Raw genomic sequence first — 144,179 nt, forward strand, 5'->3', positions numbered from 1 at the left:
TCAAGTTTGTAAATGACCCAAGAATATGATGCAATGTGTTGTGTGTGACAACTGGAACCATCCGCGTATCCTACGTATGCTAAGGGTAACGAAGGCATCTGCATTACGAGAAATATGTATGAGACAAACACTTCAATAAATACCAAAAAATCCAATCACATCAAAAAAGAAGCCAAACTTATAAATACATAAAATTACAAAGCACATGCCGAGTGCAATACTAGGCATAATACTTTTTCAGATAGAGCCCATTTTGGGGCTCAACGAGCGGGACTCCTTCCCAGTCCTGAAGTTCATATGCCCATTTTGAGAGGGATTTTTTGATGACATATAGACTGAACCATAAGGGTTGAAGCGTTCCTGTCCCCAAGAGGTCATGTTTTTTATCGTAGAGTAAAACAAGATCTCCCTCTTGGTAAGAACGAGGCTTGACCTTTTTGTCATACTGGGTTTTGACCCGACGCTTGTGGGCCTCGAGTGCCAATTCGGCATCTCGACAGGTTTAATGCAGTTGATTTAGGTATAGTAGGCACTCTTCTTTGGTAGTAGTGTTGGGCAAGAGTTCAACAGTAATTTGTAAGGAAGGAATCTGACACTCAATTAGTAAAACTACTTCCAAGACGTAAGCCAGTTAAAAAGGCGTGAAGCCTGTAGTAGTCTTAACTAAAGTTCGATATGCCCATAGCGTAGGATATAACATTCGATGCCAGTGGGTTTTATGATTCTCTACTAACCTACGGATCATGGTTCTTAAGATGCCATTGACAGCCTCTACTTGACCATTATCTTGGGGGTAGTAGGAGGATGATTGATCCTGGCAAAAACCTAGCAGCGATGTTAAGTCAGACATCATGTGATTCTGAAAATGAGACCCATGGTCTGTAACGATCGTGCGGGGTACACCGAAGCGACAGATGACCTGATTAAATAGGAATAGCACCGCGGTTTCCCCATCAGCCCAGAAGGTGGGAAGGGCTTCGGCCCATTTTGTGAAATAGTCCACAGCTACAATAATATAGTTGTGTCCAGTAGAGGAAACAGGGTTGCAAGTTACGAAGTCTATCCCCCATTTGGCAAAGGGGCCGACAGAGATAATTGGGTGTAGTAGGGCCGAAGGAGCACACATTTTCTTTGTAAACACTTGACAAGGATGGCATTGTCAGATAGCCTTGATACAATATTTGAACAAGGTCAGCCAATAGTAGCATGCGCGCAAAATTTTCTGTGCAGTAGATATCCCAGAAATATGACCGCCACATGCCCCAGCATGGCAATCATTTTAAATGAGTTCCACCTCTTCATGAGTGAGGCAACGTCAAAGTACTGTATCCGCACCACAATGATATAACGTATCGTTAAGCACTAAATAGTGTCGTGGTTAATGGCAGATGCGACGATGCTCACCTGACAATAACTCGAGGCGGAACCGTTGCGCTTGGAGGTAGACAAGAATGTCACCATACCAAGGGTCAGTTGTGTCGATAAGATAAACAGCTTCATCTAGAAGAGGATCATGGGCTATCTCGTTAGGATTGACAATGGGAAGATCCAACAAAATTTCGGTGAAGACTAAGGAATTTTTCGCCTTGGCAGCTGTGAAAACCAAATCTAATTGTTGGAGGATCACTATCCATTTGGAATATTTTCCTCCAATTACTTGATGAGACAAAACGTGTCTCATGGGATTCTCCAAGGCGATGACATTAGTCTATCGCAGCAGCATGTAATGTTGGAAGCGGTTGACAGCAAAGACAACTACCAAGGACAGTTTTCCACATGTGAATATCTGAGTTTCGGGCCCAACCAGGCTTTTCGATAGATAATATATCACATGTTCACTCCAGTCATCATGAGTTTGAACCAAGACCATTCCTAGTGAGGATGGCAAGGCTGCCAGGTATAGAAGAAATTCGCGCCCATAATTGGGAGTGCTAAGGAGTGGGGTTGATATAAGCGCCTTTTTCAAGGCATCAAATGATCATTGAGCTTGATCATCCCATAGATACGGCACTCCCTTCTTAAGTAGGTGCATAAAGCCTTTTGTCAACTCAGCATAGTTTACGATGAACCGTCGTAAAAAGTTTGCTTTCCCTTGCAAATGTTGGAGTTGCATAATGGATTGTGGTTCGGGAAATTGAGTAATTGCCTTTACCTTATCAGGATCAACCCTAATCCCGTACTTGGAGACAATGAATCCAAGTAAGTGTTTAGACTCAACAAAGAAAACACATTTATGCAGATTCAGATGTATGTTATAAAACTGGCACCTTAGAAAGATAGCTCTTAAATGATCTAGGTGTTGTGCTCACTACTTGGAATGGGCTGGAAGGTCATCCAAGTAAGCTTGAACGATATGCCTAATATCATGAAATGCATAGTCCATGGCCCTTTGAAATGTTGCTCCAGCATTCTTTAAACCAAATGGGAGTTTTCGATAGGCAAAGATACCCCATGGGAAAACGAAGGTAGTTTTGTGCTGGTTTTTGGGTTTTATAGCAATCTGGTTGTAACCTAAGAATCCATCCATGAATTAAAATGATTCACAACCAGCGCAGTCATCGATGAACGGTGTCATATAATTATCCTTTGGACACATGGCATTCAATTCTTGATAGTCGACACATACGTGGATGGCTCCTTGTTTCTTATCGATGGGAACCAGATTGGAAACCCATTCTATTAAGGGAACGAAATAGACGAAACTAGCACGTAACAACTTTTCCACCTCAGTTTTGATGGTTTTCGTTTTGCGAGGGTGGACTGGTCGACGCCTTTGGAGGACAGGTTTATCATTGTCATATATCTTGATCTCATGCTCGAAGATAGATGGATCTATGCCGGGAATTTCCTCATAAGACCAAGCGAATACATCGCAGAATTGCTTAAAAATGCAGGTGAAGCTTGCAAATTTCCTTAGGATTGCAATCTGCTCCATCCTGGATGTTTTCCACAATGCCTCTCATGACACAAATATCGATGAGCAATGTTTTTGAAATATTTCCCATGTTTTCTTCCGAGCCCAAAGTTTGGATATTCATATATGGTGAGGAAACGATTTTAGGTGTGTCAGGTGATAGGATTTGAAGAGGCATCATGTCCGAATCATATATTGAAACACAATTGTGCGAGTCCTCCCAATGTCTCTCTTCTAAACTCATGATCTCTCTAATATCTTCGTCTGTAGGTAGGACCTGATTGAGGGGATCGAAAGAAGGAGCATTTATGGGAGGGGAAGTGGCACTGTTGGTCGTGACCAAAGTGACCGAAGACTCGAATGCAGATTGAATGGCCCCATAGGCCAATTCATTCGGTGACAGCAAAATTTTGTTCTCCGTAAGTGTTAATGTCTGAAGGTGCCAGTAGGATCCAAGGATCGGTCGGTTCGTGAGGAATGGATGAAACCATATTGACCGTCTGCAGAACCGCTGGTGACAGATGAGGGAAACAACCCATCAAGGAAGAGCCGTTCAGTAGACCAGTACTGATACTGATGTAAGAGTTAGGTACACCACCCACTAAGGGTACAGAGCTCTGCCTTTCATGCGTGTTCTCCAAGCATGCAAAAAGTGCACCATTATTTATGCATGCGTAGCTCTCGCTCGCCACATTATTGAACAAAAGAGATAATAGTTATTAGATATCATTTTTGGGATTCAACTGCGTTAAGTAAGTCATTCAAACGTATGAAGATGCTTTCTCCATCGGTCGGTATTGGACAACGAAGGGAATAATCCATTTCTTATTCATCAATTTCTCTCCCATGACGACTAGGAACAAACAAATCAGAAATTTCACTTTGAACTTCAGACAGGGAATAATCCGGGGTGCAAAATGGTAGCTGGTCCACTGTGACTACCTTTCCATCCAATGGAAATAGGATGATGCGAAAGACAATAGACACAATGGAATTCATGGCATAAGTCCAACTGTGACTCAACAAGAGATTATAGTCAATCTTGCTATCTACAACTTCGATGTCCACCATTACCGTTTTCCCATAAAAGGTGATGGGGTGGCTAGCTAGGTAACCTTTTGTGATGAAAGTGTGGTCATCGAAAGCTTTAAGGGAATTCGACGGTGGAGATAGGGTTAGAGAACCCAAAGTGAGCCAGCATGAAGCCAACATTACACAAGTAGAAGCAACTTCATTAATGATAGTTCTATGTATACCTTTACCTTTTGAAAATATTTGCACCTGAAATTCAAGCTAGTGAGAAAGGGGAGGTTTACACTTTTCCATGTTGAAAATTACAAGCATGGAATCCTGAGGGTCGATACCACCAATGGCTGAAAGTAGAGCTTTCCTTTGTTCTGGACATGTTTCTAATACTTCGAGCGCCGACATAGACGATGGTGCTTGCCCCAAGTCTTCTACAACGTTGTAGTTTTGGGCAGCACGTGCAGATGTATTATGCATTGTGTGTCAAAGTGCCCCTTTAGAGGGGCGAATCACAAGGTCAACCACTGGCCTTTCGATATGAAGATCGTTAGGCGGCGGTGGCTTTTGACTTGAAGAGGGTTCCTCTAAATGAGTGACAGGGGCTCGATAAGATTTGGTTATGGTTTGTAGATCTACCGTTTCAAAGGTGTAAACGGTAGAGGGTCCTTCATCAGCTGAAGGATGTTGCAAACTGCCATTGCCCCCTTGTGGGGGTTGGGGTTGGTTTGCGATAAGGTGTTTCTGATGCTAAGCGGGGAAAGGATTATTCAGGACAACGGGGGTCCTGCCAGTATCCTTTTTAGCAATGAAATCTATGCACTCATGAAGAAGCGGGCAACAATAGGTCATGTGGTCTTCGACACAAATTTTGCAAGGGAATCTGGCGGGTTTATCATTTCCATCGTTAGAGGGCAAAGCTTCCTTTTGCTTGGGGTTAGACTGCTTTGATGATTACTCTTCAAAAGGAGCAGTATTTTTCTTATTCGTCTTATTCTTACCACCAGGTTTTCATATAGAATACACAAAGTTGATCGCGGTGGTAGGAAGAGTAGTCGATTTGGTAGAGGGGTCCACTGACATATAGGAAATGTGACTGCTGAGTTTTTTTACAACAGCCCCAGAGGTTGTGCCGATAATCCGATCGGTATGCGCTCTGGGTTGCTAAGTAGTCGAAGCATTGGAGTTGCGATGGGATTTGAGAATTACATCGTATAGAGTGCCAGACTGCGAATATATTAGATCCAAGTGCTGGGCACAACAAATGGATTGGTCTTCTCTGACCGCACCACCTAAGGTGACATCCTTAGTGATTTGGGGGAGTAGAGACTTGCAGAACCAATCCGCTAAGAGATAGTCTGGGAGGGGAGCTTTGACTAACCTCCGCCCACGTCTCCATTAATGTATATGATCAAGGATGTGGTTGGCGGTATCTTGACATAATGAAGTTAGGATTTTCGTCCCGGTTTCATAGTGGATGGGTAGCTAGAAGTGCTTTAAGAATTCCATCGCTAGAGCGTCAAAGGTATTGACTGATGTGCGTGGTAACTCTATGTACCACTTGGTTGTGTTGCCAATAAGGGTGCGGGTAAAAAGACGTAATCGGATACTATCATCCACCATGGAGTTAGAAACACACCATAGATGATAGGTGGTAATGTGTGTACCCAGATCCTCCCCTTATTTCCCTTCGAACTTAGGGATGTTTGTCGGTATTTTATGCGGGATTGGTGGCCAGAGTAAGTTATGAGAGATGGGATCATTTATAAGTTTGTACAAGTCCGGGATATCAAGCATTTCCAAGAAATTCAGAGTGTGTGATGCCCCCAGAATCAGACCAAGGTGATGACATATGACTTGAGGATCCTTGTGGTCATCCCATCGTGTTGTTCCCAATATTATACACAGGTTGCATGGTATAGTAGGTGCCTTGGGGTATGGTATTGTAATGTGGATTTCCATAGGGATTGTTAGGCTGGGGGATAGAAGTGCACCCAAGATAAGCAGTGCCCCCTTGACTCATTTGAGGTTGTGAGTAGGGTGTCCCCATGGATTGATTGGGACATACTTGAGGATTCCCACTCACCACAGAACTAACCATAAGTCCTTGACTAGAATAAGGAGTGTTCATGTCAATCAGTGACTAACCATGCATGCCTGAAAATGGAGGGGGAACTATTACACTCCTGGCCAGTATATTTATATTGGGAATGCCCCCAAATAATGGAATTTGGGGGTTAGAACTATACAATGGATGCCAACCATATTGTTGGTTGAAGGGAACCACACTAATTGTTCTATATTGAGCGTTATAAGGAGCCGCTATATGTAGCACTTGTTGAAGGTACAGGGTTTAACAATAAAGGGGCAGAACTCGGAATAGACTGGGTTCCACTCGTGGAGGGGGTTACCATAGGGTTTGAACCTGGGACAAAAGGGATAACAAGGTTCGCCATCAAAGGTGTGGTATTGACTGTCGACTAGGGAAGTGGTGGGGGACCAAAAGTGTCCAAACAATCCCACGACCCGTTAATCGTCAACGGGATGGGTGGAAGTGTTAAACCTGAAGACAAAGGAGGTATAGATGCAACGGGAACCAAGAGTGGGCCCAATGGATTCGTGATCAGATGATTATATGGAGGAAGAAATCCTTCAATAAAGAAATCCTTCGGTAAGCTTGAATTGTTGGATGTCAAAACTAATTCTTTGTGAGATCTCGGAGACTGATTTCCCGAAGATGGGGAAACTGGCTCACTAGAGCTCAGCGGATCCTCCACAGTGAGTGGGGGAAGACCTAACAATCGTCTATATTGATGATGAGGGCGAGATGTAGCCACGGTGGCCAATAATTTTTATTAGTAAAATTTGCAGTGATTTTTATTAAAGTCTCAATGATAACACTCCGACACCTAAAAAAAATACACTAAGTAAATCAATCAACAAGCAGAGGGAAATGACCATATCTGATAAGCATTGATCACTGGATATGAAACCCAATCACAATGAATAACAAAGAGATTTGGCCAAATGTAAAGTTATGGTTACTCTGGAGCTTCACCTGAACCTCAGATTGAGGAGCCAAGTACTCTCATGAAGACAAGCACCCTCCCAAAAACTGAAGATAGAGTAGGTCCGTCTGTGTTAGGTACCAGGGTAGCCCACCCCAGTCACCTTGTATTAGTCCCTAAAAGTATGGCCACTAAGGATACCTCAGATCACAAACACTATCGTGGGGAACATAGTCACAGACAGTATGTTGTGTGGGTAGGATACCTGAGTCCTTGACTCAACTCCGATATCCCCAAAGGGATCCCCGATACATAGAATACCCAAAGAAGATGTAAGAAAAGGAAGGCTACCTTCACTTACAGTCCAATGTTGTCTCATATTTAGCTCCGCTTTTACTGGAGCGGTCCCGGTAGTATGAGTGCAAAAGGATTTCTATCTTTAATGACACTAGTTTTGGTGTATGATATTGGGCAGTTTACTCACACTGCCTAACCCAAGATCCTAGCTTAAACTAATGTGTGTTTACTCTAGAAAGAGTTGCTGGTTGATTTTATTAGGTAGATTTTAAGTTTACTTCGTTAGAGTCTTCGGTAAGGGTGTTGACGTATGAGATTTTATGGGACTCTGACTCAAATCATGCAAAAATAATGCTTGCAAATTTTCAATTTTGATGAATAAGCTACTTCTACAAAGGGAGAGTCATTCATACATCAATATTCATTGTATTCATCCTATTTAGTACAACAATCGCGTAACCGACATAACTTTTCAATGCTCACTAACAACTAATGAACCCAAATAATGCAGAACATAACCAGCTAAGCAGAAAACATTAAAAAATATATATATTTTTTCTTTTATGAAAATAAAAACTTTAAGAATGAAAGCTATTTTCTTAAAAAAAAAATTGTTTAGGACATAGATCAATCAAACAAAACACAACTATAGATCCCTTATCAGTCCCAAAGCAAGTTTTCCAACCCTTTGAGGTCACAAACACAACTGTTTATCAAAAAATTGGTGACTAATGCTCTGTGCTAGAGGCCACAGAGAGTTACTGGTGGCACTAATGCTCTAGTTGTGAAGCTACTGTGCTTTATAGATATCTATTTACATTGGTAGCCTGCGTTAGTGAGGAAAAACACTTCCAAAAAAGGGTTGTGGCAATCAGATCCAGGGTTGAGAAATGAAAGAAGAGTGCTGCAAGGTCCTGAGTGGTTAGAAAGGAATGAAGAAGTACAGGAAGGTCTAGAAGAAGGAGAGATATAGGAACTTTCTGGGAAAACTAGGAACTAAAGTGTAATCCCTAGCAGAGTCGCAAATTCTGCTATAGGGAATAATGCATGGTGTATGGAAGATGAAGGAACCCTCAAGGGTTTTCCCGGGACCCTTGGCAGACTGTAATATTATCTGCAGTTGTCACAAAGATACATTCATGTCCATGTTCAACAACTAACTATCAAAGCGAGACAGATTCATTACCTCAAGCCTTCATGTAGAGTTGTTGGGGAGTGCAATGTAGCTAGGTGGAAGTCCCCTGAGCTAGCTCCAAATCAAGTCCTGTACATAAAAAAGACAAACATAATCACAGCATAAAACCTTGATAATCAATGCATAAACATACAAAAGACATCTAGTTTCACATAACTAAGCCAATCATGTTAAAAGACATTGAATAAACATATAAATGAATTATAGTACCAACATCACGGAGTGGATAGTAAAACTGTAGTTCTATATTAATGTCGAAAGAGTGATTACAACCATCGATTGCATCAGTCTTCCCTTACCCCTCCAGCTCCTCTCTCTCTCTCTCTCTCTCCCTTCTTACCAACTTCTTATGCTTAAGTCTGAGAATCTGCTCGACAATCAAGTAAGTTATCCTTTCAGATGATCTGACCCCTTTCACAAATATCCCTAGCTCTACTCATGTAGCATGTGAGGTTAGGGTTGCCAAGTTTCTCCATGATTTTCTTTAGGTAAAAGCAATGATGTTGCCATTCTTTTGAGCTCCTTCCCATTTGCATACTCCATTAGGATTAGTAATCCCCCAAATAGGTCAAACTTTGATGTTCCCTTTCTTTTCTGAGTTGATTTAGGAGAGAATATATGGATATTTCTTAGTCAATCTGCTCCTTTGACCCTTTGAAACTCATTAGGGTTTACTAACATTGTTCCCTAGGTAACAAGTAGAGTTACTTAGATCACTAACACACCCTTAGGCTTGCTGAGAAGCTTTATAAAGCATGTTTCTAATGTATAGGCAGCGCTAGCTTGGAAACAAGGCTTGTCAACTTGGTCATTGATTCAGTCATCATGTCTTCCCCTCTTAGCTAATGAGAAGATCATTTTATTGTATAACAAGTAGAAAATAATATGATGTTACTCCCTAAAGTACCATGCCTTCCATTTTCCTTCCTATTTTCATAAAGGATTAATGGACAAAGAATTGGTGATACAGATTGTAGTTCATCATTGTGTTACTGGGAAAACTAATGTCTATTCAGAACTGCTAGTCCCACTAAGACGGGTAGCTATCTTAGAAACAAACAAACTAAAGTTACTTGTATTGTCCTTTAAGAGATATAGATGAGAAAGAAGCAGAGAGTACCAACCTCAGTCTTTCGCTTGGCTCCTTGCTTGTTTCCTTTCCCTTTGACAGAATCTCACCACTGCTTCCTTACTTGTCCCACTTCAAAGAACACTTGTAGAATCACAGCAACATAATACCATCAAAGCATAGAGATCTATCACTATAAACAATATAGGATCAGATATATATTGACCATACAAATGCATATATCAACACAATATTCAGAGATACACAAGAATATGGAGGAAAACTCAAATAGCTTTATTGATAAAAGTAGTAGAAGAGAGGATTACAACCACTTGATCTGACCCAGCGCCATCCTCCCAACTTGAAAGCCCTCTTCACCTCATATAAAGCAAGATCACCCAACAATGTCTTCAAAGAGAAACCAACAGCACTTCTTTACAAATTACCCAATTCAACCTTTGGATCTCTGGGATGAGGGATCCATATATAGATATTTGCAAGGGGGTGAGTCAGATTTTGGGATTTTGATTAGTGTCATCTCTCTGATAGTTCTTGGTTCCACTTGGAGATTTCATGATCTCTTACTCATCCTTGGGCGAATTTAGGGAGGCAAGTGTCAAATGAACAACTTCTAGAAGATTCTCGGGGTTTCCACCTAGCAAACTGTTTCTGTCATTTGTCTGCTCTCGCTCATCGCACCCTACAGAAGGGCTTTCCAACATGCATCGCACTTTTTTCATGTGGCAGGTGAGATGCATCGCACCCTTAGCACTGGGCAGTCTATATGGTCCTGCTTTGACTAGTTCTGAGTAGTTTTTTCATGGAGAACTTCTGGGAGATGATGTAATCAACTGACCTTGCTCCTTTAGGGTATGAAACAACACTTTTAGGGACTTATAAGCCCTTGGTTTATGGACATATGTGATTGGGGTTGCAGTGCCCAAATATATCTATAACACATTGGCCCCTTTTTTCTTGTTATAGGCACAAAAGTCATTTCTGGTTCTAACATCCATGAACCTTAGTTCCCTTATGATACTTTTGAATCTAGATTCAATCTCAACCATCCTCCTAAAGCCACATTTCTTCTATTTAAGAGAGGTGAATAGATTGAAATCTCTAGTAACAATCCATTCGTCCCATTGAAAGACTCTATCTATGGCCCTGACAAAGTCAAGAAAGGATTTGTTTTGGATTGGGTTTGTAGGACCATTAAAATTAGGGATGATTCATCTTTCATTCATATCTATTTCTTTAAAGTGAAATAGAATATATTTTCATTCCATTGTTAGATCCCAAAGGCACATTACATTTGGGTTCCTTATAATTTCCATGCCTCTTAATCGTTCTTTGGAATCAATGAATTTTGTTTGACATTGACTCCTTTTTTCTTCACGTTTCATTTATTGTATAAGAATAATGTTTAAGGTTTCACATTACAAAGTGCACATCTTTGTAATTTCAATATTTTATGGAAATTTTCCTTCAATAATGTGTTATAGGCACCCTACAGTTTAATTCTATTAGATGAGTAACTCACTCACAATCTCTCTCTCCTCTTCCACTTTCCATTCCCTTAGGATTAATAGAATTTATTTTCTCCATCAACACATACACCTATTGGGGCATATATAATTAGTAATTTCCTCTCCATTTGGCTTTAGACGTTTCGTTTTTTCTTCAATTGCATTGCTTGAAGTGTTTGTGTTAATCCCTAGTTTGCACTGAGTTATCCATGGTCTCTTACTCAAATGGATAACACAAATTTGTGGGTGAGGAGGTAACTTTATGAACCAAAGGCTCTTTAGCTCATATATATATGCAGTATTTGCATACATAATATTGTATGTATGTTTGTTTTTTTATTATTTCAATTTAAGATATCATTTAGTAGTTTGCTTTTATAGGAGGAGATGAAACTTCACATGTATGTAGAGTATTTTCTAAACCTTTATTTATTACTTGTTATTATTTCTTTCCTCTAAGAACAAGGGATTTGCTACAAAATATAATATATTAATGTAGATTATATCAACACCTAGTCCAAGGATATGACCCACATAGGAGGAAATTGAACCTTAAGTTGGCTTCATAGTTTCTTGATTACCAAATGAATAAGGTAATGAATGTAATGAATATTGTGTGAACTATTTCATTGAATTCAAGAGAGAGATAATAAGGAACCTTAGCTTCAAATCCAACTCTTTAATTTCATGCAAATATTTATGTTACCAAATAAAAAGAGGTAAATAGGCCATGCTTTTTCTTCTTTTATTTTTTAATATTTAGTTGTTTTACTTGTTCAGCTAATAAACATAATCCAAGACACACATGATACATAATAAAAAAATTATGTACATACAAGAAAATTAATCTCTTAATAATTTTGCAGTCTATCTCTTTTGGCCTGTTTACTCTCATTCTATTTTTCCTAACCTTTTCTCCAAACCTAGGTGATGACTCAATATCCTTTCTAAGTGCTTAAGCGTGTTTCTTTCATGTTGGCATTAGTGTGGTACTTCACAATAACTATCATCCTACAAATAATTATATCCCCCATTCACATAAATGTTGTGAGGGTATTAATTAAACAAAACTACAACACCATTAACTCCACTAGTAATTAATTTTGTCTTAAATGTTGCCTCCCACATATCTTTTGCCTTAATATGGATATAGTGGTAATTAGGCTTCAATTAATCTCATTAAAATACTTAGATCCTAAAAATAAATTCATCAAAACATAATAATATAGTTATTTATCCTTAATAGTGATTATACTTAACATTAATAATATAAAGCAATGCCTAAATTCCATCTTCTTTTAGAATTAATAAAAGTGATGAATCGAGTTAGGTCAAATGTGACCCTTATCTATAAATTCTTTCATTTCCTCTTAATTTCTTTACTTCCCATCATAAAATTAATGTGCAATGCCTGATTTATTAAAATAACTCCTTGTTACAAAGTCAATGTGATGTTCAATGCAATTTATATGCATTCCCTGCAATTTCTAAATTAGCTCATAATAACATTATAATAATTTATTCAACGCTCCTTTCTCCTTTAAATAACTCCTTGTTACAAAGTCAATGTGATGTTCAATGCAATTTATATGCATTCCCTGCAATTTCTAAATTAGCTCATAATAACATTATAATAAGTTATTCAACGCTCCTTTCTCCTTTAACTTTCACTATTGCATTAAATTTATATGTAATAAAGTTTTGATGTCTCTACATTATTTATTGCAAAGCATCACTCTTTCCTTCGTTCATAACAAATTTTTAAAAGAAAAAAAACTTAATACAAGTTCAAATTCTATAGGTAGACATCATTATGATTCACAATCCATTAGAATAACATCAAATGCTACTCCGTCAATGTAATTTATGGATATTAACAACTTTATCTTACATTAATCCTTATTCCTATTCAACAAAACGAAGAATAAAGTTTATGATGCACAATTCTAGAAAATCCATGTTTCTTCATTGTTTCGTTTGATATAAAATATCGTTTACTATCAATATGAAATATTGTGCCACAAACTAGCAATTGTTTATTGTACTTTGCTATTGATATACTTTGTACATAGTTATTGATATATATTCTTCTATTGAGAAAGCTAATAAAACTCGATAATACTTTCGATTAAAAGGTCTTCTTTGGTGTAGAAGACTGTTAAATGAAACATATTTAACTGAAAGATTTTGACCTAATCATCAATTGGCTCTTGTTTTTTTTCTTGTTATAGGCATAAAAGTCATTTTTGGTCTAACATCCATCAATCTCAATTCCTTTATGATGCTTTTGAATCTAGAGTCATCCTTAGCCATCCTCCTAAAGCCACATTTCTTCTCTTTAAGAGAGGTGAAGAGAATTAAAACTCTAGTAACAAGCCATTGGTCCCATTGAAAGACCCTAACTATGGCCTTGATAAAGTCAAGAAAGGATTTGTTTTGGATTGGCTTTATAGGACCATTAAAATTAGTGATGATTCATTTTTCCTTTATTTCTATTTCTTTAAAGTGACATAGGATAGATTTCCATTCCATTGTTAGATCCCAAAGGCACATTACAATTAGGTTCCTTATAATTTCCATGCCTCTTAATCATTCTTTGGAATCAATGGATTTTGTTTGACATTGACTCCCTTTTCCTTCACCTTTCATTCATTGTATAAGCATAATGTTTGAGGTTTCACATTACAAAGTGCACATCTTTGTAATTTCAATCTTTCAGGGAAATTTTCCTTCAATAATGTGTATTAGGCACCCTACATTTTACCTCTGTTAGATCAGTAACTCACTCACAATCTCTCTCTCCTCCTCCACTTTCCATTCCCTTGGGATTAATAGAATTTATTTTCTCCATCAACACATCCACCTATTGGGGCATATATAATTAGTAATTTTCTCTCCATTTGGCTTTAGAAGTTTCTTTTTTTCTTCAATTGCATTGCTTGAGGTGTTTGTGTTAATCCCTAGTTTGCATTGAGTTATCCATAGTCTCTTACTCAAGTGGATAACATATATTTGTGGGTGAGGATGTAACTTTATGAACCAATGGCTCTTTAGCTCATATATTGTTGGGATTGGGTCCCCTGGGTCAGTTTTGGGGTTAAGATAACCCAAGTTTTGATGTAATTTTTCTAAATGATATAAAGTCTCCATGATTTGTGGATGCGGAGTGCATAGATGATTAGGAGTCAAAGGGGTTCTAGCCCCTTGTTTATGTAAAAGTTGAGTCGGTATTGAGATCCACCCATGGTCTACAGACCATGGGATTGTATGTAAAAATTTATAAATAGGTGTGTCTTAGAGATTCTAAGGGATAAGGAGAGATGTCATAATGGATAACAATTGAAGTCTTGGAAGTCTTAGTGCAGAAAAGTGGGTCAGATAAGAGAGAAAAGCTCTGCAACTAAGTGTGTAGAGGCCTAGGTAGAGTCTGCAGCTGAGTACGCAGACCCCTACAGCTGAGTGCACAGGGGAGTTTTGAGTGTATATTTTGAACTGAAAATCAATAAAGAGTTGTTTTTGGAGAAATCTTGTGTACTTCTATTTACTTCTGTTTATGACATATGTTGTTAATGAATAATATGTTTATGAAAGATTGATCTAATGATGTGCGATTCTATTGAATAATTGTTAGATGATGTACGCAAGAATGTTTATGTAATTCCGTGAAGACTTTGATGAATTATCTAATGTTTATTAATAACACAAGCTTATCTACGTGAGCCCTAATCTAGAGTTGTTCTCCGATGCACGTAAGTGGATAAATCAACTGATAAAGGTCCGCAAAGCCGATCATAGACCTTCGCAAAGGAGTTGCAGTGTCGAGCCCTAAGGGCTTATAGATCTGCGCAAAGGCAGATCTAGGGCACTAAAATACATCACACTGATCTTTGGATGTGGAAAGTTGGTTCCAGTGTCCCCCCATACTACTTCGGGTGAGACTGCAGCCTACGCTACATGGGTTGTTGCCAAGAGGGCCAATAGTGTAGGGTTTTCTTGGTTGGCGCAACTAACTCTGAACTTGGTTTAGGACCCCCTAAGCCAACAAATGGTTCCATTGCTCGGACCAAGATCTGTTTGAAGGAGATGTGTGATGTCGCATCACTAGAATCCGACAAATAAATAAATTGAGAAGTGGCTAGATAGAAAAATTCACGAATTCACGGCGCAGGAAAATAGGATTCTGCACCTACCAAAGGAGTAGTGGTTGGATAGGTATTTGTATACAAAGATACACGAAATTTTCTTCTACACATTCCCAATTGAATTATATGAGTGGTTGGCTACGTCGGCAGACGGTCAAGGGAGGTGGAATATTGACGGTCCAATAGTGTGGACTCCATAACTGGTGCGGTGATTAGAAGCCTCTGAAGACAAAATCGCATGGGTTGTTGATCATTGGCTAGATCGAATTATAGGAGGATTTGTTAGAGAATTCGAAATTGATACCTCATTCATCTACAGCAAAGTGGAGCGGATATTTTCAGGGGACTGCAAGGTAAGTATTTAAGGCCTTTTAATACTTCAATTAAGATGTTGTTATGTGAAAAATGGTTATTCCATTGCCTTGATGATCAAAGCTACGCAAAGTAGGAAACTCTTCAGAGATCGAGAGAGATCATGTCTTGAATATAGTCCATTGATTGGACCTCCTTCGAGCGACGGTGAGGGAGCGGTATAGGCCTCATCGCAGAGTGTTGTTTAACTGATAAGACAGGGTTTTCTGCAGAGACATCATCCATCCACTCCACCTCCACCTCCACCTTCACCCACACCTCCACCACCACCACCTCCATTCAAGATGCCGAACATAATAAAGCTGCCGATTTCCAAGGGGATATGGAGTGAAGACACAGATTAGTTCTGGTTTATTATGAATGTTGTGTGGACGGCACAACAGATTACTGATGATAACATAAAGAAGGTGTGGTTGGTTACTGCTCTGCAGGATCGTGCGTTGACCTGGTATATTAAGTATTGTTCTGATAATCCTCTGGAAGCACTAATAGAGACTAAGACTGCTTTAAACAAAGATTTTAGTAAGCCTAAGTCGGACTTGCAGTCAGTAGTTGGATTTAAGGAAATCATGATGAGGGTTGATGAGACACCTTGGAAATTAGACCAAAGGTTGAAATGTGTGATCCGTGAAGCTAACATGCAACTCACAGATGGTCAGCATTGCGAGTGGTTTGTAGCTTCACTTCTGCCCCACCTGACGATTGCTTTATCGCAACAGAAGATAGGAACTCAGGAAGAAGCTCTGGAAATTGTGATGAGGTTGCATGCGACATCTATGCAGGATGCGACCTTGGGGGTACAACAAATCCATTCTCAGTTACAAATCCTATGCTTAGAATGGAAAATCTTGAAGAAAGATGAGACTAAGCCAGAGGTGCACACGGAAGTCTGGTGCCTAAAGTGTAAGAGCCAAGGGCATGATAAAGACCACTGCCCTATATTTGCGATCTATATCACAAGAGGGGGACCAATTCCCCTGAGGCCAGAAGTTCCAGCAGGACCAATCGTCGGGGCTACACTATGGCGCGCTATTTGTCAGGTTGTTGGACAACACGCGACATATAACTATCATCTACTTCAAAATTTTGTCCAAACACCATAGCAGTTGTTCTATAACTTCTGCAAATCAGTGGGTCATGATGAGCGCCAATGTCATAGTTATGAACTGATAATGAAAAGAACACCTACCTACCGAATGCAAGCAGAAACTCGACCTCCAGAGCAAGGCATCTGAGGAGTGTGCAGAGGATATCAGGGATGAGGATGAGGTTGAGGAGGAGGAGGGAATAATAGAGTTCAGGGTAAGGTTATTTGTTACAACTACGGAACACCATGGCACTACGTGTGGGAGTGTCAGAAACAGACACGCCCGTCATGTCAGTATTACAGCCAGTTTGATCACACTATAGAGGAATGCTCATTATGGATAGCCAAGATGAAGGAGAAAAAGGCACAGCCTTAGAAACCCACACAGAACTTACAGATGATGAGAGCGTGTTATATACATTTTTGTGCCTTACAGCATGAAGCATGAAATGTCCATAATCTGAGGGATCCAAATTCCCTAAACATGTTGTTCCTACCCCTAGAGGAACAAGGTCAGCAAACCACAGCACTGAATAGCAGTTCTCCACCTGAAAACACTCAAAAACAGGCTAATTCTGGATCATGTCAACTGCTCCACTGAGCATCTGCGCTGAATGTCAACTGCTCCACTGTGTACCTGCGCTGAATGTCAACTGCAAAGAAGTCTACCTGCGTTGGGCGAGTTTGGACAAGTGGCACAGTCATTCCTCAAGGTGTCAATGCCCAGGAAGCTTCCAAAATGACACTTGGATCAGGGAATTCGACTGGTGATGAGTAAGAGGGTCTAGATCTCCAAGTGGAAGAAAGAACCTCCAAGTGGACTCAAGAACTGAAGAATAACTAAAGTGGGAGAGGACACTAGTCAGCTTCATGCCAGCCTCAAGCTGACTCATCCTTTCTCCAAAACTCCTATATATAGAGCTCTCTCATGAGGTCTAAGGAGGCTGGAATCTTGCGAATGTAAGGAAGTGCTGTTGGTTTGAGTATAGAACTATTGGGTGATTTTCTTGAAGGAGGTGAAGAGGAGATTTCTTTCCGCTGGGAGGTGATGCTGGATTGGGCCTTTTATGGTTGTATTACTTCTTGAACTTTACTTCTTCCATTAATAAAGCATTTGAGGTTCTTCTATATGCATGTGTTTCAATGGTATATTGTTATACTTGTGTATTTGATTTATTCTAATCCTTGAATCAATTATGAATGTATGCTTCTTGTAGTTTCCCTCTCTTGCCATTTTGCAGGATCTTGGTGTAGCTGGGCCAGTGAAAGAGCAAGGAGCTGGGAGCAAGCAGCAAAGAGAGAAGATTGGATCAATCATTAGCGGAAGACATCAGTTAGTGGACCTCTTTCTCCCCTCTCTTACATCTCATAAAGAAGTAATCTCAAATAGCTTTGCTTTGATTGTTGCTGAGGTACTATCACCCTTAGAGTGGGATAGGGTCATGCCGTATTGGATACTTTTCCCAACAACAAAGCGAAGCCTCGCGAGGAAGAATAGAGCTTGAATATAATGCTAAGAAGCAGGATAACAACTGGTGATTTTTACACAACATTTTGTCACTGTCCTTGTACTCCCCGTTCCTCGATCCTGGAGGACCTCTACAGTGACCCTCATATGCTTTCCTACCATGAAGAACATGTCCCTACATCCCTGTTCATCTGTAGAACATTTCCCTCTTACATAATTTCCCAAGAATATTCCTTCAAACTCAGTTTTCAACACCGGTGCTAGCACTCAGTTTCTTCCCTATGCCAATTTTCAGAGTCTAACACTGGGCCTAGCGTCGAACCACGCTGGTAATCCATTCATGACCCATGCCGACCCTATTTTGGCGAGTTTTTAAAAATGGAGTTGAAGCTTCCAGGTCTAGAAGCTTCGTGAACAGAAGTCTGTTAAATGGTTGAGCAAGATAGATCCGAGAGAGACTGTTTAGGCTGCTTTCCCCTATTAAAATGGAACAAACCCAAAGGGATAATGCCTCTCCCAGCATAAGAGTATCAATTTCCCCTCTATCAAATCTATATAAAGCCCTCATTTTACAACCTCAGCTAGCTAATGAAAGGGCTGAAATAATCTGAAAATCTTGATAGCCATCTTGAGAACCTTAGCTTTCTAGTTTGTGTGAAGGGAGAATAAGCTTATAGTGTTTGGTTTGGAGCAAAGGGAAAGAGGCCTTGAACTTCCATTTTTTTGATGGTGAATCATGAGATGCTTATAGTGGTGCTGGAACCTAGACATTCCAAAGGGAACCTGCAATGTCAAGGCTCCGGTTGTATTTCTCTTTGAAGTTTATATTAATACAACTAATGGTTTATTTCCTATATCATGTGTAACATTACATTTGATAGCTTAGAACTCCTTGACCTTTTAAGTAGATTCAATTCGATTTTATGCTATCACATTTGTTGTTGTTTCTTGCATGTTTGTTTCAGGTATTTGAACAAAAGGAACAAAAGGAAGATGGAGCAAGGAAGCAAGATCACCATCAAGTGGATTAGCATTATAAGAGGTAGTCCTTATTATTCAATTTTAATCTAAGGAAATTTACATTATATTGTCCTATTTGCGGATAGATCCACTCCCTTGGGCTATAGGGATTGTCTCTATTCGAAGAGAGGATACTCCTACTCCACAAATTGGTGACTCTGTTGGGGATCCATCCCTCTCTTTGGATTGTTTTTCATTTCATGATTTGTGACAACTTTTCTTGTTTCACTCTTTCTCTTTGGTAATATGTACTTCAAGTCATTTGTTGCTTGGATTCTTGAATTTAGAATGACAGGTCTAGTTCAAGTTTGTGAAAAAATTTATTCTTTATAAGAATCCCTTGTTCAACGTTGTTTATTTTCTAATAGTCACGCCAACCGACGCAAGTTCCCTTTGAATAGTCGTGCCACAGCCCCTTCTAGTGCTTGTTTCCAGTTAGACAGTCGTGCCAATGCTTGTAGGTTTAAATCAAGGTTTCCCCTAAATCATTGTCGATGTGTCTTGTCCTCATAGGTTCTAATTCTCAGCTTGTTTTCCTATATTCTCCCTAGCTAGAATGCTTTGTTAGCTTTATTTGTTTTCTTTATTGGTTTGAGATTTCCATACTTGATTTTTTGAGTTTTTGGATGGTTTGTGTCCCTAGGGCATCTAGGTCATTGTCCATTCACTTGCTTGTCTACTCATCAAGTCGAGTTGTTGGTTTGCTGCTTCGTGAATTTCATTTTTTAGTCCTTGCATCTATTTTCTTTAGTTGCAATTAAACAAGTGAAAAGTTTCGTTTGCTCTTCTCTAGTTGAACGTCTCTTTTCCAAGCATAGATCACATTGACCGGTTTGTTTCGGTTGAATCTTTGCATTTGATTTGAAAGGAGTTCTTCTTGTTGTGATTTGCATTTAATTGATGTTTTGGATGTTTGGAAATATTCATTGAAATGTGTATGTGAAAGATTCATTTTAACATTCTATTGAAGAAAATACATCATTCTAGTTTGATTAATTAAAAATTTGTGTTGATTGGCATCATTGAAAGCTCGAATTGCATCATCATGTGCATGTAAAATCAAATGAACTTCTTTTACTATTAAAAGGACTAGTTGAAGTACATCTGATAGGAAGAGTAGGAAGTGGAAAGAATTTTCATTATTTTGTTTTTAAAAGTGAAGTAGTGAAGAGTCATCTTTTTTTCGATTTCTTGTTTGTTGCATTGATTGTTTTCTCTTCTCTCAATTAGTGTGAGCATTCATCGAAGTGAAAGGGTTTTGTCTCATATAGTTACACATTGGAGTTTTTCAAATGATAGCAGTAGGGCCTTGGAATTGAAACCTAATTCAAGATCAACCGTTAAAATTTATTGAATTAACCTAAGGAAGTATTGAAACTTAATGCTCACATTTAGAGGTCTAGGCTAGAGACGTGTTCCGGCATCTTTAAACCTAGAAGCTGTCATTCACTTCGGCATTAGACAACGCTAGTACGGACTTGTGATCCATGTATCGTCACGTATATAAAGGGAGACCCCACTAGATTTGCAAACCTTTATTCTCAGAAAGCCAAGCCTGTCGTCTTGTAAATGTGATACACTCAACACAGCATTCAGGGAGATTGTCTACCCGTACTTCTTGATTCATCGAGAGGTATTCTGCAGTTCATGGTTACCCAGTAATCCCTTTCACCTAAATTATCCTGAGAAGTAATTTTGGTCTTTTTGACTCTTTAAATTTAAATATCATTGAGCACTTTTTATTTCAAGCTCATTCAAACCAAAAGAGACTAGAGTCATATTTGCCTTTTTCTTGACTCTTAAAATATGAAAAGGAAAAGTTTTGTTTCAGTATCTTAAAATTAACTATCCACGAAATATTCTTGGTTAAAAGTTATATTCCTTAGTGATTCTTTAAGGGTTGATTCCAATGAAAACATCTCTAGAGCCTACAAGTCAAGGGTTCCCCTCGGATGAAAATCCTGGTCCTTTTCCTTCTTTTGGAAATGTTGGTGCCCCTTATATGGCAACATTGTCCCTCCTGAGGTTAACCATTGGTTTACCTATCTGGTTATTTTTTACCTCAGTGGTCCTGAGTGTCCCAACTCCTGTATAGCCATCTCCTTCATTTGAACCAGATCACGTTGATTCTAAGGTTGAACTCTCCCCTTCTTCCCCTGTTTCTTCATCTTCCTCTTCTACTTCGCCTGGTGAAAGTTAGAAATCCAGTAACCAGGAGGCTAAGAAGAAGAAAAAGAAGAAGACAAAGAAGAATAATTTCGATAAAGGAGAGGCCAACCATGCAACTATTGTTCCAAATGCACTTCCCATCGATAAACCATTCGATCCTGTGTGGAAGGTAAAATTCCCTTACAAACTATGTAAGGGTGACCATGTCCTTCGAGACTATCCTAGTATTTCCAGAGCCTTAGTGGTATGGTCTCAAAATTTGGATCAACCATCCCCATTGGGCTTTGGAAATCATGTCGATTCTACACCTTCAGCTAGTGATGGTAAGAAGAAGGGAAATATTAGATTCCCCTATAGGTTATGTGAAGGAGAGCATCTTCTTCACCTTTGTCCTCTTATGGATAAAGATTCCAAAGTTTTGGAAAAACTTACAGCTCCTCAACCCCAACTTCTTGTTGGTTATCAAAGGCTTTCGTCTAACCCTCTCCTAGTTGGTAAAGAGCTTGACTTGGATTCATCTCTTTCCCATCCTGCTCTTCCTAATCATGGCTCTCTTGTGTCTACTCCCAACCAACCATTGGTCGAAACGAGTGTCGACTTGGCTCCGCCTTTAGTTGTTCACTTTGTTCCTGATGTGAGTAGTGATCATACTTCTCATTTTCTTCTCATCTCTTCAGATTCTCATGAATTGAAGAATGGATATCTTGTTTCATTTGATCAGGAGAGTCCTTCTCCTATTCTTACAAAAAATGGGGGGAATCATATGATACCCCCACCAAGTAGTTTTGTCATTTCTTTTGATTAGAGTCCATTGACTACTTTCTGCCTTCCATCTTATGTGCCTTTCCATATCACAATACATGCCTATAATATGGTAGTACATGGCACTATACTAGATGAAGGTGTGTATGTTAGCATCGTGTCTTCTACTACTTGGCAAGCTTTGGGTTCCCCACAGCTTGTGCGTGTCACCCATAATCTATCGGCCTTCAATAGAGGAACCAGTCAGCCCTTAGGGATCCTTCCAAAGTTCCCTATTACTTTGGAAGGAAAGACCATCTATATAAATGTAGTCCAAGGTCCCTTAGATTTTAATCTTCTCCCTGGACGCAGCTATGTTTATGTCATGGGAGCTCTCATTTCTTCATTTGTTCGTGTGGTTTGTTTTCCACACGAAGGGAGAATAGTGACCATTGATCAATTGTCATTCATTGGTCACTAGGTGCCTCCTTTGCAACCATCATCCCCTATTGGTTCTTTTCTACAATCAGTACCTTCCCCACCACAGGTCAATTATGTGGCTACCCGTTCCGTCTCCACATGTGTTGATGATCACGTAGATGACATGGTACATTATGTATTGGGGCATTGGAACCCGATCTATCATTGGCACCCGTTAACATGTATTCCTCCCAGAGCGTGGTTCTCCCATCTAGTGAGGAACTCTTGGGAGCCATGTTCTCGCCTGATCCTTAAACAATTTCGGAGCACAGTTCCTTGTCTTGTGTCAAGCTCGTTAAAAAATGAAACAGATTTCCAGAATGGTTTGTTCTTGTATCATCCTCATTAAAAAATGAAAGAAATGTCTGAGGATAGTTCTTTTACTATGTCAACCTCATTTAAAAATGAAACAACTCCCTTTTCCACATTGATTCTTTTGATTAAGATCTCATCAAATCCCAGTCAAGTCTTTTCTAGATCTCGATGAGTCATGCTAGGGGCCCCTTTTCCTCATCATGAGTTCAGCTTTTCCTCGCCTCCTTTCATGCACCTTTTTCATCTAGTCTCTACTGTTTTCCCATTATCACAATGGGTTTTCCATTTTATGACTCGTAACCCTCACTCACCCAGGGGGCATGGGGGCATAACCTTGTATGTGTTTTACTCTATTATTTGGCCGAGTTGATGCTTACACGTCATGTTAATGGTGGAACTCTAGTGTAGTTTGGTTTGGTGAGTTTTTCAAGTAGCTTTCTTGCTTATTATGTCTTCACCTGCTTTGGAGATGTCTGTGACTCCTTATCTTGGTTTCGCTAATGGTGCTTGCCGTAGTACCCGGAATCTATCATCTGCGGCATGGGATATTTATGCCCCTCATGGTGATTTGATTGATCTTAAAGGTATTTGTTTGGTTCAAACAACTAATAACATTGTCGAATATAGCGTAGTTATCGAACTCTTGTCAGAGGCCATTGCTCTTGACATCCGTGAAATGGTTGTTAACCTTGATTCACAACTTGTTGTTCTTTAGCTCAATGGCCAATATTCTGTCAGAAACCCTCAGATATTGAGAATGTATTTGCATATTCGTCTATTGGAAAGAAATTTTGATTATATCACATATCATCACATTCCTAGGCATATGAATACATTAATAGATGCATTGGCTAATTATGTTTTAGATAGACATTTACACAATATGTGAAAAAATATTGTATCATAATAAATAGGAAATATAGCATATATATATATATATATATATATATATATATATATATATATATGTCGATAATGTTTGAGTGTGATACATCAACATCCAAAAAATAATATATGTGTTCTGAATACATCTTTGGCTTGCAGGCCTCAAAACTTTAAATGCTAAACTATGGACATATCTATGTGGTGATCATGATAACATGTTACTTCTCGTACTACACGAGTCAGTAATCATCGAATCCAATCTGACACCCCCACTATGCTCCTCTGATAACAGCGATGAATATCCTCGATCTGTGCATACTCTGGGATTCCTCTAGTCAGGCCCTCCATATTTCAGGCTATCTCTTCTTCGTTGTCTACTCCTTCCTAATAAGGAGCAACCTTGAACTATCGAGCCACGTGTCTAGCTATAGGGGACATCCCTACTGGTCTTTCCAGTCCAACATCTACAATTACAAAATCAATATGTCACGAATACAGAGATGCAAAAATAATAAAAAACCAAAATTGTTTTGCTCACCTCCACTAGCTGATAGTGGATTATTGGGATCCGTTCTAGGAAGCAAGTCATCATAACAGAACCATATCCAAATTGCCTCAGGTTCCTTGCCTTGCATTTGGACAATTAGTGTTTCATTTTCACTTTCATGGCTTCCGCCCATTTGAAGATAGTGGGCTTCATGTAGTCTACTACGTACTACAACTTAGATTTGTTGAACTCATGCAATGCTTGAGCCCCAGCTACCCTATTAATGGTCAAGAGTAGCATCTTCAATATCATATCATTTATGGTCATGATGTCGATCTTACCACTTGTAGATTTCAGAGCTCCCAGGCAATGTTCTTCAAGGAGCATGTTTATACTCACCCTGATGGGCTTGCCTCCATGCAATTGGACCAGTTCCCCTCTGCGGGATAGTCCAGTTATGAAGTAAATGTCTGAAGTCTCTAGCTCCAGATCTTGGTCATGGATAACAAATACCTGTTATAGCTCCAAATCTCACTCTTTAGGTTTGTGATGCTGCACTCATGGCCCAGGGCAACCCCTCCTTCCAAATCTGGTCCAAAATTTAAAAAATAGTGTTTTATTCCCTATACGCGACATTTCCCTGAGATAAACGCGTGTGTACGCGGGTCTGTGTATATCCAACCCACGTATATGCCTTAAAACACTTAAAAAAAAATAAATCTCCTTAATTTCGAGCGGAGATCACGGGTTTTACCTGCTAATTACCTGTTAGTGCCCGTGGCCCAACAGTTCCCAACGAATTCCCAACTAAAAAACTACTTTGTGAGAAGTATAAAAAGGCTTCAATGGGAAGGCCTAAGGGAGGAGAAAAGAGAGAGAAAGGTTACTATGCTGAGATTTCCCTGACTAGGTCTGAAGGTCCTAGTGCCTCGTGCACTTCCCCCATTTACAAGAAACCCTTGTTTCCTTGTGTGACGATGTCTATCTACTACTTGAGATATCATGGAGTATGTCATGGAAGGAATTTGTTAAAGGCTTGAGACTGGACGAATCCGGACGACGGTTCCGCTTGGAGCCTCCGAAAGGACGAATCAGGTGAAATTATTACTTTCTGTACTTTATTTGTTTATAATAAAAGAAGCACTTGTCTTTGTTCCTGATATAAATCTTCTTCATGTTTATGATATCCATGTTATGATTCATATATGAATGGTTGTTTAATTGCATAAATAACTACCTTTCAATATACTATGAATATTATTTCTTTATGATGTTTAGTCCATATACTGCTATACTTTCTTGAATTGATTGTTTTGCAGGTTGAAGGAGAAAAAGGAACTCCAAGAGGGTTTGGACCTTAGCAGGATCTTCTCAAACAAAGGACCCCCAAGTACACCCCTTATCGTATAGTTTTCTTATATTAGCATTATGGTTGTACGGAATGTGTTTTTCTCTATATAGACAACCTCTGATCTGCTAGGGTATCAACCCAAGACCCTACGGGAATTTATCCCTTGACAGAATTGGCGACTCCGTTGGGAACAACAATATTGTTGTTCTTAGTTTGGGTTTATTCAAGCCAATCAGGGCTCAGCTGTCTGTGTGCTTGCTGTTACTATGTAGTCTGTTCCTATAGGAACTTGAATTGTAAGTTTGGTCAGTTTCTTCAGACTGTTTTTTGTTTTTTCTTGAAATATTTTATATATGTTGTTTTTCTTGTTTACAGAAGTGTGTGTACGCATGTTTCCTTAAGTTAACCAGCGTATATGTAGGTTTCCTTAGGCTCAGTCGCGTATACACGCAGCTGTACATCAATACAGTCGCGTATATCTTGTAATTTTCAAGATTTTTCAAATCTTTTTGTTTCTGAAGGTCTGTCTGCTGGTCTGGTTCAGTCCTGAACAGTTACTTTTCTGTGTTAGTTTTTAGTTTTACAGCAAGTATCTGATTTCAAATTCTCTCTGATTTTGGAAAGTGTTGGTCTTATTGGTTTTATTGCAAGCGTCATCATTTTTGTTAAGCACACAAGATTTCTTGTTAGGAGTCTTGGCTGCTCTGTTTTGTCAGGGCAGAAAGGTTGATCTCAGTCTTTGTGTCAAATCTTTTTTTGGTGACTCTTTTGGTTTGCATGTCAAAACTATGTCTTTATGACCATCTACTTTTCTTGCTTTCTGAAAGTTGTTGGTTTACACTTTCTTGAAAGTTGTCTTTTCAATATTTTGGTCTTTATTGCCAAGCTCTTGTTGCTGCTTTTTTATTGTTAAAAGCATTTTGAAACACATTTTTGTTGAGTTCTCACTTGTTTTCTGTTGCAAACTCGCAAATTGTTTCATTGCCTATTCTTCGATCATAAAGTTTCAGTCTTGTTGAGAGAACTTTTGAAAAGTCATTTTTTGTTTTCCTTTTGAAGAAAACATCTTGAAACTTGGTTTTGCTTTCTTGAACTTGGTTTTGATTTGGTTTCTTTTAGTGAATGAAAGTGCATTTTTGTTTGTCTTGAAACTTTCTTTTAGTGTAGAGACGAAAATGAGTATTAGCAACTCATATTCCATCTAAACATTTTAAGTGGAAAATTAAAAAATTGATAAACAAGTAACTTTCATTTCTTGATTTAAGAGTAGTTTTGAGTTTTGCATCAGCATGTACTTGTTGCATTAGGATAAATTTGCACATCTTTTTAGGACATCCATAGTGTTGTTAATTTTTGTGAGTGTGAAGCATGAGTAAAAGAAAAGAAAAGATTTGTTGCTTTTTTTTGAAGTTCCTCTAAACCCAGTAGAAATTTCTTTCACCGGAAAACGAAAACAAGTGCATTTGCATATAGTTTGGTTTTTATTAATTTCTTTTGCGTCAAAACACCACTAGTTTCACTTCCACTTATCCCTTGACTTAAAGAATAGCCCATTTAAAAATAAGCGCTAATTAAAATATACTAGAACTTTTTATAATTGTCAAGTTAGACACACCAACAAGTTTTAGGATATTTTAGGGCCTTGGATTAGGCGAGTGGAGAGATAAATCTCCAAGGCCATTTAAATTGTCAAACATAGGAGTCTGAATAGTGAGGGGAAATCCAATAGCATTAGGGAGACCAGGAAAGCTCCGGATCTGAGAGTTTAGCACGAGGGTCTTTTAAGACAGGGAAGAGAAATACCCCCTCTCCTACTTGTCGGAACTAACCTCAAGACTGTTCCGCCTGGCTTCCGATACGTGTTGGTAACCTTAGTTGCTACTCCTAGGGATCTACACAGGTGGCTGCGGAGGGAATCCCATGGCACCTGAGGTCGACGTTGTATCACTTTCAGCGGTACTACTGGAGGGCACCCTTGTGAAGCCTGGGGGCTTGCACCGGCACAGGCTGTTGTTAGGAGGTCAGCGTAACTTCCTCTGTTACCTTCGCTGATAGGACTACACCAGCATTATCCTAGACTATCATTGGAAGGCACCTTATTTCAGTTTCTTGTATTTTGGTGTCCGGTCCTCATCACCCGGAGCGGAAATACTCGAAATTTCTTTGACTGGCTGATATCTTTTAGGGACTTTTTAGTGTGTGCTCTGTGCTCCTAGTTGGCCTAGCTTTCAATTTTTTGAGTCTTTAGCTAAATATTAATAAAAAATTCAAAGTGGCTGACCGATCACCTAGACGGTCTCAAACACTTCGTGGTCTTTCACCACCAAGTTTAGAGCCTTCTCCTAGAAGGCGCAGAGGTAATACTATTGGTGGGTTCCGTTCCATGGCAGCTGACGCATCGAGGATTGATCCTCCTCTTGGGGGCATTAATGTTTAGAATAGGCCTGGTACTTCCACAGAACAAGAGAGGAACACTCCAGTTCTTTCTCGAGTTCTCTTTCAGACTGAAGATAACATAGAGGTAGAAGAACTCCCAGATTCGTTAGCGCTCCGAATTCTCCCCTACCTTCTAGTTATCCAGAAGTGTTACGATACATTGGGACTCTGACACATAGACCGTTAAGTTCAGGTCAAATTACGCACTTACCATCGATGACCACTACTGCAAGCATGGCTTCTACTACAAGTGATACAACTATGTAGACTCCAACATCAGTACAAGGGATAGGAACTATTTCCATCCCCTCTGCATCTTTATTTGGGTCTTTTGCTAGCACATCTTTTGTTGGGTCTACCTCCATTCCTTCTACGAGTGGAAATTCCCAAGCCAATGCTTTTAGTACTAGATTCTTCCCATATGGCACCCACTCACAGGGTATTCCATCAATTCTGTTTAGTGCCTCCACATCCATGATGGGTGGATCGGCTTCATTTCAGGGTTTTCCTTTCGGAAGTGGTCATATACCACATTCCAACCCGACAGTAGGATCTATGCTTTTTCCTTCTACAGGACAAAGCAACAGTCCTTTCCAGGGTTGGATTAACCCTGCAGTTAGTGGCATGGGAACTGGGAATCCGTTTTTCAGCCAACAAGGGAATGGGCCATACTCCACAGTTAGTTCTTTTCGAAGTATTCCTCCCTTAGCTTCTGCTTGGAATCATTATCAGGGGTTATCGACTCCTTGTAATCCTTTAGGAAGAAGCTTCGCTGATTATGGAGGTTTTGCAGCCAGAGTTGGTCAAACTCTGAATTTCGCTGGATCGTAAGGCTTACCTTTTGGTTCAGCTGGTTCTCCTAGATACTTCGAGTAGCTTGGTTCCTTTCAAAATCCAGGCTAATCTTTTCAAAACTTTGGGAGCTCCGCCTAGTCAGGGTGGAACCCCCAAGGTCCTCCTAGGCTTCCTTTTCTGGCAACTTTGAACTTGCCAGATCTCACGAAATTAACAAACGATCCAATCAAATACAACCCGGCCTAGCCTCCAGTCCCAACCAAACTCCCTTCGGACACTCCAAAATTCGAAGGGAAGGGCAGTGAAGACCCAGGCGACCATGTAACCACATTCCATTTGTGGTGCTCATCAAACTCCTCTATTGATAACTCGATTAGGTTGAGACTTTTTCAACGCACCTTAACTGGTAATGCGGCCAAGTGGTATATAGAGTTGCCAGGGGGTAGCTTTACATCTTTCGCTGACTTAGCTAATATTTTCTTAAATCATTTCCAGTTTCTTGTCCGTTATGATGCCGGAACTGAACGTCTTGCCACCTTTCATCAAGACACGACAACTCACATTTCTGATAATATTTAGGAATGGAGACGGAGAAAGAGGCTCATTAAAGCCGAAATTGCGCCAGAATACTGTCTCGAATGGTTTTTGAAATCTTTAAAACCTGAAATCTCTAAGGATGTCTCCATGTCTGGAGTCTATTATGAGGAGCAAGCTATTTTTATGGCCCAACAATTAGAATTGATTTACTCTCAGTCTGGGATCTTACAAAAAATCTTGCCAGATGCTCCTGGATCTAAGGTTGATATATCCAAGTCGAAGCTAGGTCTCCATGCAGATGATATCATTGGATCGGTAGATACAAATGCGGTGAACTTGTTGAGCCAATTGCAGCAGTTGTCTTTGCAAACTACTCCTAACAGCCAAGTCAGATCGTTTAACCCTTCGTCTTCCCAACCCTCTTCAATTAATGCCATCCAATCTGATAACCCCAAAGGAAATCAAAATTCCAATGGGAAAAAGAAAGGATGAGGTAAGAAAAAGAGTTAGGATGGGAAATCTGATGCAAATAAATCCAGCAATAATGTTGGTGGTGGTAGAAATGAGTCTAAAAAGAAAGTTAAGTTTCCATGCAAGTTATGCAATGGAGACCATTTAACTCATCTCTGCCCCAAGATTCAAGACAGTCAGTGCTTGTTAGGGTAGCAAGGGACTTCTAGCTCTCAAGCTATGTTAACAAACCCTTTTCCCCAAGGGCAACAACTTCTTGTTAGCGCAAGTTCAAATCCCGGTACCTCTGCAGGGGTCAACCAGGAAAGGGAGAAATCATAAAATGTTTTCATGATGGGTTCTAATGTCCATGTGGCCACTCAGTCACGTGATTATGGTGAATCAGAAACTTCCAAGGATAAAACTGCTCCCGAAAATATTGAAATTCATATTGAGCGACCCCCTGTCGAGACCATACCACTTATACAGAAAGGTTCCGCTAAACGCGCGACTATTAATCCTAGTGCTAGGGCCACCTAGAATTACTCCATTGTTGAGGATCTGGCTCAGATTTCATGCACCATGTCCGCTTTAGAGGTGCTCCAGTCGTGTTCTGCTCAAAGAAGTACCTTGTCATTGGCAATGGGGGCAGTGGATCCAAATAATTCTTTAGCTCTCACTTTTGATATGCATAATGTCAAAAAGCGACTCCCTCATCATATGGCTCTCCAGATAAAGTCTACCTACCAGAAAACTAATATTTTTCAGATGATTATTGATGAGGGAGCTTCCACGTGTGTCATGTCCATGTCATGTTGGAAGGCCATTGGGTCACCTTCGGTTGTTCCTTCACCTACCCTCTTAACAACGTTCGATGGTCATTCTCATATGCCATACATGATTATCCCAGCCTTTCCTATATGTGTTGGGGGAAAGGTCATTAATATTGAAGTAGAAGTCATCGATGCTAACCTAGACTACAATCTCCTCTTAGGAAGGAACTGGGTATACGAAATGGATGTCATTGTTTCGACCCTGTTTCGTGTCATTTGCTTTCCTCATGAGGGGAAAATTGTTGAGGTTGATCAATTGGACTATTCTCCAGTTGATCCTCGGCCAACTTCAGACTCTACTGTTCCATTAGTGGATAAGCCCCGTCCACCTACTGAGAATTTAGGAGTCGGGATGTACTCTTCATTGATGGGTACATTTAATCTTTCCCCTTCTACGGCTAGAATAGATACAATTTCATCCTCCAGAGACCCTTTACGGAAAGAGTTTGTTCAAGTTCATTATTTTTCAGATCCTGGAGCCTTATCTTCATCTGTGACCACATCAGATGGCAGCAAGGCGGGTGGAATAGAATCTCTTATGTCTGCAGTAGAGCTTAGATGTGAATCTACTTACAACTCTGCAGATGATCATCCTACTCCTTCCTTAGAGAAAGAGTTCGATGGTGATGTGGCTCATATTCGGACCCCTGATTCCATTTCTGTGATAGATTGCTCGGATATTGTTTTTCCATCTGACAAAGTGATATTCGAAGCAATGACGGTTGTATATCGACCTTTGGAAGATTTACATCGTTGGTCATGCTTTCATTCCCCTTTGCATGAAGTCGAACCCAGGTCCTCCAATCTGACTAGCGATGTTTGTACAGTTCCTTTGGCTCCAACACAGTCATTCGCTGAAGGAAGTATATTGATTGGTTCGATAATTGTACTGATAAACATCCCTAGGAGAGAGTGGGCGGAGCCCCTTGACGAGCTCTACATTAAGAAGTATTTTGCTTAGCAGCTAGGCAATGGCTTCTTTGTACATTGTGTATATTTGTACATATCTCATCGAGAGTTTTTGATATCAACACTTTTTGGTCTGCTGTGGTAGGTGTTGATGGATGACTTGGTCTATTTTGGATTCGCCGATGGTGCTAGTCGGCACACTCGGAACCTCGCTTCTGCAGCTTGGGCACTCTAGTATCCAACTGGTCAATTGATGGTATCAAGGGGAGTATGCATTGGTCCCGCTTCAAATAATATGGCTAAGTAAACTGTCATCATTAATTTACTATCGGAGGCAATTTCTCACGAAATCGACTCGTTGGTAGTTTAGCTTGATTCACAATTGATAGTGTCACAATTGAATAACATTTATCGGGTAAGGGATCCATGTTTATATCGCCATTATTTAAGGGTGAGGTTTTTGCAAAGATCATTTACTTATATTAATTATTTGCACATTCCAAGATCTCATAATTGGTTAGTTGATTCTATTGCTAATCAAGCATTAGAATGGCACATCAATCATTCATCACAATAAAATCAAGCATCAAAAAGCCAAACTGTATATATATATCATAAAACATCTCGAGTGTACACAAGTCTATCTAGAAATAATATACAAAATTGGGACTCAAATGCCCATAATCATGTCTAGTACATCTAATGCCCCAGCTCAGGATGAAGGCTAAGTAGGTAACTATCGCATTGGCCACATGCCTAAGAGTGCGAACCCAGTCACGTTGCATGCCAACCACATGACACTGCAGATCCTCAGGAAGATCCTCTACCACCACCATCGGTACTCCGTGAGTGAGTCTCACCAAGTGCCGCAGGACGGTGTGAAGTAGTCACTCTGTGTCTGCAACTGCCTCTTCGGCCCCTCGGCCACGACGTCTGTGCCATGGGAACGCATCTGGTCATACCGGCCCAATATCTGGAATATGATCATCATATTAGTCATTTGAATCCTATCAAAAACATTTTTCAAAATTAATTAATATATTTTAAAAATCACAAAAAATCATAAAATCAAAAAATACTTACCAATGTCGCCCCATGCTACGTCGGTGGTAATACTAGATCGGGATCTCCTCAGAAATCCAACCCAGCATAAGGGTAGTCATCTATGGCGATGATCTGCTGATCCCACCAAGAAAAGAAGTCATCGTCAAATGCAGTCTGTGGGACGTTCCCACCTCCTAGATGTTTCATCAGGTCAGCCCACCTACCCATGCATGGATCTCGTGGGGTGTTGATTAAAACTGGTACTCTAGGACGAAGTGAAGGGACCCTCTCAAAAAATAAAGAACACAAAATAGTCCCATTTCCAAAGTTTTTAGTCTGCCCTCTCTTGATGGTAGTGAGTTGGATTTTCAGGCTGTCCAGAAGAGGAGGACACCAGTCGAATACGGTGGTGAGACAGTCTACTGCCAAGATCATGGCTAGCCGTGATGCCTGGTGCAGGGAAGCTGATCCATTCACTCTAGCTATGGTGAACAAGATTATCCTCAACGAGAAAATCTCAACATGTGAGATTGAAATCTGACTTCCAACCTTTTTTGGATGTCTCGGGTAATATATATGTACGTAGTCCTCGATCGAGAGACTGCCTCGTGTCCTGCCCCTGGAATGTACTACCTCTCCCCATCGAGAAAGGCCTGTGATGAAATAAATATCTTCCTCTTCTATCCTGAGTGGAATCTGGTCAATCATAAATGTATCATCCTCGATACTCTAGTAATCAATGAGCATCTCAAGTAGACGTGTGTTTTCTTTCATATTTGGAAATTTGAAGAAGTTTAGTAAACCACATCCCCGTAAGGCATCCAAAGCATTGGGATCATTCATGACCTCATCATCCACTGCAGTATGCTCTCTTTCTCGCCAAGTGACCAGCATCGTGAAGAAAAAATGATTTTAGACCATTAGTTTTGTTGTTTGAAATGTTCGCGGTGTATACGCGGGTCCATTACACACAGTCGCGTGTAGGGCCCACGTGTACGCCGATTTCATATTTCCAACCTGCATATATGCCCCGGTGAAATTTTTGACAAAAAATTCAACGGTAAAACATAAATTAAAAATTCTAAAACTAGTCACAATTGATTGCAAGACAAGTCTAAGAGTTACCTAGGGATTTTGGAAGAATCTGAACGGTTGAATTTGGCGTATGGAAAATTTTGCTCCTTTTACTCCACCTCTTTGCTCTCAAAATCAAATGGTAAAAATGGTGAGTCCAAAAACTCTTTTATAGGTTTTGAAAATGAAAAAAAAATTCAAAACTTAATTTTGTTTGGTCTCATGTAACTTTTAACTTGGGATCTTGGAATGTCGTGATTGGTTTGACTTTCGGGACATTCTGGACGTTTTTTCGACGGTTTCAAGACAGTTCCATGACTGCTGACCCATCATGGTAGGTATCATTTTATCACTGGCATATATGTTAGGGAAGCCATTTTTCCGTTGCATTATGCATACTAGCCTCCATTTGTCGATATGTTTGCCATAGGGTCGATCCCATTGTGTTATGGTTCGTAAACCATCTTCACTCGCCGATTCTTTAAATCATGACACGATGGTAGAAGCCATCCTTTACATGGGCATCGTAGTTGGCACCTCACTGACATTTTTTACCCATGCTGCGCCGCTCTTAGCAGGCTCGGGAGTCCTCTGTAGTTTCGCCATGACTTATGCGATGAAGACTCATTCCTCTTTGCTTCTTCGCTTCGTTCTAGCTTTATACCCTAGAGGCTCCTTTGTGTTGAGGTGTACTACTAAATTGCATTTTGACCATTTGCACCTTTTGGCCTTGAGTCAGATTCACTTGGACTCGTGTTTAAGCCAACTTTTGACCATGACGACTGCAAAACCAAACTTGCATACCTTTAACTTCTGCAACTTAACACACCTTCACCTGTGAAGGAACACACCTTTGAGTGTCTTTAACTAGTTTTCGCCTCCCTGCATTGAGCATAGGAATGTTCCAATCCCAGGAACTAGATCATTTGTTTCACCGACACTCATTATTTCCACTATACTATAGCATTATTTTATTCTTTTTCTAGCTTAAAAGAAAAAGACAAAAAAATTATATATACCAAAAAGAGCAGGAACGAGACAATATTTCCATTTATTGTTGGTAGCTAGAGTCAATCGTGTCACCCTTGAACAAAGCAATCAAAAGGAAAGTCTCCTCCATTTGGGCGGGATTGAGTTTGACTTAGGTACGCCTTAACCTTGTTATTGAGTTAGTTCTCCCCTGATTGGTTATCTCTTCTAATCATATGGAGGGTTCGTTCATGCCACATAGTCACATTGAGTCGTGCTTTTGTTCAAGGGAAGTTAACCTAAGTCGGCCTCTCTGCAGTGTCTCTTGACTCATTTTTTAGTCAGCCATCCCTGGTTGTCAGTATCATGTCTATCATCACATCAACTATATTGGTCCTTTACTCGTGCTGGTTTGAGAAGGTCTCCATTGACTTCTTGATGGCAGGTCTTATCCTTATCGACGACGATGTATTGCTATGAGGACAGGCCTAGAGTTGCACCCTAGCCCTATTTTCATTATTGATAGGTCACCTTGTGCTCAACATCGATCAATATCATGGGTCTTTGACTGAGTGGTTTCCCTTGTGTTCGACATCAGCTTGCATTATCACACATTGGGATTTGTGCAATACCTTGGTTTCCATTTGACCCTATTGGTGGATACCTCGCCTCTATGTCAGCTTTCATTATTGGTTGGTTCATAGGGTTTCTGTTGTGCGCTAGCCACATCTTGTGTATGTCAGAAACGTACTTCGGTCGGGTTACTACATCTTTTTCATCCGATTCCTTCCACATTATTGGCCTATGGGTTACACTTGCGCTAGATTGATGAAGGATGCCTTAATGCCTTCCTTCTAGCAGATCTTTCCCCATCGACTACGACTCATTGCTCTGGGGAAAAGATCTAGAGTCCATTTGGCAGTACCTTAGGGTTTGCAGTCATTAGTAGCACATCCTTCGCTATCAACAGTGGGAAACCATCATCGTCTCCTGATTGATAGATTCTTACAGGTGTTCAACTACAGCTCATCTATTCACACTTGTTAGATTGTACTGGGTACCTTGACACTCATTATCATTATTGGTGAGTAGTCTCGCGTTTGTTAAAGTTATACATTAATGACCGATAATCAAATGATTTCTCACATGGTCGACTTCAGATCATTTATTCCCATGGTGTAGAAATGTACCATAGCGATCGGTGAATACCTCAGTTTGTATCAGCATTCATTGGTTCACTTGACAGTTGCTCATGTTGCTGCTAGTTGATACCATTCCACCTTATATGTTGCAGTCATTCATGGCGACATTCTATATGCTGGAACCTGAGTTTGCAGTGTATTACCATCTTATTCCATCATGTTCATTTGGTACCTTTTGTGATCAGTCTTTGATATCAGTGATCCAGTTCATTCTTCAACGTCATTGACATTCTTATATGTGATATTCAGACATGTACTTGTTCGATCATGATCAGATGATCCATTATGTGTTTTCCAGTTCTCTATACTTGTATACCTAGTAGATCCGCTTGTACTTGATATGCGGACATGCTTTAATTTCTTTGAGCATGGGTATGCCCACCTCAGACAGTGTTTCTTTCTGATCTCCTTTTGTGGCTTGGCAGGCTGAACTCTGGTGAAGTCCTTCTTAGTTTTTGACAGATTTTCTTTCCATGTACTTGCTTAATACATTTCAGCCATCATGTACCCCTTTTGACCTCATATATTAGGGGGCATCTGTTATAGCTCCAAATCTCACTCTTGAGGTTTTTCATGCTGCACTCATGGCCCAAGGCAACCCCTCCTTCCAGACCCAGTCCAAAATTTAACAAAAAGTGTTTTATTCCCTATACACAACATTTCCTTGAGCTAAACGCGTGTGTATGCAGGTCTGTGTATATCCAACCCACGTATATGTCTTAAAACACTTAAAAAAATAAATCTCCTTAATTTCGGGCGGAGATCGCGGGTTTTACCTACTCATCACCTGTTAGCGCCCGTGGAAAACCTGTTCCCAACAAATTCCCAACTAAAAAACTACTTTGGGAGAAGTATAAAAAGGCTTCAATGGGAAGGCCTAAGGGAGGAGAGAAGAGAGAGAAAGGTTACTATGCTGAGATTTCCCTGACCAAGTCTGAAGATCCTACTGCCTCCTGCACTTTCCCTATTTACAGGAAACCCTTGTTTCCATGTGTGATGATGTCTATCTACTACTTGAGATATCATGGAGTAAGTTATGGAAGGAGTTTGTTAAAGGCTTGAGACTAGACGAATCTGGAGGACGGTTCCGCTTGGAGCCTGCGAAAGGACGAATCAAGTGAAATTATTCCTTTCTGTACTTTATTTATCTAGAATAAAATAAGCGCTTGTCTTTGTTCCTGATATAAATCTTCTTCATGTTTATGATATCCATGTTATGATTCATATATGAATGGTTTTTTAATTGCATAACTAACTAATTTCAATATACTATGAAGATGATTTCTTTATGATGTTTAGTCCATATACTACTGTACTTTCTTGAATTGATTGTTTTGCAGGTTGAAGGAGAAAAAGAAACTCCAAGAGGGTTTGGACCCTGGCAAGAACTTCTCAAACAAAGGACCCCCAAGTACACCCCTTATCGTATAGTTTTCTTATATTATCATTATGGTTGTACGGAATGTGTTTTTCTCTGTATAGAAAACCTCTGATCTACTATGGTATCAACCCAAGACCCTACGGGAATTTATCCCTTGACAGAATTGGCGACTCCGCTGGGCACAACAATATTGTTTTTCTTAGTTTGGGTTTATTCAAGCCAATCAGGACTCAGCTGTCTGTGTGCTTGCTGTTACTGTGTAGTTTGTTCCTGTAGGAACTTGAATTGTAAGTTTGGTCAGTTTCTTCAGACTGTTTTTTGTTTTTTCTTGAAATATTTTATATATGTTGTTTTTCTTGTTTACAGAAGCATATATACGCATGTTTCCTTAAGTTAGACTGCGTATATGTAGGTTTCCTTAGGCTCAGTCGCATATACACGCAGTTGTACATCAATACAGTCGCGTATATCTTGTAATTTTCAAGATTTTTCAAATCTTTTTGTTTCTGAAGGTCTGTCTACTGGTCTGGTTCAGTCCTGAACAGTTACTTTTCTGTGTCAGTTTTTAGTTTTACAGCAAGTATCTGATTTCAAATTCTCTCTGATTTTGGAAAGTGTTGGTCTTATTGGTTTTATTGCAAGCGTCATCGTTTTTGTTAAGCACACAAGATTTCATGTTAGGAGTCTTGGCTGCTCTGTTTTGTCAGGGCAGAAAGGTTGATCTCAGTCTTTGTGTCAAATCTTGTTTTGGTGACTTTTTTGGTTTGCATGTCAAAACTATATCTTTATGACCATCTGCTTTTCTTGCTTTCCGAAAGTTGTTGGTTTACACTTTCTTGAAAGTTGTCTTTTCAATCTTTTGTTCTTAATTGCCAAGCTCTTGTTGTTGTTTTTATTGTTAAAAGCATTTTGAAACACATTTTTGTTGAGTTCTCACTTGTTTTCTGTTGCAAACTAGCAAAGTGTTTCATTGCCTATTCTTCGATCATAAAGTTTCAGTCTTGTTGATAGCACTTTTGAAAAGTCATTTTTTGTTTTGCTTTTGAAGAAAACTTCTTGAAACTTGGTTTTGCTTTCTTGAACTTGGTTTTGATTTAGTTTCTTTTAGTGAATGAAAGTGCATTTTTGTTTGTCTTGAAACTTGCTTTTAGTGTAGAGATGAAAATGAGCATTAGCAACTCATATTCCATCTAAACATTTTAAGTGGAAAATTAAAAAATTAATAAACAACTTTCATTTCTTGATTTAAGAGTAGTTTTGAGTTTTGCATCAGCATGTACTTGTTGCATTAGGATAAATTTGCACATCTTTTTAGGACATCCATAGTGTTGTTAATTTTTGTGAGTGTGAAGCGTGACTAAAAGAAAAGAAAAGATTTGTTGCTTTTTTTTGAAGCTCCTTTGCACCCAGTAGAAATTTCTTTCATCGAAAAACGAAAACAAGTGCATTTGCATATAGTTTGGTTTTTATTAATTTCTTTTGCATCAAAACACCACTAGTTTCACTTCCTCTTATCCCTTGAATTAAAGAACAGCCCATTTAAAAACAAGCGCTAAGTAAAATATATTAGAACTTTTTATAATTGTCAAGTTAGACACACCAACAAGTTTTAGGATATTTTAGGGCCTTGGATTAGGTGAGTGGAGAGATAACTCTCCAAGGCCATTTAAACTGTCAAACATAGGAGTCTGAATAGTGAGGGAAAATCCAATAGCGTTAGGGATACTAAGAAAGCTCCAGATCTGAGAGTTAAGCACGAGGGTTTTTAAAGACAGGGAAGAGAGATACCCCCTCTCCTACTTGTCGGATCTAACCTCAAGATTGTTCTGCCTGGCTTCTGATACGAGTTGGTAACCTTATTTGTTACTCCTAGGGATCTACAAAGGTAGTTGTGGAGGGGAATCCCGTGGCACCTGAGGTCGACGTTGTATCACTTTCAACGGTACTACTGGAGGGCACCCTTGTGAAGCTTGGCGGCTTGCACCAACGCAGGCTGTTGTTAGGAGGTCAGGGTAACTTCCTCTGTTACCTTCGCTAATAGGACTGGGCCATAATTATCCCAGACTATCTTCGGAAGGCCCCTTATTTCACTTTCTTGTATTTTGGTGTCTGGTCGTCATCACCTGGAGCAGAAATACTCGAAAGTTGTTTGACTAGCTGATATCTTTTAGGGAATTTTTAGTGTGTGATATGTGCTCCTAGTTAGCCTAGCTTTCAATTTTTTGAGTCTTTAGCTAGATCTTAATAAAAAATTCAAAGTGGTTGACCGATCACCTAGATGGTCTTGAAGACTTCGTGGTATTTCACCACCAAGTTTAGAGCCTTCTCCTAGAAGGCGCAAAGGTAATATTGCATGTGGGTTCCATCCCGTGGCAGCTGACGCATCGGGGATTGATCCTCCTCTCGGGGGCATTAATGTTCAGAATAGGCCAGGTACTTCCACAGAACAAGAGAGGAACACTCCAATTCCTTCTCAAGTTCTCTTTCAGACGGAATATAACATAGAGGTAGAAGAACTCCTAGAGTCGTTAGCGGCTCCGAATTCTCCCCTACCTTCTAGTTATCCAGAAGTGTTATGATACGTTGGGACTCCGACGCATAGACTGTCAAGTCCAAGTCACATTACACACTTACCATCGATGACCACTACTGTAAGGGGGAGGAACTGTTACACATAATATTGTCACCACGACTATTTGCAGTCAGTATGGGTCTCTCATCATTCATATTGTCCTCCTAAGCAAGTCTCAAACCTCAGCTCTTCATGTCAAGCTTTGAAAATGAGAGAAAGACCTTAAAAATCAATAAAGCTCTGGTTTCGCACTTTCTCTCACTGTTGCTTGCGGTCCTGCACCTCATGTTCATGTTACCTGCGGACCTGCTTCACTCTGCCTCTAAAGGAGTGGGTGCGGACCCCTGTGAAAGTCAAAAAGGCGCAAGTTTATTCTTAAAAACTTGCTTTGGTTTAATTCTATATGATTCTAGAAGGAATCTTGTCATGGATGGTTCGCTCCTAGGTGGTTCATGCATCCCAAAAGTGAAGGAGCTAATACCTTGATGAGAGGAGCTTATCCCTTTGAAGGAGGGCCTAGTAACTTCCCTCCATTACACTATAAATTAAGGCATTGGGCTGGTTGCTAGGGAGGTTAGAAGCTGAACATTTTTTAGGGTAAATGCTGTTGGAATTGAGACTTCCTAGTTAAGCTTGAGAGGAGAGATCACATACCTTTGGCTTCATTGGGAAGAGAGTGAAACTTGTCAAATTAGAGAAGACTTCTTGTTGGACCCTGGGAGGAGCTTGTATAGCATCAAGGCATAAGGTTGTAAAGTTCTTCTTTGATTTATGTTAATACAATCAGATTCATTTTTCTCAACAAATTGTCTTATGTGATTTGTTTCATGAATTCCTTGATCATCATGATAAGTATGCTTTATTATATTGGCTTTTCAGGTGCTATTTAATTTTTGTGCTTGTTTATGTTTGCAGATTCTCTACAAGGGAGCTCATTTGGATCAACGGAGCGAGGCTTCCACAAACTTGCATTGGACCCAAGGTAGGCCTAAAACACTTGTTTGCCTTTATTTATAAATTGCATATTTAGAGAAAGATAGAAGTTGATTGGTTCGTTTGTCGCTAGCTATCATTAGATACTAGGAAGGTCAGTCTTGTCCACAAGAACGACTCATCCTGTATACAAAATGGCGACTCTGCTGGGGACTTGATTTTTTTATTTGCTTTTACTTTGACTTGAGAAACTGTGTTTTTGTTTCTGTTTTTGGCTTGATGTGTGTGGGATTGGGTAGGTTTAGTTAATCTTGAATTATTTTTTGTTTTTCATACTTTTGGGAGAGGACCGCACCCTCTGCTTGTAACACAGTGCGGACCTATCCGCACTTTTTCTTTACACACAGAGAAGTCCCGCACCTGTGTGAACTGCGGGCCTGTGGACCCTGTCAAAATTTTGAAAAACTTAAGATTTTCTCTTTCAGTCAACTTAGGATTTGTTTAGATGTTTTTAGCCTCTGCCCCGATCTGCACGTGACTTGTCAGGAACTTTTCTTAGGTTAATTCCATTGGCATTAGGGTTTTAGGTGAAATTCCTAGAAGTTTTGGTTGTCGGGCTTGATTTTCATTTTGGTCTTATAGTAGCTCAGAGCTTAGAAGCCTTAGAAGCCTCAGATCACCTTGGTTTTTATTGGTCTTCTTATGAGCCTGACCATTTCCAAAATCTACCTTTGTTGAGGAATCCATCTTGTGTTTCCCTTTTGCGAAACTTCGAAAATACTTGTGTTAAAAGTTTTGGATTTCATTTTTAGATAAGAAGACAAAAATTGGTTTTTTTTTACTGATTTGTGATTCTGGGCAAATTAGTCCTTAGTTTGCTTATAGCTAAGTAAAACATCCTTGAAAACAAATCTTGTAAGCTTTTACTTCAAATAGTTTTAGAATTTATAGATCTCAAGATTAGATTTTTCCATAGTTTTGAGTGTTTTATAAAAATAAAAATAAAAAATCTCTTTTGGAAAAAGTTTGTTTTTGTAGTATTTGAGTGTTTGAAAAGAAAGGGAAATTTTTGTGAGCATAACTAGTTGTCTCGTTTTTTAGTGTATTGGAAAAGACAAAAAGCTCTTCTTTTGATTTGTTTGTTAAAGAAAGATTTGTTTTTACAAGCATTTGCATTCTCAACTCTTTCCTAGCTAGAAATTCATTGAAGGGAAAAGATTGCTTATCATCTTAAGTGCATTTTTTAGTGATTTGGAGTCGAGTCTTCACACCATAAGTTTCATCTCCGCACCTTTTGACTTAAGAAAAAACCAATAAAAATAATGCTTAAAGTAAAATCTATCTAGTAATCTTTTTATTTCTAGGGCACTTTATCACCAACATAGCTTAGGCTAGTATCTTGGAGTAGGGAGTAATTAACTCTCCAAGATAGTAAAACAAACAAGTAGTTGTATCTTGCGGTAGGAGATAAAGTCCAATTGTTACATATATGCTCTGGGAAAGCTCCTCTTAAAGGAGAAGCACGAGATCATATCTGAACCAGTGTGGGAATCAATCCTTCCTCATTGGGAATGATAGAAGATAATCACGTATTAAAAACGGTAAACCTCAGATTAACCATTGTCGAGGAGCCTGGGGTCACTTGTTGGTAAACCTTGGATTATGTCAAGGAGCCTTCATGGGGATTGAGCTTGTTACTCTGCCCTTGCGTGCGTATCAAATCATAGACTGTTCCCCCAGGTATATTTGTTTCCGTTGGTAACAATAGTGACCATATTCTATAGGATTCTTTCCTAAGGTGACGGTGGAGGGAAGATCCCACTGTACCTGGAGCAGACGTCGGCTAGACTCACTTGGATTTTTTGGGGGGTTCTCTTCACTCGAGACGGTTTAGTGGAGAAACTTGTCCCAGTCTATTCATTAAGCAGGTTTTCGGGGTAACTGTTCCAACTGCCATTTCTGTATTGAATCCTGCAACGTTGGATTTCATCACCAACTAGTGTTTTTGGTACGGAAAGTTACTGTTTGTGTGTGGTATGATCTCCTAGATTCTTTAGGCGTGTGATTCAAAATTGTTTGGTTCTTTAGAGGCTTTAGGTGGTTTTCATTGAGATTTTTCTTTGTTTGCGTGTGAAGTAGTTAAAATATTTAATCGTGGCTGAATTACCAAGGAAGTCCCGTAGACTTCGGGGCCAACCTCTTGAGTTTTCACCAAGCCAGCCTGAAGGGTTGTGAGCCCTTGTAACTCCTAGAGATAGTAGAGTTGGGTCACCTAAATAAGGAGAATCTTCTTTGGTTGTACATCCTGATTATCAAGCTCTAGTAATAGATTATAATCCTCAATCTATTTCATTTTCTGAAATTACTGGTAGTTTTTTATCTACTAGTGATTTAGGTGAGGAACCTGAAATATCTGAACCTGAAAATGAATTTGCTGCTACTCCAACATCAGGATTTGCCTCTCCAACTTCTAGTGGTCCTGGTTCACCCAGGGTAGAAAGAGTAATTACCCAAAATCTTCCTTTTGGACTTATAGCTATTGAAGAATTTGCTACTCCGGAAGAAAGTATCCCTATCCCTGAAAATCAACCAGCTATAGAACTTAGGGAGCGTGAATCGATCTTTTACAGTCCTCCTAGGAGCAACGCTTGGTATCTTTCATTGACCAATTTTTTGGAAAACCCGGGACTAAGTTTTTCACCACCTCACATTCCTTTTCACCCAACACCTAGAGGTTATTATCCTCCGTTAAATATGTCAAGACAGTCGTCCATGTTTTCTCAATCTCTAGAAACCTTTTTATACGGCGGTCCTTCTATTCCCTCTGGGTATCAGTCACTTACTGGTACTTTTTCGGGAGCATCTCCTCAAACTATTGAACAAGGGTTATTAACTGGAAATAATGGAACTAAGTCGTTGAGGGTAGAAGATATTCTTATGATGTCAGGTACTATTCCTAATCCTCAACCTCAAGGTGGCCAGTTACCACCTGGGGGGTAGCCTCAAAGTCCTCAAGTATCACCTGGGCGGCAACCTCAAGGTACCCATTTTTCGCCTGGTGGGAAACCTCAAGGACAGTACATACCTACGGGACAATACATTCCTCAAGGTCAACCCCAGACTCAGTATGTAACTCAAGGTCAACCCCAGTATCAATATGTACCTCATGGTCAACCCCAGTATCAGTACATGCCTCAAGTTTATCAACCTCAAGGTCAGTACCCAACCCAAAGTTTTCAACCACCTTTCGGTCAATCATTTGTCCAAGGAGCTGGAAATGTACCTTTGAATTATCAACCCTACCCTCAACCAGGTTATGGTCCTCAATATTCTCAACCTGTTATGGGTCTGTACCCCGCAATGAACTTAGTGTGGGATCCATCTCAATCTCAACAGATCTTGCAACCGAATGTGCAGTTTTCATCTCAAACTGGACAACCCTTGGTTTTGGTTCACCCCAACAACCTGTCCAGTCTACTATTCAAACTTCTGCACCTTCTGTAGTTTCTCAGTCTGGGCCTAGTACGCGTCGTACTCCGCCTCAAACGACTGCTGCAACATCTGTTCAATCTACCCCACCTACTTCTGGAGTATCGACAGCTCCGGTTTCTATTGTTCATGTATCAACTCCTCAGACATCTTTACCTCAGTCTGGATCCACAATTCAGACTTCGGTTCAAATGCCTGTAGGACAACTTGGTCCAAGTACGGTTGTCACAAGTCAACGTCAATTTACTTATCAACGGTACCAGGGACAGTACCAATTCGGTCCTGTTGTGCAGCAGCCAGTGTATCAGTATCAACCATACCCTGGATATACATATCAGCAACCTCAACAACCCCAGTACGGTCTGGTTAATCCTGGTTTTTCGGCAGGATATAATATCTTAAATGCAATTCCAATTCCTAGTTATCCTGCATATCCTCCTCTTGGGGCTGGTCTCATGACCCAGGGTTTCAGGGACCCTAATCGTCAGTTACTATTCATTGCAACTTTGGACTTGCCTGACTTGTCGCGCCTTACGAACGATCAAATTAACTATCTTCCGTTTTGGCCGCCAATGCCGAATAAGTTGCCTAGTGATATTCCTAAGTTTGAAGGCAAATCAGGAGAGGACCCGTCAAACCATGTGATGACTTATCACCTCTGGTGTGCGTCTAACTCCATTTCAGATTATTCAATCCGTTTAAGGCTTTTCCAGTGCACTCTAATTGGTCATGCAGCCAAGTGGTACATTGAGTTACCGCGAGCCACTTTTTAAAACTATAGTCAATTAGCTACTTCAATTTTAACTCATTTTTAGTTGCCAGTCAGATATGACAATGGCACGGAATTATTAACTTCATTAAAATAGTCAATGTCCACTTACATTTCAGATCACATTCATGAATGGAGACGTCAATGGCATTTAGTGAAGGTTTTTATTCCGGATCAGATCTTAGCTGAATGGTTTGTAAAATCTTTATTATCGAAGATCACTGAGGATGTAGCTAAGGCAGGAGTCGTTACTGAAGAGCAAGTAATTGCTCAAGCTCAGTACCTTGACTTAGTTTATACGCAGTCAGGTACATTACACGAGAAAATCCCCGACCTTCCTAAACAAAATCAAATAACTGCAGCTCCTTCAGGGTCTCATGCCGTTGATGGTATGATTGGTATGGTTAATACCAAAAGTAAGAAGAATTCTTCTCCTATCATCACTTTGCAAGATTCCCCGACAGGAGATTCTTCCGTGGAAATTTCCGCCGATATTCATGTTGTAGAGTCATCTACAGCCAAATCAAAATCCAGCGGTAAGAAGAAAGGGAAGAAGAAAAATAAAACAGATAAAAATTCAAAAGAGAAACCAGAAAAAACGGAATCAACTGATGAGAAACACAAACCTCGTTATCCTTGTCTCATTTGTGATGAAGAGCATTTACAAGAGACTGCCCTCATCGTGTAGAGGTTGCGAAAATCGTCAAAGGTTCCCAAACGCCTGTTGTTTTGAAGGATCCTTTTCCTAGTCAAGACAGTAAGATGATAGGTTCTTCCTCAAATGCCTCAGAAGAACCCATAATGATGATGTCCCATGTTAGGATTGCGACTCAATCGCAAGATTATGGAAGTAAAAGTCCTGTTGATGGTAAGGAAGCAGAATCTTCTCATTCGAACCCATCAACTTCAACTCCCGGTTTCGATACACTACAGATCGAGAAACCTAACCCAGACTTAGTAATCAAACCACCCGCCAAGGGTATACTTCAAAAGTTAGCTTTCAATCCACATGCGAGAGTGGCTCAGAACTATAACATTGTTGAAGATTTGGCGTTTCACCTTCAGCAATGTCGGCTTTGGAAGTGCTGCAATCATGTCCAGCACAGCGTAAATTGCTATTGTTGGCTATAGGAGCTGTTACGTTTAGGACTCGAACCCAATAATTTTTTAGCTAGAAAATAGTACACCGTGCTTGCCTCATGAAATCGATTTCTAGATTCCAGTGTTAATCAAAAACAGACCTTGTTATAGGACTGTGATTGATGAGGGAGCCTCAACGTGTATTATGTCGATCCAGTGTTGGAGATCGCTTGGTTCTCCTATGCTTAATCAATCCCCGACAATTCTAAAGGCCTTTGATGGCCGTGGGTTCCATCCTTTTGGCATTCAACAGGATTTACTTATAGGGGTTGAAGGCAAAACTGTTAATCTAGATGTGGAGGTGGTTGATGCCCCTCTAGATTATAACCTTCTCTTGGGTCGTAGTTGGTCTTACGCTATGATAGATGTTGTTTCCTCGGTATTTCGGCTTATAAGGTTCCCTCATAATGGAAAGATCATAACTATAGACTAGATGACTTACTTTTCATCCGACCCACCCTCTTCTGAAAGTATTCAGCATGTCGGCAAAACAACTATCCCTTATAAGGATGTTGGAGTAGGACTAGTTAAAGATTCTGATTTACTAGGAACTTTTGCTTTCCCTCCTATCAACACATCATCTTCTATTGCAACCATTCATATGATTTCGTCAGACACTATTTTTTATGATGATCCTTGGATCATACCTTCCAAATCTGAGATAGATTCATTTGGTGACATTATGCCTTTGAGTCCATATGTAGTTGCATATCAGGCCGTGCAGTCGTTTTCCGACCCTGCTTCAACCAAAATTGACTTAATGAATGTTGTCTATGAGGAATCACTTTCAACATCAAACTTAGATTCAACAACGTTTTCTGAACTCGTTCACTCTGATGAGCAAATTCATGAAATCCTATGTGTCGATGATTTACCATGGGAAGATCTTCATCATAGATCTTCGTTTTTACCTGAGATTGATCGCATTGAAAATGATTTTTCATCTTTTTTTACGACTGAATATGTCAAGGAACCTCAAAATCCAATGAAAAATCCTGATTCTGAATTAAATTTGGGAAACATTTCTCGAACTATTCCTATTGATATTTCGGTTAAGCCGGGAATTGTTGAAAACATTCATATAGGTTCCTCTTGTACAGAAGATGAAATTCAAACATATAAGGCCATATTTCAAGAATTCCGTGACGTGTTTGCCTGGTCATCTGAGGAAATGTCAGGAATTGACCCAGCAATTGTTGTTCATGAAATCAAAACTTACCCGGATGCTAAACCCATCCAGCAACGTTTGCGTCAGATCCACCCGCGAAAAGCTGCTGCTATTAAAGCAGAAGTTGAAAAATTACTCAAAGCAGGTTTCGTTTATCCGATTCCGTTAATGGATTGGGTATCGAATATTGTTCATGTAAACAAAAAGCAAGGAACAATAAGAATATGTATCGATTATACGGATATTAATCGAGCCTATCCAAAAGACAATTACCCAACTCCCTATATCGATCAAATCATTGATGACTGTGCCGGCAATGAAATATTCTCCTTCATGGATGGATTTTCCGGATACAATCAAATAAATATTCTACCTGCTGATCAACCAAAAACGGCTTTCATTTGTCTATGGGGGGCATTTGCTTATTGCAAATTACCTTTTGGGCTCAAGAACACCGGGGCAACTTTTCAAAGAGCCATGTCTTATGCATTTCATGACATCAAGCACATTGTGCAACCCTATCTCGATGATTTACCTACTCATTCATTACATCGAGCTGATCATCTCATCCATTTACGAGCAATCTTTATGAGGTGTAGGCATTATCGAATTAGGTTGAATCCACACAAGCTTGTTTTCTGTATAGAAACGGGTTGGTTACTGGGGTTTGTTGTTTCAAAAGCCGGCATCCACGTCGATCCCTCGAAGGTTGAAGCTATTGTCAAATTGCCTCCTCCTTCGAGTCTTCGCCAACTCCAAAGTTTGCAAGGGAAAGGAAACTTTTTACAACAATTCATTCCTAACTACGCTGAGATCACAAAGGGTTTTACCTGGTTGTTGAAACAGAATACTCCATTCTTGGGATGAGATAGCTAATAAATATTTTGATGCACTAAAACACGCATTGACCCATGCACCGTTATTGCATCCTCCCAACTACAACCAGGACTACTTCTTATATCTCGCCACCTCCCATTCCACCATCGGAATGGTGTTAGTTTAGGAAGATGAATTCGGTACTGAACATGTGATATATTACCTTAGTCGCACTTTAAATCCAACAATTCAAAATTATTGGAGATACACTTTATCGTCGTGGGGCAAACTCTGTTTTTCAATGTTGTTTAACTCATGAGGAAGCTGAAAGGGTTCTAAATGACTGTCACTCTGGAGCGTGTGGTGGTCATATGTCTGGGTTTGCCACAGCTCAAAAGATATTGCGTGTTGGCTATTTCTGGCCATCTTTGTTTAAAGACTGTATTAATGCAGTCCGAAAATGCCACAACTGCCAAATTTTTGATCGAAATATGCGCGCTCCACCTGCTCCTCTCCACCCTATAATTTTCATCGGTCCTTTTACGAAATGGGGTATCGATTTTATTACATGTAACCCTCACTCGGCATGGGGGCATGCGTATATCATCCTTGCGGTAGATTATTTTACCAAGTGGGCCGAGGCGATGCCTACATTTGAGGTAGATGGCAAAATTGCTGTGATTTTCATGTTCAATCATATAATTGCTAGGTTTGGTGTTCCACAAGCGATTATCACTGATCATGGGCGTCATTTTCAAAACATTATGATGACTGAACTTACAGAACAACTTGGCTTGCGTCATGACAGTTCAACTCCATATTATCCGCAGACTAATGGTCTGGTTGAAGCCATCAACAAAGTTCTAGTCATCATGATCCAACGAATCATTGGGATTCATAGGTCGAATTTGCATAACATGCTATTTTCAGTGCTTTAGGCGTATCAAACCTCAGTAAAAATGTCAACCGATTTCACTCCTTTCCAACTAGTTTATGGTCTGGAAGCTGTGTTACCCATTGAATGTGAAATCTCATCATTGCAAATGGCCATCAAATTACTTCCAGCCACTTCCGAAGAGGAAAAACGTTTGTTATACTTGGCTCAGCTAGATGAGAATCGACTTGATGCTACATTAGCGATCGAAACTCATGCCAAACGTATTAAATCTCAGTATGATCGAAATGTCACCCCTCGAAATTTTTCAGAAGGAGACCTAGTCTTATTGTACGATCAAGCAAATGATAAATTAGGCACTGGAAAATTCGTACCCATGTGGCATGGTGCTTATGTTGTTAAGCGAAAGCTAGCAAAAGGGGCCTATGAATTGGTACACTTTGACGGGGTCTCTTTAGGTAAACCCAGAAATGGTCTTTACCTGAAGAGATATTATGCTTAAATCTGGGTGTGGAGATTTTTAGTTAGGCTAGTTTTCTTTCTAGCTGGTGTGTTTTAGTTTAAAAAGTGTGCTTAGCTTAGAGAGTGTTTTTTGTCATTATTCCTGCTTATCTTGATTTTACTCTTGATATTGCAGATGTCGACGCCTCTCCAAACATACATTGGTTTTGCTAATGTTGCTTGTCGTAATACACGGAACATTTCTTCCGCAGCTTGGGTCATCTATTCGCCCTCTGACAAGTTGGTATCTATGCATGGGGTAAGCCTCGGTCAAACAACAAACAACATTGCCGAGTATAGCGCAGTGATTGAGTTATTATATGAATCTATTTCATTTTGGATTCGGAGTTTGATAGTGAGGTTAGATTCTGAACTCGTTGTATTACAGCTTAATAGAGTATATGCCATTAGAAATCCAATGTTATTGAGATTATTTTTGAGAGTTCATCTCTTGGAACGTGAATTTGACTATATTGAATATCAGCATATTCCAAGATATTTAAATACATTAGCAGATGCAATTGCTTCTCGAATGTTAAGTAGACATTTGCAATAATCATACAAGTAAATTTAAAAACATTCCATAACATGTTTTACAAGATAAGCCGGTAATAGTGATATAGTATAACATATGAGTGTGTCAAATATACATCGTCTTCGATCATAGGTTGAAAAACACCTTATGATCGGCAAAAATGATAGTACAAAAAGCAAAAAATGTCATATGTGTCTACAACAGGCGATCATCCTATCACTGGTGATGATCACGATAAGAAACCACTATATGGGCCACCTTACAAAGGAACCTCCTGAAAGGTCCTGGGACCCCAATCACATAGCGCTATAACCTAAGAGGAATTTCATCTATGCTGGTCTCCGGAATGTCTACTGTCAAACGCTCTAGATGGCTCTCCAATTCGGCCAAGGTCTCTGTGGCTTCATCCTGTGGGGCTGATGCTGCTGCAGCTGGTTGTTTCCTCTCATAGGGCCGGAGAGTGGCTGGTCGTCGTGGACCTACATCTGCATTTAAAACTTCTACTATCAATTTTGGCACGAGATAAAAACAAAAAAAAAAAAATTAGAAAATTTTGAAAATGATTTTACCTGAGTCATCCCATTGCTCTCCTGGTGGAAGAGCCATGTCTGGATCACCACGATAATCTACCCCAGCATAAGGAAAGTCCTGAATAGCAAAAAATTGGTTCTCCAACAAATGGAAATAATCAGGAGTGAATCAAACGACTTCTGTCCCCTCCTCAGGATGGCGGGCCATAACTGCAACCCAACGCATCAGTTTGGGCTCTCGAGGAAGTCTAGCTCCGATAGTGAGATGTTGTGGGACCAACATTGGAACCCTCTCCAGACCAAAGCTCACGACCAAAGCACCATATCCAAAGGTCTTCAATTGTCCGCTCTTTGCTCTAGTCAGTTGGCCTTTTATATTAGCCAACACAGCATCAGACCAGTTGAAGATGGTACCTCAAAAGCAGTCTACTGCCATCCGCATTTGGGATCCAGTGGCTATATGTAGTGCTGCACTTCTGCTGAGCCTGGTAACAGTAAATGCAATCACTTTTAGTTCAGGAAGGGATATGGTTTTGATATCTATCCCTTTTTCTCTAGTCTGGTCGTTGCAAAACTCTAGCCGGAGGCTATCGACAAATTGGCCACCTGGCCTAGTCCCGAATAGAGTCAAGTGTTCACCTCTCTTAGGCAAACTAGTCAAGAAGTAAATGTCTTCTGACTCCATTTCGAGCTGGTGACCACCAATAAAGAAGCACTGGTCCTGTATGTTCCACCTGTCTACCAACCACTGCAAAAGGTCCACCTGGGCCCTCATGCCAGGTATGGCCCAGAATTTGTATAAGTCTCATGCCTTCAATGCATCAATCGAAGGTTGATGATTAATCGTGACTAGATCTACATCCTCGTGCTCTTGTTCTCGCCAATCGAGCATGATGTATACCCTACATTCAACAAAAAGGCGAATTAGAATATCTAAAAGCAAAATTTTTGGGTGAAATTTGAGAAATTTAGGTTTAAAAACCTTTGTTGCAGGGACCGCACCCTCTCTGTGAGAGACAGTGCGTGGGTCCACACTTTGCCTTCACGGCAGGTGCGGACCCCTGACTTTTTCCTTTTACGAAAAAGTCGGGGTCCGCAGGTTACCTGTGCTATGTCTACGGACCCCTGCGTGTGGGTTTCTAACCTAAAAATTCCTTAAAAAATGAAATCAAAACCTAAAATCAAATTTGAAACGGATGAAATGAAAGAGTAGGATGATGTAGATTACTTGAAGGAGACGGCGTTCGATTCCAACGGATGGATTTTCCGCAATCTTCACGGGAAGTTTCTGACCAAAAGCTCTCTTTTCTCACTCTGAAGTCAAACAGTAAAAATGAATTTACAAAATCCCTTTTTATAAGTTTTTTGAATAAATGAGTTTTTAATTTGTTTATGTTTCACTTTAAGGAGGTAACTTTTGAAGCATTTATCCATTTTAAATAGGTATCAGTAATGTTTGAGTTTTTGTTCAGGATAACGGATTTTTCAGGCAAAATCGGTCATTTTCGACAAAAAAACATTAGAGTCACTTTAAGCTCTTTTCTGACTCGTAAAAACATGAAAAGATCGCCGAGTTTTTATTTTTAAACTCGTTAAAACCGAACTAAAAAGACGGTCCACTTACAGCCCTTTTCTGAACGTAAAAACATGAAAATATTACCGGATTTTTGTCATTTCAAATTCGATATTGGTTATAAAACAACGTATCATTGATCGCTTTTTTACTTTTCCGGATCAAAGGCACTAATTATGAAAAGTACTCCTTGGTCGTAATGATCAAGCAGTTCTCTCAAGTATTATTTTATACTTTTTCGGACTTGGGAGACACAAATTTACGAAAAAGGACAACCATGGAGTCTTCTTAAGTTTTTTCAGACTCTCTAAAATTGAAAAACGCTGAGTTTCTCCTACACTGGACTCGTTAAAATTTAACAGTAAAGGACTTGTTCAATTACAAACAGGAACAGACCACTCCTTCTTAGGGTTTGAATCTAAACTAAGCTGGACTCATCCGAAGGATGAGCTTATAATCAAGCAAATGTTATCCTCCTCAAGCTTGTCAAAAATAAAGAGGTACTTTCCAGAAATGGTGGGGGAAAGAGAGAAAAATGAGCCTGTTTGTCATACTTTGTAACCACTCTTGAACACGATACTTGTATTCACCTGGGTTGGGAAATCCTTTGCCTAACAGTTGATCAGACCATATTGAAAGTCTTCAGTCGGTTTATGGGTATTAACTTTGGGTCAATTGTCACCAAACCATATGTTGTGTCATTATGTGTTCAAGAGGTCAGCGCAAATAAGCCATTCATCTATGAAATATCTGTCATCCATCTTGACCATCCCTGAGTCAGTCCTTGCAACTAAATTTCTTCAAACTTGATCTATGATTTCGTGTTGTGGGCTTGCCTACGACGGATCACTTTCTATCGACTTCAGCTCATTATCTAGAAAGATGATCTAGAAATCGTTAGTACCTTGGGATCTGCATGCCTCTAATGGCAGGTTTCTCGCCTTCGACGATAGGTTGCATCATTGACCTTCGATCAAAGGATTCCATGACATGTTCGACATCAACACATCTATTCACATTTCATGGATTGTACTGAGTACTTTTAGAGCCATTAACATTACTGGTGGTTTCTCTCACACTTGTTAATAGTTTACATCATTGACTGGTAATCAAGTGGTTTCTACCATGTTCAACTTCGACACATTCATTCACATGGTTAGAATCGTACTATTTTGGGAAGTAGAAATCAAGACCATGGATCTAGTTTCCACCATCCAGGCTGCGAGGAATTTTCTATTCATTATACAGTGGACTATTCATAAACAGATGGTTGCGTCCATACTGTGTCTACATGTTTCTATACTTGTGATGTATTACAATATCATTCCTATATCAGAGTAGTAGTTAGTTTTCTAGTCAGTTTTGAACTAAGTATGGGAATGCCTACCTCAACGATGATATGATCTCATATATATATTTTTCATTGAATGTTTTTACAGGTTCCAACCGGGCTCTCCACAAGATGATCCTCGAAATGATAAAGTACTTCACTCTTCTTAGATGGTAAATGAAATCCTCATCTACTATAGACTTCGCACTTTAGGCGGCAATCTGTTACACAAAATATTGTCACCATGACTATTTGCAGTCAGTATGGGTCTATCATCATTCATACTGTCCTCCTAAGCAAGTCTCAAACCTCAGCTCTTCATGTCAAGCTTTGAAAATGAGAGAAAGACCTTAAAAATTAATAAAGCTCTGGTTTTGCACTTTCTCCCACTGTTGCCTGCGGTCCCGCACCTCCTGTTCATGTTACCTGTGGACCTGCCCGCTCTCTCTCTAAAGGAGTGGGTACGGACCCCTTTGAAAGTCAAAAAGGCGCAAGTTTATTCTTAAAAACTCACTTTGGGTTAATTCTAGATGATTCTAGAAGGAATCTTGACGTGGATGGTTCGCTCCTAGGTGGTTCATGCATCCCAAAAGTGAAGGAGCTAATCCCTTGATGAGAGGAGCTTATCCCTTTGAAGGAGGGCTTTATCCCTTTGAAGGAGGACCTAGTAACTTCCTTCCATTGCACTATAACTTAAGGCATTGGGCTGGTTGCTAGGGAGGTTAGAAGCTGAACATTTTTTAGGATAAATGTTGTTGGAATTGAGACTTCCTAATTAAGCTTGAGAGGAGAGATCACATACCTTTTGGCTTCATTGGGAAGAGAGTGAAACTTGTCAAAGTAGAGGAGACTTCTTGCTCGACCCTGGGAGGAGCTTGTACAACATCAAGGCATAAGGTTGTAAAGTTCTTCTTTGATTTATGTTAATATAATCAGATTCATTTTTCTCAAAAAATTGTCTTATGTGATTTGTTTCATGAATTCCTTGATCATCATGATAAGTATGCTTTATTATATTGGCTTTTCAGGTGCTATTTAATTTGTGTGCTTGTTTGTGTTTGCAGATTCTCTACAAGGGAGCTCATTTAGATCAATGGAGCGAGGCTTCCACAAACTTGCATTGGACCCAAGGTAGGCCTAAAACACTTGTTTTCCTTTATTTATAAATTGCATATTTAGAGAAAGATAGAAGTTGATTGGTTTGTTTGTCGCTAGATATCATTAGATACTAGGGAGGTTGGTCTTGTCCGCAAGAATGACTCATCCAGTAGACAGGAACTATTTCCATCCCCTTTGCATATTTATTTGGGTCTTTTCCTAACACATCTTTTGTATGGTCTACCTCCATTCCTTCTGCGAGTGGAAATTCCCAAGCCAATGCTTTTAGTACTGGATTCTTCCCATTTGGCACCCATTCACAGGGTATTCCATCAGTTCCGTTTAGTGCCTCCACATCCATGATGGGTGAATTGGCTTCATTTCAGGGTTTTCCTTTTGGAAGTGGTCATATACCACATTCCAACCCGACAGTAGGATCTATGCCTTTTTCTTCTACAAGACAAAGCAGCAATCCTTTCCAAGGTTGAACTAACCCTGCGGTTACTGGCATGGGAACTGGGAATCCGTTTTTTGACCAACAAGGGAATGGACCATACTCCACAGTTAGTTCGTTTCGAAGTATTCCTCCCTTAGCTTCTACTTGGAATCCTTATAAGGGGTTATCGACTCCTTATAATCCTTTAGGAGGAAGCTTCACTGGTTATGGAGGTTTTGCGGACGGAGTTAGTCAAACTCCGAATTTCGTTGGATCACAAGGCTTGCCTTTTGGTTCAGCTGGTTCTGCTGGATACTTCAGGCAGCCTAGTGCCTTTCAAAATCCAGGCCAATCTTTTCAGAACTTTGGGAGCTTCGCCTAGTCAGGGTGGAACCCCCAAGGTCCTCCTAGGCTTCCTTTTTTTCAACTTTGAACTTGCCAGATCTCACAAAATTAACAAACGATCCAATCAAATACAACCCGTCCTGGCCTCCACTCCTAACCAAACTCCCCTTGGACATTCCAAAATTCGAAGGGAAGGTGGTGAAGACCCAGGCGACCATGTAACCACATTCTGTTTGTGGTGCTCATCAAACTCCCTTATTAATGACTCGATTAGGTTGAGACCTTTTCAATGCACCTTAACTGGTAATGTGGTCAAGTGGTATATATAGTTGCCAGGGGGTAGCTTTACATCTTTCGCTAACTTAGCTAATATTTTCTTAAATCATTTCCAGTTGCCTGTTCGTTATGATGCCGGAAATGAAATTCTGGCCACTTTTCTTCAGGACGCGACAACTCACATTTCTGATCATATTCAGGAATGGAGACAGAGAAAGAGGCTCATTAAAGCCGAAATTCCTCTGGAATACTATCTCCAATGGTTTTTGAAATCTTTACAACCTTAAATCTCTAAGGATGTCTACATGTCTGTTATCAAGAAAACTAGTGTCTATACAGAGCTGCTAGTCCCACTAAGGCTGGTAGCTACCTTAGAAACAAACACACTAAAAACTACTTTCGTTTTCCTTTATGAGAAATAGATAAGAAAAGAATAAGGAGACCAACCTCTGTCTCACGCTTGGTTCCTTGCTCGATTCCTCTCTCTTCTGGTAGGTCTTTGCCACTCGCTTCCTTGTCTACCCAGCTTCAAGGAGTCCCTGTAGAATCAAATCAGCATAACACTATCCAAGAACATAGATCTATTATCATAAACAATATAGGATCAGATGTACATTGACCACACAAATGCATAAATCATCAATCATACAAGAATGTGGAGGAAAACTTGAATAGATTTATTGATAATCAAGAAAGAGAAAAGAAGATTGCAAACAATTGTTCTGACCAAGCATCATCCTCTCAACAAGAAAGCCCTTCTTCACCCCATGAAAATCTTAGATCACCCAACACTATGATGTTGCACCAAGAAACCAACAACACTTCCTTACAAGATACAAGATTCCAGCCCCTAGATCTCTGGGATGAGGGATCCATATATATATGTCTGCAATGGAGGTGAGTCAGCTTTTGAGATTTGATTAGTGTCTTCTCTCTGATAGTTCTTGATTCCACTTGGAGATTGATGATCTCTTACTCATCCCTGGTCAAATTCAGAGAGGCAAGTGTCACAGGAGAGGTTTCTAGAAGATTCCATGCTCCTCCACCTTGCGGATTGACCCTGCCATTTATCCCTTCTCACCCATCGCACCCCATAGAATGGTTTTTTGACATGCATCGCACCTACTGTGTGTATTCGGGTGGGATGCAACGCACTTTGCCTATGGAGCAGGTGAAATGGTCCAGTTTTGACTAGTTCTATGTAGTTTTTCATGGAGAACTTCTGGGAGATGCTGTAATCAGTTGACCTTGTTCTTTTACGGGTTGGAACAACGCCTTTAGGGACTTAGGAGCCCTTGGTTTATGGACATTTATGCTTGGGGTTGCAGTGCCCAAAAATGTCTATAACAGTTTCCCCCTAAAGCATGAGATCATTAATCTTTTGATGTCGGGTTAAATGCTTTATCATGAGGATCCGAAGTTTTTTCGAGCTGGAAGGCGACCTGTAATAAGATACAATATAATACATTATCTTCATATTATTTTCATGATCTAGCTGAGGCGGGAATTCCCATGCTCAGCTTTATAAATTCATTTTCATGTACATAGGAGACACAATCGTCTTAGTGTAGACTGATGATTCTGGTAGAGCCATCATCCCTTAGATTGGATGATTATCTGTGCAGCAATGATGTACATTTGATGTCTTTATTTTCCTGAATATATATCGTAGCCCGGATGGATGAAACTAGATCCGGGGTCTTCAATCTCATTTGATCTTCACTCAAAGTACAATTTGATCCATGTGAGAGATGTTATGGAGTCGAACATGGAAAGACATCGTCTGATTACCAGCCAATGATGTAAGCTGTTAACAGGCGTGAGAGGAATCACCGATAATGATAATGACCCTCAAGGTACTATAGTACAATTCACGTGGTGTGAATAAGGGACTTGGCATCGAACACCACGAAAAATCTTTTGGTCGAAGGCCATTGATGTAAACTTGTCGCCGGAAGTGAGAAACTTGCCATTGAGGCATGCAAGCTTCAAAGTACTGAAAGGGTTGTTCCTAGATCGACTTCTTGTATAATGAGCTGATGTCGAAAAGAAGCGATCTATCATAGGAGGGCCTTAGTGAATCCCACATCAATGACACAGAATGGAGCAAATGATTTTAATGGAGGTGAAAACGATCTGGTGATATACGGTTCAGGGTGGCGGTCATGAAAGAATGGAGCGAAAATGTATTATAGTGGGTGAAACACAGGTGAATTCTCTGAGCGACTTCTCTTGAACATATCGGCAACACTGACATGATGGATTGGTAACATTAACCCCAAATGTGTATGGTGTGATGGAACCATGGTGATGTGACCAGTGAATGGAACAACCCAACCCGACTCGGATGCGGAGTGAAAGTGTCATGTTCAAGAGCGACTTGCTACCAACAAAGTTTCTTCAAGTTTTCTTCCCAATTTTTCCCCAGTCATTGCTGACCAGTACCTATTTATTTTTTTCAAGCTTGAGGAGGATAACATATGCTTGTTCTATAATTTTCCCTTCGGGCAAACCCATCACTATGTTTTAACGAGCCTAGCGATAGTGAAACTCGTTCTTGTCTGTTATGGACAAGTTTGTCGCTATTAGGTTTTAACGAGATTAACGACAAAGATAACTCGGTCCTTTTCTATTTTAGAGAGTCTAAAAAGGGACGTAAAGGAAACTCCAAAAATCCTTTTTCATCATCTAATCCCTTAAGTCCGAAAAAGTATAAAATAATACAAAAGGGATGAATTTTTCGGTAATTTTAACGAGCCGAACAAAACAAGCACTCGATCCTTTTGTGTAATAATCCCTCAGGTCCAAAAAGATTAAAATCTAAAGGAGGGATAGCACTTCTGGTCACTTTAATGAGCTGGAGAGGCCAATGGACCAGCAATATTTTCATATTTTACAAGTCAGTTGAAAAGAGCTTTAAAGGAGAATCGTTTTTTGAGGAACGAGTGATAGATTCAGGTAGCAGTTGATTCCAGGTAAGGTTTGGAATTTTCCAATCATGGTAGTGTCACAAGGATGGCTAACAAGATCACTCTTCGCAGCTATTCCTCAAAAGGGGTAAGCAAATCAAGTGGAGGTGAATGATCGGCCAATACAGAGTGGAGGTGATGATGCAGACACGACCAAGGCTTCAAAGGCTGAAGTAATACATTCACGATGGTTATTTACCGGAAATTGGTTCATTTTTTAATGAGCTTAAACGCTGGGGTAAACACTTGCTCATTGCTTATGTTTATTTTTTAACGATCTTGAATTCTACGTTAAAATTGCTCGATATAATCCAGTCGCATAATAAGGATGTCTCATATATAAAAACGGAATTATTTCAAAGCTTTGCCCTGCATCCTTTCTTTATGCAAGTTAGGAAATGACCAATCCTATGAGTTTAAAGGGTTAGAGGACCTATAAATTTAAAAAATAAATGGTCGCTCTTTGCTTACACGCCAAACGGTTTGCATGCCCCCAGGTATAGCGAAGTAGAGTTTCCAGGTTACCCCTCAATTTGCAGACAAAACATTTGTTTTATCGGGAAAGGCCTACCTTTTCAGGTTACCCCTCAATTTGCAAACAAAACATTTGTTCATCAGGAAAGGCCTACCTCAACAGAGGTATCTTATTTTGGTCTAATCCCATTTTCCAAAATAGAGGGGTGTGTCAGGCCAGTCATATACTCTCTACGGAAACCCACCCTATACCCAAGGTTTTCCTGTCGAAACAGCCTAGGGTGCATTCCCCCTAGGTTTCAGTAATGCCCTCTGAATCACTTGCGCTCATCAAGAGGGCGGACTGGGGATTGATGAGACATTCCTTGCGTGAAAAGACCATTCAGGGTTGGTATATGACTATTTTCTATGTGTGAACAGGGGAATGAAAGCTGGTCTACGAGCTTGACCACTCTTCCTTCGTGCGGAAAACACATTACTGTAAAGAGTGAGGAGACAATGGCTCCCATGCAATAAATATAGTCTCATCCAAGGAGTAGATTATAATCCAGGGGTCCTTGGACTACCATTACGTTCATGTGAACAGTTTTCCTTCTCAATGTTATTGGCACATTGGGAAGTATCCCTAATGGTCGACTCATTCCTTTTTCAAAGCCTGTTAGATTTCTCATCTCAGGAAAAAGCGATGGCGAACCAAGAGCTTTCCAGGCAGTCAAGGAAAGGATACTCACAGAAGCCCCTTCATCTATGATGGTACCGGCCATGACCATTCTATATATTTGAGCAATGAGTCGAAACGGTACACTAGCCGGTAAACGGGGTCTGCCTAGGAGATTCCAGTCAAAGGAAACAACCAGGCTGCTTGGAGGTGGGACCGAATAGACGGCTGGATACGACTCTGCGAACTTCCTTCTTGCGGTAAAGGAACGGGTAGACTGCCCCATATTCATCGGAGTCTGTGCTTATGAAGAGAATTTGAACGGTGTCGTTCTTGTTCTCTTCGGTGACTGTATCATCTGAAGAGGGACCTTCTGAAGGCAAGACTGGGTCAACTGCCGCCTTGACCTTTTGACTTTTGTCTGGTATGTATTTAGATGGTTTATCTTCAATGATAGACGCTTTGGCCGACCACAAGGGCGTGTCAACCGGATTTTCAACTAGTGACAGACTCAGCAAGAGTTTCTTGTATCCAGGAGGAAGTCGTAATGGTGAAACCGAATGGTCATCCAAAACTCTTTTAGCTTCATCTAAGAAGGGACAACGGTGGATGGCATGATCGCCTTCACACAATTTACAAGGAAATTTATATTTTCCTTTTTGTCTAGGGGCTTCACTTTCACTAGTTGACGATGTATGCTCAACATGATCGTCAGAGGCTGATGACACCGGATTGTGCAAACGAGGAGACCAGTCCCTTAATATCCGAGGGATGCAAGGACAATCTCGATGATAGTGGTCTCCTTTGCAAATGACACACGGCGATTTAGGCCTAGTCGGTGCAGTGTGTGGATTTTCGCTAGACGATGCTTGGTTTCCCCTTTTCGCCTTTGGCTCCTTCTTCTTCTTCTCTTTCTTCTTCTTCTCCTTCTTCTTCTTAGTTACTTGATTTTGGGCTTTACCAGCTTCATCAAGGGAAGAGGAAGGAGGAAAGGAAGAATTGGACAAAGTAGAGGGTTGGGGGGTAACTCTAATATCGTTTAGTTGCTGACTTGATTGTTCAAGAATCACGGTGTTCTGAACGACAGAAGTTGAGAAGAACCATACGGGCAAGCCGATTGTCAATCCTGGAAGAGACAATGTGGCCATATGGGGTGCACCAACATCTCCCCAAGAGGATAAGGGACTAGGATTTCCTCCAAGGGGAACTCCTTGGTTGGTGGACTCCATTTTTCTCAACTTAAGATCAACGTAGGAAAGGTGATGATTATTCCGTTTAAAATAAATTTTAGACGCTTTGACACAACTTGTTTTTTTCAATTTTTAAGAGTCGAGAAAAAACAAAAGATGAATCTAGTCGTTGTTGGAGAGGTAAATCCCCTCTACGGATAGAGGCGATCCCTACTAGCCCAGAATGGGTCTAGCAACAATCAATCAATGCTACTGTGCAAGTTCCTAATTGCAATTAAACAAGAGGCAAAGAACACCTACTTGGATTCCAACGCTATTGTTCGATGAAGAGATGCCGCTCTCGCTCCCTCACTCTGGACGGTCACGATCTTCCGCGATCTCCGCGAATAGATACCTGCACACATGAAGAGACAGACAAACACAAGCGTGAAATCTAGTAAAAGCAATTATACATCAGTCAGAAAGGATGTAATTCACATTAACCATTGCAACGACAAATGAGAATGGGACCATAACAGTAGTCATCTATTATTAAATCAATAATAGAGAAAGGTACAACCAATGTTCTGACGCTGAGTCCTTCTCTTGAGGGTCCAGCCAGCAAGTCTCTTAAGCATTCACCTTTGGAGGTAGATTCTCCCAACAAAAAATCTCTCTCTCACACAAGCAATACTCACAACCTTCCTTGAGCTTCCTCTAACAAAACCACACTTGTCACACCAACTACCTACTAACAGCAGCAATCCAAGCACTATGAATTCCACACTATCCAAAAACTAGTTGCTCATGGTAATGGTGGGGGTTTAAGTAGAGAAGGAGTCCCCATGAATGGTGGGATGACAAGCTTATCCTCAAGGAAGGCGGTTCCAAATGACGAACAGACATGCCATAGAAAGGAGGGCGACACTCACAAGGCTAACAACCAGACCTGGAATCATCTGGAAGGCTGGCTGTTGGAACAAATTCGCCCAAACTGGATCAACGCGGGTACAACACTGAACTGACACGCTGACAGCGCATCACAATAACAGTGGAGGCTGTGTCAGCATGGCTTGATACTTTGATAGGTTGCGCTGGCGCACAAAATACGACCAGCGCGGGAAACCCGTGTGCTTCCGCGCTGGCAGCGCACCAGTAACACTATAAGCCGCCTGTCAGCGTGGTTATTTTAATAACAGGCGCGCTGATGCAGTAAACTTTGGAAAAGTGGGTCATTTGGCCAATTTCAAAGAACATGAGCATGGTGCATTTTATTTCATGAGACATTAGGGAGACTGACAGGGAGACAGTGACAAATTACTGCATAACAGATGCCCCCTAAAGCATGAGACCCGAGAGAGTGGGAGGGGTGAAATGCTTTACAAAACTGCTGAACTGGAACACCACCAAGAAGGACCTGCATGAATGTACAACTGATATCTCGATCACATGTAGTCTAGGCATGGGCGCAGCCATCCAAAAGACATATGAAGAAGGTCTGTGGTATGGACGCAGCCACCCAGCTGAAGAGACCATAATGATAAGAGGGTATGGTCGCAGCCATCCCAAAGACTCAGGTATGGGCACAGCCATCCATCAATGAGTCATGCAATAACAATCCACAAAATCGCAGCCTGGTTCATAACAGACAAAAACCAGGGTCTTGCGCTCCATCCCAACCCGGACAAAGTACAAGTTCAAGCATGTGAATACATGAGCTGAAGTCGAACATGCATGAACATCGTCTGATTACCAGTCAATGATGAAAATCGTTAACAGACGCGAGAGGTACCACCAAAAATGACAATGGTCCTCAAGGTACTTATAGGTACAATCCGCGGCGTGTGAATCAATGAGCTGGTGTCGAACACACACAGAATCATCCGATCGGAGGCCAATGATGAAAACCTCACGTCGAACACGAAGAACCTGCCATTGAGGCATGCAGGCTCTAAGGCACCTGAAGGGAGTCTCTAGGTCACCTTCCTGGATAATGAGCTGAATTCGACAGGAAGTAACCTTGATCGAAGGTGGGCCATGATGTTTCCCACATCATCGACACGAGATAGAGAAGGATAAAAGATTATGTGTGAGACATTAGAGGGAGGTGGTAATCTTGCAGAGGTCAACTTCTCTTGAACATATCGGCGGCACAAAAGTGGATTTGGCAGTATCTGACATCAAATGAGCAGAGGTCATGGTGACAAGGCAATGAGCAGATGAGAGGTCAAATAGGATAACCCAAACCCATGGAGGCTAGTGTAAAACAAGATGAGAAGTCCCCACCCAGACACGAATGCAGATGAGTGCCATGTTCAAGAGTGACATACTGCCAACACGACCATTATTACAGTTTCATTTTCCCCACCATTTCTGGCAGGTACCCCGGTTATTTTGGGATGACAAGCTTGACGGGGATAGCATATGCTTGGAGAGGTGTCATTTCGACGATGTCTGATGTCATGTAGTTTTAACGAGCCTGACAAAGGAAGAGCTCGGCGTCTTTTCCTGTTTAGAGAGTCTGAAAAGACAGCGGAAAAGAAAACTCCAGGGGGGTCCTTTTTCATAAAGTTGTGTCTCTCGAGCCCGAAAAAGTATAAAACAATGCTCGAAAGAACCGCCCGACCATTACGACCGAGGAGTACTTTTCATGAATAGTAGCTTCGACCCGAAAAAGTAAAAAAGCGGTCGAGAGCACGTCGTTTTAGAGCCAATAACGAGTGCGAACGACAAACACCCGGCAATCTTTTTAAAGTTACATGGTCGGAAAAAGAGCTTAAAACGACCGCCTCTCATTCCCTTTAACGAGCCAAAAGGAAGCTCGGCGATCTTTTCATCTTTAAACGGTCAGAAAAGAGCTGAAGGAAGACCTCCATTTTTATTCTCTTTAACGAGTCAAAAAGGGAAAAATACTCGGCAATCTTTTCACATTTTACGAGTCAAGAAAGAGCTTAAAGGCGACTCGTCCTAGAGGAACGAGTGGTATAAAGGATAGCAACTGGTTCCGGCAATGGTGGAACTGCTCAAACATATAATGGTCAAGAGGCTGGCTAATAAAACCACTCATCGCTGCGGTTCCTCAGGAAAGGATAAAAAACCAAGTGAGAGCATATGATCGGCCAAAGAGATGGTAGCAATGGAATGAAAACAACCAAGGCTCATCTAGCAGAATTCAGCGGATAAAAATGGCAATCACGAGATGTAAATCGGGTATGGGTTCATTTTTACACAAGCTTAAACCATGGAGAACTTTTCTTGGATTCTGTTTCATGTTTACACAAGCTTGAAATGAAAAACTATGCTTGTTATAAGTTCGCATGCCCCCAGCATAATAACGCAAATCGAGGTACATGCCCCCCAAGCTTCATTGCATTCAACAAAGTGGATGGAATGAAGGCTCACTCTCAAGATCGATGAAAGACTCGACTTGTATTTTACGAGATCTTAATCGAAAGACTCGATTTGGAAAGGGAGGTGTTTCATTTTTTAATGAGGTTGACACAGTAAAAGAACTATCCTCATAACCCTTGTTTCATTTTTTAATGAGCTTGACACAAGATCAGGAACTATGCTCGGCTAGACCCAGTTTCATTTTTTTAAGGAGCTTGACACTGGAAAGGAACTATGCTCCAACCAGACCCAATTTCATTTTTTAGGGAGCTTGACATAGGAAAATGAACTATGCTCCGACCAGACCCAGTTTCATTTTTTAAAGGAGCTTGACATAGGAAAGTGAACTATGCTCCGACCAGACTGCTTCATAATGAATAGGAAGACGGTGCTTCTAAGAGCGTTACTCCTGGTGAAAGGACCACATCTTGGAAGTCAGGACCTAATGCCCCCAGGACACTATGCACGACGGTGTCAACACTAGATACAGGCACGGGGTAGGTGGCCACGTAGTTGATCTGCGGTGGGGTAGATACAACTGGTGGATGAAAACTAGGAGGGGACGCCAACGGCGCAGGAGGCATCGGGGGACTAACGAATGACAATTGATCGATAGTCACAATTCTTCCATCGTGTGGAAAGCAAACCACACGGAAAAGCGAAGAAACGAGGGCCCCCATGGCGTAAACATAGTCGCGACCAAGGAGAAGACTAAAGTCTAAAACACCTTGGGTAACCAAGACGTCTATATAGACGGTTTTGCCTCCCAAAGTAATAGGGAACTTCGGGAGAACTCCTAGAGATGGACAGGCTCCTCCGTCGAAGGCCAACAGATTCTGAGTGACTGGCCCAAGCTGCGGGGAACCTAAGGCTTGCCAAGTAGTGTACGGCATAAGACTGACAGACACCCCTTCATCCAAGACAGTGCCAAGTACCGCCTTAGCACAGGCATGTACTGTGATCTGGAAAGGCATATGGGATGGAAGGCGACCGGCGATCAGGCGATTCCAATCAAAGGAAGCGACCAGACTACTTGGTGGGGGAATCGTATGATTGCCCCCATGTGCTAAAGGGAACGAAGGAGAACCTTCGGGAGCAGCTGGGTTAGGAGAGTCATTTCGGGACTCAGGAGAATCTGAAGAGACGAGAAGAACATGGGCGTGATTCTCTTCCGAAACAGAGTGAGCGAGCGGCGGACTCGAGTCGTCACTCGTTCTGACCAATGGTTGGTCTGGAACAGGCCGGACACGGCCGGGTTCGGGAAAAGGGGCCTGGAAAAGAGAAGAATGGGAACCACTCTTTTTGTCAGGAAGCGGATAATCTGCAACTGCAGGCAGACGTTGATATCCAACGGGAAGCTGGGGTGAGGGAGCTGAGAGAGTTTCCAAGACACTGGAGGCTTTATCCATGAGTGGACAAAGGTGAAGGGGATGATTGCCTTCACAAAATTTACAAGGGATTCGAATCTTCTCTTTTCCCTTGCCATTCCCAACTAATAAGGTAGCAGTGCCGTGAGCTTCAGAGGACGATGAGCGGTGGGCCGGATCACGAGACCATAATTCTAGTACCCTGGGAATGCCAGGACAATCGCGAAGAAGATGGTCTTCCTTGCATAATCGACAAGGAAACTTAACCTTCCGCGGAGGAGCAGAAGGTGGCCCTACTTCAGGTGTACTCGGTGGAGCAAGAGTTATACTTGTAGCCTTTCCCTTAGGAGACTTCTTCTTCTTGGTCTTCTTCTTCTTCTTCTTAGCCACCTGGTTAGTCGAATCGAGACTTTCATCAGGCGAAGCAGAAGATGAGGACGTAGAAGTAGGCGTCGAAGGGGAGAGGTCCACCTTAGGATCAACATGATGTTGTTCAGGTGGAGGGACTTATGGACTAACAGCCGACACGGTAGGGACCAAAGAGGTTGAAAACAACCAAACAGGCAACCTGACAGTTAACCCTGGAAGGGATAATGTTGCCATATAAGGAGCACCAACATTCTCGAGAGGAGGGAAATGACCAGGATTCCCGTCAGGAGGGGAACTTGGGTTGGTGAACCCTGGAAAAGTTTCCATGGCAAAGAGAAAGGAAACCTATTCAAGCTAACACAAGATTTAACCAGGTGATGTTAATCGTGGCCAAATAAATTTTTAAGACACAGGAACTAAACTTGACCTTTTCATGTTTCAAGAGTCGAGAAAAGGATGAAAGGATGACTCTAGTCTCCTTCGAATGTTTAATGAGCACGAAGTGACAAGACGCTCACTGGCACCTTTGCTTTTAAGGAGTCCGAAAAGGATCAAAAGTGACTACTCTGGAGATTCTAGGCAAAGGGTTTACCAAGCAATCCGTAAAACTGCTTATACACCTTGGCAATCGTATGAGAACCAAGGACTTTCCGTACTGCAGTCAATCTTCCTGAATGCTGTGTTCGGTGCGTTACGGTTCGCAGGGCGGCAGACTCAGCTTCCTATAGATCAAGGATAAAAGCCTAGTGGGGTCTCCCTATATACACGACGGTACGTGGGAGCACAGTCCGTGTTAGACCACTATCGAGTCACAGAAGGAGGAATCACCCAACCGTAATGTGAAACAACAGTGACTATGTTTAAAGATGCCGGAACACGTCTCTAACCTAGACCTCTAGAATATGAGCGTTAAGTTCCAATGCGTTTTTAGATTTATTCAGTTTATTTTATGGTTGATCTTGAATTAAGTTTCAGTTTCAGACCTTACCGTGTGATCTCTCACAATTACCTAAATGCAAACTACATGCCAAAGAATATCATTTCGTTCGATGAATTCTAACTATGAGAGGGTTAAGAGTTTTCGACCAAACAAAATGAACTCAATCAATCAAACAATCTAATGCAGCTAATGGCAAAGAAATGAAACTTTTTCTTTTGAGAACACAAATCAATGAAATGCTCTTCTTTTCATTAACTATTGGATGCAAAAGATGCTAGTTTGATTCTTCTCTTTCAATGGCACTATGCACTTTAAAACGAATTTTGAGAGACAACAACACTGAGCAAAAAGAATTAAAATCACTCAATGACAAGCACAACAAGCGTGAAAAGAGCCGATTGAACCCTAGCAACTGTGATCTGTGCCTGGGTAGTGAAACAATCCGAGGATCGGTTCAACAACAATCACCTCAAGCAAACAAGCAAAGAAAGCAAAAAGAGGAAGGTTTCCGCAATAGCAAAGGCAAGCAGCAACGAACTTTGTGAACAAGTGAGCAAGTGAGAAAAACAAGGTCAATCCAGTGAAAACGGGATGATGGCACTAGGTCACGGGACACAAAAATGAAATCCGTCGAACAAGACTTCGCAAGCAAGTGTGTAACAGTTCAAACAACAAATATCAAGTCATAAACCAAGGAAAAAAAACTGGAGATAGGTAAACCAACAGGCTCAGGAGGCAAAATTGAAACAAATTCAATTTTACAGGATCAACGCGGGTAGCGCTCAGCAACTGTGCGCTAACAAGAGGTCACGCGTAGCAACTTGGCGCTGTCAATGCGGAAGGACACGGATTAAGTGCGCTGGTTCGATTTCAGAACCGTCGCGACTGTTTTACGTACAAGCGCGATGACAACAGGTTTAAAGAAACAGCTATGCGCTGTCAGCACAACTGTTTTGATATAAACCACGCTGAGGTTAAAAAAGAGGCAAAATCAAGCCAAAAAAACTCCCAAACCAAGGCCAGAACTCTTCAAACAATTAAGACACTTCCCAGATTGAACCAGGAGGGCTAAAAGCAGAGAACCAATCCCCAATTTCAAACAGAGAGAACAATCAAATCCAAACACAAAGATGGGAAAAAGAGACAAAAAGGCCGGCTCCCCAGTGGAGTCGCCAAATTGTTGGAGAGGTAAATCCCCTCTACGGATAGAGGCGATCCCTACTAGGCCAGAATGGGTCTAGCAACAATCAATCAATGCTACTGTGCAAGTTCCTAATTGCAATTAAACAAGAGGCAAAGAACACCTACTTGGATTCCAATGCTATTGTTCGATGAAGAGATTCCGCTCTCGCTCCCTCGCTCTGGCCGGTCACGATCTCCCGCGATCTCCGCGAATAGATACCTGCACACACGAAGAGACAGACAAACAGAAGCGTGAAATCTAGTAAAAGCAATTATACATCAGTCAGATAGGATGTAATTCACATTAACCATTGCAACGACAAATGAGAATGGGACCATAACAGTAGTCATCTATTATTAAATCAATAACAGAGAAAGGTACAACCAATGTTCTGACGCTGAGTCCTTCTCTTGAGGGTCCAGCCAGCAAGTCTCTTAAGCATTCACCTTTGGAGGTAGATTCTCCCAACACAAAAGCTCTCTCTCACGCAAGCAATACTCACAACCTTCCTTGAGCTTCCTCTAACAAAACCACACTTGTCACACCAACTACCTACTAACAGCAGCAATCCAAGCACTATGAATTCCACACTATCCAAAAACTAGTTGCTCATGGTAATGGTGGGGGTTTAAGTAGAGAAGGAGTCCCCATGAATGGTGGGAGGACAAGCTTATCCTCAAGGAAAGTGGTTCCAAATGACGAACAGACATGCCATAGAAAGGAGGGCGACACTCACAAGGCTAACAACCAGACCTGGAACCATCTGGAAGGCTGGCTGTTGGAACAAATTCGCCCAAACTGGATCAGCGCGGGTACAACACTGAACTGACGTGCTGACAGCGCATCACAATAACAGTGGAGGCTGTGTCAGCGCGGCTTGATACTTTGATAGGCTGCGCTGGCGCACAAAATACGACCAGCTCGGGAAACCCGTGTGCTTCCGCGCTGGCAGCGCACTAGTAACACTATAAGCCGCCCGTCAACGTGGTTATTTTAATAACAGACGCCATGATGCAGTAAACTTTGGAAAAGTGGGTCGTTTGGCCAATTTCAGAGAGCATGAGCATGGTGCATTTGATTTCATGAGACATTAGGGAGACTGACAGGGAGACAGTGACAAATTACTGCGTAACAGTCGCCTTCGATTTTTAATGAGCCTGAAGTGACAAGTGCTCAGATGGACCTTTTCTGTTAAGGAGTCTGAAAAGGAATGAAAGGGACTTCTCTAGAAATCTAGACAGAGGGATTACCAAACCAATCGCAAAATTGCATAATACTTTTTATGGTACGGCAGTCAATCTTCCCGAATGTTGTGTTCAGTGCATTGCGATCGATAGGGTGGCAGACACAGCTTCCTATGGATAAAGGATAAAGCCTATTGTGGTCTCCCAAAATATACTCGACGGTACGTGGGAGCACAAGTCCGTGTTACACTAAAAATGTCACCATGGCTATTTACAGTTAGTATGGCTCCATCAACAGTCATGCTATCCTCCTGGGCAAGTCTCATGCCTCTGCTCTCCATGTCGAACTCCAAAAAAGAGAGAAAGTCTTTGTAAATGTGTTTATCTCTGGGTACGTAGATTCTCTCGGCCTTACCTGCGGGTATGCACCTAATGTTCACAAAAGCTGCGTACTTGTACGCTCTGTATGTAAAGGGGCAGGTTCGTACCCCTGTAAAGGTCAAAATGCGCAAGTTTCATCTTTAAAAAGTTACTTTTGGTAATTTCTAGAGCATTCTAGAAGGTTGTTCGACGTGTATTGAGCGCCTCTAGATGGTTCATGTACCCCTATCAAAGAGGAACTTATCCCATCAATAAGGGAGCTATCCCATCCAAAGAGGGGATTATCCCATTGATGGTGGACTTGATTAACTTCCTCTTGAGCACTATAAATACAGGCATTGGGCCAGAAGGAGTGGAGGTTGAAAGCTAAACATTTCTAAGGGTAAATGCTGCTGGAATTAGGACTCCCATTTAGAAGCTTGTGAGGAGAGATTGTCATCTTTGCTTGTTCTATTTGGGAGTGGGTGAGCTTTGTCAAAGTAAAGGAGAACTCTTGATGGACCCTGGGAGGGACTTGCACAACACCAAGGCTCAGGTTGTAATTGTTCCTTTTGTTTCCTATTAATGCAAATGAGTCCATTCTTCTCAATAACTTGTTATTTGTGAGTTGTTTCATGTACTCCTTGGTCTATGTGTTAAATATGTTTTATTTTATGAGATTATCAAGTGTTATTTAATCGTTTGATTGTTAGTGAACGCAGGTTTCGAAGTGAAGGAGGAGCTCATCTGGATCAGCGAGGCTGGAATGCTACAACGGTGTTGGACTACAGGTAGGATCTAAACACTTGATTTCTCGTATAGTAAATGCATGTTTAGAGAAGGATTGCTCTTGTTTGTCTTGTTTGTCACTAGAGAGTCTTAGGCTCCTAGGGAGGTTGGTTGTGTCCGCACTATCGACTCTTTCTGCCTGACAAAATGGCGACTCCGCTGGGGACTCCATTGATGTGAAAGTTTTTTCCTTTGTATGCAACGTTGATCTGAGAAAAGTCATTTATTTTCTGGTTTTTGGCTCTGTGACTTTGTATTTGGGTGGGTTAGCTTAGGGTTAGATTGAATTTAGTTTTTCTTGGTTTTTTCAGTAGTACGCACCCTCTGAGTATTGCACAGTGCGTACCTGTACGCACTGTTGCTGTGTGCACAGAGCAGGCCCGCACCTGGCTTAACAGGTTGCCTGCGTACCCTGCTAAAAATTAAGAAATTTCCATTTTTTACATTTTTCCTCTTAGATTTTGCTTTTTCTTAGTTTTTACTGCCCAGATCCATTAGTCTCTTGTCAAAGATCTTCACCTGAACTTGTTTCGATAGCATTGAGTGTTTTAGTGGATTTCATAGAAGTTTAAGCCCTAGGGTTTGATTTTTGAGTAGGTCCTGTAGTGACTTTGGCGGTAGAAGTTGTCAAGCCTTAGATCTCTCTGGTTTTGTCAGCCTTCTTAGGAGTCGGACCTGTCATAAAGTCTACCTGTTAGAGCAACTTACCTTTGAGTTGTCTCTTTGGCAAATTTCGAAGTGCTTGTTGATTGAGTATTGAAGTCCATTTTACAAAAAGAACAAAAATATTTGAGTTTTGTTTTGACTGGTCTTTTGATTCTGCATTAGCTGGTCCTTGGCTTGATTGTGGTCAAGTAAAACAACCTAGAATCATCTTTGTAGGCTTTTGCCTCGTTAGGTTTGCTTTAGAGTAAATTTCTTTTTGATTTGCTTGTGAGTCAAGTTTTCATAGATTTTATAGCTTTTGAGATTGATTTTCGTTAAAATAGATTTATGTGCTTTATTAAATAAGAGAAAATACAAAAACATCTCCTTTGAAAAGTTTTGTTTCAAGTAGTTTTGAGGCATTTTGAAAGAAAAAGAATTTTTCGTGCACGTAAGGAGTGGTCATGTTTGTATGTTTGGAAAGATAAAGAGAATTGTTTCTTTGATTGTCTTTACTAAGAAAGTTGTTTTCTATAAAATTTGCATTTTCCAACTCTCTTAGTTAGGAGTTTCATTGAAAGAGAAAAGTAGCGTAAATCATCTTAGGTGCATCTTTGTAGTGGTTTGAGTCGAGTCTACACACCATTGGTTTCATTTCCACTACCTTTTTTCTTTAAGAAAAACCATAAAATTAACGCTTAAAGTAAAATCAATTTAGTAACTTTTATTTACTAGGGCTCTGAAACACCAATTTAGATCAGAATAGTGTCTTGGAGTAGGAGAGTAATTAACTCTCCAAGACAACAAAACCAAACAAGTAGCTTATCTTGTGATAGAATAAATCCAATTGCCTCATTTGTACTCTGGGAAAGCTCCTCTTAAAGGAGAAGCACGAGCTCGTGTCCGAACCAGTGAGGGGATCAATCCTCCCTCGTTGGGAACAACGCCAGACACGCACTTATTACAAACGGTAAACCTCAGATTAACCATTGTCAAGGAGCCAGGGGTCACTTGTCGGTAAACCTTGGATTATTGTCAAGGAACCGGCAAGGGGATTGAGCTTGATACTCTGCCCTTGCGTGCTGTCGGAGTGTAGACTGTTCCCCCAGGTGCATTTGTTGTGGTTGGTAACCTTAGTGACCATTATCTTTAGGATTCTACCGAGGTGATGGTGGAGGGAAGATCCCACTGTACCTGGAACAGACGTCGGCTAGACTCACTTGGATTTTCCGGGGGGTTCACTTCACTCGAGACGATTAAAGTGGAGGAACTTGTGCCGGTCTATTCATTAAGCAGGTTGTCGGGGTAACTGTTCCACCCGCCACTTCTGTACTGAATCCGGCGATGTTGGGTTTCATCTCCAACTAGCGTTTTCGGTCTGGAAGGCTATTGTTTGTGCTTGGTTTGACGCCCTAGATTCTTTAGGCGTATGATTCAAATTTGTTTGGTTCTTTAGCGACTTTAGGTGGTTTGATTTGAGATTTTACTTTGTTTTCGTGTGTGGTAGTTAAAAGTTTTTAGCTGTGGTGGAATTACCGAGACAGTCCCGTAGACTTCGGGGCAAGTCACCTGAGATTGTTACCGGAACTGATTTGTTGAGGAAACTCCGTAGATCACGGGGTGGATCTCCTGAAAACATCCCGGGTCAGTACGAAGGATTGAAGGTCCTTGTAACTCCTCCTAGTGGCAGTAAAGTAGGTTCACCTGAAGAAGGAGAATCTTCCTTGGTAGTCCATCCAGATTACCAAAACCTAGAGACAGGTTATAATCCTGAAGCTGTTACAGTTTCTGAGCTTGCTGGTAGTTTTTCGTCTACTAGTGATACAGGCGAAGAACCTGAAATATCTGAACCTGTTACTCCGACTTCTAGTGTTCTAGATTCACCAAGAGTAGAACGAGTTATCACCGAAAATCTTCCTACTGGTCTGATTGCTATTGAAGAACTTGCTCCAGAGGAAGAAATAGGCGTCTCTAACCTTGAAGATCAACTTACTATTGAGCTCAGGGAGCGTGAATCTATTTTTTACAGTCCTCCTAGAAGTACTACTTGGTACCTTTCGTTAACCAATTATTTAGACAACTCAGGGATAGGTTTTTCTACACCTCGTACTCCTTTTCCACCTGGAGGTATTTATACTCCTGTAAATATGTCTGGTCAGTCGTCCGTGTTTACTCAAACTCCTGAATCTTTCTTATACAGCGGTCCTTCTGTTCCCACCGGGTATCAATCACTTTCTGGTACCTTTGCGGGGGCATCTCCTCAACCAATTGATCATGGGTTATTAGCTGGAAACAATGGTAACATACCATTGGGTGTAGGAGACATTTACATGATGTCAGGTTCAGTTCCCGTTTCTCAACCTCAAGGTGGCCAATTACCGCCTGGGGGGCAGCCTCAATTAACGCATGGGGGGCAACCTCAAGGTACACAAATTGTGTCTGGGGGGCAACCTCAAGGTCAGTATGTACCTATGGTGGAATACATGCCTCAAGGTCAACCCCAGCCTCAATATGTACCCCAGGGTCAACCTCAGTATCAATATTTACCTCAAGGGTATCAACCCCAAGGGTATCAACCTCAAGGATATCAACCTCAAGGTCAAGGTCAACCCCAGTATCCGTATTTACCTCAAGGTTATCAACCTCAAGGTCAATACTCGAGTCAAGGTTATCAACCACCTCAAGGTCAGTCATATGTTCCAGGTATGGGAACTGTACCTTTCAATTATCAATCCTATCCTCAATCCGGTTATGGATCTCAGTATTCTCAACCTGTTACGGGTCAATTCCCCGGAATGATGGTGTGGGATCCATCACAGGGTCAACAGGGGTTGCAGCCAAGTATACAGTTGGTACCTCAAGCTGGACAACTCGTAGTTTCTGGTCCACCCCAGCAACCGCAACCTGTCCAGTCAAATGCTCAAACTTCTATAACTTCGGTAGTTCCTCAGCCACCAATTGCACCTAGTACTCCATCTCAAATGGCTGCTGCAACTACCGCTACATCTGCCGCACTTACTTCTGGAGTATCGACAGCTCCGGTTTCTACTGTCTCTGCAACCACTCCTCAGACATCTTTACCGTTGTCTGGATCTACGATTCAAACCACAGTCGAGATGCCTATAGGTTAGCCTGGTATAAGTACGGTTGTCACTACTCAACCTCAATTTGTTCATCAACCGTACCAGGGACAGTACCAACCTGGGCAAGTTGTCCAGCAGCCGGTTTACCAGTATCAACCGTATCCTGGGTACACTTATCAAAAACCTCAACAACCCCAGTACGGTCCGGTTAATCCTGGTTTTCCAGGAGGATATAATATCCCTAATGCGATTCCTGTTCCTAGTTATCCTGGATATCCTCCTCCTGGGACTGGTCTTGTGACCCAGAGTTTTAGAGATCCTAACCGGCAATTACCGTTTATCGCAACTTTGGATTTACCAGACTTGACGCGCCTAACGAACGATCCAATTCAATATCTTCCGTTCTGGCCGCCAATGCCAAATAAGTTTCCCAGTGATATACCCAAGTTCGAAGGTAAGTCTGGAGAGGATCCGTCCAATCATGTGATGACTTACCACCTCTGGTGTGCTTCAAATTCTATCTCGGATGATTCGATCCGCTTACGTCTATTCCAGCGTACGCTCATTGGTCTCGCGGCCAAGTGGTACATTGAGTTACCACGGGCCTCTTTTTACAATTTCAGCCAGTTAGCTACCTCGTTCTTAACTCACTTTCAGTTGCCGGTCAGATACGATAACGGCACGGAGTTATTAACTTCACTAAAACAATCGACGTCCACGTATATTTCTAATCACATTCATGAGTGGAGACGTCGAAGAAGGTTAGTGAAAGTTTTTATTCCGAACCAAATATTAGCTGAATGGTTTGTTAAATCATTATTACCGAAGATTATTGAAGAAGTAGCTAAGGCCGTAGTAGTTACTGAGGAGCAAGTCGTTGCTCAGGCACAGTACCTTGACTTAGTTTATACTCAGTCAGGTACGTTACACGAGAAGATTCCAGATCTTCCAAAATCGAATCAAATCGCTGCTGCTCCTTCGGGATCTCATGCCGCTGATGGTATGATTGGCATCGTGAACACAAAGAGCAAGAAGAAATCTTCCAAGACTTCTACTACTCCTATAATCACCTTGCCTGATTCCCCGACAGGAGAGTCTTCTCCTGAACTTTCCGCCGATATTCACGTTGTAGAGTCATCTACGGCCAAATCAAAAAATGGTGGAAAGAAGAAAGGAAAGAAGAAGGCTAAAGCAGACAAAGCTCCGAAGGGGAAAACGGAAAAGTCGGAAACCAATGACGAAAAGCACAAACCTCGATATCCTTGTCTTATTTGTGAAGAGGATCATTTTACAAGAGATTGCCCTCATCGGGCCAAGGTTGTGAAAATAGTCAAAGATTCTCCCACTCCTGCTGTGTTAACAAATCCATTTCCAAAGCAGGAGAGTAAGATGATAGGTTCTTCCTCGACTGCCAGTGAAGAACCCATTTTGATGATGTCTCATGTGAGGATTGCGACTCGGTCGCAAGATTATGGTAGTAAGAATCATGTTGATGGTAAGGAAGCAGAATCTTCTCATTCTAATCCATCAACCTCAGCTCCTGGTTCCGATCCACTACAGATCGAAAAACCTAACCCGGACTTAGTAATCAAACCGCCCGCCAAGGGTGTACTTCAAAGGTCTGCTTTCAATCCACATGCGAGAGCGGCCCAGAATTACAACATTGTTGAGGACTTCGCTGTTTCACCCTCAGCAATGTCGGCTTTAGAAGTGCTGCAATCATGCCCAGCACAACGAAAATTACTTTTGTCGGCTATCGGAGCTGTTGATGTTCAGGACCCGAATCTGATAATCTTCGATCTAGAAAATAGTACACCGCATCTACCCCATCAAATGGCTTTCCAAATTCCAGTGATAGTCAAAAACAGGCCTATTCATCGGACTGCGATTGATGAGGGAGCTTCTACGTGTATTATGTCGATTCAATGTTGGAGATCGCTTGGTTCTCCTTCGCTGAACCAATCCCCGACCATCCTTAAGGCCTTTGATGGCCATGGGTTCCGTCCGTTTGGTATTCTACAGGAATTGCCTATAGGGGTAGAAGGTAAAACCGTTAGTCTGGATGTGGAAGTGGTTGATGCCCCTCTGGACTACAACCTTCTTTTGGGTCGAAGTTGGTCATATGCTATGACAGCGGTCGTTTCATTGGTTTTCAGAGTAATAAAATTTCCACATAACGGTAAGATCGTGACCATTGATCAGCTGACATAATTTTCATCCGACCCAGCCTCTTCAGAGAGTATCCAGCATGTCGGTAAGACGACAATCCCTTATAAGGACGTTGGCGTAGGTTTAGTTAAAGATTCTGGTTTACTGGGAACTTTTCCTTTCCCTCCAATCAACGCAGACCCTTCATTTGCATCAATTCATATGATTACATCAGACACCATTATTTACGATGATCCTTGGATTATCCCATCTGAATCTAAGATAGACTCATCCGGTGATGCTATGCCTTTGAGTCCATATGAAATTGCTTATGAAGCCGTCATGTCTTTTACCGACTCGCGTTCAACCCAAATCGACCAGATGAATGTGGTCAGTGAAGAATCACTTTTCACATCAACCTTAGAACGGATAGCGTTTCCCGAAGTCGTGTCATCTGATGAGCAACTTCGCGAAATCCTAAGTGTAGACGATCTACCATGGGAAGATCTCCATCACAGATCTTTGTTTTTACCTAAGGATGATGCTTTTGAAAATGATTTTTCATCTATCTTTACCACTGAATATGTCAAAGACGCTCAGAATCCAACGAAACATTCTGATTCAGAGTTGAATTTAGGGAATATTTCTTGCACTATTCCCATTGACATTTCAGTGAAGCCCGGAATTGAGGAAAACATTCATATAGGTGCCTCATGTACAGAAGATGAAATTCGAACTTACAAGGCCCTATTCCAAGAATTCCGCAATGTGTTTGCCTGGTCTTACGAGGAAATGCCAGGAATCGACCCTGCCATTGTTGTTCATGAAATAAAGACCTACCCGGACGCTAAACCCGTCCGGCAACAGTCGCGTCAGATTCACCCTCGGAAAGCAGCTGCGATTAAAGCAGAAGTCGAGAAGTTGTTGAAAGCAGGTTTCATTTATCCAATCCCGTTAACGGATTGGGTATCGAATATTGTTCCGGTCAACAAGAAACAAGACAACTATAATAAGGATATAAATCGAGCTTGTCCAAAAGACAACTATCCAACGCCTTATATCGATCAAATTATTGACGATTATGCCAGAAGTGAAATGTTTTCCTTTATGGATGGTTTTTCGGGCTATAATCAAATCAATATTCTACCTGTCGATCAACCAAAAACGACATTCATTTGTCCATGGGGGACATTTGCTTATTGAAAATTACCTTTTGGGCTTAAGAATGCCGGAGCCACTTTTCAACGGGCGATATCTTACGCATTTCATGACATCAAGCACATTGTGCAACCGTACCTCGATGATTTTCCTGCTCATTCTTTACATCGAGCTGATCACCTTGTCCACTTACGAGCAATCTTTATGAGGTGTAGGCATTATCGAATTCGGTTGAATCCCCACAAGTGTGTATTCTGTATAGAGATAGGTCGATTGCTGGGATTTGTTGTTTCAAAAGCCGGCATTCGCGTCGATCCCTCGAAGGTCGAAGCTATCATCAAATTGCCTCCTCCTTCGAGTTTGCGCCAACTCCAAAGTTTGCAAGGGAAAGCAAACTTTTTACGCCGATTCATTCCTAACTACGCCGAGGTCACTATAGGTTTTACACGGTTGTTGAAACAGAACGCTCAATTCTTTTGGGATGAGATTGCCCAACAATCTTTTGATGCACTTAAACACGCGTTGACCCATGCACCGTTGTTGCATCCTCCCAGCTACAACCAGGACTACTTCTTATACCTCGTAGCTTCGCATTCCACCATTGGAATGGTGTTAGTTCAAGAAGATGAATTCGGAGCGGAACATGTGATATATTATCTTAGTAGGACATTAAACCCCACTGAGCTAAAATATTCGCATGTGGAGAAATTGGCCCTAGCAGCCGTTCAAGTTGTCCAGCGTTTTCGTCACTACATTCTTCTCCGTAAAACTACAGTTATTTCGGATTGCAACCCTATGATTTATATTTTGACAAAACAACTGCTAGGGGGCAAGTACTCTAAATGGATCGTTATCCTGCAAGAGTTCGACTTGGAGTTTGAGAAGTCCAAGTCTAAGAAATCCTTAGTTTTTGCGGAATTGATGTGTGATTTCCCGCATGCTGACACAGAAACTGTGGCAGAGGAGTCCATTGCGGACGAATCTTTGTTTCTTATCAGTACTTTAGATCCGTGGTACGAGGATATAATCATCTATCTCCAAACCCAAACCTTTCGGCCTGAAGCGTCAAAGTCGGAACGTCGAAAAAATCGGTTTCAATCCCTGTATCGCCGGATTATTGGAGATACACTTTATCGCCGGGGGGCAGACTCAATTTTTCGACGTTGTTTAACTCACGAAGAGGCTGAGAGGGTTTTGAATGATTGTCACTCTGGAGCATGTGGCGGTCATATGTCTGGGTATGCCACAACTCAGAAGGTGTTGCGCGCTGGCTATTTCTGGTCGTCCATGTTTAAAGATTGTATCATTGCATTCCGGAAGTGCCACAACTGTCAAGTGTTTGATCGCAAGATGCGCGCACCACCTGCTCCTCTCCATCCTATAATTGCCGTTGGTCCTTTCGCCAAATGGGGTATCGATTTTATTACTTGTAACCCTCACTCGGCCGGGGGGCATACGTATATCATCCTCGCGGTTGATTATTTTACTAAATGGGCCGAGGCGATGCCTACATTCGATGCAAGCAGACAAACAGCTGTAGTTTTCGTATTCAATCATATTATAACTAGGTTTGGTGTCCCACAAGCAATCATCACTAACCATGGGAACCATTTTCGAAACATCATGATGACTGAGCTTACAAGCCAGCTTGGTTTGCGCCACGATAGCTCTACTCCTTATTATCCGCAAGCCAACGATTTGGTTGAGTCTATCAACAAAGTTCTGGTTATCATGATCCGACGAACCATTGGTATTCATCGGTCGAATTGGCACAACATGTTATTTTCAGCGCTATGGGCATACCAAACTTCAGTGAAAACTTCAACAGGGTTCACTCCTTTCCAGCGAGTTTATGGCTTGGAAGTTGTGTTACCCATTGAATGCGAAATCCCATCACTTCAAATGGCTGTCGAATTACTCCCAGCTACTTCCGAAGAGGAGAAACGTTTATTATACTTAGCTCGATTAGATGAGACTCGACGTGACGCTGCATTGGCAATCGAGACTCACACGAAACGAATGAAACCTCAGTATGATAGAAATGTGACCCCTCAGAGTTTTTCGGAGGGAGACCTAGTGCTGTTATATGATCAAGCTAACGATAAGCTAGGTGCTGGAAAATTCGTTCCTATGTGGCATGGACCCTATATTGTAAAACAAAAGCTAGCAAAAGGGTCCTATGAGCTGGTAGATTTTGATGGGGACTCTTTGGGTAAACCCAGAAATGGACTTTACCTAAAGAGGTATTACGCTTAAATGGTGGGTATGGAGATTTTTAGTTAGGTTAGGTTTTCTTTCTAGCTAGTATGTTTGTTAGTTTAGATAGTGTGCATAGCTTAGAAACTGTGTTTTTCGTCGCTATTCTGGCTTATCTTGGTTTTACTCTTGATATTGCAGATGTCGACGCCTCTCCAAATGTACATTGGATTTGCCAATGGTGCTTGTTGTAGTACACGGAATATCTCTTCCGCAGCTTGGGTTATCTATTCGCCCTCTGACGAGTTAGTTTCTATGCATGGGGTGAGCCTCGGTCAAACGACGAACAACATTGCAGAATACAGTGCAGTGGTTGAATTATTGTCTGAATCTATTTCATTTGGAATTCGACGTTTGATAGTGAGGTTAGATTCTGAACTCGTTGTATTATAGCTTAATAGAGTATATGCCATTAGAAATCCTGTGTTATTAAGGTTGTTTTTGAGAGTGCGTCTCTTGGAACGTGAATTTGATTACATTGAATATCAACATATTCCAAGGTATTTAAATACATTAGTAGATGCAATTGCTTCTCGAATGTTGGACAGACATTTACGATAATCATGCAAGTAAATTTAAAAAACATTTCATCACATATGTTAAACAAAATGAGCCGGTAATAATGATATATATATATATATATAGGAGTGTGTCAAAAATATACATCGTCTTCGATCATAGGTTGAAAAACACCTTATGATCGGCAAAAATGATAAGTACAAAAAGCCAAAAATGTCATGTGTGTCTACAAAAGTGACTAGTCAATCACTGGTGGTGCTCTCTATACAAGACCACTGTCCGCGCTACCCTACACAAGAACCTCCTAAAAGGTCCTGGGACTGCGACCACATAGCGCTGAAGTCGAATGGGAATGTCATCTATGGTGGTCTCTGGTATATCCGCAGTCAGACGCTCTAGATCCTGTTCCAGCTCGGCTAAGGTCTCTGCGGCCGCATCCTGTGGGGCTGGTGCTGGTACAGCAGGTGCTCTCCTCTCAAAATCCTGGAGGTTGGCTGGACGTCATGGACCTACATCTGCATTTTGAAAATTTGTGTTGTCAGTTTTGAGGCGATATATAAAAACAAAAAAATATATACATAATTTGAAAACTCGTGAAAAATGAAATACCTCTGTCGTCCCACTATTCTCCCTGTGGAAGAACCATGTCCGGATCATTCCGAAAATCCATTCCGGCATAAGGAAAGTCCTGGATAGCAAAGACCTGGCTCTCTAGCCAGTGAAAGTAACCATCAGGAAATAGAACAACTGCTGCGCCCTCATCAGGATGTCGGGCCATTACCGCAACCCATCTCGTCAACTTAGGCTCACGAGGCGCCCCAACTGGAACTGTAAGATGCTGGGGGACTAGCATTGGAACTCTCTCTAGGGCAAAGCTCACGACTAAAGGCCCATATCCAAAGGTCTTCAGTTGTCCTCTCTTTTCCCTGGTTAGTTGGCCCTTCAAATTAGCCACCACAGCATCACACCAGTTGAAAATGGTGCCGTGGAAGCAATCTATAGCCATCCGCATTTGGGACCCGGTGGCTTGGTGCAAAGCGGCCGCGCCGCAAAGTCTGGTAACCGTAAAGGCTATCACCATAAGTTCAGGTTGGGATATGTACTTGATTTCTATCCCCTTCTCATGGTTTTGGTTGTTGCACCACTCTAGTCGGAGACTAGCAAGGGATTGGCCACTCGGCCTAGTCCCGAATAGAGAAAGTTGCTCGCCCCTGTTAGGCAAGCCAGTGAGAAAATATATGTCGGAGGGCTCTATCTCGAGCTAGTGCTCTCCGATGTAGAAGCATTGCTCCTGAATGTTCCACCTTTCAACCAGCCATTCAAGAAATGGCACCTGGCCCCTCATGCCAGGTATGGCCCAGTATTTATACAGTCTGCATGATTTTAATGCATCAATGGAAGGTTGATGACCTATCGCGGCCAAATCAACGTCCTCGTGCTCTCTTTTGCGCCAATCAAGCATGGTGTGCTCCCTGCACATCATAAAACATCAGTTAGGATCCATAAAATTTAAAAATTTTGGTCTATTTTGGAGGTATGAGGGTCTCAATTTATGTTTTGCGGGGTACGCACCCCGGCCTTTAGGGACAGAGCGCCCGGACGCAGCTTTCCTTAAGGCCGGGTGCGTACACCCCGTAATTTTCCCATTGGGAAAATATCGGGGTACGCAGGTCAGCAGTGCATGACCTGCGTACCCCGAAGTGCACATATTGAAACCCCAAGACCCCCAAAAAATCAAATAAAAACTTAAAAATGAATTCTAAACGGATGAAAATCAAGAGAGGGGTGTTGTAGAATACCTGGTGAAATGGCGTTCGATTCTGACGGTCGGATTCTCTGCAATCTCCACGGGAAGTTTCTTGTCAAAAGCCCTTTTCTCAACCTCAACAGTAAAATGGTAAAATGACACGGTAAAAAGTCTTTTTATAGGTTTTTTGGATGAATGAATGCTAAGTTTGTTTATTTTTCACCATGAAAGGACATTTTTCAATGTATTTTTACCCATCTTAAACAGGTATGAGTAATGTGTCGTTTTTGTGCAGGACAAAAGGACTTTAGAGTAAAATCATCATTTTTCATGAACCAAAACGTCAGAGTCATCTTTTAAGCTCTTTTCTGACTCCGAAAACATGAAAAGACCACCGAGCGTTTCTTTTACACTCGTTAAAATGGAATTAAAAGACGGTCCCCTTATAGCTCTTTTCTGACCGTAAAAACAGGAAAAGATTGCCGGGTTTTTGTCGTTTCAAACTCGATACGGAAATAAAACGACGTGTCCTTGATCACTTTTTACTTTTCAGGTCAGAGACACTAATCATGAAAGTACTCCTTGGTCACAAGATCAAGTGGTTCTCCCAGGTATTATTTTATACTTTTTCAGGCTTGGGGGACACAAATTTACGAAAAAGTTCAACCTGGAGTCTTCTTAAGTTTTTCAAACTCTCTAAAATTGAAAAACGCCGAGTTTCTCCTATACTGGGCTCATTAAAATTTCACAGTAAAGGACCTGTTCAATTACAAACAGGAATGAACCACTCCTTCCTAGGGTTCGAATCAAAACTAGGTTGGACTCATCCGAAGGATGAGCTTATAATCAAGCATATGTTATCCTCCTCAAGCTTGTTAAAAATAAAGAGGTACTTGCCAGAAATGGTGGGGGAAAAGAGAGAAGAATGAGCCTATTTGTTATCTTTTGTCTCAGAAGAAACTTTATTACCACTCTTGGACACGACACTTTTCATTCACCTAGGTTGGGAAATCCTTTACCTCACAGTTGATCAAACCACTTTGAAAGTCTTCAGCCGGGTTCCGGGGATTAAATTTGAGTCATTCGTCACCAAGCCATCTGTTGTGTCGTTATGTGTTCAAGAGGTCTGCAAACAAAACTTTCATCTGCAAAATACTTGTCATCCATTTGACCATCCCTGAGTCAATCCTTACAGCAACATTTCTTCAACTTGAACAATGATTTCGTGTTGTGGGCTTACCTGCAACGAGTCGCTTTCTATCGACATCAGCACATTATCTAGAGAGATGACTTAGAAATCGTCAATACCTTGAAGTCTGCATGCATCAATGGCAGGTTTCTCGCCTTTGACGTCAGTTTACATCATTGACTTTCGATCGAAGGATTCCGTGAAATGTTCGACATCAACTCATTCATTCACATCTCATGGATTGTACTGGGTACTTTGAGAACCATTGACATTACTGGTGGTTTCTCTCACACTTGTTAACAGTTTACATCATCGACTGGTAATCAAGTGGTTTCTACCATGTTCGACATCAACTCATTTATTCGCATGGCTAGAATCGTACCAATTTGGGAAGTAGAAATGAAGACCCTGGATCTAGTTTCCACCATCCAGGCTGCGAGGAGTTTTGTATTCATTATCTAAGTAGACTAATCATAAACAGATGGTTGCGCCCATACTGTGTCTACAAAAGTCTATGATTATGATGTACTGCAAGATCATTCTTGTATCAGAGTAGTTAGTCTGTTAGTTAAAGTTTTGATCTGAGTATGGGAATGCCTACCTCAGCGATGATATAATCTTATACATGTATTTTGTGTTGAAAATTACAGGTTCTGACCAGGCTCTCCACGAGATAATCCTTGAAATGATAAAGCGCTTCACCCTACCTAGATAATACAAAACCCTAATCTATTACAGGCTTTGCACTTTAGGGGGCAATCTATTACACTAAAAATGTCACCATGGCTATTTACAGTTAGTATGGCTCCATCAACAGTCATGCTATCCTCCTGGGCAAGTCTCATGCCTCTGCTCTCCATGTCAAACTCCAAAAAAGAGAGAAAGTCTTTGTAAATGTGTTTATCTTTGGGTACGCAGATTCTCTCGGCCTTACCTGCGGGTACGCACCTAATGTTCACAAAAGCTGCGTACTTGTACGCTCTGTATGTAAAGGGGCAGGTGTGTACCCCTGTAAAGGTCAAAATGCGCAAGTTTCATCTTTAAAAAGCTACTTTTGGTCATTTCTAGAGCATTCTAGAAGGTTGTTCGACGTGTATTGAGCGCCTCCAGATGGTTCATGTACCCCTATCAAAGAGGAACTTATCCCATCAATAAGGGAGCTATCCCATCCAAAGAGGGGATTATCCCATTGATGGTGGACCTGATTAACTTCCTCTTAAGCACTATAAATACAGGCATTGGGCCAGAAGGAGTGGAGGTTGAAAGCTAAACATTTCTAAGGGTAAATGCTGCTGGAATTAGGACTCCCATTTAGAAGCTTGTGAGGAGAGATTGTCATCTTTGCTTGTTCTATTTGGGAGTGGGTGAGCTTTGTCAAAGTAAAGGAGAACTCTTGATGGACCCTGGGAGGGACTTGCACAACACCAAGGCTCAAGTTGTAATTGTAACTTTTGTTTCCTATTAATGCAAATGAGTCCATTCTTCTCAATAACTTGTTATTTGTGAGTTGTTTCATGTACTCCTTGGTCTATGTGTTAAATATGTTTTATTTTATGAGATTATCAAGTGCTATTTAATCGTTTGATTGTTAGTGAACGCAGGTTTCGAAGTGAAGGAGGAGCTCATCCGGATCAGCGAGGCTGGACTGCTACAACGGCGTTGGACTACAGGTAGGATCTAAACACTTGATTTCTCGTATAGTAAATGCATGTTTAGAGAAGGATTGCTCTTGTTTGTCTTGTTTGTCACTAGAGAGTCTTAGGCTCCTAGGGAGGTTGGTTGTGTCCGCACTATCGACTCTTTCTGCCTGACAGTCCGTACTGGCACTTATCGTCTCAAAGTGGAGGAATCACCCAACCAACAGTGAAAAAAACAGTTACCAGGCTTTACGACGCTTGAATACGTCTCTAGCCTAGACTTCTAGATGTTGTGCATTAGGTTCCAAAGCGTTTTTAGATTCATTAAATTTATTTTATGGTTGATATTGCTTAAGAAATTTTCCTTTCAGGTTCACCACGTGATGTAGATGTACAATTCCTAAAATGCAATCTAAGATGATAAACAGACGTTTAATCTTCTTTTTGTAATAAAAATCCTAGCTACTAAGGAAAGAGAGATGGCGTTCTTTCAACAAAGAGCAGAGAGCAAACACTATATGCACTATCCTAAATCAAGCCAACAAACAGTCTAAATGCAAATTCACATGCATGTATTTGTTTTCAGCCTTCTTAATGTGTGAATGATAAAAAGAAAGCTAAGCGCAAATCTGAATTATTTTCCAAAGCGACAATTACTAACAAGTTTCTTTTCAAAACAAAATAAGGACAATGACGACACTTTGTTATTTGGAATTGAAAACTTGCTTTCGACACTTGAAAAACTACTAACTCAATTCAAATACAAGAGTAACAGTGTAATTGACTATCAAGAACAATCAGATTCTCTTCTATGACTAAAAACGACACTTGCGACACTTTCAAATCAAGAAACAACAGTACAATTACGCTACTTCTTTGTAAAGGAGAACTGAAAATGACTCAAAAATACATAAAAACATTTACAGTTCTTTGCACAATGGAGGCAGAATAACAGCAAGGAAAGGGGTTTCAACAGAGGTGTACTTACTATAGGTAGCAAAACTCCTGAATAGAGCTGAAAAGAGTGAACACAGAAACCAAAATTTAGGAACAAGGCCTTGTCTGATCAGTGCACCTATAACATAGTGAAACTGAAATGCAACGCACCTACTACACTTTGGAAGTGCGATGCATTTGAAGTTCACAGAACAGACAGTGCGCTGGACCAGGGACGAGACTTTGATTGGATTTCGGGTCACAGTTTGCAGTTCAGTTCAAGTATTTAGGTCGAGCAAGTGGTAATCAGTAAATCAATCACAAGGGTAGATCTAAGGAGGTTACTAGAGCCACCACGAGGGCAATTAGAGAGCTTGTAAATCAATTTTTTAATTCATAAACAAAACCCGGAGATAGACTGAAGCAGTAGTGATCTACTTTGCACTTGCATAGCAAATGTAGTTCGAAGGTGTTGTGCCCTACAACAACCCCCCATTTCATAACATTTTTATCACAAACAATTAACATATGAAATGGGTCCCTTTTAAAATTTTAATTGGCATTAACGAATTTGTTCGAAAAAGGTATGATAATCAAATGAATTTGTGAATAAAAGCCTTTTTGAACAAATAATAAGCAATTTTTGGTTAAGTCCGAAAAAGCAATCGCCAAATCGTTTGCTACCTTGGTTCTTTCCGATGCGATATCGCTATCGGCCATCGGCGATAGCCAATGCACACACAGAAAAAGCACATGTCTTTTCCCCGATGCGACACGATATCGGTGATCAACTATCGGCGCTGCTTCTTATGAAAAGTGTTTTAAGCTTCGACCCGATGCGATATCGCTATCGGTAGTCGGCAGAATCTCATACATCTTCATAAGACGTTCAGATCTTTTCCCGATGCGATGTGATATCGCTATCGGTAGTCGGTAAATCAATTGATATACATTTAGGGATTATGTTCGCACGCTAATATGATACAATGTCGCAATCGGCATTCGCCAAGATCTCTCCCAAATGATAATGTCACTCACACCCCCGATGCGATGCGATGACGCTTAAATGATGACCAGAATTCCTAAAAGGTGATTATTTCAAAGCTTTAAAGTTATATTTAAATCCGATTTGACAAAAGCACAGATTTCAAAATGCCGTTAAATAAAGGGATAAGGTAATGCATGCGTATTTAAAGCTTTGCCCCTTCGAATTAACGAACAATTACGATTAGACCTTTGAAAAAATCTGTTGCACGCTTTAAGGGGTCATTCGGTTTAATAACTTAAGTAATGGTCATTTATGGAGCTGCAGGCTGTAAAATCACCATCATTGCATCTGCGGTGCCTTCTCAAATCATTAGATCCGCAGCCACTTTTAGAAATAATCTCACCACGCTTGAAATAATATATCTATCCCGTTATGGATCGTCATTGTTATTTCCTTGTTACGATTTCTCTTGCATTTATGTAGAATTCAACCGTCGAGAGAAGTCTGAATATGATGGGAAAGAAATTCAAGAAGGTGGCAGGTTCTACTGTGACACCCGTCTCAGGCCAAGCTGCTATGGTTTCAAAGAAAGGCTTAATCTCAGATACTACATGCACTGGTCTTCCTAGCACTACATGGCAAGGTACATACAATTTGCTAGAGGCAGAGCAACCAGAAAAGACAGTAACTGAGGCTAGTGTGGATGAATTAAGGAAGTCTGAGGCAACTCTCAAAGATTTGGCCGACTCCTTTCTGCACAGAATAGCAGTCAGAGAACAAGTCCTGCCTTATACTGATGTAGTACGCTGGGCAATTGAGGAAATTACCCTCACTGATAGAACCTTTCATACAAAGGATGGAAGGATTTTCGGTTCCTTCAAGCCTGATGACTTGAGACGAATGTATCATTTGCCTGAACCTGAGCTAGTCTATAACAGAGCCTTTGTGGAGAAGTTCGCGAAAGAAAACGAATCACCATCCGAACCTCTCCGAGATTGGAGGCAGAATCCAGCTAAACACAAGCATGATATGTCGGGTAAGTACTCCAATGCTTCTTTGGCTTCACCTTATTGCTATGCTGGGATTATGATGTGTAGATTGTGGGGATTACATGACTCTGCTAATATCCATATTGATATGGTTCCCTTAATGGAAGCGGCCGTCAATAGTACAATCATGGATTGGGCCACTATTCTGTCTGATAAATTGGTCATAGCTATTCGTGAGTTTAGGGCCAAAACTAGAGTCACCGAGAGGAAAATCCCACCCTTCTATTACTCTGCCTACATTATGGATACCCTGTGTTTTAATTCTGAGTTTCCTGTCCTTGGTTGGAGATGGACCACCCATGACCCAACACCCATTCACTTGTACCATCGGAAATTATGGAAACCTTCTCACAAAGACCATTTGTATCAAATTTGCAATGGTTTCATGGTGCCCGTTCACTATTCTATTTTTGACAGACCTATCCCAAGAATTTCCTATGAAGCTTCTTTTGACCTACCAGCCGTAGCCCATTGGTTCGGCGAAGAACATTTTACCTATATTAGAGTTTTTGGAAGTAAGGCCAGGCCACATGTTCTCCCCCTATACATCCCAGATAAATTGTTAGCCCGGGAAATCTCCTACCAGATTATGTCTGAGGGTGTCACACAAACTCTCAAAGAGGAGAAAAAGAGAGGATGGCCCTCTTTTCCTTTAAGAATTGGAGTTTATACGCTGCTAAATTACAAGCATGCAGAAAAGGAAGCAGCAAAACTCCAAATGATATCCCTGGCTTCTATTCCAAATAGACTCTATGATCCAAAAAAGACTGCTTTCATTGCCTTGGAACAGGCCAAACTGTCAAAGGTTGTCCATCAGGAGGATGAGTTTGATGACCTGTTCGTGAGTGCCGATTCAATAAGCCAAGTCAAACAACTTGCTACATTGAGATATGAAGATGTGGAGTTAACTGAATTTAATAAACTTAGAAAGCAAAGGTTGCAAACTTTGCCTCTAGATTTATTATCCACAACCCCAACATCCTCCTCAAGCGAGCCTGGTCAGCAGCAAATACACCTATCTCCTGTTACAACTAAAGAGTATGATAAACAACAGGAGGAAAGGCAAAACAAGCTGCAAGCAGAGAAGCATAAAAGGGAGCAGATAGAAAGGCAGCAAAAGGCACTAAAGGATCAAGAGCAAAGAAAACAAAAGGAGTTAGAAGAACAGAGGAAAAGAGAAGAAGAAGAGAAAGCAAAGAAAGAACTGGAAGATAGGCAAAAAAGGGAATTGGAGGAACAGCAGCAAAGAGCACAAGAGGAGCAACAGCGGAAGGCATTCGAGGAACAGCAGAGGATTGAACGAGAGAAAGAACAGAGTAAAGCCCACACAGAATAAAGTGAGCAAATCTCTACTGATCCTGAATTGATTAAAGAATGGAACCAATTCGATTCCATTATAAGTGGTAAGGAAGCCTCCAAAGACTCAGACGTCTCTAAAACAAATAATGCTCCCGATACTACTTCTTCTCCGGTTCTAGAAGGAACCAGCGGCCCACCCATGGTACAGAATGTTGAGGTAATTACTCAAGACCCATCCGATCAAATTGATCTTCAGGTGGAGGAAATTCCTCCCCTAGACATTTTCTACAGCCCAAAGCATAGAGCCGTTGTAAGGCGCTCTAGGAAAAGACGAAGGCTTGATCAACCTTCTATTTTACCTGAGCAAACAGTCACGGGCAATGTGGTCTGGAAGGGAGAATTAGATCCCTCTGAAGATCTGACAAAGCTATCGCAATTTGCGGGAGCTTATTCAGCGGCAACTATTGACAAAGCCTCAGAAGTAAGTCTTCTTTTGAAGACTAAAGATCATGAGATATATGCATTGCAAGCAGAAGTAATTGAGGCAAGAAATAAGGCAGCGCAGGTAGAGGAACAATTGCTGGCCCAACAGCAAGAAAATAATTTGTTAACCCAGCAAATCGAAAAACAGAGGATAGACCAAAGTGACATTCAGAAAGCAAAAGAATTGTCAGAGGCATTATCCCAGTTAAAAGCATCGAATGAGCTGATGACAAAAGCTAAAGACGAGCAAATAATTCAGCTATCAGCACAGCTCGAAGGTATCAAGGGCGCCCAGAGTATTGATGATTTCAGAACAGAGGCAACTCGAATAAACAGCGCATTGATATCTCAAATCAAGCTCTTGTGCCAACAACTTGTTGACGCTGAATCACTTTGTGAAACATCTACAGCAGTGTGTGAACAAATAGAGAAAGCCAGGAATAAGCTGGATCAGGCTGAAGATGATATAACAGAATATATTGAATGGCAAGACACTCCAGAAGGGAAAGCAGCAAACTTGTCCCGAATCCATGTAACATACAAGGACATACTCTTCATGGAATGGAACACGCAGGTAATGAAAGCGGAAAGGGCAGCCTCAAGATGCAAAATGATTGCCAGCAACATGATCAATCTAGTCAATGATACATTGTATCTGGCAAACATGATTTCCCAATGCACACCTGGAAACATAACAACAGCAAACATGCTGGAGCACAGGAATTACCCTGATCTGGAGAAACAAGGGCGGTTAATCGCCGGAGTAAATACTTTAACCGCCGATGCATACTGGCTTTTTCTGATTAAACCACATTCTCAAAGGTCGGCTCTTAACTGTCTAACAGATGCTCTCCGATACCTGATTTCCGACATTCAAGATGCCACATATGATGCACAGCTAACTTCATGCCTCAATACTCCACCAGAAGTAGAGCCAATGCTGGCGATATGTCAGCGAAGGAGTAAAGGCAAAGAGACCTTTGAATGAAGCATCGCCGCCGACTGCCAAATCACCAGAATACAAGATGATGTTTGTTAATGCCGATTTAGTAGCTTTTCAGTTTTAGATATTTAGATATTTAGATTAGCATAGTATTTATAGATCCTTTCATTGTTTTGGAAAGGGTCGTAAAATTTTGTAAAAGACTTAAAGACTGAAGTTTGCACTATTGTGCTTCAGTCTATATTCTTTTTTGAAACTCGACCATTGGTTCTTAATTTTTCTTAGAAGGCTGTTTTAAGTAAATTGTGCACTACTGTCGTTTGCTTGGAATGCTTTCTAGTTTGAAGGAAGGACCGCGACATAGTGATTAATATACTGGATGGATCAAACAGCTTACATGGTACTATTATCTATATCTGTTCTCTTTTCTATTATATGAATTGCTGTGTTATTATTTTTGCTATTGTTGAATACATGTATGCAATATAACAGCAAGTCTTCATTTCATATCACTATTGAATGTTTTGTGATTTGTTATCTCTCTTACTCATGCGTGTAACAATAATATAAATGACTGAGTGCAGTAATTCGCTATTATCGCTCTGCATAACTAATTATGCAGAGCAATCTCAAATGATTTAAACATCTATGCTTTAGTGTTAGAGTCATCTATATGCCTGCCATTAAGCATAGATTATCAAACGCTGCATTCTATGAATCGATAAATCCCGGGATTAGCTTATAGTTATTATATTTCTCTTGTAGTTTAGTTATTTACTTATTATCACCTTATATCGTAAATCATTCATCCATCCCGTTTACTTATAATCTTTGGGAAACTGGTCCCATTATCCCCAGTCGGAGCCACTTTTCCAAACGGAAAAGGAGCTGCACTAAGTTCCGGACCGGGTGGTTTCCCCGATGTTGTTGCAACGAATTTCGGGGCATCAACAGAAGGCTAGCTTGCTTGACTTCAGGCTCCATCTGTAAGTTTATAAAGTAAACAAATGTAGATGAACAAACGATCTACTCACTCCCCATCGGAGTCCCCATTTTGTTATCGGGAAAACTAGTGTCTATACAGAGTTGTTAGTCCCACTAAGCCTGGTAGCTACCTTAGAAACAAACAAACTAAAAACTACTTTCGTTTTCCTTTATGAGAAATAGATAAGAAAAGAATAAGGAGACCAACCTCTGTCTCGCGCTTGGTTCCTTGCTCGATTCCTCTCTCTTCTGGTAGGTCTTTGCCACTCGCTTCCTTGTCTACCCAGCTTCAAGGAGTACCTGTAGAATCAAAGCAGCATAACACTATCCAAGAACATAGATCTATTATCATAAAAAATATAGGATCAGATGTACATTGACCACACAAATGCATAAATCATCAATCATACAAGAATGTGGAGGAAAACTTGAATAGCTTTATTGATAATCAAGAAAGAGCAAAGAAGATTGCAACCAATTGTTCTGACCAAGCATCATCCTCTCAACAAGAAAGCCCTTCTTCACCCCATGAAAATCTTAGATCACCCAACACTATGATGTTTCACCAAGAAACCAACAGCACTTCCTTACAAGATACAAGATTCCAGCCCCTAGATCTTTGGGATGAGGGATCCATATATATATGTCTGCAATGGAGGTGAGTCAGCTTTTGAGATTTGATTAGTGTCTTCTCTCTGATAGTTCTTGATTCCACTTGGAGATTGATGATCTCTTACTCATCCCTGGTCAAATTCAGAGAGGCAAGTGTCACAGGAGAGGTTTCTGGAAGATTCCATGCTCCTCCACCTTGCGGATTGACCCTGCCATTTGTCCCTTCTCACCCATCGCACCCCATAGAATGGTTTTTTGACATGCATCGCACCTACTGTGTGTATTCAGGTGGGATGCAACGCACTTTACCTATGGAGTAGGTGAAATGGTCCAGTTTTGATTAGTTCTGTGTAGTTTTTCATGGAGAACTTCTGGGAGATGCTATAATTAGATGACCTTGTTCTTTTACGGGTTGGAACAATGCCTTTAGGGACTTAGGAGCCCTTGGTTTATGGACATTTATGCTTGGGGTTGCAGTGCCCAAAAATGTCTATAACAATGTCCGGAGTCTATTCTGAGGAGCAAGCTATTTTTAGGGCCCAACAATTAGAATTGATTTACTCTCAGTCTGGGATCTTATAAAAAATCTTTCCAGATGCTCCTGGATCTAAGGTTGATATAGCCAAGTCGAAGCCAGGTCCCCATGCGAATGGCATCGTTGGATCAATAGACACAAATGTGGTGAACTTATTGAGCCAATTGCAGTAGTTGTCTTTGCAAACTGATCCTAACAGCCAAGTCACATCGTCTAACCCTTCGTCTTCCCAACCCTCTTCGATTAATGTCGTCCAATATGATAACCCCAAAGGAAATAAAAATTCCAATGGGAAAAAGAAAGGACGAGGTAATAAAAAGAGTCAAGATGGGAAGGCTGATGCAAATAAATCCGGCAATAATGTTGGTGGTGGTAGAAATGAGTTTAAAAAGAAAGTTAATTTTCCATGCAAGTTATGTAATGGAGACCATTTAACTCATCTCTGCCCCAAGATTCAAGATGCTCAGCACTTGTTAGGGCAGCAAGGGACTTCTAGCTCTTAAGCTGTGTTAAAAAACCCTTTTCCCCAAGGGCAGCAACTTCTTGTTGGCGCAAGTTCAAACCCTGGTACCTCCGCAGGGGGCAACCAGGAAGGGGAGAAATTGATCCGGATTTAAACAGGAACGCAACAAATTACAGAGATAACCATATACACAAAGATGCAGTGGAAATAATACTTCATTTCATTAATGGAAAATACGGAAATATGCTTACAACCAGAAATGGAAATAAACTAGCTAGGGCGATGATAGCTTATCTCTGAGAAGAGATGTGATGGCTACATGCCTCTGAACTGTGTTACAATGAGGCTCGAAGGCCTATTTATTGTTGAGAAACAATGGAAAACCCTTAACATTCCAAAACCTAACCCTAGGAGATGAAACGCCAAACTGTGGGCCCCGTTTGGGGGTAAGTTGGTACATCAACTTCCTGGGGTCGTAACTTTGGCATATGATCTCTGTTTGACGCGTACAATAGCTCATTAGAAAGATCTATCCGAGCACTATCATTGTTGGAACGGGCAACATCGACCCATGTTTCCCCCAGATTCCCCAAAAAACGTCGTTTAGGGCCTCAAAACGGCTCCGGAAGTTCAGGACCCGAAAAACTGCTAAAAATAGTAAGTTGTGCTACAATTAAGGAAACTGAAAATGCTGAGAAAGACAATGGTGGGGGTCCAGGTGGACTTGGCAGGTGGCCACCAATATCCACCTGGATCATTCCTCCCCCCTTAGGAAGCAATGGTCCCCATTGCGTTGAGCTCCTCCATGAGATGAGGATACTTCTGCTGAACTTGTTCCCTGGTGAGCCACTTGCCCTGCTGAAGGAGTTGGCCTGCTTTGACAACTCGATACAGTTGGATATTCTATTGGCGAGTGTTCTTGATCTGTGTGTCCATGATCCGATCAGTTGCAGCTTGTTCCATGCAATCTGGATTTAATTCTGTGGGTTTGAGCTGTTCTGCAATGTCGGATGTGTCTAGCAATGGTGGAAAGTATGGCCGAAGGCGGTCCACATTGAACACTGGATGCAGGCCAAGGAATGGGGGAATGCTGAGCTCAAATGCATTGTCTCCCATAGCCTTAGTTATGGTGTAAGGAACATATCGGAGTGGTCTCAATTTCCGATAGGCTCCAGTAAGGCATTCCTTTTGCAAATGCAACCAGACTTTGTCGCCCACCTGAAACTTGTGTGGCACCCGATGTTGATCATGTCACTGCTTGTACTTGGCATTTGATTTCTCAAGAATGTCATGGACCTACTGGCGAATATGTTGGATGCGCTCAATGAAGCTGGTGGCCTTATCTGTTTTGGACTGGACATGAGCTGAATTCATGTGAGTAGCTGCAAGTGGCATGGCCACATCAATGGGGCATAGTGGCTGGAATCCCAAACCCACCTAAAAAGGGTTATGGCCAGTGGAGCTGTGAAGAGCTCGGTTGTAGCTGTGCTGAACATAGGGGAGGCTCTCGTCCCATGTGCATGGATGCTTTGAGTTATACATGTGCAGAATGTGCACAATCATCCTATTGACAACCTCTGTTTGGCCATCAGTTTGAGGATGGAAGGCTGTGGACTTCGTGAGTTTGGTGTCCAACATTGACCAGAGACTGGACCAAAATGTGCTGAGAAACCGACTATCCCAATCTGAGATGATAGACTGTGGGATCCCAAAGTGCACCCACACTCGTTCAAAGAAGAGTTTAGCAGTGGCTTCTACTGTGATATTCTTCTTGCAGGCCACCATAATGGCCATCTTCGAGAACCTGTCAACGACCACAAAAACACAGTCATTTCCATGCTTAGTGGAAGGAAGGCCTGACATGTAATCCATGGAGATGGATTCCCAAGGTCGACTAGGGGTAGGCAACAGGGTATAGAGGTCGTGCTTCTTAATGGCCGGTTTGGCAATGGCACAGGCAGTACATGATCGGATGTACTTCCCAACATCCTGTCGAAGATTCGGCCAATAGAGATAATTTTGTAGTACTGCCACTGTTTTCTCGACCCCGAAATGCCCAGCAGCCCGACTGTAGTGTGCTTCCCAAATCATCTTGGCACGCTCGCTTGAAGGAACACAAAGGTGACCGAGGTGGCATAATAGGGCATCCTGGAGGTGAAAATCTACAACCTGCCAACCCTCCAAGAGTGTCTGGTATGTGTGGCCGAATTCTGGGTCGCTTTTGTAGAGAAGTGGCCAATAAGAAGTCTCGTGCCCACAAGAGTTGAGCACGGTGGTTAGCGCCATGATCGGTGGTCGACTGAGGCAATCTGTAACATTATTGGTGCTGCCCTTTTTATACTTGATATTCAAGTGAAACTGTTGCAGGTATGTAGACCACTTCTGATGGCGATCATTCTGCAATTTCCCTTGGGTCTGTATGAACTGTAGAGGTCGGTGGTCTGTGTGGATGACCGTTTCCTTCCCCAAAATGTAATGCTTCCATTGTCGGCAGGCCTGTACAATGGAATACATCTCTTTATCATAAGTGGGGTACTTCCGGACTGTGTCTGAAAGTGTTTCACTGTGATATGCCACTGGATGTCCATGTTGAGTAAGGACTGCCCCAATAGCATAGTTAGAGGCATCTGTCTCGACCTCAAATGGTTGTTGTAAATCTGGTAACGCGAGCACTGGTGCCGTGCATAGGCGATCCTTCAACTCCCTGAATGCCTTCTGTTGAGATTCAGACCAAAAGAATTTTGCTTTCGCCCCGCCCTTGGTGACTTGACTCAAGGGCCAAGAAATATGAGAAAACCCCAACACAAACCTGCGGTAGAAGTTGGCAAGACCTAGAAAGCTCGGAGCTCTGTTAGAGTGGTTGGAGAGGGCCAATCCCGAATGACTTGGATCTTGGCTGGATCGACATGCACCCCCTGTTCATCAATGATGTACCCCAGATACTGAACTTGGGTCATGCCAAAAGTGCATTTCTCCAAATTGGCACATAGCTTGTGTTGCCGCAGTGTTTGGAGAACCTGTCGGATGTGGTGGAGGTGCTCTTCCCAACTCTGGCTGAAGATCAGAATGTCATCCAAGTATAATACTACAAAGGAGTTGGTGAATGGCCGCAAGATGTCATCCATTAGCCTCATAAAGGTTGCAGAAGCATTCGTCAATCCGAAAGGCATGACCAACCATTCGAAGAGGCCCTCCTTGGATTTGAAGGCAGTCTTCCACACATCGGAGGGTTCAATTGGTACCTGGTGATATCCCAACTTCAGGTCGATCTTACTGAAATATTTCGCCCCCTTTAGTTGGTCTAGGAGGTCATCAATCTGCGGATCGGGTACCTATTACGGACAGTGATCTTGTTCAGCGCCCGATAGTCAATACAGAGTCTCCACGTCCCATCCTTCTTTTGTACCAACACGATCGGGCTCCCACAGGGCGATGAACTCGGATGGATGTGACCTTTCTGCGGAAGCTCCTGAATCTGCCTCTTGATTTCATCGTTCTCCAGAACGGAGCGCCGATAAATTGGTCCATTGGGTAGCGGCGCACCTGGGGTCAGATCGATGGAGTGCTTGACTTGACAGTGCAGAGGAACCCCTGCCGGGGAGGTGAAGATGTCCTCGTACTCCTCCACAATATTGTCCATCTGTAGTTGTCGTGCAGAGGGGCCCTGTTTGGAGGTCACGGCCACTGTCTTCTTCTTTCCTTGAGGGCGTATCATCAGGAAAACAAATTTCCTGGTTTTGGAAATGATCTTACTGCATTGTTTTGCAGTAATCAAAGAGAGGGCGGCAGGTGGTGCTACCTTTGGTATCCTGAACAACTTATTTCCCAATGTAATAATAACATCACGGGGCCTTGATTCATACACAGCATGTCGCTTCCACAAGTATGGTTGTCCTAGTAATACATCACAAACTTCAAGGGGAGCAATGTCACACAATACCTCATCCGTGAAGGGCTTGATGTTGTATGGAAGGCGACACTGCTGGCTCACGCGAAGATCTCGTCCTTGGTGAAGCCACCCAATGGTGTATGGTTGTGGATGTGCTGTGGTCGGTAAGCCCAACCGCTTCATGACCTCTGCCGAAATGAGGTTCTTTTGACTCCCGCTATCAACAATGAACTATATCGGGGAGCCCTTTACCCACATCTGGGAGTGGAAGAGACGCTCCTCCTCCTCTGGATCTTCGGGTTCATTTTTATGGATCTTTGCGGTAGCAACAGTGGCGCTGGGGTCCGCATCAATGATCTGCTTCCCTTTTTCATACCCCTTATCGAGTTCTGACTCAGAGTCGGAAAATGCATCTGATTCTGAAACCTTTAGCTCAACCACCAGTGACTGCTTGGCCCAACACTCACTTGTGTTGTGAGTGGAGCTCTTATGGAACTCGCACCATTTTCCAGTGTCCTTTCTCGGCTTCGCGGTGCTGTTCTTTGCTTGCAGCTTCGGCTGGTTGTCTTGGGCTGTCCCGCCTTGGCTTTGTCCTTTGTTCTGTGGTTTAGGGGCACCTTTCCCCTGCTTTGGATTCGCAGATCCAAAGTCTCGCTTCTTTTGTTTAAACTTCTGCTCGACCTTGACAGCATACCGGTATGCTGCGCCGAGCGAGGGGATGTTTAGGAATTGTATTTATTCCTGGATGTACTTGTGCAGGCAGCCACGGTATTTGAGTATCAAATGTTGCTCTGAATCCTTGATACCCAACTTTGTGCAAAGGGTATGGAAAAGATTGGTGAACTCTGGCACCTCTTGGCCCCTTCCCTGCCACAGCGTGGTCCACTTTATGTATTCATCCTCATAGCTCCCGACAGGGTAGTACTGCTCCTTGATGGCATCCCGGAACGAATCCCAGGTGGGTGTGGCTGAAAATAGTGAGCCAGTACTTTCATCCTTCTGCTCGCAGTAGGTTTCCCACCAGTCCTTGACGTGGGGGGCTGCTTTGAGGAGAGCAAAAACAATCTTTTCCGGACTCGAAAATTCATGAACAGAAAAATAACCCTCTAGCAGATTTAACCATTTATCTACGACATCTGCGTCTATCTGACCCTCGAATATGGGGATTTCAAAATTAACTTGTACCTTAAAGGGTGTGGCGTTTCCAGAGTAGCTTCTGGAAGCCGATGCGTTGCTTCTGGGTAGCCGCTGAAGGATCTGGGCAAAGTTGTCCATCATCGCGTTCCGTTGTCGCTCGAGGGCTTCTTCGAGCAAGATTTTGATGGGATCTCTTGCCCCCTCGTCTTTCTTCTCGTCCGCCATGGGAGGCCGTCGGGATTTGCGAGGCTGGCCTTGCAAAGGTTCAACCAGTTCAAGCCCTAACTCCTAATATCCCGACCTTGTTGGGGACATGCAAAGAAAAATAGAGAAAAAGCAGACCGCTCTGATACCACTGATCCGGATTTAAACAGGAACGCAACAAATTACAAAGATAACCATATACACAAAGATGCAGCGAAATAATACTTCATTTCATTAATGGAAAATACGGAAATATGCTTACAACCAGAAATGGAAATAAACCAGCTAGGGCGATGATAGCTTATCTCTGAGAAGAGATGTGATGGCTACATGCCTCTGAACTGTGTTACAATGAGGCTCGAAGGCCTATTTATTGTTGAGAAACAATGGAAAACCCTTAACATTCCAAAACCTAACCCTAGGAGATGAAACGCCAAACTGTGGGCCCCGTTTGGGGGTAAGTTGGTACATCAACTTCCCGGGGTCGTAACTTTGGCATATGATCTCCGTTTGACGCGTACAATAGCTCATTAGAAAGATCTATCCGAGCACTATCATTGTTGGAACGGGAAACATCGGTCCATTCCACGGACCCATGTTGCCCCCGGATTCCCCAAAAAACGTCGTTTAGGGCCTCAAAACAGCTCCGGAAGTTCAGGACCCGAAAACTACTAAAAATAGTAAGTTGTGCTACAATTAAGGAAACTGAAAATGCTGAGAAAGACAATGGTGGGGGTCCAGGTGGACTTGGCAGGTGGCCACCAATATCCACCTGGATCAGAAATCATCAAATTTTTTCATGATGGGTTCTAATGTCCATGTGGCCACTCGGTCACGTGATTATGGTGAAGCAGAAACTTCCAAGGACAAAACTGCTCCCGAAAATATCGACCTTCATATTGAGCGACCCCCTGTCGAGGTTATGCCACAGATACTGCAAGGTTCTCCTAAACACGCGACTACTAATCCTAATGCTAGGGCCACCCAGAATTACTCCATTGTTGAGGATCTGGCTCAGAGTCCATGCACCATGTCTGCTTTAGAGGTGCTCGAGTCATGTCCCGCTCAAAGAAGAGCCTTGCTATTGGCAACGGGGGCAGTGGATCCAAATAATTCTTTAGCTCTCACTTTTGATATGCATAATGTCAAAAAGTGACTCCCTCATCATATGGCTCTCCAGATAAAGTCTACCTACCAAAAAACTAATATTTTTTGGACGGTTATTAATGAGGGAGCTTCCACGTGTGTCATGACTATGTCATGGTGGAAGGCCATTGGGTCACCTTCGGTTGTTCCTTCACCTACCCTCTTAACAGTGTTCGATGGTCATTCTCATAGGCCATACGGGATTATCCCGACCTTTCCTATATGTGTTGGGGGAAAGGTCGTTAATATTGAAGTAGAAGTCATCGATGCTAACCTAGACTACAATCTCCTCTTAGGAAGGAACTGGGTATACGAAATGGATGTCGTTGTTTCGACCCTGTTTCATGTCATTTGCTTTCCTCATGAGGGGAAAATTGTTAAGGTTGATCAATTGGACTATTCTCTAGTTGATCCTCGAGCAACTTCGGACTCTACTGTTCCATTAGTGGATAACCCCCGTCCGCCTACTGAGAATCTAGGAGTCGGGATGTACTCTTCATTGATGGGTACGTTTGATCTTCCCCCTCATACGGCTAGAATAGATACAATTTCATCCTCCAGAGACCGTTTACGGAAAGAGTTTGTTCAAGCTCATTATTTTTCAGATCCTAGAGCCTTATCTTCATCTGTGACCACATCAGATGGCGGCAAGGTGGGTGGAATAGAATCTCTTATGTCTGCAGTAGAGCTTAGATGTGAATCTACTTACAACTCTACAGATGATCATCCTACTCCTTCCTCAGAGAAAGAGTTCAATGGTGATGTGGCTCATATTCGAAACCTTGATTCCACTTCTGTGATAGATTGCTCGAATATTTTTTTTCCATCTGACGAAGCGATATTCGAAGCAATGACGGCTGTAGATCGACCTTTGGAAGATTTACATCGTTGGTCATGCTTTCATTCCCCTTTGCATGAAGTCGAACCCAGGTCCTCCAATCTGACTAGCGATGTTTGTACGGTTCCTTTGGCTCCAACACAGTCATTCACTGAAGAAAGTATATTGATTGGTTCGACAATTGTACCAATAAACATCCCTAGGAGTGAGTGGGCGAAACCCCCTAACGGGCTCTACCTTAAGAAGTATTTTGCTTAGCAGCTAGGAAATGGCTTCTTTGTACATTGTGTATATTTGTACATATCTCATCGAGAGTTTTTGATATCAACACCTTTTGTTCTGTTGTGGTAGGTGTTGATGGATGACTTGGTCTATTTTGGATTCGCCGATGGTGCTAGTCGGCACACTCGGAACCTCGCTTCCGCAGCTTGGGTACTCTACTATCCAACTGGTTAGTTGATGGTATCAAGGGGAGTATGCATTGGTCCCGCTTCAAATAATATGGCTGAGTATACTGCTGTCATTAATTTACTATCCGAGGCAATTTCTCATGAAATCGACTCGTTGGTAGTTTATCTTGATTCACAATTGATAGTGTCACAATTGAATAACATTTATCGGGTAAAGGATACATGTTTATATCGCCAGTATTTAAGGGTGAGGTTGTTGCAAATATCATTTACTTATATTAATTATTTGCATATTCCAAGATCTCATAATTTGTTAGCTGATTCTATCGCTAATCAAGCATTAGACTGGCACATCAATCATTCATCACAATAAAATCAAGAATCAAAAAGTCAAACTGTATATATATGTCATAAAACATCTCAAGTGTACATAAGTTTGTCCAGAAATAGTATACAAAATTGGGACTCAAATGCCCATAATCATGTCTAGTACATCTAACTCCCCAGCTCGAGATGAGCGGCTAAGTAGGTAACTATCACATTGGCCACATGCCTAAGAGTGTGAACCCAGTCACGTGGCATGCCAACCACATGATGTTGCAGATCCTCAGGAAGATCATTGATCCAGGTGGATATTGGTGGCCACCTGCCAAGTCCACCTGGACCCCCACCATTGTCTTTCTCAGCATTTTCAGTTTCCTTAATTGTAGCACAACTTACTATTTTTAGCAGTTTTCCGGGTCCTGAACTTCTGGAGCCATTTTGAGGCCCTAAACGACATTTTTTGGGGAATCCGGGGGCAACATGGACCCATGTTGCCCATTCCAACAATGATAGTGCTCGGATAGATCTTTCTAATGAGCTATTTTACGCGTCAAACGGAAATCATATGCCAAAGTTACGACCCCGGGAAGTTGATGTACCAACTTACCCCCAAACGGGGCCCACAGTTTGGCGTTTCATCTCCTATGGTTAGGTTTTGGAATGTTAAGGGTTTTCCATTGTTTCTCAACAATAAATAGGCCTTCGAGCCTCATTGTAACATAGTTCAGAGGCATGTAGCCATCACATCTCTTCTCAGAGATAAGCTTTGATACCACTGATCCGGATCTTGGGAGGAGGCCCCCAAGATCTAAAAGATTGAAATGGATCTGCTGGCGAATATGTTGGATGCGCTCAATGAAGCTGGTGGCATTATCTGTTTCGGACTGGACATGAGCTGAATTCATGTGAGTAGCTGCAAGTGGCATGGCCACATCAATGGGGCATAGTGGCTGGAATCCCAAACCCACCTGAAAAGGGCTATGGCCAGTGGAGCTGTGAAGAGCTCGGTTGTCGCTGTGCTGAACATAGGGGAGGCTCTCGTCCCATGTGCGTGGATGCTTTGAGTTATACATGCGCAGAATGTGCACAATCATCCTATTGACAACCTCTATCTGGCCATCAGTTTGAACACAGTCATTTCCATGCTTAGTGGAAGGAAGGCCTGACATGTAATCCATGGAGATGGATTCCCAAGGTCGACTAGGGGTAGGCAACGGGGTATAGAGGTCGTGCTTCTTAATGGCCGGTTTGGCAATGCCACAGGCAATACATGATCGGATGTACTTCCCAACATCCTGTCGAAGATTCGGCCAATAGAAATAATTTTGCAGTACTGCCACTGTTTTCTCGACCCTGAAATGCCCAGCAGCCCGACTGTAGTGTGCTTCCCAAATCATCTTGGCTACATGCCTCTGAACTGTGTTACAATGAGGCTCGAAGGCCTATTTATTGTTGAGAAACAATGGAAAACCCTTAACATTCCAAAACCTAACCCTAGGAGATGAAACGCCAAACTGTGGGCCCCGTTTGGGGGTAAGTTGGTACATCAACTTCCCGGGGTCGTAACTTGGGCATATGATCTCTGTTTGACGCGTACAATAGCTCATTAGAAAGATCTATCCGAGCACTATCATTGTTGGAACGGGCAACATCGGTCCCATGTTGCCCCCGGATTCCCCAAAAAACGTCGTTTAGGGCCTCAAAACGGCTCCTGAAGTTCAGGACCCGAAAAAACTGCTAAAAATAGTAAGTTGTGCTACAATTAAGGAAACTGAAAATGCTGAGAAAGACAATGGTGGGGGTCCAGGTGGACTTGGCAGGTGGCCACCAATATCCACCTAGATCAATCCTCTACCGCCGCCATCAGTACTCTGTGAGTGAGTCTCACCAAGTGCCGCTGGACTATGTGAAGTAGTCGCTCTGTGTTTGCAGCTGCCTCTTCGGCCCCTTGGCCATGACGTCTGTGCCGTGGAAGCACATCTGGTCATACCGGCCCAATATCTGGAACATGATCATCATATTCGTCATTTGAATCCTATCAAAAACATTTTTCAAAATTCATTATTATATTTGAAAAATAAAAAAAAAATCAAAAAATCAAAAAATACTTACCAATGTCGCCCCATGCTGCGGTCGGTGGTAATACTAGATCGAGATCTCCTCATAAATCCAACCCAGCATAAGGGTAGTCATCTATGGCGATGATCTGCTGATCCCACCAAGAAAAGAAGTCATAGTCAAATGCAGTCTGTGGGACGTCCCCACCTCCTAGACGTTTCATCAGGTCGGCCCACCTGCCCATGCGTGGATCTCGTGGGGTGCTGATTGAAACCGGTACTCTAGGACGAAGTGCAAGGACCCTCTCAAAAACTAAAGAACACAAAATAGTCCCATATCCAAAGTTTTTAGTTTGCCCTCTCTTGATGGAAGTGATCTTGCTTTTCAGGCTGGTCAGAAGAGGAGGACACCAGTCGAATATGGTGGTGAGACAGTCTACCACCAAGCTCATGGCTAGCAGTGATGCCTGGTGCAAAGAAGCTGATCCGTTCACTCTAGCTATGGTGAACAGGATTATCCTCAGCGACAAACTCTCCACATGTGTGATTGAAATATGACTTCCAACATTTTTTGGATGTCTCAGGCAATATATATGTACGTAGTCCTCGATCGAGAGACTGCCTCGTGTCCTGCCCCTAGAATGTACTACCTCTTCCCTTCGGGAAAGTCCTATGATGGAATAAATATCTTCCTCTTCTATCCTGAGTGGCATCTGGTCGATCATAAATGCATCATCCCCGTTACTCCAACAATCAATGAGCATCTCAAGTAGACGTGTTTTTGCTTTCATATTTGGCAATTTGAAGAATTTTAGCAAATCACATCCCCGTAAGGCATCCAAATCATTAGGATTGTTCATGACCTCATCATCCACTGTGGTATGCTCTCTTTCTCGGCAAGTGACCGACATCCTGAAGAAAAAATGATTTTTGACCATTAGTTTTGTTGTTTGAAACGTTCGCAGTGTATACGCGGGTCCATTTACACACAGTCGCGTGTAGGGCCTGCGTGTACGCAGGTTTCATATTTCCAACCCGCGTATACGCAGCGGTGAAATTTTTGACAAAAAATTCAACAGCAAAACATAAATTAAAAATTCTAAAACTAGTCACAATTGATTGCAGACAAGTATAAGAATTACCTGGGGATTTTGGAAGACTCTGAACGATTGAATTTGGCGTATGGAAAAGTTTTCTCCTTTTGCTCCACCTCTCTGCTCTCAAACTCAAATGGTGAAAATGGTGAGTCCAAAAACTCTTTTATAGGCTTTGAAAATGCAAAATTGTTTCAAAACTTAATTTTTTTTGGTCTCATGTAACTTTTAACTTGGGAGCTTGGAATGTCGAGAATGGTTTGACTTTCAGGACATTTTGGACATTTTTTCGATGGTTTTGAGACGATTCCATGACTGTTGACCCGTCATAGCAGGTATCGTTTTCTCACTGGCATATAGGTTAGGGAAGACATTTTTCCGTTGCATTATGCATACTAGCCTCCATTTGTCGATACATTTGCCATAGGGTCGATCCCATCGTGTTATGGTTCGTAAACGATCTTCAATCGCTGATTCTTTAAATCATGACATGATGGTAGAAGCCATCCTTTACATGGGCATCGTAGTTAGCACCTCACTGACATTTGTTGCCCATGCTGCTCCGATATGAGTAGGCTTAGGAGTCCTCTATAGTCTCGCCATGACTTATGCGATGAAGACTCATTCCTCTTTGCTTCTTCGCTTCGTTTTGGCCTTATACCCTATAGGATCCTTTGTGTTGAGCTGTACTACTACATTGCATTTTGACCATTTTCACCTTTTGGCCTTGAGCCGGCTTCACTTGGACCCGTGTTTAAGCCAACTTTTGATCACGACGACTGCAAAATCAAACTTGCATACCTTTAACTTTTGCAACTTGACACACCTTCACCCGTGGAAGGAACACACCTTTGAGAGGCTTTGACCAGTTTTTGCCTCCCTGCATTGAGCATAGGAATGTTCCAATCCCAGGAACTAGATCATCTGTTTCACCGACACTGGTTCTTTCCACTATACTATAGCATTCTTTTATTCTTTTTCCAGCTTAAAAGAAAAAGACAAAAAAATTATATATACCAAAAAGAGCGGGAACGGGACAATATTTCCATTTATTATTGGCAGCTAGAGTCAGTCGTGTCGCCCTTGAACAAAGCACTCAAAAGCAAAGTCTCCTCTATTTGGGCGGGATTTAGTTTGACTTAGGTACGCCTTAACCTTGTTATTGAGTCAGTTCTCCCCTGATTGGTTATCTCTTCCAATCATATGGAGGGTTCGTTCGTGCCTCCTGCATGACGAACTTATACAGAGTCATCATATGCTGCCACATAGTCACATTGAGTCGTGCTTTTGTTCAAGGGAAGTTAACCTAAGTCGGCCTCTCTGTAGTGTCTCTTGACTCATTTTTCAGTCAGCCATCCCTGGTTTTCAGTATCATGTCTATCATCACATCAGCTATATTGGTCCTTTACTCGTGCCGATTTGAGAAGGTCTCCATTGACTTCTTGCTAGTGGGTCTTGTCCTTATCGACGATGACATATTGCTCTGAGGGCAGGCCTAGAGCTGCACCCTGGCCCTATTTTCATTATTGATAGGTCACCTTGTGCTCAGCATCGATCAGTATCATGGGTCTTTGACTGAATGGTTTCCCTTGTGTTCGACATTAGCTTATATTATCACACATTGGGATTCGTGTAGTTCCTTGGTTTCCATTTGACTCTATTGGTGGATACCTCGCCTCTATGTCAGCTTTCATTATTTGTTAGTTCAGAGGGTTTCTGTTGTGCACTAGCCACATCTTGTGTATGCCAGAAACGTACTTCGGTCAAGTTACTACATCTTTTTCGTCTGATTCCTTCCACATTATTGGCCTACGGGTTAAACTCACGCTAGCTTGATGAAGGATGCCTTAATGCCTTCCTTCTAGCAGATCTTTCCCCATCGACTACGACTCATTGCTCTGGGGCAAAGATCTAGAGTCCATTTGGCAATACCTTGGGGTTTGTACTCATTAGTGGCACATCCTTCGCTATCAATAGTGGGAAACCATCATTGTCTCCTGATTGATAGATTCTTACAGGTGTTCGACTACAGCTCATCTATTCACACTTGTTAGATTGTACTTGGTACCTTGACACTCATTATCATTATCGGTGAGTAGTCTCACGTTTGTTAACGATATACATTAATACCGGTAATCAAACGATTTCTCACCTGGTCGACTTCAGATCATTTATTCCCATGGTGTAGAAATGTACCATAGCTATCGGTGAAGACCTCAGGTTGTATCAGCGTTCATTGGTTCCCTTGACAGTTGCTCCTATTGCTGCTAGTTGATACCATTCCAACCTATATGTTGTAGTCATTCAAGGTGACATTCTATATGCTGGCACCTGAGTTTGCAGTGTAGTACCATCCTATTCCATCATGTTCATTTGGTACCTTTTGTGATCAGTCTTTGATATCAGTGATCTGGTTCATTATTCAGCATCATTGACATTCTTATATGTGATATTCAGACATGTACTTGTTCGATCATGATCAGATGATCCATTATGTATTTTTCAGTTCTTTATACTTGTATAATTAGTGGATCCGCTTGTACTTGATATGCGGACATACTTTACTTTCTCTGAGCATGGGTATGCCTGCCTCAGATAGTGTTTCTTTCTGATCTCCTTTTGTGGCTTAGCAGGCTGAACTCTGGTGAAGTCCTTCTGAGTTTTTGACAGATTTCCTTTCCATGTACTTGCTTAATACATTTCAGCCATCATGTACCCCTTCTGACCTCATATATTACGAGGCATTTGTTATAGCTCCAAATCTCACTCTTGAGGTTTGTGATGCTACACTCATGGCCCAGGGCAACCCCTCCTTCCAGACCTGGTCCAAAATTTAAAAAACAGTGTTTTATTCCCTATACATGACATTGCCCTGAGCTAAACGCGTGTGTACACGGGTCTGTGTATATCCAACCCGCGTATATGTCTTAAAACACTTAAAAATAAATAAATCTCCTTAATTTTGGGTGGAGATCGTGATTTTTACCTACTGATTACCTGTTAGTGCTCGTGGCCCAACTATTCCCAACGAATTCCCAACTAAAAAACTACTTTGGGAGAAGTATAAAAAGGCTTCAATGGGAAGGCCTAAGGGAGGAGAGAAGAGAGAGAAAGGTTACTATGCTGAGATTTCCCTGACCAGGTCTAAAGATCCTAGTGCCTCCTGCACTTCCCCCATTTACAGGAAACCCTTGTTTCCTTGTGTGATGATGTCTATCTACTACTTGAGATATCATGGAGTAAGTCATGGAAGGAGTTTGTTAAAGGCTTGAGATTGAACGAATCCGGAGGACGGTTCTGCTTGGAGCCTGCAAAAGGATGAATCAAGTGAAATTATTCCTTTCTGTACTTTATTTGTCTATAATAAAAGAAGTGCTTGTCTTTGTTCCTGATATAAATCTTCTTCATGTTTATGATATCCATGTTATGATTCATATATGAATGGTTGTTTAATTGCATAACTAACTACCTTTCAATATACTATGAAGATGATTTCTTTATGATGTTTAGTCCATATACTGTTGTACTTCCTTGAATTGATTGTTTTGCAGGTTTAAGGAGAAAAAGGAACTCCAAGAGGGTTTGGACCCTGGCAGGATCTTCTCAAACGAAGGACCCCCAGGTATGCCCCTTATCGTATAGTTTGCTTATATTAGCATTATGGCTCTATGGAATGTGTGTTTCTCTGTATAGACAACCTCTGATCTACTATGGTATCAACCCAAGACCCTAGGGGAATTTATCCCTTGACAATATCTTTCATCCAATATCCCACAGACTGATCAGGTATTGTAGTAGCTCAGTTGAGCCGTAGGCCCGATGTCTAGAAGAACATGAGGAGCCCACAGTTCCTCAATGCATCCACATAGTTTGGATCATCCAATTCCAATGCATCTATTCTTTCATGCTCCCATTCTATCCACTCGATCACCATCTTTCTTGTTTTAATTTTCCTACAAACACCTCGCATTCAAATTAACATCAATCCTTGAAGGGGAAAAATCTAATTTGAAGCAATGAAATTAGGCGAAAAATGAAAGTTTTTAGTTCGATGCGCTGGCGCGACTATTTTTAAAACAGGTGCGCTAACCGACGTGAATTCTCATGTTAAAAGCACCCAATCGGCGCGGTCCCGTGCCTGGATCCCACGCCGACTAAGGGCAATTGTTTTTGCCAAAAATCCCTTAAAACCCCCAAAAAAGATGGTAAAATGCATGGAAAACAAGCATCAATACAAAGAGTAGGGCCACGACTCTTACCTACAATAGACAGTTCATGGATCGACCTCCTGGATCCACCGCAATCCGCTCCTGAAGATTTAGGGCACAAGCAGGTAAAAATTACTCCAAATGAGGTAAAAGAGGTAAATGGTAAAAAATGTTTTACTTTTTCCCTTTTTATAAACGTTTCACCATGTTTTAGGGTTTTAAAATAATTTTTTCGCCATTTTAGCTTAGAAACGGATAATACGTTTGCCTCTTGTGCAACGACAGGTGATGGTTTGCCGATGATGATGCTGGAGTCGTGTTTAAGCTTTTTTCCTGACTCATAAAAAACAAAAATGAAAAGATTGCCGAGTATTTTTCCCTTTTTGACTCATTAAAGAAAATAAAAATTGGGAGTCCGCTTTAAGCCCTTTTTCAACACTCAAAACATGAAAATATTGTCAAGTTCTTATTGTTTTGGCCTCATAAATGGTTTCGAAACGTCTTTTACCCAGTATACGTTTACCCCTTTTTCAGGTTGGGATAAACTATTTATGAAAAAGTTACTCCTTGGTTAACATGGTCAAGAGGTTCCTTCGAGTATTGCTTTCTACATTTTCGGGCTCGAGAGACATCTTTACGAAAAGGGACCTTTTGGAGTTTTCTTTTCCATGTCTTTTTCAAACTCTCTAAACATGAAAAGGATACCGAGTTTTCCCTTTCTCAAACTCGTTAAACTTTCATGACATCAGATTCGTCACCATGATGGACACGAGCTTATCCTTCCTAGGGCTCGTTAATCTTACTAGGTCGGATCTATCTGAAGGATGGACTTACATTACAAGCATATGATATCCCCTTCAAGCTTGTGATAAAAAATAATTGGGTTACCTGCCAGAAATGGTGGGGGAAAATGGGAAATTTTTACTAGTTATGTCGACAGCTTGTCACTCTTGAACATGACACTCTTCTACTTCGTGTTGGGTTGGGATATCCCCACTTCATCATTGACCTTCCTGGGTTTGGGCCACCATTTTTTGTCTTTCCATTTGATCTCTACCACGTTGTCATGACCTCTGATCCTATGGATCCAAAAGCTGCCAAACTTCAGAGTCATGTCGCCGATATATTCAAGAGTTAATCCTTCTACATTTTACACTCATTCCTAATTCTCGGTATCATCCATAATAATTGCATCCCTTGTCTCATGTCGATGATGTGGGATACATCATGGCCCTCCTTCGACGAGGTCACTTCCTGTCGACTTCAGCTCATTATCCGGGAAGTTGGCCAAGAGACTTCCTTCCAGTACCTTAGAGCTTGCATGCCCTAATGGCAAGTTCTTCAAACTCGACGAAAAGTTCTCATTATTGGCTATCGATCGAGTGACTTCACAAGTGTTTGACTTTAGTTCCTTATTCACACTCCATGAATTATGCTACCGGTGCCATGAGAGCCATTATCATTATTGGTGGTTTCTATAGCACTTGTTAATAGTTCACATCATTGACTGGTAATAAAGTGATTTTCTAGCATGTTCGACGTCAACATATCTATTCTCATGCTAGAATTTGTACTTTTATCAGGTCATGTTGGAGTGCAAGACCCCGAGCTCAGATTACACAAGTCCAGGTTGCAGAGCAATATGACATGATCATGCTTACATAGATGTCTCTTTCAGATGGATGGTTGCGACCATACCATGAGTCTGTTATATGTGATTCTTCTCATTATTGGATGATTGCGACCATACCTTGGGTTTGATATGATCCTTCTTACTGGATGGTTGCACCCATACCTTGGATCCATTTACATGATCTTCTTCTGGATGGCTACGTCCATACCATGATTCATGTATCGGAGATTTCAATGATTTATATGTATCTATTCTTGTTTGCAGGTTTTCCGACGGTGGTCTCCGGTTCCATGCATCTACTCATAAAGCATTTCACCCCTCACTCTTGTTTGGCCTTCATGCTTTAGGGGGCATCTGTTACACAACATTTTTTCACTGTCCCTGTACTCCCCGTTCCTCAATCCTGGAGGACCTCTACAATGACCCTCATATGCTTTCCTGCCATGAAGAACATGTCCCTGCATCCCTCTTCATCTGCAGAACATTTCCCTCTTACATAATTTTCCAAGAATATTCATTCAAACTCAGTTTTCAAGATCGACGCTAGCACTCAGTTTCTTCCCTACGCCAATTTGTAGAGTCTAAAACTAGGCCTAGCGCCGAACTGCACTGGTAAGACATTCATGACCCACACCGAACCTCTTTTGGCAAGTTTTTAAAAATGGAGTAAAGCTTCCAGGTCTAGAAGCTTCGTGAACGAAAGTCTCGTAAATGGTTGAGAAAGATAGAGTCGAGAGACACTATTTGGGCTCCTTTCCCTATTAAAATGGAACAAACCCAAAGGGATAAGTACTCTCCCATCATAAAAGGATCCATTTCCCCTCTATCAAAGCTATATAAACTCCTCATTTTACAAACTCAGCTAGCTAATGAAAGCGCTGAAATAATCTAAAAATCTTGATAGCCATCCTAAGAACCTTAGCTTTCTAGTTTTTGTGTGAAGGAAGAATAAGCTTATAGTGTTTGGTTTGTAGAAAAGGGAAAGATGCCTTGAACTTCCCTTGTTCTGAATGTGAATCATGATATGCTTATAGTGGTGTTGGAACCCAGACATGCCAAAGTGAACCTACAACGTCAAGGCTCTGGTTGTATTTCTCTTTGAAGTTTATATTAATATAACTAATGGTTTATTTCCTATATCGTTTGTAATATTACATTTGATAGCTTAGAACTCCTTGACCATTCAAGTAGATTGAATTCGATTTTATGATATCACGTTTTTTGTTGTTTCTTACATGTTTGTTTCAGGTATTTGAACGAAAGGAATGAAAGGAAGTTGGAGCAAGGAAGCAAGATCACCATCAAGTGGATTAGCATTATAAGAGGTAGGCCCTATTATTCTATTTTAATCTTACGAAATTTAAATTAGATTGTCTTGTTTGTGGCTATACCCACTCTCTTGGGCTAGAGGGATTGTCTTTGTCCGCAGAGAGGATACTCCTACTCCATAGTGATGATAAAGGAAAATAGCCTGAAGAGGACGGATGGGTCCTCAAGGCCCCAGAAAAAGAAGCTAGTTTTGATTTTTCGCGTGCTAAGGAAACTTCTATGGAAGCCAAGAAAAGATTCGTTGAGGCCTCCACCTCAGGAAGCCAGAACAAAGTGAAAGAAACCAGTGCGCCTACAAAGGTTGATCCCTCTGTCCTTACTACATTCTTGGAGACCTGCATGAAACTGTTGTGCGATAGAAAAGCTGTGAAATGCCTACAGGAGTTAATAAACAAATGTGTCGGCAAAGAAAATGCCCCTGATGAACACCATATAGTTAGAAAAATGGGCAAACACAAGGAAAAAACTGGGTACGGGATGAGGCTCACCGCGCAAATAAGAGATTATGAGATGGACCAGGTCATCTTGGATCTAGGGTCAAATTCGAACGTTTTGCCAAAACAAACATGGGAGAGAATGAGGAGACCCGTGCTGCAGTGGTCTCTAATCCAACTTAGAATGGAAAACGAGCAGAATATCATTCCTATGGGATGACTTTATGGAGTAACAATTGATATAGAAGGTGTGAGCACGATGGCTGACTTTGAAGTGATAGAGATTGTTGATGATAGTAATCCATACCCTGCGCTTCTCGGAATTGATTGGGCCATTGACATGAATGGATTCATCAACTTGAAGAAGAGGACAATGTCATTTGAAAAAAAATCACTCTGAGTTGTAGTGCCATTGGACCCTGCAGAAGGGGTGTGCTACACTGAGCCAATCTGTGATTATGAAGAAAGTGAAGATGACTTAGAACATATCTACAAAATAATAGTGTAAGATTAAGACTAGATCAATCCAACAACAGATGGATGGATTGCATGGGACCGAGAGAGTTCCTACACCTCTGATTCTGATGAAGAGTTGGAGCATTAGCAGAATCGGCTGCATGAAGCATGTACACTACGCTGCAATATGATGACTAAATTGTTGCGCTGCATTTCGTCAGAGGTAAGGAATTTACCTTATTATGATGGTTTAACTGATGTGGATAAGTTTTTGGAAGCATTTGAACATGAAGTCCATGAGCATCACCACTTCTAAGTGTTAGACTTGGCACTGTGCCCTACGCCCGCACGATGGTGGGGTGCGCACAAGGATAGCTTTGATGGATGGAGGGATTAGAGAAGGGTGATGAGGTTGCGATTTGGTCGACCTAACATTTGATTAACTGAGAAATATGATGGTATGGATGGTATGCGTGATCACCTAGCAAAGTGGGCTAAAGCTTATGGAACGGAGCCGCAGCCAGAGTGGGTACACTTATTTTTCCATACTTTAGACATAATCCCCATGAACTTGTATTTGGAGATGGAGCTCTGCCATGGCACCTTGGAGTGGGATTTATTAAGAGAAGGACTCTTATTAACCTTCAGTTTTAAAAATGGTTTCGAGAGCATTGATGAAGCTCTTCAGAACGTCGCAAGAACCTCTGGAATGGGTCTAGCCAGATTGGGGCACCCACCTGTACCATGTGCTAGAATGTTATAATGTAACCACTGATGAGGAGGATGAAGATCCAAGAAATATTAAGGGCATCGCAAAGTTGAGGGCCTGCAAATAAACAACCCATACATCACCACGTCATTGAAAACCAAGCAAGTGAACATTGGGACTGAAGCAGAATCAAAGTTTGCAAAGGTTGGAGATTACTGGGACGATGTTATTATGGATAAGGTCGCTGAGTTACTTCACAAATATCAGGATCTATTCCCTACCAAATTTTCGGACTTGAAGGACATAATAAGAGACTTGGGAATTATGAATATTACTCTGAAGTCAAACGTGAAGCTTGTTAAGAAGAGGTCATATGGCCTGAATCCTATGTATAAGGAAAAGGAGACACTCTAGGTGCACAATTCATGACTGGAGTTGGCAGTCGCGGAGGCATGCAGAACAGTGCCTGAGCTTCATATTCTTGAAGATCCATAGCCAAAAGCAAAGATCAGGAAGTTAGTCGTTGGTGTGCGGGAAGCCAAGGTAGAGGTTAATCGAGTTCAATTTGAACTCAACCTAAAGATCACCTAGCTATAATTGAAGATGCAGCCATCGACTCCACCAAAGGTCTAGGAGTAGCATGGAGCCATGATCAAGGAATGTCTAGATACTCTGGATTCCACAGTTGTAGACTGCACAACAATATTTGAGCAGGCCATGGATTTGGTCACAAATCTACAGGAGGATCCAAACCTGCAGACACTAAATACTGAGATCAGGGAGCTACAGAAGCAATATGATGAAGTCAGGGCAACGACGCGCTCCATTGCACTAGCACAACGCCTAGCCAAGTTACAGGAGGGGAAGCATCTCCTCATGTAGGTAGAAGCAACACAGAAGAAGGAGGAATTTCTTAAGGCTAGGTTGGAGCCTTGGTTGGAAGAAGCTTATCAGATCTCGACAACCATCCAAGATAAGTTGAAGGGCTTGCAACAGACGCAGTAGACAATGAGGTTGGCCGCAGAAGGACAAACTATAGAGAAGCTAGTGGAAGAGATCAAGCAGGCAACCACTCAAAGTGATGTCGAAGTTGTTGTAGTTCAGGTGGAGCTGGGGGATCTTCACAGCAATATCACAGAGCCAGCCAAGTGACTCGAGGGTGAGTCACGATATTTGCATTGGGAGCATGTTGGGATGGGGTCCTCTGGGTCAATTTTGGGGTTACGATAACCCAAGTTTTGATGTAATTTTTGTAAATGATGTAAAGTCTCCATGATTTGTGGATGCGGAGCGTGTAGATGATTAGGAGTAAAAGGGGTTCTAGCCCCTTGTTTATGTAAAAGTTGAGTCAGTTTTGAGATCCACTCATGGTCCGCAGACCATGGGATTGTATGTAAAACTATAAATAGGTGTGTCTTAGAGAGTCTAAGGCATAAGGAGGGATTTCATAATGGATAACAACTGAAGTCTTGGAAGTCTTAGCACGGAAAAGTGGGTTAGATAGGAGAGAAAGGATCTGCAGTTGAGTGCGTAGAGGCCCAGGTAGAGTCTGCAGCTAAGTGTGCAGACCTCTGCAGCTGAGTGGGCAGGGGAGTTTTGAGTTTGTATTCTGAACTAGAAATCAATAAAGAGTTGTTTTTGGAGGAATCTTGTGTATTGATGTTTACTTCTGTTTATGACATATGCTATTAATGAATAATATGTTTATGAAAGATTGATCTAATGATGAGTGATTCTATTGAATAATTGTTATATGATGTACGCAAGCATGTTTATGTAATTCCGCGAAGACTTTGATGCATTATCTAATGTTTATTAATAATACAAGCTTATCTACACGAACCCTAATCTAGAGTCGTTCTCTGATTTGCGTAAGTGGATAAATCAACTGATAAAGGTCCGCAAAAGCCGATCGTAGACCTTCGCGAAGGTCTCAAGACCATTTGAATAGAGTTGCAGTGTCGAGCCCTAAGGGCTTATAGATCTGTGCGAAGGCAGATCTAGGGCGCTAAAATACATCACATTAATCTCTAGATGTGGAAACTTGGTTCCAACATCCCCCCATACTTCTTCGAGTGAGACTTCAGCCTGCCCTACACAAGTTGTTGCCGAAAGGGCCAATAGTGTAGGGTTTTGTTGGTTGGTGCAACTAACTCTGAACCTGGGTCAAGACCCCCTAAGCCAACAAGGATTTTAAACATTATGTGTTCTTTCCATGCACTATTCCAAACTAAGTTTCATTTTGTGAGTCCTCTCAATATGTTTAGAGTATTTTCTTATCTCTCCGTACTTTCCCCATAAATCCTCCCTTCCTCTTAAAAACCTCCACCATAATTCCACCCATAATTCATGACATGAATAAGTTTGATCTAGAAACATCCTTTTAATTTAGGTAGGATGATTTTGTCAAAGGTCACTAAAGCTAATACATTTTGGTTCAATACCTACCTCTTCCCACCATTTGTTGACCTTATTTGGAAAACTAGATAAAAAATCCAAAACCTTTCAAATGTGAATGCCATAGATTTGGGTGTGCATTACATTTCCCATATATATGAGAGTAGAAAATAATATGATCCTACTCCCTGAAATACCATGCCTTCCATTTCCATAAAGGATTTAATGGAATAAGAATTGGTGATACAGATTGTAGTTCATCATTGGCCGCTTTTTTTCTTGTTATAGGCATACAATTCATTTTTGGTTCTAACATATGTTAGCCTCCTGTTGCAACAGGTGTTCATCTTTCATGATTGACATTTTTTACATGCCAAATATGTCATACTTTGCATGCTGCAATGCTCCATATTTCCAGAAAGAGGTCAAAGAAGAGGCCATGAAAGTGTGCCAGTCTAAATGCCACTGCTGTATTCCAATTTTGATGACTTAACCATTTTTTGAAGAACGTTCTGTTAAGGGAAGTCCAAACAGCTTAATCTTGGCTTCCCTAGGTTTCAATTTCTTGCTTTAGAAATAGAGAATGAATATCTGTCCAAACAGCTTAATCTTGGCAGATTTGTAGATAGGTAGAGAATCAAAGGAGCCCAACTGCTTAATCTAGGCCCTTGGCAGAAATAAGTGCAGATTTAGATAGGAGGGCAGTCAAAAGAAAAATTGTAAAGCAGGGTCTGCAAGTCTAAGTGCACCCAAACCAAAAGAAGAAAAAATGTTAGGTAAGTAGGCTGGGTAGGTAGTTTTGAGGTTGCAGAATGTTGATTTATGATCAATTTTGTGTTTCAAAGTGATATTTTACTACAGATCACAATTGTAAGGCAGTTTTTCATTTGGAGCAGGTCAAGCGAGGCATGTCTAAACTCCCCCTTCTTCTAATTCCCTAAATCACTCACTAACTTCCCTGAAGAGGTCAAGATCTGCTTGAGCCTCTTAGTTTCATCCTATTTCATAAAATATTTGCCTAAGTAGAGATCTCCTTTACTTAGGAGTGCTCATATCTCTTCTGCAAGTTTTATCCCCCCTAATAGCCTAAAGATTCACATACTTAGCGCTTTCTTCACACTTTCATATTAACTACCAATTCTTACTATGTAGCTCCCTATCTGTTCCCCCTTCCCCTACTAAAAATATGTTAATAAATCTCCCTATGTACATATTCCCATCCCCTGGCATTTTAGCCCTATATATATCAGTTTGGGAAATGTCGAGTTCATCTGGGACTCAGCATTAGCCTACTGCGTCCTAACCCTGGGATTAGCTTGACATCTGGTTAAGTTAAATAACCTTTTTCTCACCCATTTACCCATAATGTTTCATCCCTTTTAACCCCTCGCGCTCACAGGTTCGGGCTTAGTTTAAAAAATATTTGATTAAATTATGATCCCGGCGCTCAAACCCTGAAAAACCCACAAAAAACCCACTAAACCAAAGTCTAACCCCCCCCCCCCCCCCCCCCCCGCGGCATCATACAAATTCGAATATTCACGCGGGCCCCGTCCATTATCCCTCCGCCGCCTCATCTGTTCCGCCAGCCATCCGATCGCCCATGCCACAGATCTACGGTGGGCGGGTCTTCTCATCTCTGAAGCCGCCGAGGGTTAACACCCAGGAGATCGACGGTTTTCCCGCCGTACTCCCGCCACGCGTCGCCCTCCCGGCTGTGGCGGAGCCCCCTCTACCGAAACCACCTACGCGGAAAGGTGGTGCGCCCGAAACCGGATACCGCTCTCCCCCCTCCTGCATCAGCGTGACGTCACCCTGCCACGTCACCATCCCGCGTCGACCTCCTGCCACCGTGTCCTTGCCACATAGCTACCACCGTACTACCACGTCACCTCCTCCGCCATACCGCCATGTCACCCAGTCGTACTGCTGACGTCACCCTGCCACGTCAACGCCGTACTGGGACCCACCGCTGACGTAATGCTGACGTCACCGTCAAAAAGTGCGAAAGGCGCAAATCGCAGCCTAGGAAGCTCGGAATCAGAATCTGAGGCAGTTTTTCTAATCGCGCATGGCTACGGGAAATAGGTTGAAATGGAAATCCCCTCACCGCTCGGCCTCCAGTAGGCCCAAAAGGTGCAAAATGACCAGAATTTCTTCGCGATGCATACAGAAAGGGGAAAACACAATTTTTAAAGCAACAGAGGGCCGAGCAGCAACCATAAAAGGTCGATAGGACAGTCTAAAGCACTCAGAAGACATTAAAGAGGCCAGGTTCAGCACCAAAGTGTATCAGAGGAAAGATGAAGCGACAAAGAGTATCAGTTCAGCAACATCAAAGCAGGTGAAAATTAAAAGCCTCCATCAAAGTCAGCAGAGCAGTTAAGGCCATTTAAAAACTTATTTGGTTGGGATTAGTGCACATTAATGGCACCGAACATCAGCAGAATCAAGTTAGAGGTGGAGATAAAAGACAAATCACAGTTATTACAGAAAGACTGCACCAAGCCACCCAGGACAGACATTAACTCAGTTTGATATAGCTGCCCTCAGCGCAGCTCAAAGATATTTTCATGCATTTATTTCTGGATAAGATTAGGTTAAAGTAATCATTTTCTTTTTAGACCTATTTAGGTCGGCTGTAATAGATTAATTTTGGATAATTTTCCCTATTTATACGACCCTCTGCATTGTAAAAAGGGTTGGTTGGTTGATAATCTTCATTAGAGACTCGCACTGTATCTGAGATGTTTTACTTAATCAAAGATTGTTGAAAAGCTTTGGAGGAATGACTGTCTGCTCTGTCTCTAATGGTTTGAAGAATTGAATGTGGAATTCTTGTGCTGCAGTATGAATCAATAAGTGTTCCTTACCTCTGTTATTTCAATTTCGCATATGCTCAAGTCACTGAACAAAGGATTGGTTTAGAATTTGCTTAGCTGCACTCTATGCTCAGTTTCTATGGCTTTTTAATGTTTTCCTCTTGATTTAGGCATAAATATGAATTCTGTTATGTCTCATGTTTGATCTATTTCACATATGAATGACTGTTATCTAGGAATTCTTAGCTGCTCCTAGATAGGGATCATTTATCTTCCTTCTGCTAACCTGAATGAGAGATTCTTAATTGCCCCTCATTCCTTAGCCTTTAATCCATCTCTTTTACCTTGCAAGATTGTTTCATATGCAGCTATCTTGCTCCATAATTCCCTCTTGTGACCAGGAAAACGTACCAGCAGTCCTACTCCTTGACTCCACGCCCAATGGTTCTAAAACTTTCATGCTACCTCTGCCTCTTTACTTGAAATCATCATCCTTCCCACCAAAATAAAAACAAAACCCCTTGAACTCAATAACTAGCCTAAAAACCTTAACAACAAAGCTAAATCAGAAAGAGAGAGCCCTCTCTGATTGCAGGTGGGCTAGAACCTGCAGTCCAAAGATTGGTCTGTGGTTACCTCGGCCGTATCCTTTTGAGCTGACCAGAAGGACAACCTGAGTGCTAACATAATGGCGACTCCGCTGGGGAACATCCTCAGTTAATTTCAAAAATCAAGTTGGAAAAACTCCATGGGAACTAAAATCAGTTGTTCAAGTGTTGTCTATTCCTTAAAACTACATATGAAGTCTGAATGTCGGTCAGGAAGCCTTTGAAACTGTTCTTGCTTTGCATTTACAGGAGTAAATAAATGCTGCTTCAGTCAATCTTCATGTTATTTTTAAACTGCAGATAGTTGTTCCAAAAATTTGATCAGTTCCTTGCTAATTCTATAAAAAAAAACATTCACAGAAAATAGCAAAACAAATTAGAATCTGGCTCCCAAAAAGAATTCTCGTTATACTAGGTCAAACCTAGACCCAAATCCTCCGGCTACTTTTGAAAATCTGAACTTAATCCCAAAGATCCTTGGGAAGCAAGAACAAAGAGAAGATTTTGCTGATAATAGTCCTGAAGCAGTTCACACAAGCAGTGTTCCAACCCCTGTCAAAGTTTTATTTCGTTCAACCCCTGCTTCCCCTTGTTCATCATCTACTTGCCAAAGCACTCCTGCCACACCTCCATTCACTGCACATACTCCCATTACCACTACTGTTGTTACAGTTGTTCCAGCTGTCCCTGTTGTTCTTGTTGTTCCACCTATCCCTATGAATACGGCTAATAGATATGCACCCCTACAATTACCTGCAAATCCTGGGGCTATGCCTCGGAATTATCAAACTAAAATCACATATTTTGATGGAACTGGTACTTGCACAGCCCTTCAGCATACCAAGAAGATGCAAGACTATTTTAAGAACTACGAAATAGATGATGATAGTGTGAGAATGAAAAAAAAATTTCAAAGTTTAACAGGTGATGTAAGAACTTGGTTCAAATCACTTGCTCCAAATTCTATAACCACTCCAGATGAGCTTTATCAATCCTTTACCAACAGATGGGAAAAGAAGAAAGACCCATTGCACATACTAGCTGAATACGATACAACAAAACGAGGCCCTCAAGAGTCTGTCCTCGATTACTGTGCAAGATTCAACAATGTCTATAATGCAATACCACAAAACCTAAGACCTCCACCTGACCTTGCCTTGTATAAATTCCCTGATGGATTTGACCCCGATATGGAATACCAGTTAAAAGAAAGATCCCCTCAAACCCTTGCAGACATGCAAAATGTTGTTGTTAGCGTAGAGGCTAACCTAATTTCCAAAAGAAACAGAGCTAGAATGGAGAGAAGAACCACCTTCAAAGAAGAACCCTCAGCCTTAGATTAGAAACTTGATACTATTATCAGTGGCATGCAAAGGCTGGGAGACAGAGTAGAAAGTCTTGAGAGGAAATCATCATGGGAAGGAAAACAGTCCAATACCATAAGGAACCCAAATTTAGGAAAACGCAGAACACAAATGCTGGTAGGTCTAGCCCAGACCATGATATAAGACCCCCTTTTCATGAAAATTATGCGGAAGCATCTACATCTGGTGAGCCCACAAAGGACACTCATATGAACTTAGTGGATTCAAGGGCTGAGCAACAAATTTTCCTAACTCAACAAGACCAAGATGAGCATGACTTTAATCAATTTCAGACTAATTCTGGTGAGTCTTTTGATTTTAAACAAGGCTATGATACTGTTGTCTATGAGGTCCATAAACAATACAAGCTGAGAACTAGGACCATTGATATTTTTGAACCTAGCAAACCAAAGGATGGCAAACATCCCAACAAGACTAAAGGCAAGGCCGTCATAACAGAACCAACTGATATACCTGTCCCAAACCTATCAAGTGACTGTAGAGGACATAACAGAAACGCATCCTTCTATTGATCAGCCTCTGCCACCTTCTTCCTCGAAAGAGAATTTGAAAAGCATTCCAAAAAGCCCTCCTAAAACAGAAAAACCGCAAGAAATTACTTCACTTAACGCTGATAAACAAGACCAAATTGTTGATACTCTAATGGAAAAAGGGAAACCTGCCTCTCACAATACTAAAACCCAATCTGAAAAATCATTTGACTTAGAGGCAGAAATAGGTAAATTGAAGATATCCATCCCCTTGTCTGAACTTGCTAAACATGATGTGTATAGGCAACAAATTCAAAGATCACTTCAAATGCCAGAAGTCAAGGATGATGTCAATATTCTTGATGATCAGCCTGAGCTGCTGTTCGGTCCAGAAGTTAATGGAAAATCAACATATGGATCTGTCTTACCCTTTTATGTCAGTTTACATATACATGACAAAGTCCTGCACAATGCTATGTTTGACTCAGGTGCCTCACACAACCTTATGCCCAAAGCTGTAATGGAAAAACTGAACCTTGATGTTACAAGACCCTACAAAGATCTATTCTCCTTTGACTCAAGTCAAGTCAAGTGTTTAGGCCTCATCAAAGACCTGTGTGTCTCCTTAGTCCAATTTCCTAACAAGACAATCCTCATGGATGTGGTGGTTGCTGACATTCCACCAAAGTATGGCATGCTATTGTCAAGATCTTGGGGAGCAAAACTCCAAGGATCCCTCCAATTAGATCTCTCTTATGCCACTATATCTGTCTTTGGGCAACCAAAGAGACTATATAGAGAAACACTGATGAAGTATGTGGTAACTAGTGAGAGCAAGCCTGGAAATTTTCCCATTTACTCAATCCATTCTGATATGGATTCTTTTATTCTATTTAATGATGAAACAAGTCCTCCCACTGATGGCAAGCCGTTGGCTTTAGAACTGAACACACACATCAATGAAGAATCGGTTTCCCATACTAATGAAACTGTCAAAACAGTTAATGCAACCAGCATGCTAGAAGAACCTCCCCGAACAGAAAATTCAAATTTGTCCACTGCAAGAATGACTGAAACTCTTGACACTAACCACAAGCAAGAAATCACATGGTATTTAGAGTTTGATGGATCTATCAACAAGTTAGGAGTAGGGGCAGGTGTCTGGATTCACAATACACATAACAATCATGCAGAAGGCCATGCCTACAGACTAAATTTCAAATGAACCAATAACATGGCAGAGTATGAGGCTCTCCTCCTAGGCCTTAAACTGCTCAAGGCTCTAGGAGCTGCAAAAGTGTCCATTTTAGGTGACTCCGATTTAATCATACAACAGATGAAAGGTAACTTTGTTACCAATGACAATAGAATGAGGGCCTATAGGACTGCTGCCACTAGTATACTCAATGCATTCACTGAATCCAAGCTTGCCAAGATTTCAAGAGAGCATAACATTCATGCACACAGCCTAGCCACTTTTGCTAGTACATGCAAGCTCCCCTTTGAGCCAAATCACCATTTTACTGCTGAGATAAAACATAGGCCTGCTGTCCCAAATAATGTTAAAGATTGGCAAGTGTTCGAAAATGATGCCCAGATTAACAATTTCCTCACTCTTCAGCATGAGTTTTCAAAAATTAACATTGACATGGATGCTATGACGGATGAACAACAGTGAACAAATGAAAGTCAGCAGGCTGTAACACCTATAACAGCCAAACGAATGCTGAACCCAACTGTTTTTTATAATACAAACATAGAAAAGATGAAACAGATACATTGGGAGGAAATATCCGAAACAGAGGCCGAGATCATTGATCTGAAAGATAACCTTCTCCCTGATGGCCTCACTCCGTTAGAAGATATGTTTGATGCTAATGATGTTCCCAAGAAGCCAAAAATGCAACCCCTAAACGCTGTTGTAGAGGAACATAACATCAGAACAGCAGAGAAGCCCAAAATGATCAAATTATCCAAAAATTTGCCACCTGATCAAAAGCCTAAATATGTTGATTTATTCAAATAATTCCAAGATGTATTTTCTTGGAGTTATGAGGACTTGAAGTCCTATGACACCTCAGTAATCCAACACACCATTCCCTTAAAACCAAACCAAAATCCCTTCAAGCAGAAACTAAGGAGAATCAATCCCATGCTTCTCCCTCTGATTGAAAAGGAAGTGAAAAGAATGTTTGAAGCAGGTATCATAGCACCCATCAGATTTTCTGAATGGGTATCCAATCTTGTTCCCACAAGAAAAAAGACAAGTGAGAATAGGCTATGTGTAGACCTAAGAAATTTAAACCAAGTCTCCCTAAAAGACCACTACCCCTTGCCCAAAATAGATCATATTCTGCAGAGAGTAGTGGGGTCATCTAGAATTTCTTTGCTAGATGGCTTTTCAGGTTTCAATCAAATACTGGTTCACCCGGATGACCAAGACAGGACTGCCTTTACCACACCGTGGGGAACATTTAAGTATGTGAAGATGTCTTTCGGACTTAAAAATGCTGGTGCTACCTTTCAAAGGGAAATGGATATTGCATTTGCCAAGGAAATACATGATTTCCTAGTTGTCTACCTTGATGACTTAACCCCCTTCTCCAAATCTGATCAAGAGCACCTAAAACATTTGAGGCAAATATTCATGACATGTAGGAAATATGGCATTTCCTTGAACCCCAAGAAGTCCCTCTTCGGCCTTGAAGAAGGCAAGCTTCTTGGCCATATCATATCAAAAGATGGGATTAGAATTGATCCTGAAAGAATCCAAGCCATCCTCCAAATCCCATATCCAAGGAACATAAAAGAGTTGCAAGCATTCCTTGGGAAGATCAACTTCCTAAGGAGATTTATCCCAAATCTAGTTGAGTTGATAAGACTGTTAAGCAACATGTTAAAAAAGGATGCCAAGGTAAGATGGTCTCTTGAAACCAAACAAGCCTTTGAGGGCATAAAATCTGCCTTAACCCAAGCCCCTGTCCTCACAAGTCCACAATTTGATAGGGACTTTATCATATTTTCTTTTGCATCTGATCACACCATAGCTGTTGTCCTTTTGCAAAAGGATGATCAGGGAAATGAAAAGCCAATTGCATTTTTCAGCCGAGCCTTAAGAGATGCCCCTTTGAACTACCAAATCATGGAAAAGCAGGCATATGCCCTTGTTAAGGCCATCAAGGATTTCAAAGTCTACATTTTATATTCACATGTGATTGCCTATGTCCCAAATGCTGTTGTAAAAGACATATTAACCCAAGAGGGATTAGAGGGCAAAAGAGGCAAATGGATTGCAAACATCCTTGAATATGACATAGAAATAAAACCAACCAAGCTCATAAAGGGACAAGGTTTAGCCAAACTGATGTCCGAAACAAACTTTCAAGCCTTAAACATTAACCAATTGGACAATGAACAGGAGCTGGCGACTCCACAGATCAGTGAAACCTTTCTGCAATCCCCATGGCATGCTGATATATGCTTTGTATTTTTAAACCTGTTTGCTCCCCCAGGATTGTCCAGAACCAAGAAAAGATTTTTAAAGATGAAATCTTCGAAGTTTTGTGTCACAGATGGTGATTTATTTTGGAAAAATCATGAAGGTATATTGCTTAATTGTTTAACCATGAGTGAAACTAACAACATCATGAAAGAATTCCATGCAGGTGACTGTGGAGGACATCTATATTGGAAATCCACTGTTGATAAAATTTTAAGGTCTGGTTTCTATTGGCCCTCTCTTTTTGCAGATATAAAGAAATTTGCCATTTCATGTCACAAATGCCAAATTTTTGAGGGCAAAAGAAAGTTGTTGCCCCTGCCCCTTAAACCCATCTCAACTGAAAATCCTTTTCAACAATGGGGTCTTGACTTCATTGGAGAAATCCATCCCTCCTCCTCAGGCCAGCACAAGTGGATTCTAACGACCACCGACTATTTCACTAAGTGGGTTGAAGCCATCCCATGCAGGCAAGCCAATGACACCATCATTATCCAATTCCTTGAGTGCAATATCCTTTCTAGATTTGGCTGCCCTGAGAAGATCATTACTGACAACGCCGTTGCTTTCAAATCCAAAAAGATGATCAACTTTTGCCATAAATTTCATATTACCTTGGGCCACTCTACGGCATATTACCCTCAAGGTAATGGCTTGGCCGAATCCTCAAATAAAAGTCTAATTAATATTATCAAGAAGATCATAGAAGAAAACAAGAAGAACTGGCATAAAAAGCTCACAAATGCCCTATGGGTAGACAGACTTTCAACCAAGAAATCCATTGGGATGAGCCCTTATGAGCTAGTATATGGCATGCAGGCCAGATTTCCTTCATCTTTGGGCATCCCTACTATGAAAATATTACAGGAGATTCAGGCTGAACCAAATCACATTCAACGAAGAATCAATCATACCATTCATCTTCAGCAAACCAGAGAGCATGTCTATGACAGAACTCAAATTTTGCAAGAACAGCTCAAAAAGATGTTTGATAAGAGAGCTAAGGCTGAGGATTTATACATTGGCGAAAAAGTTCTAAGATGGGATTCACGAAGAGAAGACAAGGGAAAACATGCAAAATTTGATTTTTTATGGAAAGGGCCATTTGTTATTTCTGTTGTTCAGGGGAATAACACATATTTTCTCAAATCTCTAGAGGGCAGCACTGCTGAGGAAGGCCCTGTTAATGGCCGAATGTTAAAACATTACCATGATCCCTTTTAAAAGGATACAATGCAGCTCTGTACATATTTCTTTGTACATTGATATTTGTATATATCAGCACTTTGTTTTTATTTTTGTATAAGCAGTTTGAGTGTTAGAGGAGCAGCAGCAAAATTTGCGAAGACATAGTTAATGCAAGAATTCCATTTTTTAAGGCTCTATCTCTGCATTAATCTCTGCAAAACAGCAAGAGTAGCACTGTCATATCACAGAAATTCATGGTAAAAGCAAAACAGTGTGCAGCTTACAGTCTTCAGTCAAACAGTATCAATAGGAGAGGAGCAATCTTTCAGCAACTGTTTCTAGACCAAAGCTAAAAGAAACACATCAGTTTTGATCTATATTTTTCAATGGCACAATGCTCAAGCAATATTGTACATAACATTAAGCACGCAAAAGAAAGCAGGCAATGCTATACAGTTCACAGTAATTTAGTTGAGGAGAAAGTTGTTCATATTTCAAAGTTTCACACTCTTAACAGCCATCACAAAGAAGTTTTTTCAGTCCACAGCAACAATAGAAGATCAAGGCAGTCTGACCTGTTGTTCTTGGCTTTTCACAATGAAAAGCCATCCCCAAGTGGAGCCACTGTTAGCCTCCTATTGCAACAGGTGTTCATCTTTCATGATTGAGATTTTTTACATGCCAAATATGTCATACTTTGCATGCTGCAATGCTCCATATTTCTAGAAAGAGGTCAAAGAAGAGGCCATGAAAGTGTGCCAGTCTAAATTCCACTGCTGTATTCCAATTTTGATGACTTAACCATTTTTTTAAGAACGTTCTGTTAAGGGAAGTCCAAACAGCTTAATCTTGGCTTCCCTAGGTTTCAATTTCTTGCTTTAGAAATAGAGAATGAATATCTGTCCAAACAGCTTAATCTTGGCAGATTTGTAGATAGGTAGAGAATCAAAGGAGCCCAACTGCTTAATCTAGGCCCTTGGCAGAAATAAGTGCAGATTTAGATAGGAGGGCAGTCAAAAGAAAAATTCTAAAGAAGGGTCTGCAAGTCTAAGTGCACCCAAACCAAAAGAAGAAAAAATGTTAGGTAAGTAGGCTGGGTAGGTAGTTTTGAGGTTGCAGAATGTTGATTTATGATCAATTTTGTATTTCAAAGTGATATTTTACTACAAATCACAATTGTAAGGCAGTTTTTCATTTGGAGCATATCAAGCGAGGCATGTCTAAACTCCCCCTTCTTCTAATTCCCTAAATCGCTCACTAACTTCCCTGAAGAGGTCAAGGTCTGTTTGAGCCTCTTAGTTTCATCACGTTTCATAAAACATTTGCCTAAGTAGAGATCTGCTTTACTTAGGAGTGCTGATATCTCTTCTGCAAGTTCTATCCCCCCTAATAGCCTAAAGATTCACATACTTAGCGCTTTCTTCACACTTTCATATTAACTACCAATTCTTACTATGTAGCTCCCTATCTGTTCCCCCTTCCCCTACTAAAAATATGTTAATAAATCTCCCTATGTACATATTCCCATCCCCTGGCATTTTAGCCCTATATATATATCAGTTTGGGAAATGTCGAGTTCATCTGGGACTCAGCATTAGCCTACCGCGTCCTAACCCTGGGATTAGCTTGACATCTGGTTAAGTTAAATAACCTTTTTCTCACCCCTTTACCCATAACGTTTCATCCCTTTTAACCCCTCGCGCTCACAGGTTCGGGCTTAGTTTAAAAAATATTTGATTAAATTATGATCCCGGCACTCAAACCCTGAAAAACCCACAAAAAACCCACTAAACCAAAGTCTAACCCCCCCCGGCGGCATCATACAAATTCGAATATTCACGCGGGCCCCGTCCATTATCCCTCCACCGCCTCATCTGTTCCGCCAGCCGTCCGATCGCCTGCGCCACAGATCTACGGTGGGCGGGTCTTCTCATCTCCGAAGCCACCGAGGGTTAACGCCCAGGCGATCAGTGGTTTTCCCGTCATACTCTCGCCACTCGTCGCCCTCCCGGCTGTGGCAGAGCCCCCTCTGCCAAAACCACCTACGCGGAAAGGCAGTGCGCCCGAATCCAGATACCACTCTCCCCCCTCCTACGTTAGCATGACGTCACCCTGCCACGTCACCATCCCATATCGGCCTCTCGCCACCGTGTCCTTGCCACGTAGCTGCCACCATACTACCATGTCACCTCCTCCGCCGTACCGCCATGTCACCTAGTCGTACTGCTGACGTCACCCTGCCACGTCACCGCCGTACTGGGACCCACCGCTAACGTCATGCTGACGTCACCGTCAAAAAGTGCGAAAGGCGCAAATCGCAGCCTAGGAAGCCCGAAATCAGAATCTGAGGCAGTTTTTCTAATCGCGCATGGCTACGGGAAATAGGCCGAAATGGAAAGCCCCTCACCGCTCGGCCTCCAGCAGGCCCAAAAGGCGCAAAATGACCAGAATTTCTTCGCGAGGCATACAGAAAGGGGCAAACACAATTTTTAAAGCAACAGAGGGCCGAGCAGCAGCCATAAAAGGTCGATAGGACAGTCTAAAGCACTCAGAAGACATTAAAGAGGCCAGGTTCAGCGCCAAAGTGTATCAGAGGAAAGATGAAGCGGCAAAGAGTATCAGTTCAGCAACATCAAAGCAGGTGAAAATTAAAAACCTCCATCAAAGTCAGCAGAGCAGTTAAGGCCATTTAAAAACTTATCTGGTCGGGATTAGTGCACATTAATGGCACCGAACAGCAGCAGAATCAAGTTAGAGGTGGAGATAAAAGACAAATCACAGTTATTACAGAAAGACTGCACCAAGCCACCCAGGACAGACATTAACTCAGTTTGATACAGCTGCCCTCAGCGCAGCTCAAAGATATTTTCATGCATTTATTTCTGGATAAGATTAGGTTAAAGTAATCATTTTCTTTTTAGACCTGTTTAGGTCGGAGTAATAGATTAATTTTGGATAATTTTCCCTATTTATACGACCCTCTGCATTGTAAAAAGGGTTGGTTGGTTGATAATCTTCATTAGAGACTCGCACTGTATTTGAGATGTTTTACTTAATCAAAGATTGCTGAAAAGCGTTGGAGTAATGACTGTCTGCTCTGTGTCTAATGGTTTGAAGAATTGAATGTGGAATTCTTGTGCTGCAATATGAATCAATAAGTGTTCCTTACCTCTGTTATTTCAATTTCGCATATGCTCAAGTCACTGAACAAAGGATTGGTTTAGAATTTTCTTAGCTGCACTCTATGCTCAGTTTCTATGGCTTTTTAATGTTTTCCTCTTGATTTAGGCATAAATATGAATTCTGTTATGGCTCATGTTTGATCTATTTCACATATGAATGACTGTTATCTAGGAATTCTTAGCTACTCCTATATAGGGCTCATTTATCTTCCTTCTGCTAACCTGAATGAGAGATTCTTAATTGCCCCTCATTCCTTAGCCTTTAATCCATCTCTTTTACCTTGAAAGATTGTTTCATATGCAGCTGTCTTGCTCCATAATTCCCTCTTGTGACCAGGAAAACGTACCAGTAGTCCTACTCCTTGACTCCACGCCCAATGGTTCTAAAACTGTCATGCTACCTCTGCCTCTTTACTTGAAATCATCATCCTTCCCACCAAAATCAAAACAAAACCCCTTGAACTCAATAACTAGCCTAAAAACCTTAACAACAAAGCTAAATCAGAAAGAGAGAGCCCTCTCTGATTGCAGGTGGGCTAGAACCTACAGTCCAAAGATTGGTCTGTGGTTACCTCAGTCGTATCCTTTTGAGCTGACCAGAAGGACAACCTGAGTGATAACAACATCCATCAACCTTAGTTCCCTTATGATACTTTTGAATCTAGAGTCATCCTTAGCCATCCTCCTAAAGCCACATTTCTTCTCTTTAAGAGAGGTGAGGAGATTGAAATCTCTAGTAACAAACCATTGGTGCCATTGAAAGACCATATTTATGGCCTTAACGAAGTCAAGAAAGGATTTGTTTTGGATTGGGTTTGTACGACCATTAAAATTAGGGATGATTCATTTTTCCTTCATATCTATTTCTCTAAAGCGACATAGGATAGATTTTCATTCCATTGTTAGATCCCAAAGGCACATTACAATTAGGTTCCTTATAATTTTCATACCTCTTAATCGTTCTTTGGAATCAATGGATTTTGTTTGACATTGACTCCTTTTTTCTTCACCTTTCATTTATTGTATAAGCATAATGTTTAAGGTTTCACATTACAAAGTGCACATCTTTGTAATTTCAATCTTTCAGGGAAATTTTCCTTCAATAATGTGTATTAGGTACCCTATATTTTACCTCTATTAGATCAGAAACTCACTCACAATCTCTCTCTCCTCTTCCACCCTCCATTCCCTTAGGATTAATAGAATTTTGTTAGATTTTAAGCTTCTATGGCTATCATTTGTCATACTCTTAAAAATTTTATCAATATTAATATACTAATAATTAAATTTATTTAATAACTTCTAGTTTCACTTTAATTAAAAATCTTAAAAATCTCTATAAAATGGATATAGAAATAAAAGTCAAAGCAATGTTTATTAAAAAAATTACTTATAAAATTTAACAAATACATTTAACATAATAAATTAAATATAATTTTTCCAATAATTAATCTCACATAGGCTTAGGTTTAGAGGATGGGGTGGCTTTTTGTTTTTTTGTTTTTTAGCATTAGGTATTTATTTGTTTTGGTTCGTAAGCTCCTCTTTAAATCTATCACTTTTGTCCTGAAGATGGATCCACGTTGGGATTTGAAATGTCGAAAACAAGAAGAACACAATATTGTGGATGATCCGAATAAAAAATCCCTAAATTAATAGAATTTATTTTCTCCATCAACACATCCACCTATTGGGGCATATATAATTAGTAATTTTCTCTCCATTTAGCTTTAGATGTTTCTTTTTTTCTTCAATTGCATTGCTTGAGGTGTTTGTGTTAATCCATAGTTTGCACTGAGTTATCCATCATCTCTTACTCAAGTGGATAACGCAAATTTGTGGGTGAGGAGGTAACTTTATGAACCAATGGTTCTTTAGCTCATATATGCATGCAATATTTGCATACATAATGTTATATGTATGTATGTTTGTTTGTTTTCTTATTTCAATTTAAGATATCATTTACTAGTTTGCTTTTATAGGAGGAGAAACAACTTCATATGTATGTAGAGTAACTTCTAAACCTTTATTTATTACTTGTTATTATTTCTTTCCTCTAAGAACATGGGACTTACTACAAAATATAATATATTAATGTAGATTATATCAACACCTAGTCCAAGGATATCACCCATATAGCAGGAAATTGAACCTTAAGTTTGCTTCATAGTTTCTTGATTACCAAAGGAATAAGGTAATGAATGTAATGCTTATTGTGTGAACTCTTTCATTGAATTCAAGAGAGAGATAATAAGGAAGCTTACTTTCAAATCTAACTCTTTAATTTCATGCAAACATTTAATTACGTTACCAAATAAAAAGAAGTAAATAGAACATGCTTTTTCTTCTTTTATTTGTTAATATTTAGTTGTTTTACTTGTTCAGGTAATAAACATAATCCAAGAAACACATGACACATAATAAAATTTGTATGTACATACAAGAAGATTAATCTCTTAATAATTTGGTAGTCTATCTCTTTCGACCTTTTTTCTCTCATTCTATTTTTCCTAACCTTTTCTCCAAACCTAGGTGATGACTCAATATCCTTTCTAAGTGCTTAAGCACATGTCTTTCATGTTGGTGTTAAAGTGTGGTACTTCACAATAACTATCATCCTACAAATAATTATATCCATCATTCACATAAATGTTATCAGGGTATTAATTAAACCAAACTACAACACCATTAACTCAATTAGTAATTAATTTTTCTTAAATGTTGCCTTCCACGTATTTTTTTGTTGAAAATGCAACAAGATGATGGAGCTTAGTGAAAAGAAGTTGCCTTCACTAAGTGGGCCGCAGGCTATTTTTGGCGCAAAGTCTATTTTTAGACTATGTCTATTTTTAGACTATGTCTATTTTTAGACATATGGATCATGGTCTATGAGTTGCAGGATGCTATTTATGGATGATTGGTCATGTTGGTGAAAATAGATGGACTTCTATTTTTAGACATATGGGCGGAGTCTATTTTTAGATTGCTAGTCTAAAAATAGAACAGTCAAATATTATTAGCTCTTAATAGTATTTGGACTATAAACATTATCTTATCCTCTTGTAGCACTTCAGTTCGAGCTACGAATGTGGCACATGCAACTGCCAGAAGGAAATATGCTTTTCCTATGGGTTAGTTGAGCTATTGCATGATGGACTTCAGTTAGAACTCAAGTGATTGAGTTTGGTGGAGTTGATTGAGCAGTTGATGGAGTTGTGTTCAATTTGACTTAGTTGAACTAGTTGTATTTAGTCTAACTGCCAAATACACTAGTGATGAGTGATGTGAATTAATTATTAATCAATTCACTAATTATTAACTCATAAATCAACTAAAGAATACATTAATTAACTCAGTGCATGGACAGTTCAGTGGAGACAAGTGTTAGAGGTGGGTGAAAGGGTGAGACTACTATCAATTGTGACTATAGCTGTGCATGAGATTTGCACAATCATTGATTGAGATTGCCAATGAGGATTGCACAGTACTAGCCAAGGGAATTCTAACTTGGATCAGATCTATTCTCAACTTGGATTGCGCAGTAGAGGTAGGAAAACAGTGGAGGAGATTTGGACCCGTGACTTGTTCAGATCTGAGCTAGTTTGTGTGTAGCAGGTGGAGATAGTACTGAGTACTTGTGAGGAGTATTTTACTATGTATTGTTACATGTTCTCTATCATTATAATATACAGATAGTTGGGGGTTTTCAACTGTATGCTTTCCCCATTACATATTGCATTGATATGTGTGATTGATGTTTCAATGTGTGCATGCGATTGTTTTTAATTCCGCAAATTGATGTTCAATGGTAGAGGAGGTTACGTATTATGCATGCATTCTGAAAATAGTGTATAATTAGGATAATCTCTGTGAATAAGTGTTATATTATTCAAAATTTATACATGGTATCAGAGGGAAGTTGATCATCAAATATATTATTCAAAAAGTGATTACATTTTATTTCTTCAGGCAAAGTCTGTAATCGGGCCAGGTAGCCTCTGGATTCATCCTTCTTTTGGAAGGTGAGATATCTCGTAAGTGCCCATACAGTCAATCTTTGTACGAGAAATACTTTGTTCTCATGAATTTTAGATCAGAAACGGTTGAGTTTTGAGCTGGTGGAATTCGAATTTGCAGCAGTGTTTTCTTGGTGTCGAAGTTGAAATGTCTTTCAACGGATTGCGATTGGAGTATGCCCTTGAAGGCAGCTCGAATCATATTGCATGGAAAGACAGGATGGATGCAGTGTTAGATGACAATGGGTTGAAGGATTTCATAGAGGCTGAGGTCCCAAAGCGCACTGATGCTGCTCACGTTGAGGCTTGGCAAAAGAAGACAACAAAGTGTTGGAGGATTCTATTGGAGGGCGTGAAGGATCACATTGTATCCAGCCTGCATGGAAAGGCTTCTCCATACTTGATGTGGAAAGCATTGACAAATTTATTCCAAAGCAAGAGCAACCATAGGAAGTTGGCGCTCAAGGATAAACTCAGAAACATTAAGTGTGAGAAAGGATACAGTATGCCCATGTATCTCATGAAGTTCACCCAATGCCGAGATGAGCTGGGAAGTGTGGGGGTGACTGTCGATGATGAGGACTTGGTGAGCTTGGCTCTCCTTGGTCTTCTGAAGAGTTGGCATTCCTATCAGGACTCTGTCAATGGTCGGGAGAAATTGCCAGGATGGGAGAGACTTTGGTCTGATCTTGTGCAAGAGGAGATCAGGAGGAATACCAGGGACGGATCTTCATCAAAGGCATCTGATGAAGAAAATTGCGCTTTGTCTACCAAAGAAAAGAAGTGGAAGAACAAGAAAGCTTCTCATTCCAGTGCGAAAGGCAAGAAGCAGGACATGTTCAAGGTGAAGTGCTTTCACTGTCACCAGCACGGACATTATGCCACAAATTGTCCGCAGAAGAAGAAAAATAAGCAAGTCGTTGGATCTGCAGTGGGAGACGCCTTAGCCTCGCAGTTTGAGATGGATTTTTCACTGATCGCATGCTTGGTATCAAGTGCGATGGGATCAGTATGGTTCTTGGATAGTTGTGAGTCTTTTCACATGACAGGAGATCGAGATTTGTTTTCTGATCTGGATGAGAAAGATCTTGGAGTGCACATCGAGATGGGCGATGATGGTAGATACAGTGCGACTGATATTGGTACCATTTCCTTTGAGAGGGAGTCTGGTAAACCCTTTGTATTGAAGGAAGTGATGCATGTTCCAGGATTGAAGGAGAATCTTATCTCTGTGGCAATGTTAGAAGACAAGGGATATGATGTTGTTTTCAGCGAGGGAAAGGCTTTCCTGTGCAGTAAGACAACTGGAGAAACCCAAAAGATAGGGGTCGAGTCAAGAACCTTTATCAATTGCATGTAGATGGCTGCATAGCAATGGCATGCAAGGTAGGAGGATTGGTGGGCCGGGATGATGGTGAGCTGTGGCACCGGAGATTGGGCCACCTTCACCATGGAGCCTTGAAGATACTGCAACAGATTTCTACTGGGCTTCCTAAAGGAACTCTTGCGCAGTCAGATCAGTGCAAGGGGTGTACTTTGGGAAAATTTTTGAAAGCCACCTTTCATGAGAAGGATAGTCGCACCATGATGATCCTTGAGAGAATTCACACAGACGTGTGTGGACCTTTCTCAGTAGCTTCGACAGCAAAGCACAAGTACTATGTGATCTTTGTTGATGATTTCTCTCGAAATTGCTGGATCTTCTTCATGCAGAAGAAGAGTTAGACATACTCAAAGTTCTATGAGTTCAAAGCACTAGTCAAGAAGGAATCGGGGAAGAAGGTGAAGGCTCTTAGGAGCGACAATGGTGGTGAATTCATCTATGGCGAGTTCAAGGACTTCTGCAGCACAGAAGGGATTCGAAGAGAGCTCATAGCTCCCCATAACCCACAACAAAACGGGGTTGCTGAGCGGAAGAACAGAACAATCGTGGGTGCTGCATGGGCGATGTTGCATGATCAGGGCCTACCCCTTCACTTGTGGGTGGAGGCATGCAATATTGCAGTATATGTGTAGAACCGTTGTCCTCACAAGATACTTGGCATGAGTACACCCGAGGAGGCTTATTCTGGTAAGAGGCCTGATATTTCCCATTTGAGGATTTTTGGTTCTCTTGTTTACATGCATGTGATGAAGGATGCCAGGAAGAAGCTAGAGCTGATCGTAGAGGTTGGGATATTTGTGGGGTACACTAATATGCACAACAACTATCGTGTGTATTTGCCAGACAGTCGCAAGACTGTTGTGCGACGGGATATCAAATTTCAGGAGGAGAAAGCCATGAAGTGTTCGCTTGAGAGGGAGCCACACTTGCATGCAGATGAGGAGCTATTAGTTCCTAAGGATGAGCTTCAGGATGTGGATCAGCCACAAGATGAAGTTCATAGAGTGGAAGAGACCACTCATGCAGCGCCAACCATCAGAGGGCGAAAGCGCACTACAGAAGCTGAGCGACTGGCTCAAGATACAGAGAAGGTTGTAGGACCACCTACAACACAGTGCAGACAGAGACAGACACCTGATCGGTACATTGGATACATGGCTCTTGTGAGAAAATGTGTCGTGACTAAGCCATCCTCTTTCGAGGAAGCTGTGGAGGATCCCGCATGGGTAGATTCCATTGTGGAAGAGTATGATTCGATTGCCAGAAACAGTGCATGGGAGATTGTCCCAAGACCGGAGGGGAAACCAGTGGTGGGTTCAAGATGGATCTACAAAGTGATGCAGGTAGCTGACGGGAGTGTGGAGAAGTACAAGGCAAGATTTGTTGCCCAAGGCTTCTCACAGATAGAGGGGATCGATTATAAGGAGACCTTTGCACCTGTCGCAAGGTATTCTTCCATACAAACGATTCTTTCTCTCTCAGTGCAGATGGGGTGGCACATCCATCAGATGGATGTGAAGACTGTGTTCCTCAATGGAGTATTGAGGAGGAGGTGTACATAGAGTAGCCTGAAGGTTTCGAGATCTTCAACAGTGATTCGCATGTGTGCAGGATCAAGAGAACGTTGTATGGGTTGAAACAAGCACCTCGTGCTTGGTACACATGAATAGACAGTTATTTCATCGGACTTGTATTCTCCAAGAGTGAGGCGGATCCTAACCTATACTAGATTGTGGTGGAGGGTAAGTTGTTGATCATTGTACTTTATGTAGATGATTTGATTTTGACAGGAGATGAGCTATTGATACTTTCATGCAAGGAGGATCTTGCTAGAGAGTTTGAGATGAAGGACTTGGGCCTCCTTCATTATTTCCTACGATTGGAAACTTGGCAGCGCAGTGATGGACTATTTGTTTCTTAGGGTAAGTATGCCCGGGAGATACTGGAGAAGTTCAACATGCATGGTGGCAAGCATGTATTGCGTTATCTCATAGGCACATCGGGATATGGATTGTGGTACAAACAGGAGGATGAGGTGAAGCTATGTGGCTTCACGGATGCAGATTGGGCAGGGAGCCCAATGGACAGAAAGAGCAAATTTGGAGGGATCTTCAGTATCGGGTCGACATCAGTTTCCTGGTACAGCAGGAAGCAGAGATCCATGGCACTCAGTTCAGCAGAGGCCGAATATATGGCAGCAAGTTTGGCTGCATGCGAGGCTATATGGATGAGGAAGATCCTGGTCAGTGTTGGGTTGTGTTATATTCTTTCCACGTAGTTAATAGGGGGTTTGAAGGGCACCCGTAACCCCACTTTATGGGGTCCGGGGCAGCGCCTCGGAAAATTTTGGTTTTGGACCATATGTTAGGTTGGGCGGACCCACCTATGGTTTTGTGCATGATTTTCGCACATGTTTTTTGGACGCGATGGTTTTCGGTCCATGGTATTGGATGCTTCGACATGTACAAATATGTATTGTAACATTGAAATGAACATAATGAAAAATCAAGCTGGTAGTCCCGATTTTGGGATCTAGGGAAAAATCTCCGTGCATATGTGTTTTATGGGTTATGCTCTCGCATTGTTTATTTTCTTTGTTTAAGAATTCGTATGTAGGTAATTTCTGTACAGGGTTAAAACCTACATTTGGTATCAGAGTTGTTTTGGCTTTAAGGGGACGCCTTTGTTGCTGAGGGGTTTCTCTCAGGCCTGTGGTAGACCCTGTTCAGTGGGAGATCTGCGAGATCGATTCTGGTGGTGAAAGAAGATGGCGAGCAGTGGAAAGATAGAGATTGAGAAGTTCAATGGTCAGAATTTTGAGATGTGGAAACTCAAGATGGAGGATCTGTTGGTGGATAAAGATCAGTGGATCGCGGTAGATCCGGGTACTAAACCATCGGGAGTGACCGATGAAGAATGGAAGAAGTTGGATCGGAAGGCAAAGAGCACAATACGATTGTGTGTCTCGGATTCAGTATTACTGAATGTATCAGGGGAAGCTACGGCAAAGGCTTTGTGGGTCAAGTTAGGGACTTTGTACCAATCTAAGTCTCTAGTGAATAAACTGTTCCTGCGGAAAAAGCTGTATAACCTGAGGATGAAAGATGGAGACTCAGTGACAGAGCATCTGAATGCATTTAATACTGTGGTAAGTCAGTTATTATCTGTTGATATTAAAATTTCAGATGAAGATAAGTGCATCAGTCTGTTGTTTTCTCTACCAGATTCGTGGAATAGTCTGGTTATTGCAATAGGTAGCAATGCAACTGCTTTGCAGTTTGATGAAATAGTCTCAGCCTTGCTGACGGAGGAGATGAGACGGAAAAATATGGACAGCCAGAATGGTGATGCCTTGTCTGTGCGAGGACGGTCCCAGAACAGAAACAAAAATAAGTCATCGAGTGGGAGATCTAAATCTCCAGGAAAACCTACAAAGGTGGTGTGCTGGAAATGCGGAAAGGAAGGGCACTTCAGAAGGGATTGTAAATCTAAAGCTCTTGATAAAGGAAAGGGATCTGATGATGCTCCTTCTGCAAAGGCGAAAACCACCTCAGATGAAGGTGGGGATGTGTACTTGGCTTCTTCAAGTACACATGTAGATCATGAGGCATGGTTGATTGACTCAGGTGCATCCTTTCACTTCACTCCCCATAGAGAGTGGTTCTGCGAGTATGAGAAATACGATGGTGGTGATGTCTTCTTAGGAGATGATAGGAAGGCTAGAATCATTGGTCAGGGAAAAGTAAAGTTGAAGTTGCAAGGTGGAAGGGTTAGAACACTTCCGGGTGTTCTACATATTCCTGCATTGGCCAGAAATCTGATTTCTGTAAGCAAGTTGGATGATGCAGGTGTAAAGACGGTGTTCGAGAAAGATACCTGCAAGATGGTTCGAGGAGCACTGATATTAATGCGTGGAGTTCGGATTGGAACTCTGTACAAGCTGCAAGGTAGCACTGTTGTTGATGGGTGCAATAGTTCTATGGTTCCTGAAAATGGAGTAGAGAATCTAGTGGTCTCTGGAGAGAAGACCATGTTGTGGCATCAAAGGCTTGGACATATTGGAGAGAAGGGCCTTCGAATACTTTATGGTAAAGGTATGGTAGAAGGTATGAATAATAGCTCTCTGGATTTTGATTTCTGTGAAAATTGTGTATATGGGAAGCAAAATCGGGTGAGTTTCTCCTCTGGTGGTAAGAGGACGAAACAGATATTAGAGCTTGTGCACAGTGATGTGTTTGGACCTGTGAAGGTTCCATCACTGGGTAAGTCTGTGTACTATGTATCATTCATAGATGACTTCTCAAGGAATACATGGATATATTTCCTTAAGAAGAAATCTGAAGTCTTTGACAGGTTTAAAGAATTTAAGGCTCTGGTGGAAAATCAGACAGGGAAGAAGATAAAGGTGATGAAGACAGATAATGGTGGAGAATTTTGCAGCAAGGAATTTGAAGAATTTTGTAAGAAGTGTGGTATAGCACGGCAGAAGACTACTCCATATACACCTCAGCAAAATGGAGTCGCAGGAAGAATGAACAAGACGTTGATGGAAAGGGCAAGAAGCATGCTCAGTGGTGTCTGGTTAGGACAGGAATTCTGGGCAGAGGCGGTGGATACTGCATGTTACCTGATCAATAGATCACCTTCATCAGCGTTGGAGGATAAGACTCCACAAGAAGTATGGACTGGTAAGAAACCCTCTATTTCACATCTAAGGGTATTTGGATCTGATGCATATGTACATGTTCCAAAGGAGAAACGAACCAAGTTGGATATTAAATCTGAAAAGTGCATCTTTATTGGGTATAAGGATGGTTTAAAGGGTTATAAGCTTTGGAACCCAGTCACACGGAAGGTTGTGTACAACCGAGATGTGTTGTTCAGAGAGGTAAAATATGTTATTCAACATGAAGTCCAACCAAAGGAACCTGAGAAGATAGAGTTTGAGCCAAAGGAGGAAGAATCAGACTTTGCAGCAGAGGAGGAATTAGAAGATGAAGAGCCACAAACTCCGGTTGTGAGAAGATCAGTTCGAGAAAGAAGGCAGCCAGAAAGGTATATTCCATCTGCTTTCAGTTCAAATTTTGCTTTGTCTGTTACTGATAATGATCCCAGAACTGTGAAGGAAGCAGTGGATTCAGAGGATGGAAAACTCTGGAAAGAGGCCATGGTCGATGAAATGGCATCTTTGCACACAAATGAGGCTTGGGATCTGGTGGAGTTGTTGGCTGGAAGGAAACCCATTGGCAGCAAATGGGTGTTCAAGAAGAAGACAAATGCAGAAGGAAAGGTAGAGAAATACAAAGCTCGGTTGGTAGCAAAAGGTTATTCCCAGGTGCCGGGAATTGATTTTGGTGATATTTTTTCTCCTGTTGCCAAGGTAACTTCTATTAGATTAATTTTATCTGTTGCTGCTACTTTTGATTTTGAGGTAGAACAGATGGATGTGAAGACACCGTTTCTTCACGGGGATTTGGAAGAGGAAATCTACATGAAGCAACCTGAAGGCTTTGCGGTGAAGGGTAAGAAAGAACTGGTATGCAAGTTAAAGAAGTCTCTGTATGGGTTAAAACAGTCACCAAGGATGTGGTATCAGAAATTTGATACATTTATACGGGGACTTGGCTTCACCAGAAGCAAAGCAGATCATTGTGTGTATTTTAAATTAATTGGTGACCGTATCATTTATCTGGTCTTGTATTTGGATGATATGTTACTGGTTGGAAATGACAAAGAAATTATCCAGGATTTGAAGACCCAATTGTCCTCCAAATTCGACATGAAAGATCTTGGTGCTCCAAACTATATTTTGGGCATGGAAATTAAAAGAGATCGATCAAAGAGGAAGCTCTGGTTAAACCAGAGGAAGTATGTCGAGACAATACTCCAGAGGTTTAATATGCAGGATAGTAAACCGGTGAAGGTTCCTATTCCTGTAGGTGTGAGGTTATCTGCTGAACAGTGTCCCAAGACACAAGAAGAGGAAGAGGACATGTCTCGTGTTCCATATGCAAGTGCAATGGGTAGCCTGATGTATGCAATGGTCTATACTAGACCAGACATTGCACATGCACTGGGAGTATTGAGAAGGTTTATGTCAAAACCTGGGAAGGAGCACTAGACAACAGTGAAGCGGGTTTTCAGGTATTTGCGTGGCACTAGTGATTATGGTTTGTGCTACCAAGGAAGACCAGGATTGGACAGAGTGTTGGATATTCATGGCTTTGTTGATGCAGACTGGGCTGGAGATCTGGATCAGATAAGATCTACAAGTTGGTATGTGTTTAACCTATTTGGAGGTGCAGTCAGTTGGATGAGTAAGAAACAATCTGTAGTGGCACTATCAACTACATAGGCAGAATACATGGCAGCCACTCATGCAAGCAAGGAAGTAGTTTGGTTGCAGAGATTGTGTTCAAGTATGGGGTTAGTACAGGGAGCTATAAGAATAGACTGTGACAACCAAAGTGCAATTTTCTTGGCAAAGAACCCTGCTTATCATTCAAAGACAAAGCACATTGATGTTCAGTATCACTTTGTGAGGGATATGATAGAAGACAGAAAGGTGTTGCTGGTAAAGGTGGACAATTTGAAGAATACTGCAGATGCATTGACAAAATATGTGAGCTCTGAGAAGTTCTCTTGGTGTAGAGAAGCAATGGGAATCTAAGGGCTGAAAAAATGACTAAGCTCTCCTGTGGCCCCCTGTGGAAAGAAAACAACAAGTGGGAGAGTGTTGGGTTGTGTTATATTCTTTCCACGTAGTTAATATGGGGTTTGAAGGGCACCCGTAACCCCACTTTATGGGGTCCGAGGCAGCGCCCCAGAAAATTTTGGTTTTGGACCATATGTTAGGTTGGGCGGACCCACCTATGGTTTTGTGCATGATTTTCGCACATGTTTTTTGGACGCGATGGTTTTCGGTCCATGGTATTGGATGCTTCGACATGTATAAATATGTATTGTAACATTGAAAGGAACATAATGAAAAATCAAGCTGGTAGTCCCGGTTTTGGGATCCAGGGAAAAATCTCTGTGCATATGTGTTTTATGGGTTATGCTCTCGCATTGTTTATTTTCTTTGTTTAAGAATTCGTATGCAGGTAATTTCTGTACAGGGTTAAAGCCTACAGTCGGGTTGTTCAGGTCACACTTGGAGCCTACTGTGATTTATTGTGATAACCAGAGTTGCATTAAACTCTCGGCTAATCCAGTATTTCATGATAGATCCAAGCACATCGACATCAGGTACCATCATATCAGAGATTGTGTGCAGCGGAGAATCATGTTACTTTCATATATTCCCACGGAGGATCAGGATGCTGATATCTTAATGAAGGCGCTCACCAGGAGAAAATTCGAATACCACAGAGGCAGGATAGGGGTTGCAGATAATCCATATCTTGTTGAGAGGGAGTGTTGAAAATGCAACAAGATGATGGAGCTTAGTGAAAAGAAGTCGCCTTCACTAAGTGGGCCGCAGGCTATTTTTGGCGCAAAGTCTATTTTTAGACATATGGATCATGGTCTATGAGTTGCAGGATGCTATTTGTGGATGATTGGTCATGTTGGTGAAAATAGATGGACTTCTATTTTTAGACATATGGGCAGAGTCTATTTTTAGACTGCCAGTCTAAAAATAGAGCAGTCGAATATCATTAGCTCTTAATAATATTTGGACTATAAACATTATCTTATCCACTTGCAGCACTTCAGTTCGAGCTACGGATGTGGCACATGCAACTGCCAGAAGGAAATACGCTTTTCCTATGGGTTAGTTGAGCTATTGCATGATGGACTTCAGTTAGAACTCAAGTGATTGAGTTTGGTGGAGTTGATTGAGGAGTTGATGGAATTGTGTTCAGTTTGACTTAGTTGAACTAGTTGTATTTAGTCTAACTGCCAAATACACTAGTGATGAGTGATGTGAATTAATTATTAATTAATTCACTAATTCTTAACTCATAAATCAACTAAAGAATACATCAGTTAACTCAGTGCATGGACAGTTCAGTGGAGACAATTGTTAGAGGTGGGTGAAAGGGTGAGACTACTATCAGTTGTGACTATAGTTGTGCATGAGATTTGCACAATCATTGATTGAGATTGCCAATGAGGATTGCGCAGTACTAGCCAAGGGAGTTCGAACTTGGATCAGATCTATTCTCAACTTGGATTGCACAGTAGAGGCAGGCAAACAGTGGAGGAGATTTGAACCCGTGACTCGTTCAGATCTGAGCTAGTTTATGTGTAGCAGGTGGAGATAGTACTGAGTACTTGTGAGGAGTATTGTATTATGTATTGTTACATGTTCTCTATCATTATAATATACAGATAGTTGGGGGTTTTCAGCTGTATGTTTTCCCCATTACATACTGCGTTGATATGTGTGATTGATGTTTCAATGTGCGCATGCGATTGTTTTTAATTCCGCAAATTGATGTTCAATGGTAGAGGAGGTTATGTATTATGCATGCATTCTACAAATATTGTATAATCAGGATAATCTCTATGAATAAGTGTTATATTATTCAAAATTTCTACATTTTTTGCCTTAATATGGATATAGTGGTAAATGGGCTTCCATTCATCTCATTAAAATACTTAGATCCTAAAAATAAATTTATCAAAACATAATAATAATATGGTTATTTTTCCTTAATAGTGATTATACTTAACATTAATAATATAACACAATGCCTAAATGCCATCTTCTTTACCATTAATAAAAGTGATGAATCCACAAGTTGATGAGTTAGGTCAAATGTGACCGTTATCTATAAATTCTTTAATTTCCTCTTAATTTCTTTACTTCCCATCATAAAAGTAATGTGCAGTGCCTCATTTATTAAAATAACTCCTTGTTACAAAGTCAATGTGATGTTCAATGCAATTTATATGCATTCCCTGCAATTTCTAAATTAGCTCATAATAACATTATAATAAGTTATTCAACGCTCCTTTCTCCTTTAACTTTCACTATTGCATTAAATTTATATGTAATAAAGTTTTGATGTCTCTACATTATTTATTGGAAAGCATCACTCTTTCCTTCGTACTTAATACAAGTTCAAATTCTGTAGGTAGACATCATTATGATTCACAATCCATTAGAATAACATCAAATGCTACTCCGTCAATGTAATTAACAACTTTATCTTACATTAATCCTTATTCCTATTCAACGAAACGAAGGATAAAGTTCTAGAAAATCCATGTTTCTTCATTGTTTCGTTTGATATAAAACATCGTTTACTATCAATATGAAATATTGTGCCACAAACTAGCAATTGTTTATTGTACTTTGCTATTGATATACTTTGTACATAGTTATTGATATATATTCTTCTATTGAGAAAGTTAATAAAACTCGATAACACTTTCGATTAAATGAAAAATTTTATATTTATTAAAAAAAAATAATAATAATTAATGAAAAAAAATTTTTAATAAAATCAAATTTTAATAATTTGTAAAGAAATCCGACGAAAATACATCTTTATAAAAAAATATGGAATAAATAATAAATCTCATATTAAGTATTATATTTATAAAAAAATTTAATTATTAATTAATAAGAAAAATATTAAAATTGATAATGATTAAAGTTTACTATGGTTGATTGAAAGTTAAGAAAGTAAGAGATTAATTGAGACTCGTTAATATTTTATTTCTAGGGTAAAAAAGATAAGAAAGAAGTGTTCTTAGGTCATAATAGTTCTGTTGACTTAACAAGTCAAGAAGGTTGGTAGTTTGGAAAATGTTTTGGAAATGAGAATGAATGTGAGTAAGAGTCGGACAATCCAAGAGAAAGTGTTTTTCATCTTCAACCCTCTTAGTATCGCAAAGGTGGCAAATTCTTTCATCCCAAGGTGTTTTGGGAAGAGACTAACACCCAGTTTCACTTCAGAGCTCATGAGAATTAGTTCTTATCTTTGCAGTGTTCATTTTCTTCATAGCACTGGTCAAGACAAAAAGATAATCTTGGTTAGCAAGAGTGAGGTTGATCACCTCCTTATAATACCTTAGCTTCATTTTCCTCTCTAGCTCTTTATCATCCCACAACTTATCCTTAAATTTGAAAGTAATAGTATTTTTAATATTATCCTTATTCTCCAAGATGATCTCCTCTTTTATCCCCCAATGGTCAAGCCAACACTGGGCATCTTTGTGTCATCCTCGCTTGAGCTAGAGGTGGGGGTTCTAGCTAGAGTTAGAAGAAATTTTGGGGAACCTCGTGGCTTCCATG

The sequence above is a fragment of the Pinus tabuliformis genome, chromosome 6 (genome assembly GCF_031772625.1).
Source record: "Pinus tabuliformis cultivar Carrire ecotype Pingquan chromosome 6, CPIR1, whole genome shotgun sequence".
Lineage (NCBI taxonomy): Eukaryota > Viridiplantae > Streptophyta > Pinopsida > Pinales > Pinaceae > Pinus > Pinus tabuliformis.